Genomic DNA, 144,179 nt, shown 5'->3' on the forward strand with positions numbered 1-144,179 from the left:
CTAGAACACACTAGACCCAATTGGTTCTATGGTATCTTGAATGGCGTAACGATGTAAAAAATGACTGTCTACTCCATTATAGTTCTGACCCTTTTGGTTATATGGTGAAAGAGTATTTGGTGTAAATTTGTACTAAATTTCCACAACTTCAAAGACTCAATTGGGTCTATATTAAATCAGAATTTGGAGTGAAGTGCTATGACAATATGTACTTAACATTTTTTTTTATTAATTCTTAAATTCCTCATTTCAAAACCAAATCAACTTATTACTATTATGCTAATTTATCTTAACGTCTTTTCACATTCTTTGAATTTCTTTTTCCTTTATTCTACCATTCGATCCCTTCGCTTTCATAATTACCTCGTTATAGAGTATTAATGTAGTCTCAATTAATTGCATAGTAAGGTTCGTTTTTGTTTATAGAAATGTGCATAGACTTACTATACTGTAAACCCAAATGGTTAATAAAAAATCTACAACACACTAGACCCAATTGGTTCTATGGTATTTTGAATGGCGTAACAATATAAAAAATGACCGTCTACTCCATCATATTTATGACCCTTTTGGTTCTATGGTGAAAGAGTATTTGGTGTAAATTTGTACTAAGTTTCGACAATATCATAGACCCAATTGGGTCTATATTAAATCAGAGTTTGGAGTGATATGCTATGACAATATATACTTGACATTTTATTTTTATTAATTCTTAAATTCCTCATATCAAAACCAAATCAACTTATTACTATTATGCTAATTTATTTTAACGCTTTTTCGCATTCTTTGAATTTATTTTTCCTTAATTTTACCATTCGATCCCCTGCCTTTCATTTAAACCATTCGATCCATTCGCTTTTGTAGTTACCTCGTTTTGATCCCTTCGCTTTCATCTACTTTTTTTCGAACTAGTAACTTGTTGATTCCTTCCAAGTTATAGAGTGTTAATGTAGTCTCAATTAATTGCATAGTAAGGTTCATTTTGTTTATAGAAATGTGCATAGACTTACTATACTATAAACCCAAATGGTTAATAAAAAATCTATAACACACTAGACCCAATTGGTTCTATGGTTTCTTGAATGGAGTAACGATGTAAAAAATGACTGTCTACTCCATTATAGTTCTCACCCTTTTGGTTCTATGGTGAAAGAGTATCTGGTGTAAATTTGTACTAAATTTCCACAACATCATAGACCCAATTGGGTCTATATTAAATGACAATTTGGATTGAAGTGCTATGACAATATATACTTAACATTTTTTTTTATTATTAGTTCTTAAATTCCTCATATCAAAACCAAATCAACTTATTACTATTATGCTAATTTATTTTAGCGCCTTTTCCCATTCTTTGAATTTCTTTTTCCTTTATTCTACAATTTGATCCCCTGCCTTTCATTTAAACCATTCGATCCCTTCGCTTTCATAATTACCTCGTTTTGATCCCTTCGCTTTCATCTACCTTTTTTCGAACTAGTAACTTGTTGATTCCTTCCAAGTTATAGAGTATTAATGTAGTCTCAATTAATTGCATAGTAAGGTTCGTTTTTGTTTATAGAAATGTGCATAGACTTACTATACTGTAAACCCAAATGGTTAATAAAAAAAATCTACAACACACTAGACCCAATTGGTTCTATGGTATCTTGAATGGTGTAACGATGTAAAAAATGACTGTCTACTCCCTTATAGTTCTATAGTTCTGACCCTTTTGGTTCTATGGTGAAAGAGTATTTGGTGTAAATTTGTACTAAATTTCCACAACATCATAGACCCAATTGGGTCTATATTAAATCAGAATTTGGATTGAAGTGCTATGACAATATATACTTAACTTTATTTTATTAATTCTTAAATTCCTCATTTAAAAACCAAATCAACTTATTACTATTATGCTAATTTATCTTAATGCCTTTTCGCATTCTTTGAATTTCTTTTTCTTTTATTCTACTATTCGATCCCTTCGCTTTCATAATTACCTCGTTTTGACCCCTTCACTTTCATCTACCTTTTTTCAAACTAGTAACTTGTTGATTCCTTCCAAGTTATAGAGTATTAATGTAGTGTCAATTAATTGCATAGTAAGGTTCGTTTTTGTTTATAGAAATGTGGATAGACTTACTATACTATAAACCCAAATGGTTAATAAAAAATCTACAACACACTAGACCCAATTGATTCTATGGAATTTTGAATGGCGTAGCAATATAAAAAATAACCGGCTACTCCATCATAGTTCTGACCCTTTTGGTTCTATGGTGAAAGAGTATTTGGTGTAAATTTGTACTAAGTTTCAACAACATCAGAGACCCAATTGGGTCTACATTAAATCAGAATTTGGAGTGAAGTGCTATGACAATATATACTTAACATTTTTTTTATTATTGATTCTTAAATTCCTCATATCAAAACCAAATCAACTTATTACTATTATGCTAATTTATTTTAACGCCTTTTCACATTCTTTGAATTTATTTTTCCTTTATTCTACCATTCGATCCCCTGCCTTTCATTTAAACCATTCTATCCCTTTCCTTTCATAATTACCTCGTTTTGATCCCTTCACTTTCATCTACCTTTTTTCGAACTAGTAACTTGTTGATTCCTTCCAAGTTATGGAGTGTTAATGTAGTCTCAGTTAATTGCATAGTAAGGGTCGTGTTTGTTTATAGAAATGTGCATAGACTTACTATACTATAAACCCAAATGGTTAATAAAAAAATCTACAACACACTAGACCCAATTGGTTCTATGGTTTCTTGAATGGAGTAACGATGTAAAAAATGACTGTCTACTCCATTATAGTTCTCACCCTTTTGGTTCTATGGTGAAAGAGTATCTGGTGTAAATTTGTACTAAATTTCCACAACATCATAGACCCAATTGGGTCTATATTAAATCAGAATTTGGAGTGAAGTGCTATGACAATATATACTTAACAATTTTTTTATTATTAGTTCTTAAATTCCTCATATCAAAATAAATTATTTTTGGAGAGATTCTTATGATATTATAAACTATTCTGCAAAATTTTGTTAAAAAATATAAATTTTACATGTGATTTTATTTAAGAGGAGAGACCAAAAAAGATGGAAATTTTTTTGAAGAATAAAAGTCGAAGAAATTTTTTAGAGAGACTAAAATAAAAAGTTGGCATATTTACTCGGATCAAAAACATATTTGACGAAATTTGTTTTTCATATATATTAACTTTTCAATTATTATTTTTAGGGTTAATATGTGTTTACCCCCCTGTAATTTGGGCGAGTTTCGGTTTTCCCCCCTGTAAAAAATTTTGTTTGAATTACACCCTTGTAAAATTTTTTTTTTTCCGGAAAACACCCCTCCCCCCTCCAACTCAGCAGATTCGCTGACGTGGCGCTGACAGGGCGCTGACTTGGCTTTTTTTTTCATTTTTTATTTTTTTTAAAATGCCACGTCATATTTTTGTTTTAAAAATATTTAAAAATAAATTTTAAAAAACAAAAAAATCCAAAAAATAATAAAAAAATTTAAGTTTTTTTTCCAAAAATTTAAAAAATCGAAAAATAATTTTAGAAAAATCCAAAAAAACATAAAAATATTCAGTTTTTTTTCCAAAAAATTTTAAAAATCGAAAAATAGTTTTGAAAAAATAAAAAAATCCAAAAAATCATAAAAATATTCAGTTTTTTTTACAAAATTTTAAAAATCCAAAAAATTCAGAAAAAATATTAAGATTTTTTCCGAAATATAAAAAAGCAGAAAAATAGTCATATTTTTTTTTCCAAAAAATTTAAAAATCGAAAAAAATTAAATTTTTTTTCAAAAATTTTAAAAATTAGAAAAATAGTCAGATTTTTTATTCGAAAATTTTATACCACAATTTTAATAAAATATTGGGAAAAAAATCATTTCATTCCACAAATTTTTTTTGCCTAATGATTCTAACAAAAATCCGTTTTGGGGCTATAATAAGAATTTTTATTCTCAAATAATATCAGAGGGTTTTGTCATCGTCGTGGAAAGATTTTATAAGATTTATGATTTATGAATTCTACCTCCTCTAATGAAGAGCTTAATTATAGGAAAAATGGAATTTCCACGACTTTTATAAAAACCGCTAAATTTGTACTCAGATTTTTAAAAATTAATTTTTTTCCAGAATATTTTTTAAAAAATCTGACCTTTTTTTCTAATTTTGAAAATTTACTTTTTTTGTATTTTGAAAATTAAATTCCAGAATTTTTAAAAATCTTTTTAATTTTAAAAAAATCTGATTATATTTTCTGATTTTTTTCTAATTTTTTAAATTTCCAAAAAAATCTTAATAGTTTTTTTATAATTTTTAAATTATTGAAATTTTTTTTTCGATTCGATGTGGAAAATTTTTTAAAATTATTTTTCAATTTTTAAATTTTTTATTATTTTTTTTATTTTTGAAAATTATTTTTCGATTTTTTACATTTTTGGAAAAAAAAACTGAATATTTTTATGTTTTTTTTTTATTTTTCTAAAATTATTTTTCGCTTTTTTAAATTTTTGGAAAAAAAACTTAAATTTTTTTATTATTTTTTGGATTTTTTTGTTTTTTAAAATTTATTTTTAAATATTTTTAAAACAAAAATATGATGTGGCATTTTAAAAAAAATAAAAAATGAAAAAAAAAGCCAAGTCAGCGCCCTGTCAGAGCCACGTCAGCGAATCTGCTGAGTTGGAGGGGGGAGGGGTGTTTTCCGGAAAAAAAAATTTTTACAAGGGTGCAATTCAAACAAAATTTTTTACAGGGGGAAAACCGAAACTCGCCCAAATTACAGGGGGGTAAACACATATTAACCCTTATTTTTATTACCCCTAAAGAAAAAACTATTATTTTTAAGTTTAATTAATCTACATCATCCTAAACTATTTGAGAATTTTTGAATAAGTCCTTAAACTAAAAAAAGATATAATTAAGTCCCAAGATATGGATTAATCTTACATTCTCTATATTTACCACACAAATTAAGAGAAAATGTGCAAGGGCCAACAAATAAAAATTCACTATAACTGTATGTCCTATGGAGCAGAAGATTTTTTACTCCCAGACATATCCTAAATGACTTAAAACTTTGGTGAAACGCGTACTTCCTCTCTCCGGCGACGCAACTTACTGACTCTCCAGTCTCCTCCATTTTCACTGCAGTCTCCACCAGCGACGCCCTCCATCTATAGCTCATCTTCTTCTCTCCGTCACTCTTCCACAGCTACAAACCCTAACAGTACTGTAAGTTTTTCTTAGATTTCCCTTTTTCCATTCAATTTCTGAATCACTACTTTATTATTGTTACTGCTGCTTCTGCTGATGTTGTTTCGTATTGAATTTAGTTTTGATTTGTTCTAGTTACACCCATAAATCATCTAGTTACACCCATATTCTATAAATGGTCCTTAGCCTCTTACATGTGAACTATGAACTTAACTGGTGTATGTATACGTGAAATCACTTTTTCTGCAATTAACAGTTTGTTTTAAGAAAAACATCACCTAAATTGAGTTTATGTTCATCTATATGCATCAGGAAAAATGTGTACTAGATGATTGTGAAAATTATATTGGGTAGGAAATGAAGCAAAATCTTAATAGCCATATGCTATTAAGCCTATATTGCAATATGATTTTGTTATTGCTGCTTCCGCTGATGTTGTTTCGTAATGAATTTAGTTTTTGATTTGGTTTCGTAACCCTAATCAAACCCTTTTGAAATTCCTTGTAACTCACAGGTCAGAATCATTTCTGAGACAATGAAACGAAGAAAACAAAAATGTATCGACGATGGAAAACAAGATCGCCTCAGTGACTTGCCTGATTCTGTTGTACATCACATTCTCTCCTTTATCAACACGAAAGAGGCAGTACAAACTTGTATACTCTCCAAAAGATGGAAGAATCTATGGAAGTTTATCACTACCCTTACATTAAGTACTACACACTTCGAGACTGTCTATCCTTTCACCAAATTTGTGTCTCATGTTTTGTCTCATCGCAATGACTCAACCACACTGCAGGCCCTCGATTTTCACCGTGAGGGTACTGTGGAGGCTTACCTACTAAAAAAGATTGTAAAATATGCTGTTAAACACAATGTCCAACGCTTACGAATCGTCGTTGATGCTGATATTCAACGCTTTCCTCCATGCTTCTTTTCATGTACCACTCTTACTTCTCTTGACCTTTCCCTTAGCAGTGATACATTATTTCCAAATTTTCTAAATTTGCCAGCATTAACCAGCTTGTCTCTATTTTGGTTTGTCTTTCATAGTAGTGATGATGGTCGTGTCGAGCCCTTTTCGGCATTTAAAATGTTAAGTAGTTTGATCATTAGACATTGTATCGTTCGTGATGCACAGAACCTTTGCATATCAAGTTCCACACTTGTTAATTTAACTATATGTATGGATTCTTCTCTTAATACCTATTTCGGAATTGAGCTATCTGTTCCAAGTCTTCATACGTTTGCTTTTGCTGGGCGTACTATTCTGAATATCTATGGGAGCAAGAGCAACCTATCTTCTATCAAACATGTAGATATTGATTTAGCAGATGTTTGGGATTTGGCGCAGACTTCACCGGTTCTACTTAGCTGGCTGGTTGAGTTTGCTAGTATCGAATCATTGACCGTCTCTTTAGAGGCTCTCGAGGTACATTATAGGCATGTTTGGTTTTGGCAAGAAAACTTCCATTTCATTTTAACTTTAAATTACAACAATATTGTCTTAATATGCTTGCTTTTTATATTGTTTTTATAAATTTTATCAATACGACTTGCATTAAATTGATCCTACTACTACTTGATGGCTTAGGTTCTTTCCTTGGTTCCTGGATTATCGAAGGTTGAGCTTCCTTCCTTGTATAACCTGAAGTTACTGAAAGTAGAAAGGTTCCCACGCTCATCCATACTTGGTCGAATAGTAGACTTTTTGCTTCAAAACTCACCCTCAGCAAAGGTTAACAGTAGAGGAATTGTCTTTCATGATGGAATAGAATAGATATTAACAGTGTTAATTGTTCAATTGCTTGATTCGGAAGGGTTGGGGAGGTTTGGCTTAGGAGGGGGCGGGTTGGTGTTTGATCAGTTTGGTTGGTGTTTAGAGTGCTGGCTCTGGACAGGTGCTGGTGTTATTTTTAGCCTCCCAACAGAGCTGTTTTTTGCTGTTATGTTCCTCCTGTTTCCTTGTTTTGGCTTGCTGTTGGTTTTTATTTTGCTGGCTGTAAGGAGATCCAAGGCGCATGTGTTTTGGTTCCTCCAGGCTGTGCTTTCTTTGTAGTCCCTTCTTGCCTTTTTGCACTTCTTGTGCAAGGCCATTATATAATATGGTGTTTCAAAAAAAAAAAAATTGTTCAATTGCTTCTTTCTTTTATGAAGTTACAACCCTCAGAATGATAAACATAACATTTGGGACGTGTAATGCCCCATCTACTTTTCATGGTACTATTAATGCAAAATGCTTATGCCATATTTGATGAAGTTTACTATTTTTTTTACAATATATTGGTCTATAGTCAATCCGTAGAGGTTTTTTACAATGTTCTGTCCTTTCGTTTCAATACCACCTCTGAAATCATAATGAGGATGAAAGCTTTCCAGACTTTGGCAGAGATGGTAACAACGTTGATGGAAGCTTTCTGGATTTTTAACTGATGTCTGTCTCTTACAATTTTCTTATAAATTAAGTTTGTCATGTTTTGAATTCACTATGTCTTTTCTATTTCTGTTTCATAAGATGAGCTATGTCTATACTTGTACTCTACAACTAGCAATTTCTGTAGCTATTTAAGAAAGGAACCTTTTAAGCTTATTACTTTGCTTGTTCATTCTTCAAAAAAAAACTTTGCTTGTTCATCACAATTAGTACTTATTGCTTTAGAGTATCTATTCCCCTTCTACAAAAGGGCTGAATACAGTGAAAGTGGCAGAACCTGTGTGTTCAGCAAAAAAGCTGAAAGCTTATTACTTTGCTTGATGCTTTAGCATTATCGTCATTAGAATATCTTAAATTTATAAAAGAAAAGCAGTGCTGCAGGCAAAACCTTCAAAAACCCTAGGTAAATTCTTCCCAAATTTAACTAGCAATTCATGTGGAGGGAAAACCCTAGGGTTTAAATTGGACAAATTACTTTGCTGTCCTTGATGTCATGTGCTGTTGCCTTGGGAACCAAGTAGCTTGTGGTGTGAAGGAAATCTGCATGGAGAAATGAGCACACGTTATCTAGGCTTATTTAATGATGGTTGTGGCATTTAACCATGCACTTGGCTGAGGAATTGCATTGGCATTTTGAAATGGACGCCTGAGATGGCCTCAATTCACTACTAAAGATTTAACCATACACTTGGCTGAATGTTTGATTTGTATTTGAGATGAACTCATGAGATTAGCTTGTTCTTCTATCTATATAAACGAAGCTGATGCCTTCCCAAACCACAACACATCAACCACATTTCATCTTTTGAAACAAAAGTAAGCAATGGAGAATTTTGGAAACTTCACAATGTATGCTAAGGACAGTGAAGCTGTTGGTGCTGTGTGCTTGATGAAAGGTATGTTTTTAAAGCTTTTATCTGTTGAGTGTTTTATTGATAACCTGAGTTTGATTTTGCCACTTATATTTGTGGTATGCAAGATATGTTCTTATGGTGTAGACTGGTGTTTATTTTTTTTGTTGGAGTTCTTATCTATGTGTTTATTTTACCACAGTTTTCTCATAAATTGTGAGTTATCAATGTCTCAAGCACTAAGTGGTTCTGTGGTTGCTGTCATTTAGATGATTTATTGTTTCACAGAACTCTCTTATGCAAGAATATTGATGAAAGGTGTTAATGAATAACTTTTGGATGATGCATGTATGGTGTTTTTTTCATGAGTGCTATGCTTTTCCCATTTATATTTCAAATCTGCAATCACAGAAATGTTTGAATCAGAGAGATATGTATTCTTTTTATCAACAAGATATGTTAATTATATGTTTGAAACAAGGAATGTATGAAATAACTGATATGTATATAAATTTTATCACATGAAATGATTGAATCAAAAAGATCAAACATTAAGTGGTGCGTGTTTGTTGTTTTTCATAGTACTGTTGGTTATTCCTTAAGCTGGAACTATGTTTTTGTCTTGCTCCAGGTTTTGTGTGTTTGTTTTGTCATGTGTTATGGCCGTTTTATGTTCTCTTATTTGTGCATATTCTATTTGGTGTTAACAGTTCAAGGCAATGCTGGTGGGGAGATTGACAGACGTGTTATGAGGGATTTGGTTAGCCTTCGGACATTTCACATGGAGTACGACATATGCTCTGTGAGTTGGTGTATTTGCTACTAATTAATTCATTCTTCAAGTATGTGATATGTGCTACATTAATATTGTGTTTTTAATGGTGTGTTTGGTTGGCATAATGCTTGGTTTCAACATGATGTATGTATGAACAATAGTAAAAGATTAGATGCGTTAGATTATATGATACACCTTTTAAGTATTTCATGAGTTTCTTATTCAAATGTGTTACTAAGATGCAATTGATTTACATAGTTGAATGGGGGTCATTGTTTTTGGTTTTTCCTTCTGATCACAAGTCAAAGTAATCCATGATTATCGATCATTTAAGCAGCGTAAGGGAAGGCTGCCTGCTTGCTTTGCAAGAGGTTTTGGATTACAGGTAGGGCTGTATGTTATGCTGCGCGATCATAACCAGAATGAGATTGAGGTTGCAATTGAAAAGAAGAACGGGAAAGTTTATTTTGCTGATGGATGGTCATTTTTGAAGACCTTTTATGGCATTTTGGCTGGTGGTTGGGTCACAGTAATCTTTGCAAATCGACATCTTTTCCTGATTGAAGTTAGGAATCTCTTTGGAGATGAATTGGAATATCCTCGCCTTAATCCTCCCCTCAGAATGATGTTGGAGACTCAGAGTGCCAAGGACTATAGAAAGTCCTTTGTTAGATATGGTTCGAATGCTCTTTTCCTTCCAACTGTTTTCTGCCACACAATGGTTAAGCAGTTGACGTCCGAGGACGTTTCTTCTGGAGTGTTGGTGAGATGCGCACTTTTTTTATATAAACTTGGTTGCTTATGATAACTGATTAGATTTGTAATTTGCGGTGTTTTTTCCCATGTATGCAGAAGCTGAATTGGCTAGGTTTTTGTCAGTCTTCATTTTCTGCTAGGCCAACCGAGATAACTCTCATTGATTACCTTGGTTATCCTTGGAAATTGATGATGGAGTTTGGCCGCGATGGAGATATGACATGTCTATTTTCTGGTGAGTGGCAAGGTTGTGTGTGTTGCGCGTCTTCTGGTTGAAGGATCAACTGTCAAGTTTGGTGTCACAGAATCCACCAACAATAAGGTTATGTACATGTGTCCACCTCAAATGTTGGTCTTGAAGACCAGGTTACAACCATCTTCGAATGCTGGTGGAAATGGTGCATCATATCGATTAGAGCAGTATTGCTGGAAGAATTAGTCTACTATCATGTTGGTCTGTCTTCCCTCTGGGAAAATGTCATCGTCTTTGTAATATCATCAATGTTACATGATGTGTTTTATTTTGGTATAAGTTGTACTTCTAAAGCTACCTGTGTACTTTTCAGTGTCTATGTTGCTTGCTCTTTATGTAATGGATCAGTTATGAAGTTGCTTTTTATAAGGCAACTTGGTATTTAAGTTCTGATGTTGAACTCATAATGTTGTGTGCGCTTTGTATGTTCACAGTTAATGAAGAATGTGATTTTGTTTGTTGTGGTGTTAATGTGTGTGTATCAATCTTATTGCCTTTATTCCTAGGCCATGCCATTGTTTCATGAGGATATCTTAAGTTGTGAATAAGTACAGTATACTGTCATCCAATTGTTGCCGACACTATTTGATTAAACTTATGCCCAAAATGATATATGGCTTCTATTCATTGTTTGTGTTGTTAATAATGCAAAAATTAAATACTATGGAGATAAGTGATGATATCACGTTTACCATGCCTCTGCATATTGGTGATAACATACATATTGTCCCTTTTAGTGAATATTTATCAAACTGTAACAACCTCAATGCTAGCAGTCAGGGCTTAGGTTTTTTATTGCATGTTTGGTCATTCAAAGAAGTTGGTCATATCATCTGTAATGCTAATGTATACTGAAGTATAATGCCATTTAAGAAAAATCCCATATTGAAGCATGTTTTTTCATGATATGCTCATGTGCTATTTTGTTTTTTTTATGTGAAAGATATCCACTTGGTATGGCACTTCACTTATCCATAAGCATGATGTTTCTTTGATGCATTTTCAAACGTGCAGATCAGTGGGATTGAGAATGGTTTTGTGGTAAGATTTGTTGCAAATGATTTCATTACTTGATACACTCAATGTAATCCATGCTTGTGCCAAGTGTTGGCCATTTAATTGTGCATGAGATATTGTCTTTTATCAATGGAATGTGATTAGTTGTGTATTGGTTGGAGTGGAGTGTTGCATCAAATATAAGCTCGAGTTCCGTGTTTAGCTGCCATCTGCCACCCAAGTTCACCCATCTCATAAGTTAACTCCAAGTTGTAGGCCTATTGTTTGCATTAGTTGTGTAAAGCGTGATTCTTGAGACATTTAATACAGACACTCTATTGAAAATAAATCCTAAGGAATGATTTGTTATGCTAGGAAAGTGGTTCTAGACCTTTTTTGGAATAGCCAATCTAGATATCTACACATGTTATAAATATATTCCAGACAAGTGTTTAATTGATGTCTTTTTAGTGGTAATTAGGATTTGTTTTCCAAAGTAGAGATAATAATCAGTCATTAAGTAGAGTGATAGTGAATGATAGCTCTATTTGAGGTTAACTTAGGCGTGAAAATGATGAAGGGCTATATTATCTCCTAACTTGATGTGAGAATGCTTAGTTAAAAATTTTCTCCACTTTTTACTCACGTGTTTGTATTTATGTCTGCATAGTCTTAGTTCTCCATGCACACAGTTTGAACACAAAGGCTATATCAACCTATTTGACAAAGCTCATATAGTCTTTATATTATTCTAACATTTTACCAAAGCTCATAGGATGGCTGAGATCCAACACAATGCTCAGACAAGTGATGTTGTAGAGGCTGCTAAAGCATTGATGTCTCTCAAAGGTACTTTAACTCTAAGTTTGAGTTTAGTTAACAATGCATGTGGTGCTGATGTCCTCTACGTTAAGAATTTAATTTATGTGAATATGGTTTTCTTAGAACCTAGAGGTTTTGATTTGAATGTGCGTCCTGCTAGCAAGGATGTGTCAATGGTGAATTCATATCTCTTGGAATTTGACATCACAAGTGCGAGTGGTGTTTCTTTAACTTAAACAACTAGCTGTAACATGTTTATAATGTTATCTCTGTCATGAATATGAGTATAATATAACATATATGTCATTTTAGGCCATGGCAAGGCTGAAATTGATGAGTTCATTATGCTCTGTGATCCACGAAACAATGAGATAGAGGTCCAGGTTGAGATCAAAGACAACAAAGTATTTTTCAAGAATGGCTGGTTTGGGTTGAAGGATTTCTACAATATTGATATTGGTGCATGGGCTTCTCTTACCTATGAAGATTCAAGTTTTATGCGGATGACTTTGCAAAATCGGTTTCATGAGGAAGTTCAGTACCCTGTTTGCAATCCTCCAGTGATAGCTAAGTTGGATCGTGATATATGTCAATGTAGTTCACTGATTTTTTGTGCAACATCCGTCATAATATTGACTTCATCTGATGTGAACTCTGAATTTTTGGTATATATGTTTTACATTTCTTGATTATATGTCAAGATATGAATAACAGTAATTATTCATTGTTTAATTTGATAATATAGGTATTGCCTTGGGTTGGATTTTGTAAGAGTGCTTTGCCGATTAAGGAAACTGAGATCAAAATCGTTGATTACTTGGGATTTGCTTGGAGGTGCTCATATCGAATTGTTGAAGCTGAGAATGATTTGGTGTGCAAAATAGGAGGTGAGTGGGGAGCTCTTTGCAAAGCACGTAGGCTGGTGCAGGATCATCCTCTAAAGTTGGCTGTAACTCAGGAGGCGGAGAATAAGATTGTCTACCTGAGACATGTCCCTATTCCCTGCAGTCACAAGGACGTGATCCGGCCTACGGATAAAATTGTGTGCCTTGATGCTGCTGAGGCAGGGTTCCCCCAAACAGGTTATTGAATTTGTTTCATGTGATTCTTATGTGTTTTGTGTTGTGTTGTGATATGTATTAAAATGTTGGAATTGGCATATTCTCAGGAACGGCTATCCGTATCACAGATGAATTTTCCCTTAGAGAGATGCAAAAGTTGAAAACCTATTATGTGGAGCTTGAGATCACAACTGTAAGTGCTCTTTTGTCCTTTGTTTGCTTGATGATGAATCAATTCTTATATTAGATTTATAGTCGGTCGATATAAATTTGCAATTTTTCTGCATCATAACTATGAATCAAGGGCACTGTAAGTTATAGATGCATAGACAAATATATAAGTAATGTACTGATATCTTGCTGAAACATAATTGGTGAAAAGTAAATGGTTGGTTTCTTGATGTCTTATACCTTTCAGTGTAATAGTTACTTGAGGATTAAGAAATCATTGGTTTATGCGCTTTACTTATATGTGCAGCTATAGTTTTGTGTATAATTGAGGTTTGTATGATATTACCTTGCCATTTATTATACTTATGCAGTCCAGTTACTTGATAATGAGCTAAATAGCAAAGTTGCCGTAGATACATACATGACTCTTTAACTTATTGCATTCATGGTATTCTTAATTCTATATGTTATGAAGGCAAATTTGCACAGCTCTTTAACTGATTGCATTCATAGTATAGAAACATCCTCATTCAAATGAGTCTGTCAAATCAGATGTTAAGGAGGAATGTTTTCCACTTGAGAATAAGTCTGCTAGCTGTTTCATCGGATCATATACGATGATTTCATATAATCTTTAAGGACAACTTGCATATTATGATGGTCATATTTTTGGGATATAGTGTTGCAGTGAGACAATATGTATTGTGGTCATTATGACTCTGTATAAAAGAATCTATGAAAATTTAAGTTTGAGGCACTGATGTATAATGCGCACAAAGACCAGTTGATATGACGAAGTATTTGGATTTGATTCAACTGATTTAATCTTCCTAAGCCAAATTGCTTGAAAATAATTTTCTAGAAAGTAATAGCTCGCAGTTGTTTAAGTTATCGGCCCTATGTCACGTAAAGCATAGGCGATAATTGTTAGTTAGCTACCTTTGCATATTATTCAAGTGCAGATCTATCCTAAACGCAGACAACTTTTTACGTTTATGTGATATGCAATCATGTTGCTTGGCTAGCAAGTTATCACCAAGACTGCTTAGTTTTTGACATGCTTTTAACTTATTTGATTCTCTTCTATATACTGTGCCAGTATTCTATTCCCAATAGAAATAACTGCGACATGTGTTTTTTGTATATATCAGCTGAAGACGAGGTTACCATCGTGTTTTGCTAAGGAATATGGCGTTCACGTTGATGACTATGTTATGCTGCGTGATCCAAACAAGAATATGTTTGAGGTTAAAGTCCACAAGAAAAATGGTAAGGTGTACTTCAGGGATGGTTGGATAGGGTTGAAGGATTTCTATAAGATTGGCCTTGGTGCATGGGTCACCCTTACCTATATCGAATCAAATCTTCTGCACATGACCATAAAAGAAGTTGATTATCCTAACAACTGTCTTCCTCCTATATCAAAGATGATCATTCCAAGCGATGGCAAACCAGTGATGCGGTTTTACCGCACATTCGTTCATATATTGACTTCATCTGACATTGATTCTGGATATTTGGTAAATGTCGTAGCATTGTGTGAAAAATATATGGTTAGAATTTAGATTCTTGATTATGATTAGTAATGTTGGTTTATATTCTCTTAAGTACATGTTGTACCTTGGTTTGTTTTCGGTGAGGATGCGTTGCCCACATTTGCGACTCAGCTTTCTATCATTGATCATTATGGTAATTTGGAAGTGTGATCTTATGGTATTCATCAGGATGGAAGATACTGTATTTTGCAGGATTGGAGGTGACTGGAAACTTTTATGTTCTGCGCGTAGATTAGTCAAAGGTCATGCTATAAAGCTTGCTGTCACCGAAAATACAAGGAATGGTATCCTTCATATAAGGCACGTTCCTTTGCAGTGCGTTCATAGAGCTTTCGTGAAATCAATGAATACTACCGATGCTAGGCATGTGTATAAGGTTAACCATTACTTCATTCAGTGTCCACTCAGGAAAAGGTGTAGTGACATTTGAGATGATGTGTGCTGTAAGACATGGAGGCTGTGATTTTTTGGGGTTGGTGCTCTTTTGGTATTGTGTAGTTGGCTACCGTGTTTTTTGGATGATTTGTATTGAGGTCAGTTTGGTCCTCTTGCATGTTTGGTTAATATATCTTTGTATGATATGGTAAACCTTGATCTATGCTAAGTTTGTGATTGTTTTTCGTCTAAAATCCGGTCATTACAGAGTTTTCTGATCACAGTTGAATTTGATGCAACATAGCACTTATGCACTTACTGTGATGTGACTGTGTTATAGATTAGATGCTTACTTAAAATCTAATTCAAAATATGTTGCAGTTTAAGAAACCTGCTGATAACTCTGTCAAGTATTATTTGGAGAGTATGATGAATATCATATGATTGCTTTGTTATGGTGATAGTATGCGTTGATAAAGTGATTGCGATTGTTTAGATTTATCCGATTTTTTCCACAACGATTGTGTATAACCGGCACAACAAATCTGGTGCAGAGACAATGATTAAATAGTCTTCGATATACCTGAGAAGTCCACAGTTTCTAAGTACTATATACGCAAAAAGAAACAGATTGGTAGATGTGTTAGGAATAGGGCACTCGTGGCTCCCTTCACCGTGTATTAACCGTTTCGGTTATATGCGTTTTGACAGCAAATATAGCTCAGCTGTCAATGCCGCTTATTTCGGGCTCGACCAATGAACGCTAACTGAAAGTAGATCACTGATGCACCAAACACTCTTTTCGGTTTCGATCTCATATGTTTAACTGACAATCCGGAAACATTGAATTGATTAAATGTGTTTTCATTTCTGTCACTAAGGTATTTTTTTTTTCAACCCCTTTTCTACCATAGTGTCACTTTATGGTTATGCATTCCATTTACCTCAGCATGCAGCAAACATTACAATGCCACTATTTTGATCCATATTAGTCTCGCACAAGAATTAACCGGCCAAATTTCATCTTTGACATTTACTGTACGATAATTCTTAAAAAGCATATTCCCGTCATAACCCGATATTGCAGCACATAGCATGACTGATTCTTTCATATCGATACGGATATCAGGTATAAGACGCCCCATATCACAACCTTGGCATATAAATGCATCAAGAAACGATGACACTGATGCGCGAATCAGTCTTTTGATTTCAACGTCATTCGTATAGCTGAGAATCCGAAAAATTATATTGATCAAATGTGTATTCATTTCAATATTTGAAAAATCAAGGGTATGTTCTCCTCTGTCATGGTGTCACTTTAGGGATATGCTCTCCATTTGCTTGAACATTAAGCAAACATTGTATTGCTAATATTTTCATCTGTATTGATATCGAACAAGAATGAACCAACCAAATTTCGTACTAGGAATATTTTGATCCGTATTGATACAAGCACATCAACTATATTTGGTCTGCAACTATTGATTAGTTATGATGAGATACATTTCAAATTAATGTTGCAAACGAAACAACCACTTTTTGCTAATGACAGCCGATATCTCATCGTATCCGAGATCAAAGTTTTTGAAAGTGAACTGTTTAATGAAAAAACTAGAGAATGCACTGAGATTATCTTATAGTCATGGGATTTCTGTCATAAATAATGAAGGTAATCTAAATAAGGCACTAAATTCCTTCAATTTTTCCATAATGATAGCACTGTTCTAATCTTACAAGTGAGAACATAAGTCAAATTAATCAAGGAAGCAACATTTTAATCTACTGATACAATCTTTGTGCCATCTTTGAGATGGAAAAATATTTATTTTCGTTGGCTTAAGACTAAGACAAGTTGTGGATATCAAAGTTGGCTTCAAGAATGCTTTCTTATATGTGTTGGCCAAGCAACCGATAACCTCTCGTGCATGTAACTTGCACTTTTGGATATAAGATTTATGGTCATCATTGCTATTGCCAAATGTAACAAAGTGCATTGGTATGTGCATTTCTTCATGATTATCATCATTGCATACTAGATGAACACGTCTCTCTAAATGAACATCATTCTCATAGTAAAGCTTCTATATTAGTTGGCTGGAAATCATTGGCTAAGCATACAAGTTGAATATAACAATCCCTTTTGCGTGTGTAAATACAAACATATATATATATAAATCTGTTTGTTAAGCTTACTCATAGAAGCTCAGTGACAAATGTTCCATTTTAGGAACTGACACCCCAACAAGCAAAATGCTAGGAAAAAGGCCAGCTGAAAGTATCGATGGGCTGAATGCAATCACCATTGAGCTTGGAGAAGGCTCAGCCACTAAAGACCCGAAGATCGTTGCTATCAAGGCCGGAGATATGAACTGAAGCAAGATCATTTCCGTGGAGATGGATGCTGTGATATGTGCTACGGCTATGTTGAACCTGTTTATGTGTTTCTGTTTCTTATTTACCTGTGTATGTCTTTCCGTATGTAATATGAACCATCTAGGGCCTTTGGTTTGTTTATTTTGGAGGCACCTTTTGGTGTATGTTATTTTTACTTTCTGTATTCGTCTATAAATTGCATGAATGGTCAGTTAATGTTGATTTAATTTATCTTTGCAGCATGTTATAAATTATGTTAAGCATTGTCCTTATGATGCTTCTATCTACAATATGTGTGTTTTATCTTCAATGGATACACTATGCTGATTTAAGTTTAGACAAGGTATAAAAGGTCCTAATATTATCACCAAATAAAGTGCTCATGGTTTTTCTTATACAATCCTTTTGGTCATTAAGATTTCCTGCTAAAGACACAGTGGTAATTTCTAAACACAAATTTACAGCATTTCTTCATCTTAGAAAAGAAAATGGTTTAAGCTCTAGATATTGGGAAAACCTTTTTTGAAAGCAATCAGATTTGTCATAAAGGTAATAAATCATATACTATTTCAAGAAGTTTTTTTTAGAAATGCTAATCATATAAAAATATTGACCAAATATCATTTTCGATCCTTTAAGTTACATGATTATAATAAGTTAGTCCTTTAAGTTTTTTTTTTTTTGTCACAAATTGGTCCTTTAAGTCATAAAATATTTGCACCATTATCCTAATTTCATCAAACTTAATCAAAAAGTTAATCAAAAAGTGTTTATGTGGATGTTTAATGTTAAGTTGGTCTATCCAAATTCATTGCTCTCAAAACTAGAGCTCATAGGTGTGTTATTCGATCTTGATTCAAAACAACATTGACTGATTACTTGATTTATATTATTGTTGATCGAATATTTATATGTAAAATTAGGCTAGAAATTCAACAACCAGAAGAAGAAAATGTGTACAAGTAATCATTTTTAATGTCATAAGCACTTTTGAACCTACCATCTTAATGTTAAATGGTCTATAAGCACTTTTTAACGAAATTGGCTGAAAAAATGGATGACAGTGTAAATAATCTATGACTTAAATGACCAATTTGTAACAAAAAATAACTTAAAAGACCAACTGGTAACAAAAAAAACTTAAAAACTAATCTGTTATAAGCATATAACTTAAAGGACCGCGGGAGGTACTTGGCCAAAAATATTTAAAAAAAGGTTTATCCATATATTCCTTTGAAAGATATTTTAGCATGATTTTTAACACGCACGGATCAAAAGTCCATAGTTACTTAAAAAAGGGTTAGAGATATTGTTAACTGACGACAAAGACGAAGATACAGATGTAACATGTAATGTAGTTTATAAAGAAGTGTTTTAAAATGTTAGTTAGTTTACATTATTACTACCCATGTGATCTTGGAATGAAGTTTAAATTATTATATATTTCACTTTTTTTTTTAATTTATTTTACTAATATATTGTGCTCAATATTGACCCGTGCAATAGCACGGGTCGCACGATCTAGTTTGGCATGAAAGAAGATAGTTGGACCAGCATGAGATACTTGTTAGGATTGTTCAAGTGACCAAATAACTTTGATTATTCATGGAAAGAAGATCGCATCATGCAGATGTATCTTGGTTTTTATTTCTACTTAATGTTATCTCAGAGTAAAATATTAATTGATTAATTTTTATGATACCATATCTCATTAATTAAAGATACTTCAACAATTTCTATGCTATCCACTTTACCATATCATGTTTTTCCAATGAACTGAAAAATTAAGATACGACTCATCATCTTATGAATTCTTCGATGACAACACTCTCATTAAAGACGCTCTTACACTCTCATTAAGATACTACTAACAAATTGAAGCCAATTGTTGCATACTCGATTCCTTGGATGCATGATGAAATAAGATACTTTCATCAAGAGGTTCCAAGTAAAAATTAACCCAAGATTACCTTATTCAACTTCTCAATCAGAAAACTCAATCAACTACATTTCTTCTTGTCAAGCAGCAAGTTTAACAAAGGATTTACAAGAAAGTAGACACTGATGTCAGTAAATTAAATAATTTGATATATCGGCAAAGTAAAAACCTCGAAGCAGTAGTCCATGCTAGTTAGAAACAGCCACAGGATGAGTAAAGAATCACTTTCCATATAGATATCTTACAGTATAGCTTCATCTGACATACATGAAAATATACGTAGTTAAGCTGGAGAATTACGAATTCCTTAAAATAAAAAACGAAGTTGATTTCACTAAAACAGGCTGCGGTTGAAATTTGGAATACGGTGGAGAAGTGAATGAAAAATGCATTGAACCAGTAAAGTGATAATACCATCCCCAGAATCTTCATCATTTAAATCATCGTCGTCAACATCATCATTCTGCAAGATTTTAATTTAGTTGGTCATCCTTTAAATACGAAAATGAAAACAAATCTTAGCACCTGAAAACAAACCACCACACACAACAAAATAGAGGGAAAAAAGTGAAGTAACTGTTCAAACTTCAAACTACTACATCATTATCCCCAAACTACTAATAAATTCCTTGATGCCACACATTATTTCCTTGTCAAATTAAGCATTTCTAAACTGCAATTTTACCAACAATTTACATTGAATGCTGAAAAAGGTTTGTTACATGAGTCAAACGACGAATCTATAGTGGATGAGTAATAACAAATGCCAAGTGTAATATGGTCTACACTCTTAACAGAATTTGATTTATAATTTATTTTCCTCCACACAGGCAAGCAGTATGTGTAAAATTTGAAGAGGAAAAAAAACCAAGTTTTGTATATATTCAAATATTCCAAAGAAAGCATAGGTTTACAGTTTGTAATGATATTGGACTGAGTCACCTATATAGAGGATTTGCTTCTTCATAATATATATTATGAGATGCTATTTTCTTATATTCTAAGAACTTCAATTTGAAAATTTGGTCGGGTGAGCTTTGCAAATGCAACATAATCTTTTCACAAGTTCAAGAATGGTAAAATTAACACATAAAAGTAGAGGATAGAGTGGAACCTTATCATAATCATCATTGCCAGAATCGCTACTCTCTTCATTTTCCTCTTCATCTTCACTTTCTTCATCTTCTTCTTCCTCCTTTTTATGTTTACCCTCTTTCTGTTATAAAACCAATTACAACTAAGATATATGCCAAAGATCCTTTTCTACGGGAGGAAGGTTATATATATAGACCTTCTGTTACAAAGAGAAAGGGGCAATGGGTAAGGATCCATATCAACTAGCCAATAACAGAAAATACAACAGAAATCGAAACCCAAATAGAAATCTAACTGACAAAATGTAGGTAACAAAACAATATAATTTGAATCTCCATGAAGTTTACTATTCTAGACGAGACGGTAATGATCCTAATGAATAGTTTTGTCAATTGTAGCGCTGTGCTGGTGGCAGTGGCAGCGGTGGAAGATCTTACAATTAACATCAGTAATAAGTGATAACAGTGGGAAGACAGTAATAAACGGAACAGGCACCTCCTGTTATAACATTAAAAATGTGTTGACAGCATAGGTGGTGCCAATGCTAATGGCCATCGTGAAGACAGAAGAAGTGGATGACAACATAGGTTGTCGAAGTGTTAAACTAAGGTTTCTCTATAATGTAATACACCATACATGTGTTGGTCAGATTAATTCAAAATCCAATCCCAAGTCCCGCACAGGATTTAAAAGAATTCAGAAAATCATTGTCACCATATCCATATCTCGTAACACAATGTTACTCAGCAACGCACACTTAATCAGTTAAGGAATCAAAAAATGACTGGAAATGTTAACCCTGTTTTGTTAATGTTAAAAAATAAGGGAAAGAATTGTAGGCATACGTGCTCTTCCAGGAGCTCCTTCTCTAGCAATGCAAGTTTTTTCTCACCTGCCACACAAACATCTTATTAGTTAACAGAGATCCAACTCATAACATAGATAATATCCCATGACAATATAGACTACACCATATGTGCATAGAGTGATCAATACTCAGTACAATGGCAGGTGTGCAATTCCAAAATAGATCCTGCTCTTTCAATTTGAATAACTTACACATATTTGCAGAAAACTAATAGATTAACAAAATAAAAAGAAAAAGATCATATGAAATCACCATATTCTGGGTTCCACTGACGTTTTTTCCGGCTCAGCATCTGCTTAGTTTTACCTGAAATTACCAATTTAGTTCTAAATTATTTGTTGCCAGAAACCTCAAAGGCATAAAGAAAAGTAGAAATATTTTTCCACAAAAAACATAACCATTTCCCGTAAATCCTATTCCATTATTCATACCTGGAACCAACTCCTTAACACATTCGTCGAAAACTAAAACCTGTGGCAGAGAATCACGAGTAAAAATGGTCTTCTTATCAGAAAATCTTTCTACGTGCATCCTTTTGCGCCCTGACAATTAAGCAAGAAAAGCGGGAGGAGCCAGATATTTAGGGACAAATATGGTTCCATATAAGCATTGAAAATATTCTAGATGCAGTATGCATAGCTTTTAATTATGTACATCTGCTCATATTCCAGGAAGTATTTCATTCCTTATGAGTATCGTCAAGCCATGTTAGATATGTTAGACAATAATATATCATGGAATAAATCCTAAATGTGGCTTTCAAATGATTAGGGCGCCACCGTAATAATCTTCCAAAGACATCACCAAATCAATGCCTTCCAGATACAAAACTATCACTAAATTTGTCCAAAGTCATTGTCACCACTCTAATTCTAATTTGGTGATAAATTCTCAACATGGTCAAATTTTAAACTTTGAGGGACTAGTGTGATGACAAGTTTTTGTGGGAAAATATATTATATAGCCATATTCAAATTTTTAGAGGACCAAATTGCGGTTTTCTTTATCACTTTATATTGAAATCAGATTTTGTAATGACCATCTCACAATATATATCATGTAAAGGCAATTGAATCCATACCCTTCAATTCTTCCTTCTCCTTCAAGAAATAAGGAGCCACTTTAAAATATCTATCAAAATCATAACCCCATTCAAGCAACTGTCTCATAGAAGTATCCATTTTTCCGTGTTTAACATCAGGTAAATCAATATCCTGTAGCATCAGATTGATAAAGACAAGCGCATTAAACAGAAAATAGATAATTACAAAGTAGCAATATAAATATAAATACATACTCAGAAAAGAAACTTAGAAACAGTGAACCCTCTTGCTTCATACTAGTTTTAGAGAATGAAGTTGTGAGAATGAACGAGACGGTGGTTTTAGAGAGAGAAAGTGAGAGAAAGGTTGTTTCATACTAGTTTATCCTTAATTCTCTCTCTAGATTCTGAATTTAAACCCAGTTTTGTTTTCATTTGTTTTTGGAGAGTGAGTGATTATTATAATTAAAGAAAGGTGATTATTATTAATAATTAATTAATGAGTCTGTGTATGTATGAATGGATAGTTAGTTGTTAATCAGACCAAAATTGTATGACAAACAAAGACAGAGTAAAGTATTGTTGGACGAACGATCAAATTCATAATGAGTTTGATAACATAGGGTTTTTATGATTTAAACTTGGTGGTGTAATGCTCAATCCATGCAACGTTGTTTATGAGTGTGTGATGAGCAATTCGGCGATGAATCATATTGCATTCATGTAAACAACATTCTCTGTCTAGAATGTTTTGTCCAAACACCAAAAGCAGCCTAGAAGAAAGTGACTCCACATGCATAAAATTGATTGACATTCTCAAAGTTAATGACATCGTTATCAAAAAGGAAAGTAGTTAGATACATAGCCAACATAGACTGAGTTCAACATAACAATCTATTAGAAGGAAAAACATCAAAAATTCATCCGACTCCTAATCATTTTTTCTTAATATCTTCTCAACTCAATTAATTTTGCATCAAGATTCTAACTTCCTATCAAAATAATGCCCTAATATTAAGATACATTTCACCTAGCTGCTGGTATGCCACATCGGAAGCTATACCGTCCATTTCGTTTATCTGCGTTATTGCCACTTCCCTATCCATGGGCTCTATTTCCTCTAGCTGCTCTCTTGCCATTTTGCAATCCATATCCATCAAGCGAAGATGTTGGATCAACTTGTGATATTCATCAAGATTGGTGTGGGAGACACCAAAATCCTTCATCTGAGTCAATAACTCGAGAGCACCATCAAATTTCTCTAGCTCGCAATATCCAACAATGAGTGTATGGTACAGCAAAGTAATGATTAACTTACAATCCTGCTTTTTGGCTTCTTCCAAGATCTTCCTGATATGTAGCATGCCTTTTGAATGTGTCAAACCAAACATAAGAGGATTACAAATGTAAAAACCCATACTTTCCAATAGCATCACCATCTCCAAAACCTGTCCGACTTCCCCAACTTTAACATAGGCAGTAACAATTATACTTATATCGTATATTGAAGGATGTATATACTGTCTGCAATCATTTTAAGGATCAACTGCTTGGCTGTTTCGAAATCTTGAAACCCACACAAGGCTCCGAAAACATGTGTAAAGAGCATGAGTTTAAACAATTTTTCCCGGTCGTCCACTTCCTCAGGGATATCATTCAACATCTTGAAAGCCAAATGTACAGTTTCTTTTTTTAAACATAGCACTTTGATCATATTAAGTGGTAACAACATTCTTAACTTCAGCGGCCAGTTTGGGTTTGTTTTGCGTCTCTCATTTGCAAACGCCATCATAAAGTGGTGAGTGAGAGAGAATCGAATTCGAATGGGGACAAGCGGCTAGGTTTTGTTTTTGTTTGATGTTTGGCTTTCACAGTTACACTATCTATACAGTGTAATGTTCTTAACAATTGAGTTAAACTTACACGATAATCAATTTGTTTTTTAATCAATAATTAAAAAAAAAATTCTATAAAAGAGGGCCAAAGGTCCGTCATCAAATATTTTTAATTAGCTCTATTCTTATTTTATTTTTTTTGTCAAAAGCCCTATTCTTATTTTTGTAAACTATGATACGGTAAACAAAGAGCAAATAGTCACTTTAGTCCCTGGCTCTGCACCTCGTTGTCGTATAGGTCTCTGACTCAGGATTAAATACAAACAAGTCCCTGACTCTACACTTCCGTTATCACTTTAGTCCCTGCCGTTAAAAAAATTTGTTAAGGGTGCGTTTGGTTTGGAAGAGAAATTGTGAAGAGAGAAATAGGTGAGAGAGAGTTTGAGAAGATCAGAGAAGTATGTGAGAAATATAGTTGATTTGATGGGTTGTTTGGTATAAGATAAGATAAAGAGAGAAGAAATAGAGAAGAGAGAAGCATTACTTGTTTTCAAAAGTACTACAATGCCCCTAACCAAATCAATTAGTTATTTTATTTAAATACATTTAGTTAATTAATTCAACTGCTGATTTTAATTAAATAGAATTTATATCCTTTTTATAAAAGAAACAATGGAATATATCTTTTTTTTAAATCAGTAGGAACCTACACTTCCAAAATAGCAAAATAAGGGTATGCACCGTAAAATTCTATAAATTATGAATATGCATACAAAAAATAGCTACGAATGCAAAAAAAAAAAAAAAAACAAATTGGTTACACACGAAAAAAAAAGGCTAACGCTACAATTTTTAAAAAAAAATTACTTCCAGATTTTAAAAAAAAAATAATTTACAACTTTCAGATTAGATAAAGTTGACAGTGGAAAAAGAAAACTAAAATGTCACAAGAGACAAAATTAATTGAATGGACAGAAGGGTATAATAGGAAAATCGAAAAATATTAATACTCTCTCCTGTTTCTTCTCAGTTTTGGGGAGAAAGGTTTTTGTGTGGGACCTATGTGTTTTTAGCCTCTCTTCTCTGTTTCTCTCCAGTTCCAAACAGGGCAACTTCCCTATTTCTCTTCAACTTCTCTCTTCCTGTACTCTCTCTTCTCTATTTCTACTCTACCAAACACAGTGTAAGTGATGATGTGGCATGTAACACCCCGTTTTCCCAACATAAAAATTTCTTAAATAAAATCAGAGTTTTTCATCATAAAACGGAATGTCACATTTCTTAAAAATCGTAAATGGAATAAATAATAATTTATCCTTCAAAAATATAAGAACATAATCATTTAAATCTCGCAGCGGAAATATTTCAACATCATAAATAGTCTTAGGCACGCAGGCCTCATCATAAAAATCTCATAAAATCATTGTTCATCATTTATTTCATGAAAATTCAAAGCAATACGTAAGGAACAGAAAACTGTAGCAAAATCCCCATCCCGTTACGTATCATAGCACCTAAGACACACTTGTGAGGAGTCCACCCACGACCGCAACTAATCTTAGTTACCTGCAAGTTACCCATACGAAGAGCAACATTTTCAAGCAGAAGGGGTGAGATTTCTCAAACAATAATATTAAGCTCATAAATCATAAATTACATTTAACAACATATACATCATATAATTCATTAATTATATCTAACAACTTAATTTCTTTAACTAATATCATTAATCTTCTTATATTGGTCATGAAACTATCATAATACTAATTATAAACTACTTCATATATAATCACTTACTAATCTTAACATCATCATATAACATCAAATAATAGTCACCAACAATCATCACATAGCATCAATATTAATCACAAACGTCACCACATTTCATCAAACATTATTTATAAGCATCAACATCTAACATCAAATATAATCATTCGTCTTCATTCATCATAGCGCTTCATTAATAACTTATCAACTTGACATCTTAACAACTTGACAACTTGACATCGTAACAACTTCGACTCGACTATGCAACTTCTACTTCTCGAATCATCTTAAAACATCTTAGACATCTTCAATATGCATGTGGTACCACCAGGGCATTAAGCCCCCTTCGCTAAGGTCATATTTGGACCTGTCGGGCATTAAGCCCCCATCGCTAAGGTCATAGAGAACCTGTCGGGCATTAAGCCCCCATCGCTAAGGTCATAAAGAACCTGTCGGGCATTAAGCCCCCATCGCTGACTATGCAACAACACAACTCTAAATGCAACAACTTGGACAACGACGTGAGCATCTTATACAATTCCATTAAAATGGACAACTTCTTAAATTCCTGCAATTTAGACCGACACTTACAACTTTATGACATTAATGGTCAACAGCAGCAAACAGCAACAAGTGCAGCATATAACCACTCTTATATAACACATCGTCATTTAATAACATCACTATATAATCATCTTCAATTATCACATCAATTTCACAATCATTGCATAATTCATAAATTGCACATCATTAAATAACACATCAGTTTCTCATTATCAAATCAATCACAAATTACACTTAATCAAATAATTCATCAATTACTCTTCGATAAATAACTCATCAATTACACAATGTCAAATATCACATCTTAAAAGCACACATCTTAAAATAGCACATCTTTATATAGCACATCTTAAAATATTTAATCAATTCAATTCGTCATAATTATTTACGATGATCTAAATAATTCGATATATTATATATATTTAAAATATCACACCAGACAAGAACTAAAATAGGTCAGCACATAATGAATCAAGTATATTCTAAATCAAAAATTAGATTTATAAAGCCTACAATCACGTTCTGTTATTGTATCTCAGCTCTAGAATCTCCATACATAGATTGCAAAACTCAGGTATCACGTAATAAGAAACAAAATCAGAATTTTCAATTTCAAAAGATAAGCTCTCTGGATCTTTACGGTTCATAATCATCTTAACTAGAAAGCATTGTCAAAGAAAAAGAGTATGACTTCAAATATTTGATCTTTACACATGAAATAACTCTATACACAATAGATTAAGGCAATATCTTTATACATGAAATAACTCTATACACAATAGATTAAGGCAATAAGGTGCACAAGTCGTATTTTTATAGTGCATGTGTGATGAACGAACATAAAATCATGCTGCCTTGGCTAATAACTAAGCAATTAATTTTGCAATTATATAGTCCGCAAGTTTTAAACAGAAGCACATATATTAGCACAGTAAAGATCAAGATTAATAAATAAACACTTCACTACCCATATGATCATACAACCCTAATTTCTCATAATCTCACAAACTCATCCTAAAGCATGTTAGATGCAATCTAATGATCTACAGACTTAATATTAGTGAAAGATAGTCTCACCCTTACCTTAGATTGTTTTTCTGAAATCAAAAGCAGCGTTTTTCGTTCCTAGGGTTCTCTCTCTCTGAGTTCTCCTCTTTCTTCCCTTCTCTCTTGTTCTCCTCCTTTCCAAAAAGCGGTTTAACGTAAAACTCTTTCTAACCTAAGCTTCTCTATTTATAATACTAAAATATTCCTCCCAAATCTATTTAGGCCCAACAACTTACTCTTCTTTCTATTCTAACCTCCAATTCTACTTACACTAATAATTCTCATATTCTAATAAATAATTGAATAATGCCACATAATAAAATACTAACACCTCATATAAATAAAATAAATCACATAAATAGACTCTAACTTAATAAAAATAATTAAATAAAAGGAGGGCGTTACACCACTACCAATTGAGCTACTAGCTCAATTGGTAGTGGGAATGCATTGAAGTGGTACTTATCCCCAGGTACTAGGTTCGATTCCCACGGGAGGCAAAAACACTAGTATGGTGAGAGGGCTAGTGATTAAGCTTGTGAGTAACAGTGCAGTGCGGTGGGTGCAGTGCCTTGCGAGGGGCCCACCGGGCTGTTACATGGCACGCTGACAAGGAGTATGACGTGTCACATGTGTAACGCCCACTTTTTCATAATTAATATTTAAGTGATTTATGGCTTTTTTATTAGAATATTATGTGAATTATTATATATATATATATATATATATATATTGGTAGAAGATATGTTAATAATATAAGTATTTTCTTAAGTGGGGGAGAAATATTGTTATTAGTAGAAATAATTAAATTATTAGGGGAAAGAGTAAGTTGTGGTGAGAAGAGCAATTAGGGAAAGAATAAAAGTCTGTAATTGGGAGAGAAAATTAGAACGCGTACAACAGAGAAAAGAAGAGAGAAAGAAGAGAAGTCAGAGAGAACCCTAAAGAACGAAGAACGCGGCTGCTGGATTTCAGAATCATAATCTAAGGTAAGGGTGAGACTAACTCTCATTATTAACAAGTTTTGATTCGTAGAAGTGGTCAATTGTTGTAGGTTTAAGGGATTGGGATTAGGTCAAAAATCATTAAAAGTGGAAGAATTAAGTGGATTTTGAAGTAGGTTGATGTAGACAGGTGTTAATTAGTAATAGAAAACGTTTAGATGTTTATTAGTGATGAATTTAGAGGGCTGGGAAGTGAAATTCGTGTGCTAAGATGAGAAATGAGAGCTGCGACAGAACCCTGTTCTGTCATCGCTCGCAGCTGCGAGCGATCCTACTTGCAACTGCGAGTAACCCCCCTTAGCTCGCAACTGCGAGCAATGTTGTACGCAACTGCGAGTTAGTGCAGTACAGACCTGATGTGGTGCGAAATTGTGTCTTTTCGCCCGTTCCTCTGATGAGTTAGTTTCTTACGTTTAAATTATAGATGATGTTGCTAATTACGATGTTCCAGTGATGCTGTTTTGATGTAATGAACTGATGTGGATCATTTGTTAATTAATTTAACATTAAAAATGAAGATTGTTGCATTTAGAGTCGAGTTGTTGCATAGTCGGCGATGGGGGCTTAATGCCTGACAGGTTCTTATGACCTTAGCGATGGGGACTTAATGCCCGACGGTCCAAATATGACCTTAGCGATGGGGGCTTAATGCCCTGGTGGTACCACATGCATGTTGTTGTTGTCTAAGTTGTTGTTGATGTTGTTGTTGCATTGTAGAGTCATCATAACTAAAAATAAATGATGAATGCTGTGATGGTGTTGCTGTTTTGATGCTGTTGTTGCTGTCCCATTAATTATAATGATGTAAATGGAGTGAATTAAGATGAATATGTTACCCTTGAATAACTATGAAGTTGTGGATCACTTAACCTCGTTAAATGATGATTAAATGATGATATTAATGTTAGATATATGATGTTGGTTATCTTTTATGAATCATTATTTGTTTTTAATGAATGTGAAATCTCACCCCTTCTGCGTATATGTTGCCTCGACCGTGGGTAATGTGCAGGTAATAAAGACTAGCTGTGTTCGTGAGTAGACTCCTCACTTCGTGTCGTCTAGGATGCTCTGATACGTAACGGGATGGGGGTGTCTGATGATTGTTTTCCTTGTTACGTATTTTATTTAATAAATGTTGAACATTTTATGAAGACTATTTGAGATGTTAAGTTGTGGCCTTTTATGCCAAGATTTTATGTGACGTTGCGAACTAAATTTCGGCTGCATTTGATTATTGAATTTTATAAAGACAGGTTGCTTAAATAAATAGTATTTTCCCATTATTATATTTGTTGTTAAATGATGTATTGATATATGTGATGCTCCGTTATGTTGATGAACTCTGATAATTTTAATGAAATTTTTAAGTTGGGAAAACGGGGTGTTACAATTGGTATCAGAGCAGGTCGGTCCGTCCGGCCAAGTAGTGAGTCAAGTTGTGTCATTTTAGCAATTGGAATTGCTTGAACAGTTCAGAGACTTGAGTTTGGTTTGCGAGATGTCGCCAAGGAGTGTGAAATTGGGGATGTTAAAGATCAACAATGAATTTCTGGATAGTATTAGAGAGGCGCAGAAAGTAGATGTGAAGTTGGTGGATTTAATGGTTGCAACCGATCGTGCTGTAGACAGTGACTTTAAGGTTGATGACCAAGGAGTGTTGAGGTTTCGAGGAAGAATTTGTATTCCTGATAATGATGAGATGAAGAAGATGATCCTTGAAGAAGGCCATAGAAGCAGTTTGAGTATTCATCTAGGAGCTGCTAAAATGTATCAAGATTTGAAGAAAAAGTTTTGGTGGTCAGGTTTGAAGCGCGACGTGGCACAATTTGTGTATGCATGTTTGACTTGTCAGAAGTCAAAAGTTGAGCATCAGAAACCTGCTGGGTTATTGACACCGCTAGAGATTCCGGAATGGAAATGGGATAGTATATCCATGGATTTTGTGACAAGTTTGCCGAATACCAACAAAGGGAATGACGCAATTTGGGTGATCGTAGATAGATTGACGAAGTCGGCTCATTTCATTCCGATTAATATTACTTTTCCTGTGTCCCAGTTAGCAGAGATTTATGTTAGAGATGTCGTGAGGCTACATGGTGTCCCATCAAGCATTGTGTCGGATAGAGACCCGAGGTTTACATCGAGGTTCTGGAAGAGTTTGCATGAGGCCTTGGGCACTAATTTGAAGTTAAGTTCAGCATACCACCCGCAGACGGATGGACAATCGGAAAGGACAATTCAGTCGCTGGAAGATTTATTGAAAGTTTGTGTGCTTGAGCAAGATGGAACTTGGGATAGTTATCTACCTCTGATAGAGTTCACGTACAACAACAGTTACCATGCTAGTGTTGGAATGGCACCCTTCGAAGCATTGTATGGTCGGAGATGCAGAACTCCGTTGTGTTGGTTTGAATCCGGTGAGAGTGTGGTATTGGGACCAGAGATTGTCCAACAGACTACTGAGAAGGTGAAGTTAATCAGAGAAAAGATGAAAGAATCACAGGATAGACAGAAAAGTTATCATGATAAGCGCAGGAAGGATCTTGAGTTTCAAGAAGGAGACCATGTGTTTTTGAGAGTCACTCCGGTGACGGGTGTTGGACGTGCATTGAAGTCAAAGAAGTTGACTCCGAGGTTTATTGGCCCGTATCAGATTTCAGAAAGGGTCGGAACGGTTGCTTATAGGGTGGGTTTGCCACCACATCTTTCGAACTTGCATGATGTGTTTCATGTATCGCAACTTCGGAAGTATGTGCCGGATCCATCCCATGTGATTCCAAGAGATGATGTGCAGGTAAGGGATAACCTTACAATCGAGACCCTACCGGTGAGAATAGAGGATAGAGAAGTGAAGAGGCTTAGAGGCAAGGAGATACCTCTTGTGAAGGTTGTTTGGGAAGGAGCAGCCGGTGAAAGTTTGAGTTGGGAGTTGGAGAGTAAGATGCGGGAATCTTACCCAGAGTTGTTTGAACAAGGTACGTTTACGAGGACGTAAATATTCTAAGTGGGGGAGAGTTGTAACGCCCACTTTTTCATAATTAATATTTAAGTGATTTATGGCTTTTTTATTAGAATATTATGTGAATTAATATATATATATTGGTAGAAGATATGTTAATAATATAAGTATTTTCTTAAGTGGGGGAGAAATATTGTTATTAGCAGAAATAATTAAATTATTAGGGGAAAGAGTAAGTTGTGGTGAGAAGAGCAATTAGGGAAAGAATAAAAGTCTGTAATTGGGAGAGAAAATTAGAACGCGTACAACAGAGAAAAGAAGAGAGAAAGAAGAGAAGTCAGAGAGAACCCTAAAGAACGAAGAACGCGGCTGCTGGATTTCAGAATCATAATCTAAGGTAAGGGTGAGACTAACTCTCATTATTAACAAGTTTTGATTCGTAGAAGTGGTCAATTGTTGTAGGTTTAAGGGATTGGGATTAGGTCAAAAATCATTAAAAGTGGAAGAATTAAGTGGATTTTGAAGTAGGTTGATGTAGACAGATGTTAATTAGTAATAGAAAACGTTTAGATGTTGATTAGTGATGAATTTAGAGGGCTGGGAAGTGAAATTCGTGTGCTGAGATGAGAAATGAGAGCTGCGACAGAACCCTGTTCTGTCATCGCTCGCAGCTGCGAGCGATCCTACTTGCAACTGCGAGTAACCCCCCTTGGCTTGCAACTGCGAGCAATGTTGTACGCAACTGCGAGTTAGTGCAGTACAGACCTGATGTGGTGCGAAATTGTGTCTTTTCGCCCGTTCCTTTGATGAGTTAGTTTCTTATGTTTAAATTATAGATGATGTTGCTAATTACGATGTTCCAGTGATGTTGTTTTGATGTAATGAACTGATGTGGATCATTTGTTAATTAATTTAACATTAAAAATGAAGATTGTTGCATTTAGAGTCGAGTTGTTGCATAGTCGGCGATGGGGGCTTAATGCCTGACAGGTTCTTATGACCTTAGCGATGGGGACTTAATGCCCGACGGTCCAAATATGACCTTAGCGATGGGGGCTTAATGCCCTGGTGGTACCACATGCATGTTGTTGTTGTCTAAGTTGTTGTTGATGTTGTTGTTGCATTGTAGAGTCATCATAACTAAAAATAAATGATGAATGCTGTGATGGTGTTGCTGTTTTGATGTTGTTGTTGCTGTCCCATTAATTATAATGATGTAAATGGAGTGAATTAAGATGAATATGTTACCCTTGAATAACTATGAAGTTGTGGATCACTTAACCTCGTTAAATGATGATTAAATGATGATATTAATGTTAGATATATGATGTTGGTTATCTTTTATGAATCATTATTTGTTTTTAATGAATGTGAAATCTCACCCCTTCTGCGTATATGTTGCCTCGACCGTGGGTAATGTGCAGGTAATAAAGACTAGCTGTGTTCGTGAGTAGACTCCTCACTTCTGTCGTCTAGGATGCTCTGATACGTAACGGGATGGGGGTGTCTGATGATTGTTTTCCTTGTTACGTATTTTATTTAATAAATGTTGAACATTTTATGAAGACTATTTGAGATGTTAAGTTGTGGCCTTTTATGCCAAGATTTTATGTGACGTTGCGAACTAAATTTCGGCTGCATTTGATTATTGAATTTTATAAAGACAGGTTGCTTAAATAAATAGTATTTTCCCATTATTATATTTGTTGTTAAATGATGTATTGATATATGTGATGCTCCGTTATGTTGATGAACTCTGATAATTTTAATGAAATTTTTAAGTTGGGAAAACGGGGTGTTACAATTGGTATCAGAGCAGGTCGGTCCGTCCGGCCAAGTAGTGAGTCAAGTTGTGTCATTTTAGCAATTGGAATTGCTTGAACAGTTCAGAGACTTGAGTTTGGTTTGCGAGATGTCGCCAAGGAGTGTGAAATTGGGGATGTTAAAGATCAACAATGAATTTCTGGATAGTATTAGAGAGGCGCAGAAAGTAGATGTGAAGTTGGTGGATTTAATGGTTGCAACCGATCGTGCTGTAGACAGTGACTTTAAGGTTGATGACCAAGGAGTGTTGAGGTTTCGAGGAAGAATTTGTATTCCTGATAATGATGAGATGAAGAAGATGATCCTTGAAGAAGGCCATAGAAGCAGTTTGAGTATTCATCTAGGAGCTGCTAAAATGTATCAAGATTTGAAGAAAAAGTTTTGGTGGTCAGGTTTGAAGCGCGACGTGGCACAATTTGTGTATGCATGTTTGACTTGTCAGAAGTCAAAAGTTGAGCATCAGAAACCTGCTGGGTTATTGACACCGCTAGAGATTCCGGAATGGAAATGGGATAGTATATCCATGGATTTTGTGACAAGTTTGCCGAATACCAACAAAGGGAATGACGCAATTTGGGTGATCGTAGATAGATTGACGAAGTCGGCTCATTTCATTCCGATTAATATTACTTTTCCTGTGTCCCAGTTAGCAGAGATTTATGTTAGAGATGTCGTGAGGCTACATGGTGTCCCATCAAGCATTGTGTCGGATAGAGACCCGAGGTTTACATCGAGGTTCTGGAAGAGTTTGCATGAGGCCTTGGGCACTAATTTGAAGTTAAGTTCAGCATACCACCCGCAGACGGATGGACAATCGGAAAGGACAATTTAGTCGCTGGAAGATTTATTGAGAGTTTGTGTGCTTGAGCAAGGTGGAACTTGGGATAGTTATCTACCTCTGATAGAGTTCACGTACAACAACAGTTACCATGCTAGTGTTGGAATGGCACCCTTCGAAGCATTGTATGGTCGGAGATGCAGAACTCCGTTGTGTTGGTTTGAATCCGGTGAGAGTGTGGTATTGGGACCAGAGATTGTCCAACAGACTACTGAGAAGGTGAAGTTAATCAGAGAAAAGATGAAAGAATCACAGGATAGACAGAAAAGTTATCATGATAAGCGCAGGAAGGATCTTGAGTTTCAAGAAGGAGACCATGTGTTTTTGAGAGTCACTCCGGTGACGGGTGTTGGACGTGCATTGAAGTCAAAGAAGTTGACTCCGAGGTTTATTGGCCCGTATCAGATTTCAGAAAGGGTCGGAACGGTTGCTTATAGGGTGGGTTTGCCACCACATCTTTCGAACTTGCATGATGTGTTTCATGTATCGCAACTTCGGAAGTATGTGCCGGATCCATCCCATGTGATTCCAAGAGATGATGTGCAGGTAAGGGATAACCTTACAATCGAGACCCTACCGGTGAGAATAGAGGATAGAGAAGTGAAGAGGCTTAGAGGCAAGGAGATACCTCTTGTGAAGGTTGTTTGGGAAGGAGCAGCCGGTGAAAGTTTGAGTTGGGAGTTGGAGAGTAAGATGCGGGAATCTTACCCAGAGTTGTTTGAACAAGGTACGTTTACGAGGACGTAAATATTCTAAGTGGGGGAGAGTTGTAACGCCCACTTTTTCATAATTAATATTTAAGTGATTTATGGCTTTTTTATTAGAATATTATGTGAATTAATATATATATATATATATATTGGTAGAAGATATGTTAATAATATAAGTATTTTCTTAAGTGGGGGAGAAATATTGTTATTAGCAGAAATAATTAAATTATTAGGGGAAAGAGTAAGTTGTGGTGAGAAGAGCAATTAGGGAAAGAATAAAAGTCTGTAATTGGGAGAGAAAATTAGAACGCGTACAACAGAGAAAAGAAGAGAGAAAGAAGAGAAGTCAGAGAGAACCCTAAAGAACGAAGAACGCAGCTGTTGGATTTCAGAATCATAATCTAAGGTAAGGGTGAGACTAACTCTCATTATTAACAAGTTTTGATTCGTAGAAGTGGTCAATTGTTGTAGGTTTAAGGGATTGAGATTAGGTCAAAAATCATTAAAAGTGGAAGAATTAAGTGGATTTTGATGTAGATTGATGTAGACAGATGTTAATTAGTAATAGAAAACGTTTAGATGTTGATTAGTGATGAATTTAGAGGGCTGGGAAGTGAAATTCGTGTGCTGAGATGAGAGATGAGAGCTGCGACAGAACCCTGTTCTGTCATCGCTCGCAGCTGCGAGCGATCCTACTCGCAACTGCGAGTAACCCCCCTTAGCTCGCAACTGCGAGCAATGTTGTACGCAACTGCGAGCTTCCCCGTTGAGCTCGCCATTACGAGTTGTTTAGCTCGCAACTGCGAGTTAGTGCAGTATAGACCTAATGTGGTGCGAAATTGTGTCTTTTCGCCCGTTCCTTTGATGAGTTAGTTTCTGATGTTTAAATTATAGATGATGTTGCTAATTACGATGTTCCAGTGATGCTGTTTTGATGTAATGAACTGATGTGGATCATTTGTTAATTAATTTAACATTAAAAATGAAGATTGTTGCATTTAGAGTCGAGTTGTTGCATAGTCGGCGATGGGGGCTTAATGCCTGACAGGTTCTTATGACCTTAGCGATGGGGGCTTAATGCCCGACGGTCCAAATATGACCTTAGCGATGGGGGCTTAATGCCCTGGTGGTACCACATGCATGCTGTTGTTGTTGTTGTTGTTGCATTGTAGAGTCATCATAACTAAAAATAAAAGATGAATGCTGTGATGGTGTTGCTGTTGTTGCTGTCCCATTAATTATAATGATGTAAATGGAGTGAATTAAGATGAATATGTTACCCTTGAATAACTATGAAGTTGTGGATCACTTAACCTCGTTAAATGATGATTAAATGATGATATTAATGTTAGATATATGCTGTTGGTTATCTTTTATGAATCATTATTTGTTTTTAATGAATGTGAAATCTCACCCCATCTGCGTATATGTTGCCTCGACCGTGGGTAATGTGCAGGTAATAAAGACTAACTGTGTTCGTGAGTAGACTCCTCACTCCGTGTCGTCTAGGATGCTCTGATACGTAACGGGATGGGGGTTTCTGATGATTGTTTTCCTTGTTACGTATTTTATTTAATAAATGTTGAACATTTTATGAAGACTATTTGAGATGTTAAGTTGTGACCTTTTATGCCAAGATTTTATGTGACGTTGCGAACTAAATTTCCGCTGCATTTGATTATTGAATTTTATAAAGACAGGTTGCTTAAATAAATAGTATTTTCCCATTATTATATTTGTTGTTAAATGATGTATTGATGTATGTGATGCTCCGTTATGTTGATGAACTCTGATAATTTTAATGAAATTTTTAAGTTGGGAAAACGGGGTGTTACAACATGGACTAATGTGAAAGTAAAAAAATGGTCACTTTGGTCCCTGAATCGAAAATCAATATCCTCAATTTACTGTTAGATCCCTGACTGTGTATACTTACTGTCAGTTAGGTCCCTGAATCGAAAATCAATATCCTCAATTTACTGTTAGGTCCCTGACTGTGTATACTTACTATCAGTCAGGTCCCTCATAGTAAACACGAAATTAGGGGTCAAAATCCAAATGCACGACTGAATGAACTACAAATGCTTAAATCTTTCATGCCAACTCCAAGGGGTCCGAGGCCAACTATGTGATGTTTGTTAGTTTATTTATGTACCGAAATTGCTAAATTATAATCACAACCGTGATGCGATATTTTGTTTAATATTTTGCTGAATCATTATGTAATGACTTGTTGAATTATATGCCCAAATATGGTGCAATCTTTTAATTATTCTATGGTTGACATTAATGACTTAATAGTTATGTTATGGAAACATTTGTTATTAAACTATGGAATCATTTTTGTGTGTTATAATAATATTTTGATATCTAGCACAGATACCTTAGTGTTGAGTAAGTAGCATGTTAAACTAACAACTTGTCAAGGATCTTAGTGAAATTTCGTGTTTAATGTCAGGGACCTAACTGATAGTAAGTACACACAGTCAGGGACCTAACAGTAAATTGAGGATATTGATTTTCGATTCAGGGACCTAACTGACAGTAAGTATACACACTCAGGGATCTAACAGTAAATCGAGGATATTGATTTTCGATTCAGGGACCAAAGTGACCATTTTTTACTTTCACTTTAGTCCCTGTGACACTTCATACTCCTTGTCAGCGTGCCACATCATCACTTAACAGATTTTTTTAACGGTAGGGACTAAAGTGATAACGGAAGTGTAGAGTCAGGGACTTGTTTGTATTTAATCCTGAGTCGAGGACCTATGTGACAGCGAGGTGCAAAGTCAGGGACTAAAGTGACTATTTACTCTTTAAACAAAACAGTAATCAATACATGTGTGTGTGTGTGTCTATATATATATATATATATATATATAGACTTTCAACATATCAGTGTAACTCAATTGGCAACTATAAGGACATTATGTGTAGGGATCGAGATTTGAACCCCGAACTCCCCACTTCTCCACGCATTATATGTGTGGATCACCAGGCTACTTGAAGAAAAAAAAAAAAAAAACTTCCAAGGTGAATGTCCCCCTCTCACATTTCTTTCACCTATTTTAAAGATCCAACAAATCAGTAATCAATTAAAATCTACCTATTTAAGCAAGTAAATTATATGGTGCATCCAAAAATTTTAGTGTACTGGTGCACCAAATCCTTAAATTAATAATTATAGATTTATTTTTTTGAAGAAAAAAATTATTTTTTATCAACATATTATTTTATCTATAATAATAATAATAATAATAATAATAATAATAATAATAATAATAATAATGGTGTCATATTACATCTGTCACATGAACTCCATTACTTGAGGTTACAAAGTCAAACTCCATTATTAAGACTAATAGAAGTTTTTACAATTTTCTACCAAAAAAATATAAATTTTTACAATTTGTAAATTCAAAAATCAAACTCAATTAAACTACATTAAATTAAATTGGATCAAGTTGAATTTGTTTTAACAATGTCATTCAAACTCAACACGGTGTGATTTTTTTATTATTTTTTGGTTAAGTAGTTTATTGACTAGAAATTCATCTTATTATATTTATTTGTGTGCTTGTTTGAAAACTCATATTACATACATTAGCATAAACTGAGTTTATATACACTACCATATACAACTCAATTCACATAAACCTCTAAAACCGAAGAAAAAATATGAGTCTATGCGAACATAGTTTAAGTAAAACATGTAAACTAAGTGTATGGTAGTGTATGTAAACTGAGGGTGTGTTTGTTTCAAGTGTACCAAATTTATTCATAGGAATAACATTCTTTGGAATATAAAGATAGGAATTTTATTCCAAGGTATTTAGAAAAAAGATGGTTGGTTAACATTATAATATTCCAAGGAACCTTAAAAATAGGGAATATAATAGGTAATTATACACAATTTTATTCTCATTTCCATGGGAACTTTATTCCCACCATTTTCTTTGGGAAAACTTTTCTATTCCCAGGAACATTTTATACCCAGGAATAAAATTTAGTAAACTTGTAACAAACATAGGCTGAGTTTACAATATACCTCTAAACCCGAAGAAAAAACATGAAATCAATGAGAATTCAAGAACAATATCTAAATAAAAAGCGACAAAAAGAAATTGAAGAAAAACCATGAAAACTCATAAAATAGTCATTGAAGTAGTATTTTATTGAAATTGATCACACATCCATAAATGTTTGAGAGGGAGAAGATGAAGAAAAAGAGTGAAAGACGAAAAATAGCTTTTAAAAATGAGATGCACAGGGATAATTTTGGTGTTATAAATAAATTTTAATAAAATAAGGGTGTAACGAGAATTGTTTTGGTGTAAGTAGAAGAAATCAAAAACTTTTCCGTGAGCTTAGCTCAGTTATGATAGGGATATTGCATATTATATACAGGGGCCGGGTTCGAACCCCGAACACTCCCTTCTCCACATTTAAAATGTGTGAGCTCTAGCCACTAGACTACGCCGACAAAAAAAAAAAAATTAAACTTAACTACTATTACCCGACGTAAAGGAAAAGAATTTCTTCGCACAACAATAGATTACGGAGCAAAACACAAATAAAGATATATAATTTAGGGAAGAAAAAAAAGAGTAAATAAAGATATGAGATCAATTAATATTATTCTTTGCGGAATTATCTCATCCTAAAAACCCTAGAAGAGATTATCGCTGGTTTTAAGATTACTTCGCAAAACAAAAGCAGTAGGGTTTTGGTCACTCAAATCTCATGTATCAACTTTGCCACCGCACAATTGCTTCTGAAACAATGAAAACACATAATATCGATGAAAATAAGGACAGAATCAGCAATTTACCAAATTGTGTGTTACTTCTCATATTGTCGATTTTGAACAGCAAAGAGGCCGTTCAAACTTGCATTCTGTCCGCGAGATGGAAGAATCTCTGGAAGTATCTTCCTGTTCTTTCTTTAAGTTCTCTCCACTTCAAGACTTGCAAAGGTTTCAACAGATTCGTGTCTCAGATTTTGTCTCTACGCGATGACAAAACCGCACTGCACACTCTCAATTTTCACCGCGAAGGAAACATGGAGTCTCGCCAGCTCAAAAGGATTCTAAAATACGCATTTGATCACAGTGTCCAGCTATTAGATGTAGATTCTAGTTGTTATCTTGAACACTATCCACTTCCCTACGTTTCATATCACACTTTAACATCTCTTACCCTTTGTGCAAACAATGATATGATCCGTAGTCAATATTCACCATTATTTCCAACTTCTTTGAATTTTCCTGCATTAACCAACCTGTGTCTTAAATACTTTTCTTTTCGTGGAAGTGGTGATTATAACCGTGCTGAGCCCTTTTCCACATTGAAGAGCTTGAAAAGTTTGATCATTCATTGTTGTGTTGCACAATACCTCTTCATATCAAGCGCCACACTTGTTTATTTACGAATCAAAACATTTTCTCATCACTGTTGCAAAATAGAGTTATCTACTCCAAGTCTTTATAGCTTTGATTTTGAGGGTAATCCTATTCGGAAACTCAGTGGGAGCAATAACAATCTCTCTTCTATCAAACATGTAAAGATTGATGTAGCAGACCTGTCATGTATCAAAGTATATCCCTTGGTTCTACTAAATTGGCTAGCTGAGCTTTCTCTTATCGAATCATTGACAATCTCTTCATCAACTCTTAAGGTACTTTAGTAAATATTTGGTTTAAGAAAAACTTAGTGTTTTCATTTTCACTTTTTATTACAATATTTTCTTTTATTATGCTTGCATTTGTTTCATTTTATTTTTTAAAATATGACTTGCGTTAAATTGATCATGTTTCACCCTCCCTCATTGCATAGATTCTTTGCTTAGTTCCTGATTTATGGAAGGTTGATTTCCCTTACTTACAAAACTTGAAGTCGCTGAAAATAATAACATACCAACCTTCAGCGATACCTAAGGGAATAGTCAACTTTTTGCTGCAAAACTCACCCTTAACAAAGGCTGAGATCATAGACTTGTCAAGGTAAATCTGCATTCAACTTTAAGAAACTTTTTTTCTCTTTCTGATTTGTTCTTTTTGCTTTTATTTCCCCTGTTCTCTCTTGTTATGAAATGTCGGTAGATACATTAACAGGCACTTGGATGCTCCTTTGCAGTTTTTACTTCTTAATCCTATTTGATAAAATGTTAAGTTGATGAGTTATGGAATAGTCTCACTTATCCTGTTTTATTAGGTGGAGGATACAATCTAGAGAATTATGAGGTGCATTTATTTAGAACAAGACTAATGGTTGTGGTTAAGCAGTAACTACCTCCAAATTTGCAATTATCAGCTTCATACACACCTCCGAAATCATAATGAGGATGAAATCCTTCCAGACTTTGGCGGAGATGGTTCACGTTGATTGAAGCTTGCTGGATTCGTAACTGATGGCTGTCTCTTACAATTTTCTTATAATTTAATTTTGAATTTATTATGTCTTTTCTATTACTGTTTCATAAGATGAGCTATGTCTATACTTGTACTCTACTACTAGCCATAACGCAATGAAAGTGGCAGTTAGATTCATATACTGTGTGAACAGTACAGCCACTTGGAAGCTGCAGAACATGTGTGTTCAGCGAAAGGGTTGAAAGCTTAGAACGAAGTTTGCATGTGAAGAATTAGACTTGTTAAAAAACTTACTGTTAGAATAATTTAGCATTAATGTCATTAGAATATTTGCACTGGCATAGGGTACTTGTTAGGATAATTGACATCATAGTCCCGTTTATTTGGATTCTGGAATTGAATTTGAAGTCATTTCATTTTGATAAAGTTGGTCGATCCAAACCTAATTGATTTCAAGTGACCAAATAATGTGTTATCCTTTAGCTGATTATCCTTTTATTACGAAAACGATAACAAATCTTAGCAACTGTATGCTTCATATCGGACAATAAACAAGCCACCACACTCACACTTTAAACTATTACATCATCATCACCAAACTACTAATAATTTCCTTGATGACGTACATTACTCTCTTATACGCAACGTCAATTAAGCATTTATAAAATCCAATTTTACAAACAATTTACATTGAATGCTGAAATAGGTTTGTTACCTGAGTAAAAGGACGAATCTGTAGTGCATATGTATTAACAAATGCCAAGTGTAATATTCTCTATACTCTTAACACTTAACAAAACTTGATTTATAATTTATTTTCCTTCCAACGAACAAGCAGTATGTGTAATATTTGAAAGAAAAAAAAGTTTTTGTATTTACTCAACTTCAAATATTTCAAAGAAACCATAAATATACTGTTTTGATGATATTGGGCCAGAACCTACGTAGACGAACTGTCTTTTATGACGGAATATTAGAGATATTAACAGCCCTCAATGTGATAAACATAATATTTGGGATGTGTAATGTTCCATCCACATTTCATGCTACTATTAGCGACGGTTTTGAGATGTTTATTGAACCACCAAAATTTATCTTAAAACAGACTGTTGTTTTGGCTTCAAATTTGTGGTTTTGAGAAACAGAGAAATCGTGACACGATTTCATCAACGTGTCACGATTTTGGCTATGCCGAAAGCATGTTTTGCTGGTGTATAATCGTGGCACGATTTTGGGAAAACGTGACACGATTTTCGGCTTGCTGGGCACGTTTTCAGGATAAGGTTGGTCGTACCTTGGGTCGTACGTATCAAACGTGTCACGATTTGGACAAACGTGACACGATTTTGACAGCTGAAGACTGCTATATAAGTGTTTCTTTGCAGATTTTGAAGGAGAGCTTGAAGAGAGAGAAACTTGGATTACAAAGGAGGTAACTTTAGGGTTGAGTGTCTTTGTAGTGAGGATCTCTTGGGTTGGGAAACATTGTAAACACCTTGGGTAGTGAGATTTCACCATTGGAAGGATCAAAAGCTTCCTTTTGTGTTTTCTCTTAGGATTCATTGTGAGTGTGGGTGACATGAAAATGGGTAGAAATTAGGTCTTGTTCTTTTGTGAGCTTTTAAGCTAATTTCTTGTAACCCATTTGTATCACTTTCATCTTAGTGGATTGGAGGGCTGCTCTCTCCCCCAGAGTAGGTCATATTGGACCGAACTGGGTTACCATCTTGGTGTGTTTGTTCCTTTCTTTCATTGCTTATCTTTATTGCTTTGATTATGCTTGTGGTGTTGCTCTACACTTAGATTTAGATCTGTTTTTGTTGTTGTTGCTTGGAGACACTTTATCTATTGATTACCACTTCCTTTGCTCCACACATCTTTGTTATTCATTGGTGTGATTTTGTCCGAATTCACAACAATTGGCGCCCACCGTGGGGCATAGGCGTGAATTGGTAAAGTTGGTATCATGGGTTCAAAGTGGGACATCGAGAAGTTCACCAGAAGTAATGATTTCGGGTTGTGGAAGGTTAAGATGCAAGCGGTTTTGACACAACAAAAGTGTGTAGAAGCATTGAAGGGTGAAGCGGCGATGCCGGCACATTTGACACAAGCGGAGAAGCGTGAGATGATAGACAAGGCAAAGAGTGCCATTGTTTTATGTCTCGGAGATAAGGTTTTAAGGGATGTCGCGAGGGAGGCTACCGCGGCGTCGATGTGGGCTAAGTTGGAGTCATTGTACATGACGAAATCGTTGGCTCATAGGCAACTCTTGAAACAACAACTCTATTCATTTAGGATGGTGGAGTCTAAAACAATCTCGGAGCAATTGGCGGAATTTAACAAAATTCTTGATGATTTGGCCAACATTGAAGTTAATATGGAAGATGAGGATAAGGCTTTGTTGTTACTTTGTTCATTACCAAAGTCTTTTGAGCATTTCAAGGATACCATCCTTTATGGTAAGGAGGGCACCACTACTTTGGAGGAGGTCCAATCGGCTTTGAGAACCAAGGAATTGACCAAGTTCAAGGACTTGAAGATTGATGATGGTGGTGAAGGCTTGAATGTTACAAGAGGGAGAAGTGAGCAAAGAGGAAAAGGCAAGGGGAAGTCGAGGTCCAAGTCTAAGTCCAAGGGCTTTGACAAATCAAAGTATAAATGCTTTCTTTGTCATAAGCAAGGTCACTACAAGAAGGATTGCCCGGATAAAGGGGGCAATGGTAGTTCTTCCGTTCAAGTTGCGGTGGCGTCCGATGAAGATGGTTATGAGAGTGCGGGTGCACTAGTGGTCACAAGTTGGGAACCGGAGAAGAGTTGGGTTTTGGACTCGGGATGCTCTTATCACATGTGTCCTAGGAAGGAATATTTTGAGACTTTGGCTCTAAAAGAAGGAGGAGTTGTTCGACTCGGAAATAACAAAGCGTGCAAAGTCCAAGGCATGGGCACCGTTCGTCTAAAGATGTTTGATGGCCGTGAATTCCTTTTAAAGGATGTGAGGTTTGTTCCCGAACTTAAGCGAAATTTAATTTCCCTTAGCATGTTTGATAGTCTAGGTTATAGCACTAGAATTGAGCATGGGGTTTGTAAAATTTCGCATGGTGCATTGATTACGGTTAAAGGGTCTAAAATGAATGGCTTATACATTTTATATGGTTCCATAGTAATTGGTAATGCATCGGTAGCTAGTGTTGTACCTCATAATAATTCTGAATTGTGGCATTTGAGATTGGGGCATGTTAGTGAAAGAGGTTTAGTTGAACTAGCTAAACAAGGTTTGCTAGGAAAAGATAAATTGGACAAGCTAGAATTTTGTGAGCATTGCATACTAGGCAAGCAACATAGAGTGAAGTTTGGTAGTGGTATGCATCATTCTAGTAGACCTTTTGAGTATGTGCATTCGGACCTTTGGGGTCCTTCCAAGACTCTTACTCATGGAGGGGGTTCCTATTTTCTTTCCATCATTGATGATTATTCTAGGAGAGTGTGGGTCTTTGTTTTGAAAAACAAAAGTGACACATTTGAGAAGTTTAAGGAATGGCACACTCTCATAGAAAATCAAATGGGAACTAAACTAAAAGGTTTGAGAACTGACAATGGCCTGGAGTTTGTTTCAGAGCAATTTAATGAGTTTTGCAGGTTAAAAGGAATCAAGAGGCATAGAACCGTACCGAGAACACCGCAACAAAATGGTCTTGCTGAACAGATGAATAAGACCCTTTTGGAGCGGGTGAGGTGCATGCTTCTAGGAGCTGGGTTACCTAAGAGTTTCTGGGGTGAAGCAGTGACAACTGCTGCTTATTTGATCAATAGATGTCCATCAACGGGAATAGACTTCAAGACACCTATGGAGGTATGGAGTGGGAAACCGGCAGATTACTCCTCTTTGAAGGTTTTCGGAGCTTTGGCATATGCGCATATCAAGCAAGACAAGCTTGAGCCTAGAGCTTTGAAATGTGTCTTCATTGGTTATCCGGAAGGTGTGAAGGGTTACAAGTTGTGGAAATTGGACTCTTGTGGAGGATCAAAAGTCTTGATTAGTAGGGATGTTACCTTTGATGAGACCCGTATGGGGATGAAGTGTAAAGACCTAGAGACTTTAGAACCGGAAACAATGGTGGAGGAAACTCAGTTTGAGGTGGAGCTTCCAAATGAAGAGAAAGATGATGTGGAAGATGAAGCTTCAACATCGGATACAAGTGGAACTCAACCGGTAGTGGATCCCGATTATCTTTTGGCTAGAGATAGAGAAAGGAGGACCATTACGGCACCTAGAAGATATGGTTATGCGGACTTGGTGTGTTTTGCTCTAAATGCGGCTGAAGATGTGCAAGACTCGGAGCCTAGAAACTTCAAGGAGGCATTTGAGAGCAAAGAAAGCAAGTATTGGTTGAAGGCGGTGAATGAAGAGATGGATTCATTGGAAAAGAACCAAACTTGGAAACTTGTGAAGCTACCTAATCACCAAAGGGTAGTTGGATGCAAGTGGATCTTCAAGAAAAAGGAAGGTATTCCGGGAGTTGAAGGTCCTAGGTACAAAGCAAGACTTGTGGCCAAGGGTTTTACTCAAGTGGAGGGGATCGACTACAATGAGATCTTCTCACCGGTGGTGAAACATTGTTCCATAAGGATACTCATGGCTATTGTGAATCAATTCAATCTTGAGTTGGAACAAATGGATGTAAAGACCGCTTTCTTACATGGTGACCTTGAAGAGACAATCTACATGGAGCAACCGGAAGGTTTTGTGGAGGATAAGTCTAAGGTATGTCTTTTGAAGAAATCTTTGTATGGGTTGAAGCAAAGCCCAAGGCAATGGTATCGTCGGTTTGATGAATTTCTTTTGAAGACCGGCTTTGTGAGAAGCGGGTATGATCCTTGTGTGTACATGTTGAAGAGGGGTGAGAAAGTCATTCTCTACCTTCTTCTATATGTGGATGATATCTTGATGGCAAGCTCTAGCAAGGATGAGATTGTGAAGCTCAAAGAAAAGTTAAATGGTGAATTTGAGATGAAAGATCTTGGTCCGGCAAAGAGAGTTCTTGGAATTGATATCTTGAGGAATCGTGACAAAGGTGAACTTTTCTTATCTCAACTTAGTTATTTGAAGAAGGTGGTGGAGCGTTTTAGAATGACAAACTCTAAAACCGTGAGCACTCCCTTGGGTCACCACACAAAGTTGTCCATAAAACAATGTCCTCAATCCGAGGATGAGAAGCAAGCGATGGAAAGTACTCCCTATGCAAGTGGGGTTGGAAGCATCATGTATGGAATGGTTTGTAGTAGGCCGGACTTAGCTTATGCGGTTAGCATTGTGAGTCGGTTTATGGCAAATCCGGGTATTGTGCATTGGCAAGCCTTGAAGTGGGTGTTGAGGTATTTAAAAGGGTCTTTGAAGTGCGGTTTGAAATACACAAGAGCAGCTCAAGATGAAGACGCTTTAGAGGGGTATGTTGATGCGGACTATGCGGGCAATGTGGACACAAGAAAATCTCTATCGGGTTTTGTGTTTACTCTTTATGGCACGGCTATTAGTTGGAAGGCAAATCAACAATCCGTGGTGGCATTATCTACCACTCAAGCGGAGTACATTGCCCTTGTTGAAGGGGTGAAAGAGGCCATATGGTTGAAAGGGATGATTGGTGAGTTAGGAATTACTCAAGAATGTGTGAAGATACATTGTGATAGCCAAAGCGCCATTCACTTGGCGAATCATCAAGTGTATCATGAGAGGACAAAGCACATTGACATTCGCTTGCACTTTGTTAGAGACATGATTGAAGCAAAAGAGATTGTGGTGGAAAAAGTGGCATCGGAAGAGAATCCGGCGGATGTGTTTACCAAGTCATTGCCAAGATCAAGGTTCAAGCATTGCTTGGACTTGATCAAGTTTGTTGAAGAGTAATTCCCTTTTGGAGAGAGCAGCATGGTGGTTGATGGTTAAACTGACATCATCACCAAATTAGAAGTCAAGGTGGAGAATGTTGTTTTGGCTTCAAATTTGTGGTTTTGAGAAACAGAGAAATCGTGACACGATTTCATCAACGTGTCACGATTTTGGCTATGCCGAAAGCATGTTTTGCTGGTGTATAATCGTGGCACGATTTTGGGAAAACGTGACACGATTTTCGGCTTGCTGGGCACGTTTTCAGGATAAGGTTGGTCGTACCTTGGGTCGTACGTATCAAACGTGTCACGATTTGGACAAACGTGACACGATTTTGACAGCTGAAGACTGCTATATAAGTGTTTCTTTGCAGATTTTGAAGGAGAGCTTGAAGAGAGAGAAACTTGGATTACAAAGGAGGTAACTTTAGGGTTGAGTGTCTTTGTAGTGAGGATCTCTTGGGTTGGGAAACATTGTAAACACCTTGGGTAGTGAGATTTCACCATTGGAAGGATCAAAAGCTTCCTTTTGTGTTTTCTCTTAGGATTCATTGTGAGTGTGGGTGACATGAAAATGGGTAGAAATTAGGTCTTGTTCTTTTGTGAGCTTTTAAGCTAATTTCTTGTAACCCATTTGTATCACTTTCATCTTAGTGGATTGGAGGGCTGCTCTCTCCCCCAGAGTAGGTCATATTGGACCGAACTGGGTTACCATCTTGGTGTGTTTGTTCCTTTCTTTCATTGCTTATCTTTATTGCTTTGATTATGCTTGTGGTGTTGCTCTACACTTAGATTTAGATCTGTTTTTGTTGTTGTTGCTTGGAGACACTTTATCTATTGATTACCACTTCCTTTGCTCCACACATCTTTGTTATTCATTGGTGTGATTTTGTCCGAATTCACAACACAGACTAAATGTGGTTTTCCTAAATTTCAATTTTGTACCTGCGACATATCCTTCCGAGGTTTTGATTCTGAGAAACCCAATTTGAGGTTTCTGCATTCCCGCAGCTCTTTAATGTGTACAGAGTTGCGATATTTATTATTAAGTGTAGAGTTCTCTCTATAGCTTCAGTTCTCTCAATGACTATTTTGATATGCTTGCTGAAAGCAAGACTGCCATTTTGTAGCATGAAATGTACCATTGGGTTTGGTTTCGATAAAATTTATCGCACTTTTAATAAACTTGGTTGACTTTGATGAAAATTGTATTGGAAAATAAATATAAAAAATGCTGACTTGCCTCATCTGACTCATGTCTTTGTTTTCAAATTTATGTTTAGTTTCATGTTTGTAAACTTTAAATGTTCATTTCTTTTAAAATAATTTATTTATATTTAATGCTTCACTGTGATCAGGTTTGAATTTTCGGTGATGAAAAATAACACAAACTTGTGTTTCTCAGCACAGTTTGGCTGAATTTTGATATGCTTCTGATTTTAAAAGAGACATTGTCATGTTAATAGGACATTAATTACGTATGCTAGAAAATTATGCTAGAAAAATAACACAAACTCTTTGTCATTCTTTCAAACATTATGCTAGAAAATTATCATTTGTTTTGCTGTTTTCAACCTAATACGTATGACTTTCTTGTGGATATTCCTTCATAGTCTACGACTTTTATATCTATTTTTTTTTTTTTAAAAAAAATTTCGAGTTGATTACTAATTTGAATTTGGCATCACTAAACAATGAGAGTGATTCAATCCACTCAAACACCATCTCCAAGATAAAATTTTAATTTCCTAAACCATTTCCTCAATCTCATTTGTGCGATTATTAAAAGTCTTATCATTTCGAGATTTCTAAAGCATCCAAATTTTTGCATGCCACACCAACCAAAAACTCCTTCCGCAATTTCTTGCCTCTTGCCTCAATACTCCAACATTCTAAATGAAATCATACACTATGGGATGTGATAAAATTCAAGCTAAGAGAAGACATCACTTTACTCCATTGTATTATCCAATAAATTGTGATGCAGGAGGGTTTTATTAGTAATTTTATAGTATTTTATTTTAGTCAAATCTTGTAACTTTCTATTATTATTACGTTTTATTTTATTTTGGCGTAGCCTAAGAGACACTTTTTATTCATTAATAATATTCGAGACTTTTCTCTCAATTCTGGTGGATTCTGGAAACCCTTATTTTGATAGGTTTGTCACTTGAACCCTATTTTCACAAGTTTGTCGCTTGCAAACTTGTTCTTTTCTATCTAAGTTTAGCGCTTGCTAACCCTACGCTTCCGTACTACGTCAAATTGAGTGGATGTAAACTTTTACGTAACTCATGTAAACTTAATTTATGGTAGTGTCTATAAATTGAGTGTATGTACTTGTACGTAACCTCATATTACATACACTACTGTAAACTGAGTTTATATATACTCCCGTATACAACTGAATTCACATAAACCTCTAAAACTGAAGGAAAAATATGAGTCAATGTAAACTCAGTTTAAGTAAGACATTTAAACGGAGTTTACGATAGTGGATGTTAATTTAGTTTACAATATGCCTCTAAAACCAAAGAAAAACATGATATGAAAGAGAATCGAAGAACAATTTCCAAACACAAAGCAACCAAAAGAAGTTGAACAAAAAACATAAAAACTCAAAATCATCATTGAAGTAGAATTTCGTTAAAATTGGTCACACATCATGAATGTTTGTGACAGAGCATATGAAGATTTAGAGTGAGAGATGGAAAAGGTGTTTCGAATAGTTAGATGCACAAGGACCATTTTGATATTAATAATAAATTTTAATAAAATTTAGGTGTAGTTGAAGTTTTTTGGGTGTAAGTAGAAAAGAAAAACAAAACTCAACCACTACTTTTGTCAAAAAAAAAAAAAAAAACTCAACCACTGCTACTACCCTAAGAAAAGAAATTTTTTTTCCTACAACAAAGGAGCAACACACATAAATAAAGAATATTTTAATTCTGAAGGATATATAGAGATCTATGTATTTTATTTTTTGGCGGAACTATCTCATCCTAAAAACCCTAGAAGAGATTATCGCTGGTTTTTAAGATTACTTCACAAAACAAAAGCAGTAGGGTTTTGGTCACTCTCAAGTATCAACTTTGCTGCCGCACAATTGCTTCTGAAACAATGAAAACACATAATATCTATGAAAATAAGGACAGAATCAGCGATTTACCAGATTGTGTGTTACTTCTCATATTGTCGATTTTGAACACCAAAGAGGCCGTTCAAACTTGCATTCTGTCCACAAGATGGACGAATCTCTGGAAGTATATTCCTGTTCTTTCTATAAGTCCCCAACACTTCATGACTCGCAGAGGTTTTAACAGATTCGTGTCTCAGTTTTTGTCTCTACGTGATGGCAAAATCGCACTACACACTCTCAATGTTCATAGCAAAGGTAACATCCACTCTAGTAAACTTAAAAGGATTATAAAATATGCAATTGATCACAGTGTCCAGCTATTAGATGTAGATTCCACGTGTTATCTTGAACATTATCCATTTCCCAACGTTTCATGTCACACTTTAACATCTCTTACCCTTTGTGCAAACAATCATATCTGTAGTCGATCGCCATTATTTCCAACTTCTATATATTTGCCTGCACTAACCAGCTTGTGTATAAAATACTTTGCCTTTCGTGGTAGTGGTGATGATAACCGTGCGGAGCCCTTTTCGTCATTTAACAGCTTGAAACGTTTGATCATTCACTGTTGTCTTGACAAACAAAACCTCTTTATATCAAATGACACACTTATTTATTTAAGAATCATTACATTTTACGGACATTGCGAAATTGAGTTATCTACTCCAAGTCTCCGTAGCTTTGATTTTAAGGGTAATCCTATTCAGAAACTCACAGGGAGGAATAACAATCTCTCTTCAATCAAACATGTAAAGATTGATGTAACAATCTGGTCACATATCAAAATGTATCCCTTGGTTCTTCTCAATTGGCTAGTTGAGCTTTCTCTTATCGAATCATTGACAGTCGCTTCATCTACTCTTGAGGTACTTTAGTGACTATTTGGTTAAAGAAAAGCATAGCATTTTCACTTTTCATTACAATATTTTCTTTCATTATGCTTGCTTTTTTATTTTGTTTTATTTTTGAAAACATGACTTGCGTTAAATTGATCATCATTCACCCTCCCTCATTGCATAGACTCTTCGCTTAGTTCCTGATTTATGGAAGGTTGGTTTCCCTTACTTACAAAACTTGAAGTCGCTGAAAATAATAACACACCAACCTTCAGAGATACCTGTGGGAATAGTCGACTTTTTGCTGCAAAACTCACCCGTAACAAAGGCTGAGATCATAGATTTGTCAAGGTAAATATGCATTCAACTTTGTAAAACTTTTTTCTCTTTTGATTTGGCCTTTTGTTTTATTTCCCTTGATCTCTCTTTTTATGAAGTGTCGGTAGATACATTACAAGTCACTCTGATGCTCATATAGTAAAGATTGAATGGAAGATAATGTTGGTTTCGATTTCGAAATATAATCTTTATTTTTATTGCAATGAAGGTTTAATTCAAGAGAATTGACCGAGTAATGTCATTGTAATGTGATTAATACTCCTACCATGTTAGTTGAATTTTTTTCGGTTTTTTTATGATTATGTTTGATGTCAGCTGTGTCAAAATTGCAACTATAAATTTGATAGAATGTTGATCATATGTCTAACTTGTTAGGACTAATTTGGCTTAAGTACCTCCTTTGCGTTTTTTATTTCTTAATCATGTTTGATAAATGTTAAGTTGCTGAGTTAAGAAATAGTCTCGCTAATTTCATGCTTTTTATTTCCTTTTTATTGGTGTATGCTTTCACTTTCAATCTGGATTGCAACATATATTGCCTCTAAACTTGGGTTTTGCAGAGGAGGAGGAGACTATCTAGAGAATTATATGAGGTGAATTAGTTTTCCCAAGAGATCGGAATAAGCGTGGATGCAGTATGATACCAACAATTTTTCCATAAAAACTATATCCCTAGCTAGTTAGAATGTTTAAGTTTTATTTATTTTCCTGCAATTTACTAAATTATCGTGTCTATTTGTTTTATTCAATTGTTCCATCACATTCAAATGTTGGAACCTTACTACTTTGCTTGTTGATCACAATTTAGTATCTATTCTCCCCTTCTACATGCATGTTCTATTTCTGTGAGCATACATTTGTGAGTTACCTAACATAATGCAAAGAAAGAGACAGTTAGATTCTCCATTTCTACTACGGCTCCTTTCATGTAGCATAATGTCATACAGCATGTCCGTTAACTGGGATTCTGGCATTGAATTTGAAGCCATTTCAATTTGATAACTTTGGTAGACCAAATAATGTGTTATCATTATAGTCACAAAATGCCTAACTGCTGCAAATTATTCAGGAAAAGAACATTTTATCATTGCCACACAAATCAAAAGTATTTTGTTATAACAATAGTTAACTTAAAGTTCTAGAGCATGTAATATTTAGATGCATTAAACTTACAAAGATACTTATAGGAACTGAGTGTTTAAAGGTTTATCTAGGTTACCACAGGAGAGATATCACCATCTTTTTGGTAAGATTTCTTGCTGTCTGGCTGAAATGAGTATTCCTTAAAATGTAAGAAGAATTAGAACTGATTAATTAACTCTAGCAGTTGTCCTGATTTCTACTAAGTGTGATGCTTTGAAGAGTTAATGTCCACTGCTTAATGAATATTATAACTGTCAGATGAAGGGATAAGGAATTGGTGGTCACGACTTTCAAACCCAGACGAAAGAGTAAATATTAATCTAACAAATAGCATTTGACTACTAACATTTGCCATTATAAAAAATCGTTCTTTTTCCTTCGTTATTCTTAAATAAAACATCAACCTTTTTGTCTTTGTTAATATTATCAGCAATAACCAAAGAAGAGGACATACACACAACAAATGAGGCACAAGACACTTAGCTTGCATTACAAGTTACATTTAAGTGTTTACATTTCATTTGTAATTTGAGTGTAATTTCCCTCTCATTTAGTTAGTTAGGGTAGTTATGATGAGCTGACACAGATTCATGATATATAAGCTTTAGTCTTGTACATTCCTAACTGATTCATTCGTAATGCAATTTTCACATTCATTTCATCTTCTCCATGATTGAGTTTTGCTTTGAAATATTTTCCTTCCATAATCTTAACTTCTCAATCAGCAAGTTTAGCAAAGGATTTACAAGAAAGCAGACAGTGCTGTCATCAAATTATATAGTTTGATATAGTGGCCGAGTAAAAGCCTATGCTGGAGAATAGAAGCAGCCACGGGATGAGTAATAAAGAATCACTCTCCATATAGATATCTTACAGTTAAGCTCCACAGTCGAAATTTGGAATACAATGGGAAAATGAATGAAAAATGCATTGAATGAGTAAAGTGATAATACCATCCCCAGAATCTTCATCATTTAAATCATCGTCGTCAACATCATCATTCTGCAAGATTTTAATTTAGTTGGTCATCCTCTAAATACGAAAATGAAAACAAATCTTAGAAACTGTATAAACAAACCAGCACACACAACAAAATAGAAGTAACTGTTCAAACTACTACATCATCATCATCCCCAAACTGCTGATAAATTCCTTGATGCTGCACATTACTTGCTTATACGCAACGTCAAATTAAGCATTTCTAAAATCCAATTTTACAAGCAATTGTATTAACAAATGCCAAGTGTAATATAGTCTACACTCTTAACAGAACTTGATTTAAAATTTATTTTCCTTCACACGGGCAAGCAGTATGTGTAATATTTGAAGGGAAAAATAGAACAAGTTTTGTAAATACTCAACTTCAAATATTTCAAAGAAAGCATAGCTATACAGTTTGTAATGATATTGGACTGAGTAACCTATGTAGAGGAATTGTCTTCTTTGATGAAGTTCACTATTTTTTTGCAATATATTGGTCTATAGTCAATCCATAGAGGTTTTTTTCACATTTAGAGACGGTTTGGAGATGTTTATTGAACCACTAAGTTTATCTCAAAACAAACCAAATGTGGTTTTGCTTCATCATAATATATATTATATATGAGATAATATTTTCTTATATTCTAAGATATATGCTAAAGATCCTTTTCTGAGGGAAGAAGGTTATGTTTATAGACTTTCTGTTACAAAGAGAAAGGGATAATGGGTAAGGATCCATAGCAACTAGCCAATAACAAAAAAGCAACAAAAACAAAACCCAAATAGAAATCTAACTGACAACCTTAAACCTAGCTATCTAACTTTAACAACTCATAAAGATGTTTTTCATCATCAATGGAAACAAAGATGTTTTTCTTTATATAAAAAATAAGGGAAATGCTAACCGGTGCCCCCGGGGCACTGGTTAAGGATATGAAAAATGAAATTATGTAGTAATTAATGCATTGAAATTGTGTAATTAATTTATAATAAAGTCAAAAGCAATTTCCTTTTATGGTAATAATTCCCTTTTATGGTATGCTTAACCAGTGCCCCGGGGGCACCGGTTAGTAGGACCACAGATAGGAAACGGTGCTAGCTTCAAAGGGAGGTATTTATCTATTCTAAAAGAATTTAGGAGAGGTTAGTGTCTACTATAAAACAAGAGGGGGTGTTTGTGTCTTTTAGAGAGACCTCATGGGAGATCAATGCAATTTTCCCAGAAAAAAAATTAAAACTAAAATATCCCAGAAAAATCTTGGCAACTGTATGCTACATATCGGATAATAAACAAACCACCACACTCACAACAAAAAAAAAGGGAAAAAAGTATAACTGTTTGAAAAATATTACTGATAAATTCCTTGAGGCCGCACATTACTCCCTTATACATTTCTAAAATCCAAATTTACAAACAACTTACATTGAATGCTGAAATAGGTCTTTTACATGAGTCGAAGGACAAATCTGTGGTGCATAAGTATTAACAAACGCCAAGTGTAATATGATTTCTTTTCCTTCACATGGGCAAACAGTATGTGTAATATTTGTAGGGAAAAAAAACCTAGTTTCGTATATACTCAACTTAAAATTTTCAGAGAATGCATAGCTATACAGTTTGTAATGATATTGGACTGAGTAAAATAACACTTTCTTCATCTTCACTTTCCTCATCTTCTTCACTTTCTTCATTTTCCTCTTCATCTTCACTTTCTTCATCTTCTTCCTCCTTTTTATGTTTACCCTCTTTCTGTTAGGAACCCAAGAGTTGGATTTCAAAGAAATAACACTTTTGATTAAAAAATAAGAAATAACTAGAGAGCAAGCTTCTCCTACGCTGGTTATAAAACCAATTACAACTAAGATATATGCCAAAGATCCTTTTCTAAGGGAGGAAGGTTATATATATAGACATTCTGTTACAAAGAGAAAGGGATAAGGATCCATAACAACTAGCCAATAACAGAAAATACAACAGAGATCGAAACCCAAATAGAAATCTAAGTAACAATCTTAAACAACTAGCTAACCGCAACAAAAAACTAACTTACTCTAACAACTCGTAACAACTTTTAACTATTCTAAATTCCCTTTATTCTATAATTCGAACACTTTCCTCTAAAGGTAGAAGAATCGTCAACATAGGATTTCACCTGACAAAATGTAGGTAACAAAACAATATAATTTGAATCTCCGTGAAGTTTACTGTTCTAGACAAAATGGTAATGATCCTAATGGATAGTTTTGTCAATTGTAGCGCTGTGCTCGTGGCAGTGGCAGCGGTGGAAGATCTTACAATTAACATCAGTAATAAGTGATAACAGTGGGAAGACAGTAATAAACGGAACAGGCACCTCCTGTTATAACATTAAAAATGTGTTGACAGATAGGTGGTGCCAATGCTAATGGCCACCGTGAAGACAGAAGAGGTGGATGACAACATAGGTTGTCGAAGTGTTAAACTAAGTGAAGACAGAAGAGGTGGATGAATACATGTGTTGGTCAGATTAATTCAAAATCCAATCCCAAGTCCCGCACAGGATTTAAAAGAATTCAGAAAATCATTGTCACCATATCCATATATCGTAACACAATATTACTCAGCAACGCACACTTAATCAGTTAAGGAATAAAAAAATGACTGGAAGTGTTAACCCTGTTTTGTTAACGTTAAAAAATAAGGGAAAGAATTGTAGGCATACGTGCTCTTCCAGGAGCTCCTTCTCTAGCAATGCAAGTTTTTTCTCACCTGCCACACAAACATCTTATTAGTTAAAAATAGATCCAACTCATAACATGGATAATATCCCATGACCACATGTACATAGAATGATCGATACTCAGTAGAATGGAAGGTGTGCAATTCCAAATAGATCCTGCTCTTTAAATTTGAATAACTTACACATTTGCAGAAAACTAATAGATTAACAAAATAAAAAGTAAAAGATCATATGAAATCACCATATTCTGGGTTCCATTTCCGGCTCAGCATCTGCTTAGTTTTACCTGAAATTACCAATTTAGTTCTAAATTATTTGTTACCAGGAGCAGGAACCTCAAATGCATAAAGAAAAGTAGAAATATTTTTCCACAAAAAGATAAACATTTCCAGTAAATCCTATTCCATTATTCATACCTGGAACCAACTCCTTAACACATTCGTCGAAAACTAAAACCTGTGGCAGAGAATCACGAGTAAAAATGGTCTTCTTCTTGTCAGAAAATCTTTCTACGTGCATCCTTTTGCGGCCTGACAATTAAGCAAGAAAAGCGGGAGGAGCCAGATATTTAGGGACAAATATGGTTCCATATAAGCATTGAAAATATTCTAGATGCAGTATGCCTAGCGTTTAATTATGTACATCTGCTCATATTCCAGGAAGTATTTCATTCCTTATGAGTATTGTCAAGCCATGTTAGATACGTTAGACAATAATATATCATGGAATAAATCCTAAATGTGGCTTTCAAATGATTAGGGCGCCACCGTAATAATCTTCCAAAGACATCACCAAATCAATGCCTTCCAGATACAAAACTATCACTAAATTTGTCCAAAGTCATTGTCACCACTCTAATTCTAATTTGGTGATAAATTCTCAACATGGTCAAATTTTACTCTTTGAGGGACTAGTGTGATGACAAGTTTTTGTGGGAAAATATATTATATAGCCATATTCAAATTTTTAGAGGACCAAATTGCGGTTTTCTTTATCACTTTATATTGAAATCAGATTTTGTAATGACCATCTCACAATATATATCTTGTAAAGGCAATTGAATCCATACCCTTGAATTCTTCCTTGTCCTTCAAGAAATAAGGAGCCACTTTAAAATATCTATCAAAATCATAACCCCATTCAAGCAACTGTCTCATAGAAGTATCCATTTTTCCGTGTTTAACATCAGGTAAATCAATATCCTGTAGCATCAGATTGATAAAGACAAGCATTAAACAGAAAATAGATAATTACAAGGTAGCAATAAAAATATAAATACATACTCAGAATAGAAACTTAGAAACAGTCAACCCTCTTGCTTCATACTAGTTTTAGAGAATGCAGTTGTGAGAATGAACGAGACGGTGGTTTTAGAGAGAGAAAGTGAGAGAAAGGTTGTTTCATACTAGTTTATGCAAAATTGTATGACAGAGAAAGGCAGAGTAAAGTATTGTTGAACGAACAATCATGTTCATAATGAGTTTGATAACATAGGGTTTTTATGATTTAACTTGGTAGTGTAATGCTCACTCCATGCAATGTTGTTTATGAGTGTGTGATGAGCAATTCGGCGAGAATCATATTGCATTCATGTAAACAGCATTCTCTGTCTAGAATGTTTTGTCCAAACACCAAAAGCAGTCTAGAAGAAAGTGATTCCACATGCATAAAATTGATTGACATACTCAAATTTAATGACATCGTTATCAAAAAGGAAAGTAGTTAGATACATAGCCAACATAGACTGAGTTCAACATAACAATCTATTAGAAGGAAAAACATCAAAAATTCATCCGACTCCTAATCATTTTTTCTTAATATCTTCTCAACTCAATTAATTTTGCATCAAGATTCTAACTTCCTATCAAAATAATGCCCTAATATTAAGATACATTTCACCTAGCTGCTGGTATGCCACATCGGAAGCTATACCGTCCATTTCGTTTATCTGCGTTATTGCCACTTCCCTATCCATGGGCTCCATTTCCTCTAGCTGCTCTCTTGCCATTTTGCAATCCATATCCATCAAGCGAAGATGGTGGATCAACTTGTGATATTCATCAAGATTGGTGTGGGAGACACCAAAATCCTTCATCTGAGTCAATAACTCGAGAGCACCATCAAATTTCTCTAGCTCGCAATATCCAACAATGAGTGTATGGTACAGCAAAGTAATGATTAACTTACAATCCTGCTTTTTGGCTTCTTCCAAGATCTTCCTGATATGTAGCATGCCTTTTGAATGTGTCAAACCAAACATAAGAGGATTACAAATGTAAAAACCCATACTTTCCAATAGCATCACCATCTCCAAAACCTGTCCGACTTCCCCAGCTTTAACATAGGCAGTAACAATTATACTGATATTGTATATTGAAGGATGTATACTGTCTGCAATCATTTTAAGGATCAACTGCTTGGCTGTTTCGAAATCTTGAAACCCACACAAGGCTCCGAAAACATGTGTAAAGAGCATGAGTTTAAACAATTTTTCCCGGTCGTCCACTTCCTTAGGGATATCATTCAACATCTTGAAAGCCAAATGTACAGTTTCTTTTTTTAAACATAGCATTTTGATCATATTAAGTGGTAACAACATTCTTAACTTCAGCGGCCAGTTTGGGTTTGTTTTGCGTCTCTCATTTGCAGCCAGAAAGAGAGCATAGGCTTCTTTAATCATATTTCTTTTAAAAAAGCAATATAACACGTCACCAAGTATCTCGCCGTCATCGGGAAGGATGGTTTCTGGATGAAGCAGCATCTTTTGACACATAGAAGCGGCTTGGTGGATCATATCAGTGGTACACTTTGTGGTCAAAAAAGCTTGCAGCGTATGGATATATGTATCTTGATTCGGCACGCATTGAAATGCCTCAAATTTATGAAAAACTTCGAGTCCGGTCTTTCCTTGGCACAACATCAATCCAAAGGAGTGTAGGAGTTGATTGAGAATCCTGGTGCTAAGAAGGTCAGTCTGATAGTGGCCAATATGCTTAAGCAATTCCCACAGAAAAAATATGTCGTTCTTCCTTAGATGAATATTATCATCAGTGGAACCACGGCATATTTCTGAAACAAGGGATTCCAGAACAGGGGTAGTGATGAGATCTTGATAAGTGTCCCTCCTCATCCAAGCCCACTTTATAAAGTGGATAAGATTATGAGGCGAAACCTTTGGGGTTTCAATTAATTTAGTTTGTGAGGAGGTTTCAATAACTTTGAGTACAAAATGGTGCAGTTGCTGACGCATAGTGTTAAAGTCCGTCAAATTAACATTTGCGCACACACAACCATAGTAATGCGGACGAGGAATACCACCAAGAAATGTAAGCTCAGTCTGGAAATCTTTGGGTGCGGTGAAATCGTCGTCTATGTCTTCATCAGGACTAGGAGTAAGAAGAAGGTGGGTGTAGTTGTGACAGATAGAAGCTGCTTCATCGTGATGGAACAGCAGCATCTTCTGACAGATAGAAGCTGCTTGATGGATCATATGAGTACTACAGGTTGTGGTCAAAAGAGCTTGGAGAGTAAAGTAATATGTATCGTGATTTGGCACACACTGAAAGGCCTCAAACATGTGAAAAACTTCAAGTGCAGCTTTACCTTGTCGCCCCATAATTGAGAAGGATTGTATGAGTGTATTGAGAATACGGGCATTAAGAACGCCGCAGCCGGTATGGTGATGATGGCGGCCAATACGCTTGAGCAAGTCCCACAGAAAAAGTATGTCGTTCTTTCTAGGTGGTGTAGGAACAGTAGAGCATATTGATGAAACAAGGGATTCAAGAACAGGGGTAGTGATGAGGTCCTTGTTATTCTTCCAAACCAACTTTATAAAGTTGATAAGATTATGAGGTTGAACCTTTGGGGCTTCAATAAATTTAGTTTGACAAGAGGTTTCAATAACTTTAAGTGCAAAGTGTTGTTGTTGATGTTGTAGAGTAGTGAATTGAATGGAATTAAGATCTGAATAAATTTGGTGGCCACGCTCATTAGGAGCAGCATTACTAAGAAGACTCATCACTTTCTGAAAATCATCTTCGGAATTTGATGAATTACAATAAGTGGATGAAGATAATTGACCTATTCGCAAGTTAGAGAAAAAAACCTTTATTCCTGAGGAAGAAGAAGAAGAAGAAGATCTAATGATGCAATTCCTGCCATGTCTTGCAAACGCCATCATAAAGTGGTGAGTGAGAGAGACGAGCGGCTAGGTTTTGTTTTTGTTTGATGTTTGGCTTTCACAGTTACACTATTCTTATTTTAATTAGCTCTATTCTTATTTTATTTTTTTGTCAAAAGCCCTATTCTTATTTCTGTAAACTATGATACGGATGATTTAAACAAAACAGTAATCAATACATGTGTGTGTATATATATAGACTTTCAACATATCAGTGTAACTCAATTGGCAACTATAAGGACATTATGTGTAGGGATCGAGGTTTGAACCCCGGACTCCCCACTTCTCCACGCATAATATGTGTGGATCACCAGGCTACTTGAAAAAAAAAATAGACTTCCAAGGTGAATGTCCCCCTCTCACATTTCTTTCACCTATTTTAAAGATCCAACAAATCAGTAATCAATAAAAATCCACCTATTTAAGCAAGTAAATTATATGGTGCATCCAAAAATTTAAGTGTACTGGTACACCAAATCCTTAAGTTAATAATTGTAGATTTATTTTTTGAAGAAAAAAATTATTTTTTATCATCTATAATTATAATAACTAAATCTTATTTACCAAAAACATCGACAAAATAAAATAAATTTTTTCTGAACTTTTATTACTTATAATAGAGAACTTTGATTATTTCTTGCAATAAATTGTAAAAAAAATTAGTATAATAAAAACAATGAAATGATGTTTTTTATATAATGATATTTTCTAAAATATAAATATCAACAAATAGCTTTTTATTTTGTAAAAATGATAGTTAATTTATAGATTTTTGAAGCAAGAACACACTCGTACACCATAATTTGCAAATGTAGCGTAAAAGTTCCCCGTTTTAGTATCAATTTTTTTATTTTTATTTTTAACTATCACCATTTGTTAAAAAAAAAACTTCTCGTCGTGCTGTTAATTATTTCATCTCTCTAAAAAACACAAACACTCTCTCTGCTTCCTTCTACAAATCCTAGCGGACAGACTCATGCATGGCCTCCCTTTGGCGCTCTAGAGCTTCAGTTGGTTGTGAAATTAGCACCATCTTTCTCCTCTATTTTTAATCTATATTTCTACTTGATTCGCCGTTAAAAAACAAAGTTGTTTTCAACTTCTGCCTCTGATACCCCGTTTTCGAGTTCCAACAATCTCCAATCATTCATTGAGTATTGGATCTATGATATGAGTTAGTTTATTTCGAGATTTGATCACATACCCATCGACCACCGCACCTGAATTCATCTCTCAAAGGCGCCTCCGCAGTTATGAATTTTTTCATGAAATTCCTCATATTATTCTTTTTCTAAGTTGAGTTATGAAATTAGTTCTAAGTTTTCTACCAAGTGATACTACATCGATAAAGACAAGCATTATAAATATAAATACAAGCATTAAACAGAAAATAGATAATTACAAAGTAGCAATATAAATATAAATACATACTCAGAAAAGAAACTTAGAAACAGTGAATCAATTTTGTTGTTAATATATCTCACTTTAGTTTGTTCAAAAAAAACATATTTTTCTAAGTGGTTTTATGGATTTTTTTTCTTCTCATGTGATGTGTGTAGGATGTAGGAAGCAGAAAGTTGTAGATAATGATTAGTTTATACTCTCATGTGGTGTTAAGTTGTAGATAAGGTCTGTAACAATGCATCTTGGCTTTGTTCACTGTTGATCTGGATTGGGTGCAGTCTCTGATCAATTAGATACAAATTCCTTTCTCAACACCCTCTGAATATTCTGAGAATCAAAGTGCAGTGACACTTAGTCACAACTCGGGGCTGCATTTTGGCAAAGAGAAGGTTCACAACATGGTCGAGAGCACTTCACCATTTTGATGAGGTCAATGAAGGTTGATGGTATGAAAGGAAGATAAAAATACTTCTTAAATGCCAAGGAAAATGTTAACTTCTAGCTCTTTGAAGCTTCACATATAAACTTTAGGGCACGTTCTAGGATGCGATGCGACTAGCTTCACATATAAATTCAATCATTACCCGTTCCCCAATTTCAAGATTTAATTCCTATGTTTCATCAATTTAAAAAACCCTAGAATTCCGTATTTGAATTCAGAATGATTCTTCACAGCCATTGATCAATAGTTTGTAAACCACCATTGGATCAATTGGTGAATAATATTCATGAGTGGAGTATGAATGAAGGCATTGGATCTATTAGAGATAATGTTCAAAGGGGCTGCACATCCCACGACTTCCTTCTTCAATTTTGCGATGCACCAATTTTCTTTTTTTGATTCTGTAATCTTCTGAAATAGAATAGATTTTTCGATTCTTCAGCGATTTTGATTTTCTATCCTTTGAAGGTGGGAATAAACATGTGATAAAAATACTTCTTAAATGCGAATAAAAAATACTTTGTGTTTTATGCAATTTCCTCATTTGGGTTATTTTTTATGCGATTCAAATGCTTGTCGCTTTTGTCCGTGATTTCCTTTGGTCTCTTTTGTTCCCTTTGTTTGTTTATTGTTGTTTTCATAGCTTTGTTTGACTGGTTTTTTATGTTCCTTTTGGTACCAATATTTTTAAGGGTGTTCATGAGTTGGCTCAACCCGAAAAATCCAGTCAAACCCATCAAAAAAAAACTCAAAAAAGTTGGTTGGGTTCGGTAATTGAGTGATTATGGTTTTAAAAATGAAAAACCCATAAAAAATAACTGGTTTTGGGTAAAACCAGACTCAAACACAATAACGTCAATTACCCAATAATGCCTACATTTTTTTTTGAAGAATATAATGCCTACATTTTTGTTATTTTCATTGGAAAAAAGGAGAATACAAAATATTTTGGTCATTTTCACAAAAAAAATGGTCATAAATCAAGTCTAATTTCCCATATTGAAACAAAGGATATATTGAAAATAAAAACATGCTAGAGTTATAGATTTAGATGTTGCACTTTTTGGTTATTTTAATGCTAATGCAATTTTAGTTTGTTACAACTATTTTATGATGAAATTTTCCCTAAAAAACTATTTTATGATGAAATTTATTATTTGATATCATCATTTATTATTTTTATACATTAAAATATAGTAAAAATAAGTCACACAATTTGGGTAACTCACTACCGAACTCAAACGGAAAATTAGTGGGTTTGCCCAAACCAACCCAATAATATAATGAATGGTTATTTTACCTCATCAAAACTGAAGTATCATATATAGTTCGGGTCTTAGGTTTGACCAAATCCAACTCAAACCGACCGACGTACACCCGTAAATATTATACTTGTTTTGTCTCGTAGTATATATCTCACATGATAGACTCAAAAAAAAAAAATCACGTCGTGCAAACATACATACAAAAGCGAGACAATAGATCATAGAGGCTTTTGGAATGGTGTTAGTCTTTTATTTGCAAAAGAGCTGCAATATAATATGATAAACTTGATACTACATTAAGTAATTCAAAGTCAGTGTTGCAACTTTTAGCTCAAATTCAAAATGCCCTTAAAAAACCCAATATTTAGTTCAAAAAGCTTAGAAGTTAGAACAATGCCTTATAACAATTAACAAGGCCTTCAAATTGGAAAAAACTTATAATAATGTCTTTAACATAACTTGATATATCATGTTATTCATTTAGCATAATCTTTCATGTCATTTAGCACAATCTTCCCCTCTTTTCTTAGCGAGACAAATTTAAAAATAAAATAAAATAAAATTATTGTAGACAAAACTTTGTTTGACACATTTAATATATTTGGTTATAATTTATTACAACACTCGGATAAGTTACATGAACATGTTTAATTTATACAAAACCACTAGCTTACAATTAGCTGTAACACCATCTTCAAATGTGGTTATGCAATCAATAAGATCACAAACACCTCCATTTAGACCTCAAAGATATATTCAACTTCTTGAAAGTGGTCCGTTCACAGAGCCAAGACAAATGACGCTCAATCCCATATTCAAGAAACCACCATCTACATAGATTTTTTTTCATTTTAACTATCTAAGTAAATTTTGTTTTACGTATACCATTGGTACCATTTTTGTGTATATTATGGTAACATGTTCGCACATTGTTGATTTTTTTTCCATAAAGTTTGGTACCCGATGATACACTATTGGTGCAATAAATAAGCAGTAGTTTATCGATATTTTGTTTTGGTACTTATTTTTGGAGGTTACATTTTGGATAATTCTGTAGTCGTTCAATTTAGGATAGTATTGTGGTTCAATTTGGATATTAAGTCTTCCTTTTTTTAAGTTCTACAATGATTTTGGTTTTTTTTTATGATAAGGGCTTAATTTTTATTTTTTTTGAACAAATCAAGAATGGAATATATTAATTGCTCAAAGGTAGAGTGATTCACCCCGCACAAGGTGTGTTAAAAGTGATGAATCACCCAATGTCTGTTACAAACCACATGCACCTAACAAAGATGCCACCATCAAAAGTAAAAATAAAAAGACCTAAACCTAGACCTAATATGTAACAAAAAAATAAAGACCTAGACCTAATATTTTGTGTTGGACTAATTTGGAACTTACTACAAGTTTTTCTTGTTTGGTGAACATTCTAGTACCCTAAATTTTGTAGGTTTCGTACCCATCATTTAACATCATTAGTTTAGTGACCCAGCGTTGCCCGGATTAGTCATATTAGATATTAAATAAGGTTGTAATTATGGGCACATCATTTCAAATTTGTTTATGGACACATCTATAAACAAATTTGAAATGATTTAAAGTTAGAAATATAAATCATTAACAAACATACCATATTAATGTTAAAATCTTTTAACCAAGAAATGTTGATTTTAGTTTTCCAACTAAATAAGCTATCTAAACTTGGAATACAAAAGTACTAACTAATAAGTAGTATGTATAAATAAAATACAATAATATAATAATTGAAAGGAATAGTTTTGTGATTTTTTTTCTGCCCCTATCACCAAAAAAAAATGATATGTCTGCCCCTAATTGAAAATTATTGTTGCAAATACCCTTGTTCTCCTTTTAACTTGGCGAACATGTCATTTTTTCAACCACAGATCTGAGTGAGCTCTACCTTTAATTTGGCGAGCAACATTATTTTAAGTTTTTTCCATGTTTGCTAATTCAATTGGCGAGCACACCAATGTTTTATTTCACAATTCCCTTGTTCAATATATAAATAAAGAGCAGGAAAGGAATAGCAAGAAATAAAGAAAAATTAGAAAGGCATGTTCACATTTTAAAAAAAAAAAATGGCCTTGCTTGTCATTTCAAGTGAATAGCAAGAAAAAATAGTTAAAAAATTATGTATGAAACAATAATGGCATGGTCGCCATTTTTAATATGGAACATTGGAAAAAAAAATTAATGTGCTTGCCATTTGAAATAAAGAACAAGAAAACAACTTAAACAATTCATGCTCGCCAGCTTTGAAATAAAGAACAAGAAAAAAACTTAAACAATTCATGCTCGCCAACTTAAATTAAGAACGCACAGAGTTGTACAGAGAAAGCCTGCAAGCTTGCAGATGATGGTTGAAAAAATGACATGTTCGCCAAATTAAAAGAAGAACAAGGGCATTTACAACAATAATTTTCAACTAGGGGCAGACATATCATTTTTTTTGGTGATAGGGGCAGGAAAAAAAAAAATTCTAGTTTTGTCGATAAAACTAAATCCCAACTATTGTATCAAAAGACAAATGCTACTTATCTTGCTATATTAAATTTTCAAATACTTCTTTATATACAACATTAATTGTTGTATTCAAAAGGAAATCATCACTATTTGCAATAAATATCCTCAACCTTGCTTACTTTTAACCCTTGAAACAACAACATATAGTTGTACACATGTTGAGTATGAAGTTTTCAATCACTTGTTGGAACTTTTAGCACCGTCTTTCTTCACCCTCCATTTTAATAACCTTTCTGAGTTTGTTGGTAGATAATTTTTCATCACCACAAAATTCACCAACAAACTTAGCCTACGCAATGTCATCACTTTGAGATGACAAAGGGTTCTATGAGTTTGAATGCATAAAAACGAACAATTGAATCATCAACCAGCTCCACAGTGGTCATATCCTTAAAAAATAGTCTATAATCATGGCAAGCTAGTTTAAATTTATAGTTGTTCTCACAAGATGAGATGTTTGTTGTCTCATAACACATTTCTTCAACCAATATAAATTGATATTTTGCAACTTTGTTACTCCACATAGTGCATAGAATTTTGTTCCTCTAAAATATTAGAAACAACAAAAGTCAGCAAAAATTGTGAATAATAACACATAACAAATGTTCTACAAACAATAATAATACATAACAACAAATAAAAATCACAAAGATTAATTATCATATAAAAATAAATTTAGATCATGCATGTAAAATCATATTAGTTTGTAAAAGTTAATCAAGAAAAAGAACTGATGCATACTTTTTTTTTTTTTTTGAAATAAGAACTGATGCATACTTTTTCATCCATGTAAACCATATTGATTAAATCAATCTTGTCTCGATCTTTGAAGTTAAACATTCTCCACATTCTAATGATTATAATCTTGAATCTCCATACTTTATATTTATTATTGGTGGTTGTGCTATCAATACGGTCAAATTTTGTAGCCATAATTTATGGAAAAGAAAATTAAAAAACAGAATGATGAAATTTATGATTTGGTTAGTTAGAAATCAAAATTGAATGAAGGTATTGTAAGTGTGTATGTAAACATCATTAGAAGTTTTTAAGATGCTTTTTGAAAAATTGTCTTCAAGAAAAAAATAACAAAAAGATAAAAACGGTTTAGGTTTTTTTTTTTTTTTAGAGAAACAAGGTTTAGGGTTTGCTATATATAGCCGAGTTTGCATGGAAATTAGGGTAGCCAAGTTTGCATGGACATTAGGGTATTCTGTTTGTAAACGTATTAAATAAGTGTACAACAACTTGTCAAAAAAAAAGTCTACAGAAACAATAGATATATACAAACGATGACACAACAGGATATGAATGAAAAGCTCATCAGTGAGGAGAAATATTAGGGATTGCTGCATTTTAGATGGAATTTGTTAGGTTAAATTGCTGCTAACCTAATGCAGCATTTTAGAGGGAAATTATTAGGTTAAGTTACTGCAGACCTAATAAAATTAATAAATAAGGATATTAATGTTTTTTATATTTTGTTATTTTAAAGTAAATTTAAATTTTGAATTAATTTTTCTTATTAGTATCAATATCCTACAAAGAGTAATGCTAACAACGCTCTCTTTTGAACACTCTCTCTAATACTCACTCTCTTATTGGTTTAAATTATTGTGGGTCTACAGTTTGAAAATTGAACCAACACAAAGTAGTGGGGCATGCATTGATTCCACTCAATAAAAGAGTGAGGGGGCGTTTGTTTCACCTCTACAAACTAAATTCCCTGGAATCTAAGATGGGAATTATTTATTCCTATGTTTGGTACAGATGCACGTAGAAAAGTTCCAAGGAATAAATCATTCCCAGGAACATTATTTCCTCTATTTTACTCTCTTTTTATTCCAGCATAAAAGGATGGGTATGATCTATTCCCAGCGGTTATCACAAGTTGTTTTTCTAAAGTTCATTTCTACCCTTAAGTAACTGCAAGCCATACCCACTACGAGCACCATGTCTCTAGACACAATGTCTTCACGTTTTTTTAATTTCTGCAGTTAAACACTCTTGTTTTATAAGCTTAAATAATTTTCATTACTTGATTTTATTGATTGAATGTTGATAGATGGTGCAATTATTTATTTAGTTATGACTCAAGGTATTGCTTAAAAAATACTCATGCTATTGTAATTGCTTTAATAAAAAAGTAGACAGAGATGAAATATGTATGATAAACTAAAATTGTCAAACGCAATGGCCAGTAATTGATTCAGGAAAAGAGAAATACAAGGGCCAATAATAATTTAGAAAAATTAGCACACATCTAGTATATTTTACACAATAAGGGGTATTTTAATAATTGCATCATTTCCTTAAAAAAGAATCCCTGGGAATTCAATTCAACAACCAAACACTTTTTTCAAACTTTCCTAGGAATAACTTTTCCACTGTTATAATCCCAGGAAAGTTAATCCTGGGAATACATTTTGATTCCCTAAAACAAACACCCCCTGAGTGTTTGAAAGAATGTTGAAGAGTGAGTGTTGCTAAACTTCATAATATGAAAGAATTCTCCTAATTCATGTTGGTTGAATTCTCCTATAGATCAATTTCTGAAACTGTAGAAAGTTAAAGAGTCTTTTAGAGCTGAGAAACATGTACTAAATGATAATAGAATTACGAATTCACTAAACTCTCAACTCAAGGAACATGATAACAAAATTTATTTATAAATATCGGACACACATTTCTAAAATATGGTTTGTTTAATACACTTTTTAGCAAGTAACTTCAATTGTTTGTCTATAACCAATATTTTGTCAAGAAGGTGACAGGTGACATGACCATAAGATCATCTTCAAATTTGTATTTCTAAAATCAGCGGCGAAGCTAGCACAATATTTACAAAGAGGCAAATAATAAAATATATTTTAAAAACTAATATATTAAACTAAATTATCAATGAGTAAAATAAATTTATAATAATTTTTACTTGTATTTAATGAAATGACAGTGAAGAAACTAAAATCTAACAATAATTATTTATAAAAGTTGAGCTCAATGAAGTTTTAAGAAATCAAATTTATCTATAATTGACACAATAAACTAAATAGATTATCAATAGTTTATTAACATCATCGCTCTTTAAACCAAAAAAATTGTTTAATATATTATCATCATCATCATCATCATCATAGGAGAGTTTAAATAGGATGTGTTTATGAATAGAATCATATAGAAATTTGAAACTATGTAATAATATGAAATTATGTATGTAAATTCTACAAATAAACTTATCATTTTAAGACTATAAACTTTGTTGCATTTGCAAGTTTGCAAACCATCCTACATATGTGTCTCCTACTTTCGAGGAGTATGACAACAATGAGTAAATAAGCATCCCCACCAAAATTGTAAAATCTTACAATTACCCTCAAAATTCGAAAAAAGGCAAATACATTTTTCAAGTGAAGAAAAATATAAATAATGTAAACTGATTTTTTTAATTTGATTTGGTTATGATCACAGCCAAAGAGGACTCAAGTGAAGAAAACAGCTGCTCATGATGAGGTGCCTTCATCACAATCACAACCTCAACAATTAGCTCTAAGACCATCTTCAAATGTGGTTATGCAATCAATAACACCACAAACACCTCCATTTAGACCTCAAAGATATATTCAACTTCCTGAAAGTGGTCCCTTCACAGAGCCAAGACAAATGATGCTCAATCCCAGATTCAAGAAACCACCATCTACATAGATTTTTCATTTTAACTATCTACGTAATTTTGTTTTAGGCATACCATTTTTGTGTATATTATTCTTATGGTAACATGTTCGCACATTGTTTCCCTCAAAAAAAAAAAATGTTCGCGCATTGTTGATTTTTTTTTCTTCGTAAAGTTTGGTACCCGATGATACACTATTGGTGCAATAACGAGTAGTTTATAGATCTTTTGTTTTGGTACATGTTGGTGCTTATTTTTGGAGGCCACATTTTGGATCATTTTAGAGTCGTTCAATGAAGGATAGTATTGTAGTTCAATTTGGATATTAATTCTTCCTTTTTTTATGTTCTACATTAATGATTTTGAATTTCTTTTAGCAAAATGTTAACAAGTGCCCTTGGGGCACTTGTTAAAAAGTTTAAAAAGGAAATTTTATCTTGGGAATGATGTATTCAACACAAGTTTAAAAAGTAATTTTTTTTTGATCAAGTAGCCCAAACCCAATGGCTAGATTCACACACATTATGTGTGGAGAAGTGGGGAATCCAGGGTTCGAACCCCGGCGCCTGCACAAATTATCCCTGGTAGCTACCAACTGAGCTACACTTACAGGACGTTTAAAAAGTAATTTTATCTACATAAAACTTGTAAATTATTTCTATATTTAAATCCTTAACTAGTGACCTAAGGGCATTGGTTAACAAAACCCTTTTTTTATGACAGCGACTAAATTTTTCTTTTTAATTATTGCGAGGGACTAAATTGTCTCTTTTGCATTATTGTCAGGGACTAAATTGTCTCTTTTTAATTATTTGTCGGGGACTTAATTGTCCCCTTTTAAGTGATATGACAAGTTGGACTCACATTTGATGAGTCAACATATATGTCAACAAAAAACATCTCTTTTTTTGGTATCGATTCACATTTGGACTAAATTGTCCCGATTTATTTTTTTAGGGACTAAAAAAGGTTTGTTTTTCTAAAAGATTAAATTGGGTCTTTTAAAATATCTTACGGACGAAAACGAATCTTTACTCTTTTAATTAGTAAGACCATCCACAACAGAGCACCCCATATTGGGTGCTTAAGTGGGTCTCCTATGTCCACATCACCAATTTTACGGTAATACTTAATTAGCACCAATTTTCTCCAACTCAGCACCTCAAAAGAAATTATTAACCTTAATTGTCCCCTTTTAAGTGATATGACAAGTTGGACTCACATTTGATGAGTCAACATATATGTCAACAAAAAACATCTCTTTTTTTGGTATCGATTCACATTTGGACTAAATTGTCCCGATTTATTTTTTTAGGGACTAAAAAAGGTTTGTTTTTCTAAAAGATTAAATTGGGTCTTTTAAAATATCTTACGGACGAAAACGAATCTTTACTCTTTTAATTAGTAAGACCATCCACAACAGAGCACCCCATATTGGGTGCTTAAGTGGGTCTCCTATGTCCACATCACCAATTTTACAGTAATACTTAATTAGCACCAATTTTCTCCAACTCAGCACCTCAAAAGAAATTATTAACCTTAATTGTCCCCTTTTAAGTGATATGACAAGTTGGACTCACATTTGATGAGTCAACATATATGTCAACAAAAAACATCTCTTTTTTTGGTATCGATTCACATTTGGACTAAATTGTCCCGATTTATTTTTTGTGGGACTAAAAAAGGTTTGTTTTTCTAAAAGATTAAATTGGGTCTTTTAAAATATCTTACGGACGAAAACGAATCTTTACTCTTTTAATTAGTAAGACCATCCACAACAGAGCACCCCATATTGGGTTCTTAAGTGGGTCTCCTATGTCCACATCACCAATTTTACGGTAATACTTAATAAGCACCAATTTTCTCCAACCCAACACCTCAAAAGAAATTATTAAATAGGTCCCACAAATAACTCTATATCATTACAGAGTTATTTGAATTCAGCCTTAACTATTTGAAGGAATGTGTAAATTGGGTTACAAACGCAACATCAATGAGTGTTGTGTTGTGTGATAGGGAAGAGAGTCAGAAGAATGAATCATGGAGTGATTTTGGTGACTCACTTTCTCTCACTGTTTGTCCAATGGAGTCTTTTTTTATTTTTGTTTTTTGGTTTCCAAATTCGACTTGTTCTTTATCTGATTCTCAAGGGAGATCGATTCATTATATTGACATCGCGCTCATTCATTCTCAACCGGTCGGAAAATATTTGTGGAGTTCGTCGTCGTTCTCATTCATTCTGAACCGGTTGAAAAACGTGTGTGGAGTTCGTCGTCGTCACAGGTGATGACTTTCTTTTGTTCGTTTATCTCATGGTTTTGATTTTGTGCGTTTGGTTAATTTCGTTTTTAGAATTTAAAATGTCGAATTTGGTTTATATGATTATAGGCCACAACTTCTAGAGAAAAAGGTTTCAATTTTATATGAACATGAGTCATTAATATTCAACTTAAATAATAAATGTAACTTTGTGGCGGTTATTTTAGTTGGGGAAATTGAGAGACATACAAAGTCTAATATTGAGCCTAAATACTGTTTTTTAGTGAAATTTAAAATTGGGACTCTTTTGTAAAAACAAAAACAAAACAAAAACTTGGTTGATAGTATAACAGAAAACGTTGCCCATTGTGAATTTGAAAGCTTCGTATCAAAGTAACCAGTGGAAGTCAGTAACACATTTCACAAACATCCTCCTCCTAACAATTTCTTTCACCATCACCCTTCACTATTCCTCCTCTCAATGAATAATAACTAAGAACCAAAGTTTCACATGTCATATACTACTCATCCTCCTCCTACTCCCTATTTTTTGTGTCCATTCCCGCCACTGCCACCGTTTCATCACCTTTCACCCTTCTTCACAATGGTCAACCAAGAGTCACATCCTCCCCTTCCATATTTTTCATTCCCGCCCATGCCACCACTCTTCACAATGGATGCAATGGATACAAAAAGATCCATGTTTTTGCTTCAGGTTCAATCTTCTCCACACTTTTTTCTTTAATTTTTTGTTTCATTATTTCACTAATCTGCTTGTGTGGTGTGCAGTTTATGGTTGATAAAGCATTTGTTCCGTTGCAAGAAGAACAACACAAAAGAGAAAATGTTATTAAAAACGTCAAATTGGTAGTTATTCGCTCCAATCTTTTTTTTATATATGTTCTTTCAATTCTTTTTTACCATTTAAGTTACTTCTTTGCTTAATGCGTAAATTCGTATACATTATGATTTTTATTTATTTTCTTTAAAGGTTTATGTATATATTTGTTTGTAAAATTATGTTTTTTTTATATATGTTCTTTCAATCCTTTGTTACCATTTAAGTTACTTCTTTGCGTAATGCGTAAATTCGTATACATTATGAATATTAATTATTTTCTTTAAAGGTTTATGTATATATTTGTTTGTAAAATCTTAATTACTAAAGCTTAACCCTTCAAGCTATTGTTGCCCTAATATTTTCCCCCCATTTTTCCCTCTACTTTTCTGAGCCATTGGATCTTCCACATTTAGGCGCCATTCAATTTTAGCCATTGATCATCTTACTTAATGCCAGCCGAATTTTGTTATCAAGTTTGCTATAATTTTGGCCAACCGAATCCTTATTTTTTAACCTAACAAATTTCATTCCTATCCTCCTTTTTTTTTAATCAAATATTTTTCATTCCTATCCTCCTTTTTTTTTTAATCAAATATTTTCTACACTTTTAGGTTTGCAATTATTTAACATAACAAATTCCATCTAAAAAAATGCATCGCATCAATTTATTCCTATCCTCTTGCCTTTTTTTTTATGAAGCAAATATCTTAATTACTAAAGCTTAACCCTTCAAGCTATTGTTGCCCTAATATCCCCCCCCATTTTTCCCTCCACTTTTCTGAGCCATTGGATCTTGCACATTTAGGCGCCATTCAATTTTAGCCATTGATCATCTTACTTAATGCCAGCCGAATTTTGTTATCAAGTTTGCTATAATTTTGGCCAGCCGAATCCTTATTTTTTAACCTAACAAATTTCATTCCTATCCTCCTTTTTTTTAATCAAATATTTTCTACACTTTTAGGTGTGCAATTATTTAATATAACAAATTCCATCTAAAAAAATGCATCGCATCAATTTTATTCCTATTCTCTTGCCTTTTTTTTTATGAAGCAAATATTTTCTACCCTAACTTACTAAAGCTTAACCCCTCAAGCTATTGTTGCTCTAATATTTTCCCCCAATTTTTCCCTTCACTTTTCTGAGCCATTGGATCTTGCACATTTAGGCGTCATTCAATTTTAGCCATTGATCATCTTACTTAATGCCAGCCGATTTTTTTTTATCAAGTTTGCTATAATTTTGGCCAGCCAAATCCTTATTTTTTTAACCTAACAAATTTCATTCCTATCCTCCTTTTTTTTTTTTTTTTGAATCAAATATTTTCTACACTTTTAGGTTTGCAATTATTTAACATAACAAATTCCATCTAAAAAAATGCATCGCACGAATTTCATGCCCACCAATTTCATGCCTTTTTTATCCTTATTTATTAATTTTATTAGGTCTGCAGCAACTTAACCTAATAATTTCCCTCTAAAATTCTGCATTAGAGTAGCAACAATTTAACCTAACTAATTCCATCTAAAATGCAGCGCACCAATTTAAACTAACAAATTCCTTCTAAAATGCAGCAATCCCTAATATTTCTCCTCACTGATAAGCTTTTTATTCATATCTTGTTGTGTCATCGTTTGTATATATATCTATTGTTTCTGTAGACTTTTTTTTTTGACAAGTTGTTGTACACTTATTAATGATATTTTTTTTTGTTACAATTATTAATGATATATTTGTACTATATTTATAAACAATAGAGGATTGTAGGCTGACTTTTGTTATTCAAACTATACCTTAAACAATTTTGTTTGTTACATTTGAAAGGACGGCTATGTGAATGCCCGTCTTTCCACACGTTGACATAATGTAAATCAATATTTTTCTAAATTAAAAATAAATCAAATTATTACGTGGTATATCCCGTGAAAATAAAACTATCACATACCTCCCTAAAAACAAAAGAAACAAAAAACTAGCACATTCCTTAAAAAAAACAAAAAAAAAAAAAAACTATCACATGCTTGAAAAATTCTATAAAAATCCTAACGAATCTTTTTCATTTTTATAAAGGAACGAAAATCCTAATATATATATATATATATATATATATATATATATATATATATATATATATATATATATATGGGTTATGATAGAAGACACCTTTTATGAAGGTGTCTTTTATCAAGTTACTCTGTGAGCATTTGCGAAAAGACACCAAGTTACTTTTATGAAGGTGTCTTTTAGCAAAGTTATAACTAAAAAGTGAAAATCACACCTTAAGGTGTGACTTGTTAAAAGACACCACCAAAGAGGTGAACAGGTGTTATAACTAAAAAGTGAAAATCACACCTTAAGGTGTGACTTGTTAAAAGACACCACCAAAGAGGTGAACGGGTGAGAATGAGAAAGAGTGCATGTGAGTGTTTATTGCAGTGTTTTAATCTCAGACGTTGCTTTTAATCTAATGGCTCTAATTTATTCTTATCATTCTCACATATAAAAGTCATTCTCATGTGATATGCTCCCTATATATATATATATGTATATAAATGTTAGATATTCTCCAATCAACCTTAATTAACCCTAATCCCGCCCTTTTTGGCGGGTCTAAATATATATTTTTTTTAAATTGTTTTGCAAGGAATTGAACCAACTACCCATAACAACACCTTAGAGCTTTTACCACTAGACCACTAACATTTTTATTGAAATATAGTTGCTTCTAAAATGGATATGTAATCTTAAAGGCCTTTTTTTTTTAAGCCACTAACACTCATTTTTATTGTGTTTATTTTCATGTTTGATTAATTTCACATAATTTAATTTATGACTTTTATTCCATGTTCATTTTTGTTGATGCAAACTAATGTTATAATTTTCTTTTTTGAGATTTTGCATGTCGATCACTCACAAACATCACTTAGTTTCATTGTTTCTATTACTTTGAATGTAACTCTAAAATTAATAATATAGTCACTTTGATGCTTATATAAGAAACTCTACAAAACCCGTACATCGTACGGGTTAGAGTCTAGTTATGATTAGTAATAAACAATTACATTATGATTATTATTTATTTTCTTTGAAGGTTTATGTATAAATTTATTTGTAAAATTATGATTAGTAAAAAACAATGTTAGTCAATCCTTGATTCTTTTTAAACCACATATTAATTATCACATGCCACTCACACACAAGATGTACAAGAGGGCTAAAGGAGAACATCATACAACGGCACCGGAAATATGTGTTAGCCCCACCCAAACAACAAAAACCCGAAAAGGGGACAAAAATTACATAGGAAGAAAAACAGCAAGACACCAAGAAAGCCTTATCAAGACAATAAGACACTAAGCCATCAATTTTATTTAACAATACCTACATATAGTTTACATATTTAGATGTAGACTAATTGGTTTTAATATTATATATGTCAAATAATTAGAGGATAATAATTTTTTGTGTTCGTGCGTTTGCAAAAGTTATTTTATTTTATACATTTGTGTAAAAGAAAAATATATATAATAGAGTAGATGAAAACAAATGAGAAACAAATAAATAATTAACTTTGTTGATATTTCTCCGTCTAGTTTCAAAGTGGTGTAAATATAATTTTTCAAGAAAATAATAAAACATTACTAAATCTTTTGCGACTATTTATAAAAAAATTAATTAAGTTATTTGACAAAAGTAGAAACATAATACATAAATGTAATAAGGGTGAAAATTAAGAATCTCTTTGTATTTCTCACATATATAATGTTTATTCTCACATGACATGCATGACTCAAAGAGACTTATTTTATATATGAAGATTGATGAAAACAAATGAGAAACAAATAAATAATTAACTTTGTTGATATTTCTCCGTCTAGTTTCAAAGTGGTGTAAATATAATTTTTCGAGAAAATAATAAAACATTACTAAATATTTTGCGACTATTTATAAAAAAAATTAATTAAGTTATTTGACAAAAGTAGAAACATAATACATAAATGTAATAAGGGTGAAAATTAAGAATCTCTTTGTATTTCTAATATATATAATGTTTATTCTCACATGACATGCATGACTCAAAGAGACTTATTTTATATATGAAGATTGATGAAAATATGCATTCTTTGAAAGATATATTTGTGGTTCATGCATGTAGTTGGTGATGTTATTTGTAATTGAACTACATGACTTCAAAAGTCATATTTAATACATGAAGAAATGAGACATCTATGTATTTTTTTTGTAAGATGTATTAGTTGTTCATGCACGTAGTTTATGATTGAATTACATTACTCAAAAGTCGTGTTTATTTGATGACTTCGAGAGAAATAAATTATGTATTATTTATCTAATATTAATTTTTTTAATTTAAATTTTATGATGTATTAATTTTAGTTTTTATTTGATTAACAAAGAATGCATTCACCAAGGTTTGATAACCATCTAAAATGATTCTCTTTGATTTTTAAATAATTGATATGTATCTCATGCATGATTTTTAAATTAAATTATAATTATACATTATAATTACTCTTATTGATGTTTAATGTTTTAAGAAAATATGTATTTATAAATGGGGAATTAGTCACTTTAGTCCATGAATATGAAAGGAGTAGTCATTTTAGTCCCTGAATGCAAAGAAATTGCAAAACAGTCCCTGAATGTAGACTTTGTTGGTCAATTTCAGGGACTAAAGTGACTAACAGAGTCAACATTTAGGGACTAAATTAACTAACAGAGTCTGCATCAAGGACTAAATTGACTAACAGAGTCTACATTCAGGGACTATTTTGCAATTTATCTGCATTCAGGGACTAAAGTGACGACTCCTTTCCTATTCAGGGACTAAAGTGACTGATTCCCCATTTATAAATGTTTTTTAGTAGAATTTATTTTTTAAAAATTATTATTTCAGCTAGCCCATGACACAAAAAAATATGTGGACGGGCTAATAGGGTAGTCTGTAATATCCCGCTCGTCAGTTAATGGAATTATTAGTCAAATGTATCAGAAGTTAAGTAATGAGGAATGTTAAGTATGACGGAGGATATTGTTATGTAATATCACTCAAGTATGGACTTATGTATCAGTGTCAGGTAAACACGACTGAGACGAAGGGCATTTAAGTAATCTCGCGCAAGGGAGTATATAAGCATGTTTGGACCTAAAATATTCATTTTCCCTTTCACTTTCTCTCTCTAGGTTTTGAGAAGAAAGTTTCTCCTCCTTCTCTCTACCATATACGCCTCCCTCTTCTCCCTAAGACATCCAATCTTCCTTCAAAACATGGTTTAAGCATGAATTATGGTAGCTTAGCAAGAAAGAAACAAGAGGAAGCATGGATTTAAGCATGGTTTAGGTTGAAAGTCAAGAATCAAGAATGAAGAGGAATCTAGGGTTTGGGCTTGGACTTGGATGAAAGCAAGCAAACTTGTTTAGGTGAGTTCCATAGATAGATTACCTACCTTTGGGTTTGTATAATCTTGTGAAGAAAACACGAATTATGTTAGTTTATAAAACTAGGGTTTTGGTACCCCTTTGTATCATTTATGATCAAATATTGTTAATTGGTGCCATGCACATGATATAAGTTGTTTTTATGATGTTATGGATGATTGGAATGAATTAGAACACTTGAATTGAGGTTTTTATGCAAAATCACGTTTTCTGCAGAATTCTGCACTGCTACAGTTCGCCTGGCGGAATTTAGCTCGCCATGGCCAGCTGGGGATCAGGGCTCTCTGGAGTAGCTCGCCATTGACCTCGCCACGGCGAAAAATTTCGCCATGGCGGAGAGAATTTGGCCATGGCGAAATTGACTGCACAACATGTGTTATCAATTCGTTTCGTGGCCAGCAAGGGCTATCCGAGGCTTGATCTTGCAGTATCTTTTTAAACTATGAAACCCCTCAATTCCAAGTGCCTAATGTACAATTCCAAACAAGGTTTTAAACAAGGGAAAGGCATGGCAATTGTTAACAATGATTGATGATAAATGATACGCAAGAGTGATATGTTATGCAATATGCTCGGGTAGCTATGATTTAAGAAGGGAATGGATGTAGAGCCTCGACATAGTTGTTGAGAACTAGCAAGATAGCATGAATCCCTAAGTATGGCAAGTATAGATGAATATGAATAAAGAGGTAGTTTACTACTAATCGGATCGACCCCGGATTAGAGGTAAACGAGTATGCATGTATAGGTTAAAAACCTTTCATGAATGTTTATGCATGTTAAGACCATGATATGTATGTGTAGTTTATCACACTTAGGATCGCTTAAGGATCCGTGGTAAATGAGTAAGTAGACGTAGGTGTTCGTGTCTCTTGTTATCCACGCCAGGGGGATACGGGAGGTTCTCGACCTAAGGGGAACAGTTTAAACCGTAAGGGACCCGCACGACACCGAGGGAGTCCGATTACCTTAGCTAGGTATTTTCGGTATGTATGGGATTGTACTCGGGTTTACTCCACCCCGGGGCTCTCCGTAAAATGAATCAAGATAATGTTTGTATGTTCAACGCTAACATAATGAATGTACTTAGATACGAATATGTATGTTATGTTTATGATTATGCGAAAATGACTCCATGCACGTTTATGTTCAAGAATAAGAGCATTAGATGCTACATGATAAGTACAAGGCATGGATTAGAGCAAGTAAAGAACATGATACCGATGACGATCTTAGGTTTCCCCTAATCGTCCGGTTTAGATTAGTGTCATGATATGTTATGTTTAAGCCTCGATACGTAGAGTGTATACTTGGCAATGCGGTTTTAGATTCCGCTCAACCGCCACGACACGTATAGGAAGTGAAGCCTATAATAAGTAAGATGAATTATGACGGCCCTAGTATGCACAACCGTCTAAGTATGTAAGTCCCCACACACGTATAATCAACCGTCAGGTTGTGATGTAGACACGTGGTGACCGTAGGTTTCCCCTTGAGGTTGCCTATAACCTAGGATTTAGGGGAACTCACTGAGACATTATGTCTCATCCCAATCCTTATTTGTTTCAGTTAAGCAGGATGTTATTCAAGCTTGAAGTCGGTTGGATGTTTCAGCAAGTGTGTGCGTTCTTGTCGCTGCAGGATGCTTGGGACTTTAAGGATGTAATTATATATTTGGTTGAGATGTTTATGTTATTAATGTACAAACGTAATTTGTTGTATAATATTCATTCGAATGTAATTTTTATGTTGTATATTTTAATGTATCCAGTATTAATGTTAACGCACGTGCCAGACTTTCTAGATATGTCTGGTATGGGTGTTACAATTGGTATCAGAGAAGGTCGATTCAGATCGTGCCTTGGGTCATTAAGTTACAACAAAGGTAGTGGGACCATTGGGTTCCGGGTAAATGTTCTAGTTGTTGATGTTAGTTGAGCCTGATCAACTCAATTTAGCATTCGACGATTAGAATGGATGCCTGAGAGCTGAATAGTACCCAGGAGGAACGAAGTATGTGATGAAGAAGTTTGATCGTGTCAAAAGGTGGCCGGTGAACAAAGCAAGTAGAAGTGAAAATCCTCCGGGAATGTAAGGTATATTAAGAAGGAATGTTCCGGCAAGTTCGAGTATGAAGTTAATGATGTTTCGTATACCCGTAAGTGAAGAATTTGGAAATATCTAAGTATGATATGAAGTTTTGGTAAGAGTCGTTGCTAGAATGGAATGATATTCTGGAACGTAAGTATAAGGCTAAGAGTTAAGAAGAAGTTGACATGTGTTGATGGAGTTAGTAAGCTCACAGGGATTGAGATATGAGAACGAAAGATAAAGATTTATATGTTCAGTAAGAATAAGGTTCTAACAATGAACAAGTTGGCAGAGAGATAAGTTAAGCCGTTCTTAGCGGACGAAGTTGAAGTTTTAGGTGGAAGTTTATGTTAAGTGCTAGGATAACAAGATATCGGTTTCTAATGTGCCATGAATTGAATCGATTGATGTTAATGCTTGTCATGCAAAGGTTATAGAATTGTTTTAAGACGATCGAAAGGAATGATATGCATTGGGATACTTGAGGAAAATAAGATTTTATGAAAAATATGATTTTCTGGAAAACTAGTTTTTAGAAAATACGCCAATAGCGAAAATTGCGCTAATAGCGAAATTACTCCAGAGGATTTCGCTAATAGCGAAACTGGGGCAAAATTTTTTAGTTTTTCTAAAAACTGTCATTTCGTCTCTAGGGCCTTAGTAGCTATTGGGGGTTGTTTTCACAATCTTTTATGTAACAAACACTCTTTATAACATCAAGTATCAAATGCACATCACACCTATGATTTTTAAGGAAGAAAATGCATGGACAACTATTAACGGAATCAATCCGATTCAAGGTAACATTAGACGTTAACGTGGCAAGAACTGGCGAAGAGCATGGGTCAAGAGTTTTAAGGTTTCGACTTATGGAATGGATAAAGTGGATGCGCATGCATGAGATGAAAGGTAAGTAGTAAAGAATTATGTGAAGTCGCGAGATTTTCAGATTTAAGGAAATTATGAGTACCCCCGGATCTATGTTTTGCTTAATTGAATTGCTAAAGCCCGTTAAGATATTGAATCCAAAAGTTTACAAGATTTTAGAAAGGTAGACACATATGGGTGATTGGAGTTGATGTTTATAGATTTTTTAAAATGGAATTTTTGTAGGTACCGGTTGTTACGACTCACGTAGAGTGGGCTAAACTCACCGGAACTAAGGTTAGATGACACAGTTGTGTTGTCAACTTATTCCGTGATTTTAGAGTAACGACTGGGGCCAAACTTATTACGTTTTTACATAAAGAGAAACCGTCAACGCCAATGACCCGTGTGTTAAATTATGATGTTTTCTTAAAGAAAGAAATTAACGAGCAAGCATCAGTTTGATTATGCAAAACATAGTATGCGAGAATACAAGGATGCAATGAAGTATGATCAAAGAAAGTATGTATGAATTATGATAAGTCTACAATGGGAATTCAAGATTTCTCATAAACAAGTTTATGTATGATAAGTGTGTGTCATGAGGTGAACTCAACCAGTGAGAATATAAGGTCTATTCCCAATTAAAGTATTATGGTAATGTGACAAGTCTACTATGAGATTCAATCTTGCAAGGTATTGTGAGGTGCATGTCTATGGCAATGGTTGCCATATGAAAAGTTCAAGAAGATAAGGCTCATATGGGAAAATTAATGTGAAGTTTCAGTCGTCTCAAGGGATTAGAATATTGGTTAAAGTCAACTGGTGGGAATCAGAGTGGAGCAACGAAAGTTAATAAATAAAGTTCAGACAGTAATCATGGAGATATAAACCATGAGTTATGCACGAGGAAGTGCATACTCTCCTATGTCAAACTTGTTAAATGATCACGATACTTGCTACTAAGATTTCGAATTATGATTTATAACTTTTAAAGTTAAAATGGGTAGTAAGGGACTTTGGAACGATGATTATTTTAAAAATATGATTTCGTAATGTTTTCTTTTAAGTTATACAATTATTCGTTCCAAGGACCCAAATACCAAGGTTTAGAAAATTTTCTTAATCAAGATGTAAGAACAAGTATCATTATTATATCACAAGATGCGACACTTGAGAGTATGTAGGACACCATGTAAGGTAAGATTTGATGAAGTAGACAACAGTTTTCGAAAAGTCTTATGAGACGCACAAGTGTATGTTAAGAGCATTCCAAATGCAAGTTTTCAGAGCATGTAATTTACCAGATGGGTTGAGAAATATTATATGTAAAGGCGTAATTAATTTCACCTCTCTACGACAAGTTATATGAGTCATCCATGAATTTGGGTGCAATAAGAATGGTAATGAGATCGAAAGATTTCTTAAGACTCTGAAAAGAGACAAGAGATTCGTAGAATCGTTAAGATAAGTAATGTCGGAGTGAGGCAAATGTCTCAAGGTACAATAAGTAATTGATGTATGAATTATATGTTTACCCGTTAAGATTATGTATGCATGAAAATATGTTTTAAAGTTACAAGTAAGCACTGCAGGGCAAACCTGGTTTCCGGTAGGATTCCAGTTAAAAGGCAAATCCTGAGTGTTCATGTTTATGACAAGATACCATTAGGGATGGTTTATGTTAAGCGAGTAAGATCCGAGTCTGAGACAATAAATTTATGTGTAGCAAGGTAAGTGTTGAATCATAATATGCTAAGAAAACTCTAAGTTTGAGTGATATTAAGATCAAGAAGGCTAAGTTCAGTAACATGTGGATTAAGAAACAAGATGAAGACATGACACCATAAATTCTTTGGATATGTATAAAAGGAAAATGTTTGGCTCAGACCATAGATGGTAAGTTTTATCATGATGATTGGTAGTCGATCTCTAAATTTCGAGGACGAAATTTTTTTAAGGGGGGTAGAATGTAATATCCCGCTCGTCAGCTAATGGAATTATTAGTCAAATGTATCAGAAGTTAAGTAATGAGGAATGTTAAGTATGACGAAGGATATTGTTATGTAATATCACTCAAGTATGGACTTATGTATCAGTGTCAGGTAAACACGACTGAGATGAAGGGCATTTAAGTAATCTCGCGCAAGGGAGTATATAAGCATGTTTGGACCTAAAATATTCATTTTCCCTTTCACTTTCTCTCTCTAGGTTTTGAGAAGAAAGTTTCTCCTCCTTCTCTCTACCATATGTGCCTCCCTCTTCTCCCTAAGACATCTAATCTTCCTTCAAAACATGGTTTAAGCATGGATTATGGTAGCTTAGCAAGAAAGAAACAAGAGGAAGCATGGATTTAAGCATGGTTTGGGTTGAAAGTCAAGAATCAAGAATGAAGAGGAATCTAGGGTTTGGGCTTGGACTTGGATGAAAGCAAGCAAACTTGTTTAGGTGAGTTCTATAGATAGATTACCTACCTTTGGGTTTGTATAATCTTGTGAAGAAAACACGAATTATGTTAGTTTATAAAACTAGGGTTTTGGTACCCCTTTGTATCATTTATGATCAAATATTGTTAATTGGTGCCATGCACATGATATAAGTTGTTTTTATGATGTTATGGATGATTGGAATGAATTAGAACACTTGAATTGAGGTTTTTATGCAAAATCACGTTTTCTGCAGAATTCTAGACTGCTACAGTTCGCCTGGCGAAATTTAGCTCGCCATGGCGAGCTGGGGATCAGGGCTCTCTGGAGTAGCTCGCCATTGAGCTCGCCACGGCGAAAAATTTCGCCATGGCGGAGAGAATTTGGCCATGGCAAAATTGACTGCACAGCATGTGTTATCAATTCGTTTCGTGGCCAGCAAGGGCTATCCGAGGCTTGATCTTGCAGTATCTTTTTAAACTATGAAACCCCTCAATTCCAAGTGCCTAATGTACAATTCCAAACAAGGTTTTAAACAAGGGAAAGGCATGGCAATTGTTAACAATGATTGATGATAAATGATACGCAAGAGTGATATGTTATGCAATATGCTCGGGTAGCTATGATTTAAGAAAGGGAATGGATGTAGAGCCTCGACATAGTTGTTGAGAACTAGCAAGATAGCATGAATCCCTAAGTATGGCAAGTATAGATGAATATGAATAAAGATGTAGTTTACTACTAATCGGATCGACCCCGGATTCGAGGTAAACGAGTATGCATGTATAGGTTAAAAACCTTTCATGAATGTTTATGCATGTTAAGACCATGATATGTATGTGTAGTTTATCACACTTAGGATCGCTTAAGGATCCGTGGTAAATGAGTAAGTAAGACGTAGGTGTTCGTGTCTCTTGTTATCCACGCCAGGGGGATACGGGAGGTTCTCGACCTAAGGGGAACAGTTTAAACCGTAAGGGACCCGCACGACACCGAGGGAGTCCGATTACCTTAGCTAGGTATTTTCGGTATGTATGGGATTGTACTCGGGTTTACTCCACCCCGGGGCTCTCCGTAAAATGAATCAAGATAGTGTTTGTATGTTCAACGCTAACATAATGAATGTACTTAGATACGAATATGTATGTTATGTTTACGATTATGCGAAAATGACTCCATGCACGTTTATGTTCAAGAATAAGAGCATTAGATGCTACATGATAAGTACAAGGCATGGATTAGAGCAAGTAAAGAACATGATACCGATGACGATCTTAGGTTTCCCCTAATCGTCCGGTTTAGATTAGTGTCATGATATGTTATGTTTAAGCCTCAATACGTAGAGTGTATACTTGGCAATGCGGTTTTAGATTCCCCTCAACCGCCACGACACGTATAAGAAGTGAAGCCTATAACAAGTAAGATGAATTATGACGGCCCTAGTATGCACAACCGTCTAAGTATGTAAGTCCCCACACACGTATAATCAACCGTCAGGTTGTGATGTAGACACGTGGTGACCGTAGGTTTCCCCTTGAGGTTGCCTATAGCCTAGGATTTAGGGGAACTCACTGAGACATTATGTCTCATCCCAATCCTTATTTGTTTCACTTAAGCAGGATGTTATTTGGTGAATGTATATTTTGCATCAAACAAGATAAGTATTTGCGTATCGTCTCCACAGGGAATAGTGCGTTATCAATGACAGTTTAACATCGATTATCATTCCAAGTATTAAGAGTACTTGTTTGTTTGAATTGAAATGTAACTAGCTAAACTAATTGCAAAAAATAAAAGTTGAGATAAATAAGGATTGAAACTTGTTAGGAGTAGCGTCCCTTAACCAAGCGTCACACGTACCCTAATGATCCATACGAATTCTAGCTTTATAAACAACATTATCACAATCAATTCTAAACTATCCTTCGTGTCCAAAGTGATATAATTATTTCTAAGTTATCGTTTAAACATTCGTGTCCAAATCCCTTAAACGATAACAAAGTCGATCGGATAACTTAATCGACCATGTCCAGCCTGATTAAGCATCCGAAAGCATTAAACTCTTGATTATGGTGATTATCACAAGATTAACAAAGATGTCAAATAAGTTAACCTAAGATATATTGCTACTCTAGCTCTAGATTCAATAGTTTGTGTCCAAAGCATCTTGAATCTCATTGAAAGCATTAACACAAGAATAACAACAATATTGAATATAAATTGCTAGAATCATATATTGCAAGATCAAAAGGATTACATATTTAGCAAGATCAAGTACCTCACATCCCAACAAAGGGTATTTAGCTACACATCATCATGGAAGCCTTGCAAGGATGGATTGAAAAGGAAGGATTCATTACACTTGTGATGTCTCAACAAAGAAATAAAGATCCAACTTCCAAAATCACTCTCACTCTATATGATCTACCTTATTTCTCCCTAAGAAATATCTACCTATGTGAAAGCTATGAGAAAAACTAAGATAAGAACTAACTTAATATCTAGAAAAGAGAGAAAATGAGCTTTTATACAAATCTGCAAAAGTCAATTTCGCCTGGCAGAATATTGCTCGCCATGGCGAGCTCAGTTTTCTTCACCAATGGGATTCTGCCACGTCACCAATAATCAGATCAAACCGCCTTTCTTCGCCTTTTGCCTCGCCAGAACTTCGCCTGGCGAAATTTCTCGCCATGGCCATCTCAGTGGCGAAGTTGCCTGGTGCTCTCTGGAAGTCCTCGCCATTTAGCTCGCCTTTGGCTCGCCATGGCGAGCTGGCCTTTGCCCAAATTTGTTGTTTTTGCACTTGCTTGATGTTTGGACACTCAATTCCTGCACAAATGGGTAGAGTAAGATGACTAAAGCGTAAAAGGTCAAAATTTCACTTTTCTCTCGGCTTTTCCCTGGATAACTTGTGAAACAAGTAACAAACGTGCCATAAATAAACATTAAAAGTACTACTTCCTGGCACTTATCATTATTCAAGCTTGAAGTCGGATGGATGTTTCAGCAAGTGTGTGCGTTCTTGTCGCTGCAGGATGCTTGGGACTTTAAGGATGTAATTATATATTTGGTTGAGATGTTTATGTTATTAATGTACAAACGCAATTTGTTGTATAATATTCATTCGAATGTAATTTTTATGTTGTATATTTTAATGTATCCAGTACTAATGTTAACGCACGTGCCAGACTTTCTAGATACGTCTGGTATGGGTGTTACATAGTCCATGAGGGAGGGAAAATGATCGCTATCTACTTTCTCAAACGAATTCTGCTCTTTACCCAAATGGTTTCGCTCATTCCCAAGTGAAATTCCATATTTACCCTTACGCAAGTTAACTTACGTAGCGTGAGTTAACTCATGCCAGTTATAGGAGTAGCGTGACTTAAGTCACGCTCCGTTACTTAAGACAGTTAAGAGCAACACAGTTATAGGAGTAGCGTAACTCTGAGTGTCTTCACTAGAATTTGTTGCACTCACCACCGCATCCGGATCATGTAAATCTGCCCCACCCTGATCATCATCAGCTGGATCATCAATATGCATATCTGAAGAACCACCCCCTCCATAGACAAATGGCCTGTCCCCAGGCCAAGCACAATAAGCCTGAAAAGCCTCTGGGAAAGGAACCTGATGGTCTGCCACCTGTGGGTAACCGGCATGTAGCTGCATCCGGTACATAGAGTCATGCAATGAAGTCATCGCCCTCTTGTTAGCATCCAGGTAGTCCCAAGTGTAAGTAAAACACTGCATCTGAGCTGGGTCCATGTGTGAGAAATCATCAGCTGATGTTGGAGCTTGAGGTTGGTGCGATGAGGAAGCTCCGGTACCTTTCTTACCCTTTTTCTCTTTGTCACTGTGCCTTGCAATGATAGCATCAGTGATTGGATTCTGCAGCTCCTCATGGACATGGCTAGGGATTCTAATGCGGAGGCTAATGATCAACCCCATTATCAATCCAGGAAAGGCTAAAGGGACCCTATCCTTGTTGCTTAAAGCAACATCTTTAAGTTCTTCAGCAATGATGCGGGCAATGTCAACCGGTTGATCGGTGAGAATGTAGTACAAGAGGGGTGGGATATCTATGGTGCAAGTGGAGAGGTGACTTTTGGGTTTGACATTAAACAAGATCAGTTTCAAGAGGGTTTGAGCAATGGGGGTCATGTTACACTTCTTCCCTGTATCCCTCCCAGTCACACTCTTCTCATACCCCTTCCCCGGTTGTAGAATTGTTTCTTGAATGGCTGAGTGATCCCAATCCCCTTTGTTTTGTTGGATGTGGAAGGGACATAGCTCATATGGGGTCTTGAGTTTGTACGGTTTCCCAAGGTAATCATTGATGCCTTCGCGATCAAAGGTGATCACCCTGCCCCTTACCATGGTTGTAAAGCTAAAACCCTCTCCTTCTAGAGGCATGGCGTTCGCATAGAACTCACGTACAATTTCAGTGTTGAGTTGAGGGTGTGGGGCAACCAGTTTCTCCCATTTTCTCTTTTGAATGATGGCAGCCAACACTTTGTATTTCCCTTGAGCTGAGATTTGGAACTGCTTGTCATGCCAAATCTTTCGGCTGCAGAGTTCCTGATACCTGTCCTGATGGTCAGCACTGAAGAACCTGTGCTCATCATATGGCCTTGAAGCCGGTGGATCCTCAGTTTGTTTCCTTTTTCCCCTAGCAGAAGCAGATGCTTTTTGTGAATTTTTAGGTGCCATACCTGTAAGACAACACAACCAGGAAGCCCATACAATTCACAGGACAAAAGATTAGAAAGAATTACAGTCAAAGCAGAATAATAAAATAATTCTGGGTCCAGTGAATTTCGCCAGGCGAAGGCTGAGCTCGCCATGGCGAAATTGGTTAAAATTTTTTGGGTTTTTTATGAACACCTCGCCATGGCGAGCTCAATGGCGAGGGAACCCAGAATTTCGAATTTCAACCCATTTCACAAAAATTTATCAGTTGTCATCCATTCCTTCTATTTTGTAACCCCTTAAACTTTTACAAAGTAATTTCGACCTAAAGGACAACACAAAGATGAACAAAATCACAGGTTCATGAATCTTTTTAAATTTATACCACAAAAATCCTTTTTATTAAAAATTTATACACAAGTTTCAAAAAGTTATGGATTAATCATGAAAGGAACAATGAACCAAGCAGGAATGATTCTGTTTCATCTAAGTGGTTTGGGTCATTAGGAAAAACACAGATCCAAAGTTATCCACTACCCTAAGGTTTGTTCATACACTGTTCATAAATTAAATTGAGAAATTGAGAAGAACACAAACCTGTTGAAGTTAAATGCAAGCACAGAAATGAAATTGCAGATGAAAGTGGACTTGATTTCAATGAGGGTTGAAGTTTTGTGGAACTTTCTTTGGAATTTTAGGGTTTGAAGTTAGAAAATAGGGTTGGTGAAGAGAGAGGAAAAAGAAACCGAAATTTTTGAGATAATGAGGGTTAATGGGTGGTTGGGAGGAGTTATGGTGAGTTAGTGGCATGGGAAAACGTAACTACCATTTTGGCAATTTCGCCAGGCGGAGGTTTCTCTCGCCATGGCGAGGTTTCTGGTAAGCAGGTCAAATGACCTGTAAATTTCGCCAGGCAGAGGCTGAGCTCGCCATGGCGAACTTGAAAATTTCAAACCCGAATTTTTTTTAGGTTGCTTTTGTTTTGGATTGGCTATGTTATGCAAATGACTCTAAACCCTATTATGCATTAAAACAATAAATAAACTTACAAAATTGGGTTGCCTCCCAACTAGCGCTTGTTTAACGTCGTTAGCTCGACGCCTTTTCCGTTAGGGTGGCCAAAATGAAACGGATAGCACATCATCTTTCGAAACCCTACGTTTTGGTAGGAATTCCATGAACTTTAGGAACAAAAGATTTGGAGTCCATGACCTCCCTAGCTTTGGTTTGAACAAGGCGTTAATTTCATCAATGACTCGATCGATTTCTACCTTGTTCATCTTCTTCCCTCTTGTTACCATTAAATCTTCCTTGATTAGTAACCGTTCCTTTTTCTCAACCACCGTTGCTTCTTCAATATCAACAATTGTAACTACCTCATTTTGAACAACAACTTCTTCAACAATCTCTCCGACTCTCTCAAACATTTTTGGATTATTTTCTTGTTCTCCAAGAGTGGATTGATTGTTGGCTTGGTTATCCATGATTTGTGCTTGAATCAACCCAATTTGAAGTGATAAAGTCTTCAATCTTTGGTTGGTATCTTGCATGTTTATCATGGATTGTTGCATGAAGATATTCAAAGTATTTTCTATCACCTTGTATCTCTCATCTCCATAAGAATGTTGCTGATACTGAGGATAGGATTCATACTCGGGTGGAGTATAGAAGTTGAAGTAACCATGATCAGCCATGATTTTGGCTAGGTGGTGATCCTAAAACGGAAACAACTAACAAGAAACTTTTCTTTGTTTATCAACAAGGGGTTAGTACAAAAAACTATCAAATAAAGAAAAAAAATATTTACGGATTATATACAAATGCTTAAAACGATAAATCAATCGTTCTATCTATGATAACTAAACACCATTCCCCGGCAACGGCGCCATTTTGATGAATGTATATTTTGCATCAAACAAGATAAGTATTTGCGTATCGTCTCCACAGGGAATAGTGTGTTATCAATGACAGTTTAACATCGATTATCATTCCAAGTATTAAGAGTACTTGTTTGTTTGAATTGAAATGTAACTAGCTAAACTAATTGCAAAAAATAAAAGTTGAGATAAATAAGGATTGAAACTTGTTAGGAGTAGCGTCCCTTAACCAAGCGTCACACGTACCCTAATGATCCATACGAATTCTAGCTTTATAAACAACATTATCACAATCAATTCTAAACTATCCTTCGTGTCCAAAGTGATATAATTATTTCTAAGTTATCGTTTAAACATTCGTGTCCAAATCCCTTAAACGATAACAAAGTCGATCGGATAACTTAATCGACCATGTCCAGCCTGATTAAGCATCCGAAAGCATTAAACTCTTGATATGGTGATTATCACAAGATTAACAAAGATGTCAAATAAGTTAACCTAAGATATATTGCTACTCTAGCTCTAGATTCAATAGTTTGTGTCCAAAGCATCTTGAATCTCATTGAAAGCATTAACACAAGAATAACAACAATATTGAATATAAATTGCTAGAATCATATATTGCAAGATCAAAAGGATTACATATTTAGCAAGATCAAGTACCTCACATCCCAACAAAGGGTATTTAGCTACACATCATCATGGAAGCCTTGCAAGGATGGATTGAAAAGGAAGGATTCATTACACTTGTGATGTCTCAACAAAGAAATAAAGATCCAACTTCCAAAATCACTCTCACTCTATATGATCTACCTTATTTCTCCCTAAGAAATATCTACCTATGTGAAAGCTATGAGAAAAACTAAGATAAGAACTAACTTAATATCTAGAAAAGAGAGAAAATGAGCTTTTATACAAATCTGCAAAAGTCAATTTCGCCTGGCAGAATATTGCTCGCCATGGCGAGCTCAGTTTTCTTCACCAATGGGATTCTGCCACGTCACCAATAATCAGATCAAACCGCCTTTCTTCGCCTTTTGCCTCGCCAGAACTTCGCCTGGCGAAATTTCTCGCCATGGCCATCTCAGTGGCGAAGTTGCCTGGTGCTCTCTGGAAGTCCTCGCCATTTAGCTCGCCTTTGGCTCGCCATGGCGAGCTGGCCTTTGCCCAAATTTGTTGTTTTTGCACTTGCTTGATGTTTGGACACTCAATTCCTGCACAAATGGGTAGAGTAAGATGACTAAAGCGTAAAAGGTCAAAATTTCACTTTTCTCTCGGCTTTTCCCTGGATAACTTGTGAAACAAGTAACAAACGTGCCATAAATAAACATTAAAAGTACTACTTCCTGGCACTTATCATTATTCAAGCTTGAAGTCGGATGGATGTTTCAGCAAGTGTGTGCGTTCTTGTCGCTGCAGGATGCTTGGGACTTTAAGGATGTAATTATATATTTGGTTGAGATGTTTATGTTATTAATGTACAAACGCAATTTGTTGTATAATATTCATTCGAATGTAATTTTTATGTTGTATATTTTAATGTATCCAGTACTAATGTTAACGCACGTGCCAGACTTTCTAGATACGTCTGGTATGGGTGTTACATAGTCCATGAGGGAGGGAAAATGATCGCTATCTACTTTCTCAAACGAATTCTGCTCTTTACCCAAATGGTTTCGCTCATTCCCAAGTGAAATTCCATATTTACCCTTACGCAAGTTAACTTACGTAGCGTGAGTTAACTCATGCCAGTTATAGGAGTAGCGTGACTTAAGTCACGCTCCGTTACTTAAGACAGTTAAGAGCAACACAGAACACACAGACCCTCATTTTCAACTTCTTCAAAACACGAAAATTCCACCCCAAAATTCAAAATTCATCATTCTTACGCCATTCAAAGCCAAATTTGTCCACAACATCAAGTAAGTGATGATTATCCTACTTCTTTGCATTATTTGGGTTGAAATTTTTGAATTTTTGAAGAAATTGAACATTTTTAGGAGGAGGAGGATTTATCAGAGGAGGAGGAGGAGGAGCTGAGTCGTATTAGGCCCATCTGTGTCAAGGCGTTCTTGTTGCTCTTGCTTGGCTACACTCTTTTTGCCGGCAAGAACATCAAAATCATTAATCTGCTGTGGATGCTTGCGATTCGGGATTTGGATGACATAGGCACGTGGTCGTGGGGTGAGATGGGACTTGCTTTCTTGTATGAGCAGCTGAATCTTACCTCCAGCTCAAATGTTGGCTCTGTTGGTGGTTACATGAGCTTGCTTGTGGTAATATATTTTTTTCTTCTTTTTTTAAGTTAAACGTAAATGTATAGTTTCTTGTATGACACTTGTGTGCTGATATAGATTTGTCTCTGTGTTTGCAGGGATGGGTTATAGCCCACTTCAGACATGTGGTTCCGAGGTCGAGATATCCAGATTACGAACAGGAGAACCAGTATATGGGTAGATGGAAACCTGATCACTTCATAGGCTTGTTGGATTCGATGGAGCATTGTCATGTCACCTGGAGGCCGTACGAGCACCGACGAGACGTGACGCCTTTTCAGGACGTGTGCTGGTACTCCAGATGGATCATGGCCGGCAAACAAAAGATGGTGCGTCACTTGACCGAGCGGGTTCTGAGGCAGTACGGTTATGTTCAGACCGTTCCCCGAGCGCCTACTACGATTATGCCTCTTGCCCCACCAGATGTGGCTGCTGCCTTCTTGGAGTTTGCTCTGCATGTCATTCCCCAGCAGCATAGGGGTGCCCAGGTCCCAGATGACGAGACTTGGAAGCATTCAGAAAGGTACGTTAGGTGGTTCTACCGTGTATCCCATCCTCTCATCGTCAACCCTGCTCCAGAGCCTGACATTGTCATGTCGAGACCTGTCTACCAGGATATTCTTGTTGACCAGGAGTGGGCCAGACATCCTCCCGATCCATTGCAGGTCATTACCAACATGCGAGGCAGAGCGAAGCATGCGATGCAGATTCCGAAGGTGGTTTCAAATCCACTCTTCTTTGGCATTTTGGAGGGCCTCCGTACCGATTATAGCGTGTTTGAGCAGCAGCCGGTTCCGAGGAGGAGGTCTAGGAGTCCACAGGAGAAGCAGTACTGTCTTGATTTAGGACTTGTTTTTATGACTTTTTGGATATTTGTAGTATTTTCCTGACATTTTGGTTGTACTATATTTACATTTGCGCGGTTGCGCTTATTTATGTCATTTACGTTATTTTTCATTAATATTGCGTATCTAAATTATGAATGAATGAATGCATGTGTTCTAAATTATGAGTTTTGGTTGAATGAATGAATGAGTTTCGCTAAACAGGGAACAAGGCAATAGCTACAATAGCTACTGGTGCGCACATAACTAGCGTGAGTTAACTCACGCCAATGTTAAGACCAGCGTGAGTTAACTTACGCCAATGTTAACACTAGCGTGACTTAAGTCACGTTGCGTGTGTTAACATATGTTACCATTTACATTGGCGTGAGTTAACATGCGTAAGGGCATTTTGGACATTTACTTTGGAAATGAAAAGAAACGTTTGGGTAAAGAGCAGAAATTCTTCTCAAACCTCTATCAAGGAAAATTTATCCCCAATTCGTCGTACACCCAAAGATAAAGTTTCCACATGTGTGATCACAAATGGAGTAATAGCCACATATATGACCACTTATATGGAGAAATTAACATCCATGTAGTTTTTTTTTATTTTATTTAAGATGACATCCATATAAATTTGTGTCAAAGTTCATGACATATTTGTTCATGACATCCATATAAATTTAACGTCTTTCTATTTTCATTTTCTTTGACATAGAAATTACCTTTGAAAAAATATCTTCATAGAATTATTATGCAAATATCTAATAGATATCGCATTATTCCTATTTTCTGATATTTTAATTAGTCATTTAGATATTTATAAATTTAAAATTATTTAATTGATTAAATATCAAATTTGAATTCAAATTTTTTTGGTCAGAAAGTTAATTATTCTTGAAATTAGATGTAACTGGATTGAGAATGGACGTTGCGCGGGCAAAAGAATTTTCGCCATTTAATTATATTTGAAATTCTAAGAATCAAATTGGTATTTTTACTTTGTTAGAGACCTAGACCTAATATTTTGTGTTGGAGACTAATTTGGAACTTACTACAAGTTTTTCTTGTTTGGTGATTATTCTAGTACCCTAAAGTTTTGTAGGTTACGTACCCATTATTTTTTTTTGGTAGTGTATATATATTTTTTTGGTAGTGACGTACCCATTATTTAACATCATATTAATGTTTTTTCCATTTAGTTATTTTAAAGTAAATTTAAGTTTTGAATTAATTTTGCTTATTAGTATCCATATCCTACAAAACTTCATAATATGAAAGAATTCTCCTAATTGATATTGGTTGAATTCTCCTAAAGAATTCTCCTAAAAAGATTATGTATCATTGAATGAAAATGAAAGTATAAGATAAACTGTGTGTTAATATGTCAGTTTTTGTTACAATAAAATTCAAGCAAAATCCTCCAGAAAAAAATTGTCTTTTATATGCAAAATTATAAATATATCCATTTACTTCCTAACCAAATGACATGTGACATGTTAATTATAAATATCCATCCACTTGCATACTCTCTGAAAAAGTACAGCAATTATGAGTTCATGTCGATGTTGATTGTTGACTATTATCCTCATCAAAATTTATTTGTTAATTCTCTAAATTTAAATTTTCCAGAAATAAACATGTCTCTACGGGGTTTTATCTTTTGTGTCGCCGATGATGGTCATATTAATCCCTTTTCGACATTAAACAAATTGAATAATTTTGTCATCACCGGTTCTATAGTTCGTTTTAACCATAACTATAGTCACATAATTCACAATTGACATTGGTATGAGTTCACGATACACAACATGTGAAGAATTCGGTACGTACAGAGGTACAAAGCTTTGATACGCGTCGATTTGTGATACTCGTACTACCTAATCAAATATAGTAAGCTATCAATAGATTTGTGACACTCGATTTGTGAGTATTTTCAACTCCACTCTAGCCATCGAGAACATCGCCTCTCTAAATTCTTTCTTAGTAAACGGTGCTGTGAGCATTTCATTGTCCTCGGCCAACACTGAATATCGGATGAAGTGTGTAACAGGGGCTACCGCATTATTATTCTTTTGAAAGAGCTCCAAAAAATAATTCTTAGCAATCTCACACATTCCAGTACTAGAAGAGACCTTGTTACCTGAACTGTCTTCAAGAGATATAATCTGATTGGCCTTTTTTCTCGCCGTGGCTGAAGCGTGAAAGAATTTAGTGTTTCCGATCACCATCCCATACCAGTGGGTTTTCGCTCGTTGACACCAATATGCATCATCTTGAGACAACAATCTGCTCATTTTCTTCCTCAGACACACAACTTGATCTTGATGGTATCCTGTACTATTTAACCGGATGTTCTGAATTTGACGCCGAAAATCTTCGATATCCAACTTAAGCTTGTTACAGTGCTCTCTACTCCAAGCCATCATATCAGCCGCACAAAGAGTCAGTTTTGGCATTACCAAATTAGTATTATGAACCTGCCAAGCATCAGTCACTAGTTCCTTAAAACCAGGTTCCGAATGCCACGCATTTTCGTAGCGAAAACTGCGCTTATGAAGGTGAGGTCGTTACACCGGACTTCTGTTCAAAAGAATAGGGTAATGATCAGATGACGGGGTTTCCTGGTTCTCCAAGGTAGCCATAGGGAAAAGATTAAACCATTCATTGTTTGCAAGAGCCCTATCAAGTCTCTCTTCAACCGCTCGAGGAGTACCCAAACTTTTGAACCACGTAAACGGGTACCCCTCCACCGGGACATTCACTAAGCCTGACTCAAGAACCGCATGTCTAAAGCCATTGATTAACCAATTCGAACGAAGATTCCGACCCCTTTTCTCACTCGCATCCATGATATCATTAAAATCACCAAGAATGCATCATGGACCTGTAAATTGATTAGAGAGTTGACGAAGGAAATCCCACGCAAGACGTCTATGTCCACCCTCAGGGTACCCGTAGTATCCGGTGAGTCTCCATAAGCCACGAACAACATCAGTAACATCAACAGAAATGTGGTTGTTTGAATAGTTTACAATATAACAATTAAACGAGGCTCGCCAAAATAAAGCAAGACAGTCTCCTCTTCCACTACGATCAGCAAAAAAGCAAAAATCGAAACCATGCAAATAACATAAATCTTCAATTTATTACGATGAGATAGAGTCTCACTTAAGAACAATAAGTCCGGATTGAAGTGTCGAACTAGGTATAAGTCTGGAATTGCGCTCGGGCTACCTATATTGCGGCAATTCCACCCTATCAGACTCATTTGACCCGGCAGGCCTAATCATCAGAACCTGCCGATACATTTTGATTTTCATACAAAGGATTATCACTAATATTCATTACATGATCATACCCCCCCACTAACATTTTCACCTACAAAATTATCCCCATTAACCCCCTCAACAAATGATAACTTTGTGTCATTCTGAGGAGTACTGCTTTCAAGACAATCAGCCAACATACACTTCCTTTTCTTCAAATCAGATCCAACCTCTTCATTATTAGGCTCGGTAGAGGCTGGATTGTCTTCAGGACCTGTTAGGCTAAGGGTGGCCGCAGGCATACCTAGCACAATAGGCTTGAAAAATTGCGACCCAGCAGCAGGAAGGCATGAGGATGAAGAAGGAAAAGCATGATTAATGTGGACAGCAGAGGTAGCCTTACCATTCTTGGACAAAACAGATTTTTGAGCCACCAAAATTCCATGTTTTATGGTACTTATCTCATGATGGACAACAGTGAACCGACCACCTAAATTAGACATGTCATAAGTGCTTTCAATAGAGATGTTTGTGGCAGCAGATTGTGTTCCACTGCTATTACCTCCTGTTTGCGGCACAACATTTGGAATAGGATCTTGAATCCATCTGTTTGTTGCAGCAGTCCCAATGCGATGAACATTAGGACGTAATTCCACACCGCATTCACGGACACCATCATCAGAATCTAACTCAAACAGGTTAGGGCACACCTTATCAGTATGGCCGATAAGACCACACTGATAGCAAAAAAACTCCCAGCCTTTCATACTTAAACAGGATTGTCACATAGTTTCTGGTATTAGAACGAACTTGGCACTGCTTTTTCAAGGGTTGATTCACATTAATCCTTACCTTTAGACGCATGTATGAGCTATGAACAGAATTGCGACTGTCATACACTTTCATTTCTCCAAGAAACTGGCAGATCGCTTGAGGACAAATAAATAAGTAAAATATTAATATAACAATTATCTACTAACATCTTTCAAAAAAAAAAATTAACTACTAACATTTTCCATTAGAAAAATCGTTATTTTCCTTCCTTATTCTTAAATAAAATATCAACTTTTTTCTTTGTTAATATTTTCCTTCCTTACCCACGTGCCCTAATTTTTTTCTTCGAAAAATATCCTTTGCTCGGTAAATAGAATTTTCAACTTTGTTTCAGATTATATAATCTGAAACGTTTCAGATTATATAATCTGAAACATTCTATTCCTCAGAAATGCAGAACAATATTGCGTATAATATTAATAACGCATAATCGAAAATGACCAAAATTAAAATAAACAAAAATGTAAAGAGACAAAATATGAATAAAACTCTCATTTTATTAGTAGATCATATACCATTCATATTACATTTACATTGTCATTGAAACTTATTACACAAAATAATTAAACACCTAATACTAAATCAATAGGATGGAAAAAATAATAGTCATTTTATATATCACACTCACTAATTTTAATAACTTCGTCAACAAACCAATCATTTTGTAGTATTAAGTGTGTGTGAGGTATTTCGTTGGACTAATGAGTGTCAAAATGTTGGACTTCAAAGTGTGATGAGGGATAGTACTAAATGTGGGGAGATGTTAGTATTAGTTCAGTTAAAAATAAGAACTTAAGCAATTAAGTTTACTTTGGTTCGGTTTGGTTTTGAAACAAACTATAGGAGGTTGGATAATTTTTCAGTTTGTGTGATTATTGACTTGAAAATTAGCAGAAAATAGTAGAAATACTTTTTAGGTGTACAGGGCTACCAATTTGTACCCCAAGCGTGAGAGTTTTGCGCGCAAGCGCATAACACTGAGTTCACTGCTGCCAATTTTCTATTTGAAACTCATTTTGAACCATGAGTTTCACAATGTCAACAAGTTTAGAGATTTGATACATGATATGTTGAAAGACGTTATAATTATTACTAGAGCCCCAGTGCTTCAACCTGTTGTACGTTAAAAATGCTAGAAGAAGCCATGGAAATTGGCATTCCAACGTTTGTGAAGGCTCACTCGGACAAAACTGTCATGAATTTCGGGTAGCTGAAGATGCCGATTGTTCCAAAATGCTAAGACTCTTTCTAGACCTCAGGTGCATACTCTAGACATAGTCCTAGCCTGAGGAACTAGATTTTTCAGTGGTAAAGGTGGTATTATCCCATCGGGTGCCTCACGTCCGGCTTCAATATCCTCTCCTCAACATGATTCGTTGATAATGTCACTGGCGTGCAGATCCACTAGAGATTGTTTCTTCTCCCTCTTTCCTCAAAGCAGTTAATAGTGTTAAAACAAGAGATTATGGGTTTGTCACATAATTGTCTAGTGCCACTATGCTTTGGCTCAATTATGAGCCTTTTCAAACTCACGTTCTATGTTAGTGGTCTTGAGAAAGAATCATCCTCCTCACTCGGTTGCTTTATCACCGCCTATGGTTCACTCGACAGAGGGGCTTTTTTGCCTAATATATAGTTTAATCGCTTATTTGTCGAGTCGAGTTCGGATAACGGGATAATTATTTTTAGGTGTAAACAATGTTTATACGAGATATAAACATGCATATTGCATCATTCTATTATATATATATATATATATATATATATATATATATATATATATAATATATATATATATATATATATATATATATATAATAAAAATATATATATACTTTTAATATATTAGCATGATAAATTTTTACTATTTCACAAGTTTTAAACATAATTGATCCAAAAAAAAAATATTTTAATTTTTAGTAGTTTATATGGAATATTTTGAATCAAACATATTATTTTATCTATAATAATAATAATAATAATAATAATAATAATAATAATAATAATAATAATAATAATAATAATAATAATAATAATAATAATAATAATAATAATAATAATAATAATAATAATAATAATAATAATAATAATAATAATAATAATAATGGTGTCATATTACATCTGTCACATGAACTCCATTACTTGAGGTTACAAAGTCAAACTCCATTATTAAGACTAATAGAAGTTTTTACAATTTTCTACCAAAAAAAATATAATTTTTTTACAATTTGTAAATTCAAAAATCAAACTCAATTAAACTACATTAAATTAAATGGATCAAGTTGAATTTGTTTTAACAATGTCATTCAAACTGAACACGGTGTGATTTTTTATTATTTTTTGGTTAAGTAGTTTATTGACTAGAAAACTCATATTATATTTATTTGTGTACTTGTATGAAAACTCATATTACATACACTAGAATAAAGTGAGTTTATATACACTACCATATACAACTCAATTCACATAAACCTCTAAAACCAAAGAAAAAATATGAGTCTATGTGAACATAGTTTAAGTAAAACATATAAACTAAGTGTATGGTAGTGTATGTAAACTGAGTTTACAATATACCTCTAAATCCGAAGAAAACACATGAAATCAATGAGAATTCAAGAACAATATCTAAATAAAAAGCGACAAAAAGAAATTGAAGAAAAACCATGAAAACTCATAAAATAGTCATTGAAGTAGTATTTTATTGAAATTGATCACACATCCATAAATGTTTGAGAGAGAGAGAAGATGAAGAAATAGAGTGAAAAACGGAAAATAGCTTTTAAAAATTATATGCACAGGGATAATTTTGGTATTATAAATAAATTTTAATAAAATAAGGGTGTAACGAGAATTGTTTTGGTGTAGTAGCAGAAATCAAAAACTTCCCCGTGAGCTTAGCTCAGTTAGCACAGGGATATTGCATATTATATACAGGGGCCAGGTTCAAACCCCGAACACTCCACTTCTCCACATTTAAAATGTGTGAACTCTAGCCACTAGACTATGCCGACAAAAAAGTATCGAATGAGCTCAAGTAGTTGAGTAGCTAAAGGCGTTGCCTTAAAAGTGAGGAATGAATGTCCTATCTTCGGGTAGCTTCCTACAGCTTACACCGCACCGGTTAATTGAAGACTTTACCATTCTCGATGCAGCGGGAACACTCACTCGCACCAACGGATACTGTCACAGCTAATTGAAGTGCTAGTCCAGCAACTGCAGTTGTCTTTCTGTTTGCAATTGAATCACTAAAGTTGGAGGGTGCACTACTATTACCCGTCGTAAAGGAAAATTACGGAACAAAACACACAAATAAAGATATATAATTTAGGGAAGAAAAAAAAGAGTAAATAAAGATGGAAAATGCTACTTCTCAAGAAAAATAACTTCAAGAATTTTTCAAGACACAATTGACAAATTTTAATTGGATGATTTATTTGTCCACTTCATATTTTTTAGCCACACCTCCTTGAATTGTGGCAAATAGTGCATTGTGATTGACTACTCTTTATTCTTGAAAAATTCTTGATGTTATTTTTCTAGAGATATAGCATTGCTCACTAAAGATATGAGATCAATTAATATTAGGGAACTTCTACGGTACACACTCACAAATTTTAGTGTACCGGTACTCTGTTTCACAAAATTTATAAATTAACGATCACTTTTATGAAATAAAAAGGTATTTGTCAATATTTATATTTTAGAAAACATAATTTCATAAGAAAACATCATTTCATTGTTTATAAGGATCATATTAAAATATTTACATTTTGTCATAAAAAATAATCAATATTCATTGTTATGAGTAATAAAAATTCGTAAAAATTAAATTTTATTTTGTTGAAGCTTTTGGTAAATAAAATTTAAGTATTTTAGTTGTCAATGATAGAAAATAATTATTTTTCTTCAAAAAAACAACTCATTTATTATTAATTTTACGACTTGGTGTACCAATACATCCAAATTTATTGGGTGTACCACAGAATTTGCCTTAATATTATTCTTTGCGGAATTATCTCATCCTAAAAACCCTAGAAGAGATTATCGTTGGTTTTAAGATTACTTCGCAAAACAAAAGCAGTAGGGTTTTGGTCACTCTCATCTCATGTATCAACTTTGCCACCGCACAATTGCTTCTGAAACAATGAAAACACATAATATAGATGTAAATAAGGACAGAATCAGCGATTTGCCAGATTGTGTGTTACTTCTCATATTGTCGATTTTGAACAGCAAAGAGGCCGTTCAAACTTGCATTCTGTCCGCGAGATGGAAGAATCTCTGGAAGTATCTTCCTGTTCTTTCTTTAAGTTCTCTCCACTTCAAGACGTGCAAAAGTTTCAACAGATTCGTGTCTCAGATTTTGTCTCTACGTGATGACAAAACCGCACTGCACACTCTCAATTTTCACCGCGAAGGAAACATGGAGTCTCGCCAGCTGAAAAGGATTTTAAAATACGCATTTGATCACAGTGTCCAGCTATTAGATGTAGATTCCAGTTGTTACCTTGAACACTATCCACTTCCCTACGTTTCATATCACACTTTAACATCTCTTACCCTTTGTGCAAACAATGATATGATCCGTAGTCAATATTCACCATTATTTCCAACTTCTTTGAATTTTCCTGCATTAACCAGCTTGTGTCTTAAATACTTTTCTTTTCGTGGAAGTGGTGATTATAACCGTGCTGAGCCCTTTTCCACATTGAAGAGCTTGAAAAGTTTGATCATTCATTGTTGTGTTGCACAATACCTCTTAATATCAAGCTCCACACTTGTTTATTTAAGAATCAAAACATTTTCTCATCATTGTTGCACAATCGAGTTATCTACTCCAAGTCTTTATAGCTTTGATTTAGAGGGTAATCCTATTTTCAAACTCGGTGGGAGCAATAACAGTCTCTCTTGTATCAAACATGTAAAGGTTGATGTAGCAATCCGGTCATATATAGAAAAATATCCTTTGGTTCTACTCAATTGGCTAGCTGAGCTTTCTCTTATCGAATCATTGACAATCTCTTCATCAACTCTTGAGGTACTTTAGTGAGTATTTGGTTTAAGAAAAATATGCCGCATTTTTATTACAATATTTTTTTTTTTATTTCATTTTATTTTTTATAATATGACTTGCGTTAAATTGAAAATGATTCACCCTCCCTCATTGCATAGATTCTCTGCTTAGTTCCTGATTTATGGAAGGTTGATTTCCCTTACTTAAAAAACTTGAAGTCGCTGAAAATAGTAACATACCAACCTTCAGCGATACCTGAGGGAATAGTCAACTTTTTGCTGCAAAACTCACCCTCAACAAAGGCTGAGATCATAGACTTGTCAAGGTAAATCTGCATTCAACTTTTAGAATTTCTTTCTGATTTCTTCTTTTTGCTTTTATTTCCCTTGTTCTCTCTTGTTATGGAATGTCGGTACAAGTCACTTGGATTCTCCTAGAGTAAGGATTGAATGGAAGATAATGTTGGTTTCGAAAAATAATCTTTATTTTTATTGCAATGAAGGTTTAAATCAAGAGAATTGACTGAGTAATGTCGATATAATATGATTCATACTCCTACCATGTTTGTTGAATTTTTTCGGTTTTTTTATGATTATGTTTTTATTGCAATGAAGGTTTAAATCAAGAGAATTGACTGAGTAATGTCGATATAATATGATTCATACTCCTACCATCTTTGTTGAATTTTTTCGGTTTTTTTTATGATTATGTTTTCTGTCAGGTTTGTGTCAAGATTGCAATTAGTTTGGTTTTATTTGATTCATTTTTCTTGTAGTATCCGGTATAATTTGATAAAATGTTAAGTTGATGCGTTAAGGAATAGTCTCACTAATCCTGTTTTGTCAGGTGGAGGATACTATATAGAGAATTATGAGGTGCATTTGTTTTCCCAAGAGACTGGAATCAGCGCGGATGCAGTATAATAACAACATTTTTGCCAAAAGAAATCTATATTTTCCTGCAATTAACTGAATTATCGTTTTTATTTTGTTTCATTTGCTCTACTTTAAGCGGAGTATAATAACAACGGTCTTGGTTCTTCCATGTTTAATTTGGAGACCATCGTTACATGTAGATTTCATCGTCTGCTATATCCAACTATTTGGTTAGAAACTATGGGCTATGTTACTTGATATTTTTAAGAGTGGTAACAATGATGAACGAAGACCATCGCACATATGGTTAGAGTAGTGTGTTATTGTGAGCGATGAGAGGATAAAATGATATAATTTAGAACAAGACAAATGGTTGTCGTTAAATAGTAATTACCCCCAAATTTTCAATTCTCAACTTCATACTCACCTTGTTATTCTGTCTATTTGTTTCAATACCACCTCCAAAATCATGATGAGGATGAAAACCTTCGTAACTAATTTTCTATTTCTGTTTCATAAGATGAGCAATGTCTATACTTGTACTCTACTTCTAGCCATAACGCATTGAAAGTGGCAGTTAGATTCGTATAGTATGTTTATACATGTGTGTTCAGCGAAAGGGCTGAAAGCTTAGAAGTTTTATCTTTTGATATGTTTGCATGTGAAGAGCTAAACTTGTTGAAAAACTTCCTGTTAGAAGAATTTAGCATTAATGTCATTAGAATATTAGGGATGAAATAAGATAGTTGGACAGGCATGGCGTACTTGTTAGGATAGTTGACAATGGCAATAGCATCGTAGTTTCGTTTAAATGGTTTCTGGCATTGAATTTGAAGTCATTTCAATTTGATAACTTTGGTAGACCCAAACCTTATTTAACTTCTCAATCAGAAAAGTCAATCAACTACATTTCTTCTGTTCAAGCAGCAAGTTTAACAAAGGAAAAATTTGATGTCAGTAAATTAAATAATTTGATATATCGGCAAAAAAAAAAAAAGCCTCGAAGCAGTAGTCCATGCTAGTATAGAAACAGCCACAGGATGAGTAAAGAATCACTCTCCATATAGATATGTTACATTATAGGTTCATCTGAAATACATAAAAATATACGTAGTTAAGCTGGAGAATTACGAATTCCTTAAAAAAAAATTAAAAAATACGAAGTTGATTGCACTAAAACATGCTGCGGTTGAAATTTTGAATACGGTGGAGAAGTGAATGAAAAATGCATTGAACCAGTAAAGTGATAATACCATCCCCAGAATCTTCATCATTTAAATCATCGTCGTCAACATCATCATTCTGCAAGATTTTAATTTAGTTGGTCATCCTTTAAATACGAAAATGAAAACAAATCTTAGCACCTGAAAATAAACCACCACATAGGGGTGTTCAAATCCAAACCGATCCAAAGTAAAACCGCAAACTAATCCACCACATGAAAGGGATATATTCTTTTTACATTACTCCGTTGTACACCACGTCATATTAAGCATTTCTCAAATCCAATTTTACAAACAATTTACAATGAATGGTGAAATAGGTTTGTTACATGAGTCAAAGGACGAAGCTATAGTGCATACGTATTAACAAATGCCAATTGTAATATAGTTTACACTCTTAACAGAATTTGAAGGGATAAAAAAACCAAGTTCTGTATATACTCAACTTCAAATATTTCAAAGAAAGCATAGCTATACAGTTGAGTAACCTATGTAGAGGAATTGTCTTTTATGATGGAATAGAATAGATATTAATTAACAGTGTTAATTGTTCAATTGCTTCTTTCTTTTATGAAGTTACAACCCTCAGAATGATAAACATATCATTTGGGACGTGTAATACCCCATCTAGTTTTCATGGTACTATTAATACAAAATGCTTATGCCATATTTGATGAAGTTTACTATTTTTTTTTTACAATATATTGGTCTATAGTCAATCTGTAGAGGTTTTTTCACATTTAGGTTTTGAGATGTGTTGTGAATTCGGACTCAAAGTCACACCAATAGAAACTATGATGTGTGGAACAAAGGAAAGTAGTAACCAATTTCAAAGTAAACACAAGCAATAACAACAATAACAGCACCTAGTTCTAATCTAGGAATCAAAGTGAAAAGCTCAAAACCACAAGCATATGAAAGCAAGAAAGAAAACAACAAACACACCAAGAGATGATTACCCAGTTTGGTCCAACTTGACCTACTCTGGGGGAGAGATTGATCTCTCCAATCCACTATCAATGAGTTCTTACAAAGAGATACAAATGAGTTACAAGAAATTAGCTTCAACAAGCTCACAAAAAACAACCCTAATTTCTACCCATTTTCCCAATCTCGCCAATGAACAAGACACTCAATGATTTTCACTCACCCAAGGTGTTTACAATGTTTCCCAACCCAAGAGAACATCACTACAAAGACACTCAACCCTAAAGTTCCGTCCTTTGCAGTCCCAAGTTTCTCTCTCTTCAAGCTCTCCTTCAAAATCTGCAAAGAACACTTAAATAGTCTTCAGCAACCGTCAAAATCGTGTCACGTTCTGCCAAATCGTGACACGATTGGTGCGTACGACCCAAGGTACGACCAACCTTATCCTGAAAAATTGCCCAGCAAGCCAAAAATCATGACACGTTTTCCCAAAATCGTGTCACGATTGGACACTCAGAAAACATGCTCTCGACACTACCAAAATCGTAACACGCTTGCCAAATCGTGTCACGGTTTCTCTGTTCCTCACAATCACAAATTGAAGGAATACACAACATTCTCCACCTTGCCTTCAAATTGATGATGATGTCACTTTAACCATCAACCACCAATCCCCTTTTTCTTTACCTTGCATCCAACTACACCAAGTAGCTCCATAAGTCTACACCAAACCCTCTTCAACCACGGAAAGTCTCCCGATTCCTTGAAGATCACCTTGCATCCAATTAACCTTGGTCTTTTAGGCAATCACACAAGCCACACCATGCATTCTTCAAACCCCGGAATGCCTTCCGTCCTCATGAAGAATTCCCATGCTCACAACTAGAGCATAACACCCAAGGCCTCCATAGTCGTACCATTCCCGGTGTCACCAACTCCACCTCAAGTTGAGCTTTATCTACCTCAACTTCCAAATGCGTACACACACTATGCCTTCACCTTGCAACTCCACCTCAATGGTTGATCATGAGTATTATTCACACCGCCTCTCCAGGCTAACCATGAGTATTCTTCCCACCGCCTCTCCAGGCTGATGTTGAGTGTTTAACGTCTCTCCAGACGAACACCGCTCTACAAAGAAACAATACCAAGGTGAGAAACCTCACCTTCATCCTCCCAACAACTCACCACCAAAGCACCCGCATCCTTATACTCCTCGGACACAACTTGCGCGGAGTTCTCATTGTCCTCCGGACAATCCCTCTTGAAGTGACCAAACTTGTGACACTTAAAGCACTAATACTTATCCTTGTTACCGCTCTTTGAGCTTCCTCGGTTACCTCTACCTCCACCATTTCCTCTTGAAACACTAAGGCCTTCACTGTTTTCATCCGCTCTCAAGTCCTTGGACTTGGTCAACTCCTTGGTTCTCAAAGCCGCTTGAACTTCTTCCAAGGTGACAGTGCCTTCTTTGCCATAGAGCATGGTATCCTTGAAGGATTCAAATGATCTCGGTAGAGCACACAACAAGAGTATAGCTTTGTCTTGGTCTTCAAGTTGCACCTCAATGTTCTCCAAATCATCAAGGATTTTGTTGAACTCCGTTAATTGCTCCATCACGGTCTTTGACTCCACCATCTTGAATGAGTAGAGTTGTTGCTTAAGGAATTGCCTATAAGCCAAAGATTTGGTCATATACAATGACTCCAACTTTGACCAATTCGACGCCGCGGTTGGTTCCTTCACGACATCCCTCAAAACTTTGTCCCCGAGGTAGAAGACAATGACACTAGCCTTGTCCACCATCTCGGTCTTCTCCGCTTGTGTCATGGTGACCGGTAACGCACCTTCACCCTTCAAAGCTTTCTCACACTTTTGTTGTATCAACACCGTTAGCATATTCACTTTCCATAACCCAAAATCATTACTTCCGGTGAACTTCTCAATGTCCCACTTTGAACCCATGGTACTCACTAAACCAATTCACTCATATGCCCCACGGTGGGCGCCAATGTTGTGAATTTGGACTCAAAGTCACACCGATACAAACTATGATGTGTGGAGCAAAGGAAAGTAGTAACCAATTCAAAGTAAACGCAAGCAATAACAACAATAACGGCACCTAGATCTAATCTAGGAATCAAAGTGAAAACCTCAAAACCACAAGCATATGAAAGCAAGAAAGAAAACAACAAACACACCAAGAGATGATTACCCAGTTCGGTCCAACTTGACCTACTCTGGGAGAGAGATTGATCTCTCCAATCCACTATCAATGAGTTCTTACAAAGAGATACAAATGGGTTAAAAGAAATTAGCTTCAACAAGCTCACAAAAAACAACCCTAATTTCTACCCATTTTCCCAATCTCACCAATGAACAAGACACTCAATGATTTTCACTCACCCAAGGTGTTTACAATGTTTCCCAACCCAAGAGAACCTCACTACAAAGACACTCAACCCTAAAGTTCCCTCCTTTGCAGTCCCAAGTTTCTCTCTCTTCAAGCTCTCCTTCAAAATCTGCAAAGAACACTTAAATAGTCCTCAGCAACCGTCAAAATCGTGACACGATTGGTGCGTACGACCCAAGGTACGACCAACCTTATCCTGAAAACTTGCCCAGCAAGCCGAAAATCATTACACGTTTTCCCAAAATCATGTCACGATTGGCACTCAGAAAACATGCTCTCGACACTACCAAAATCGTGATACGCTTGCCAAATCGTGTCACGATTTCTCTGTTCCTCACAATCACAAATTGAAGGCATACACAACAAGGTGTTTATTGAACCACTAAATTTATCTCAAAACAGACCAAATGTGGTTATGCAAATGCAACATAATCTTTTCACAAGTTCAAGAATGGTAAAATTAACACATAAAAGTAGAGGATAGAGTGGAACCTTATCATAATCATCATTGTCGGAATCGCTACTCTCTTCATTTTCCTCTTCATCTTCACTTTCTTCATCTTCTTCCTCCTTTTTATGTTTACCCTCTTTCTGTTAGGAACCCAAGAGTTGGATTTCAAAGAAATAACACTTTTGATTAAAAAATAAGAAATAACTAGAGAGCAAGCTTCTCCTACGCTGGTTATAAAACCAATTACAACTAAGATATATGCCAAAGATCCTTTTCTAAGGGAGGAAGGTTATATATATAGACCTTATGTTACAAAAAGAAAAGGATATTATGGGTAAGGATCCATAACAACTACCCAATAACAGAAAATACAACAGAAATAGAAACCCAAATAGAAATCTAGAAATAGAAACCCAGAACTCAAGCATTCACCCGGAAGTTGTATTATTCCATTCAAAAGATTAAATCCTTATTAGACTTGATTTAAATAATGGTATTCAAGTGTCAAAATAATGAGGTGCATTCCTTGACACTTCTATACCTTCATTTAAACTAGCCAACAAGAATTTAATCTTTTGAATAGAATAATACAACTTCCAAGTGAATGCTTGAGAACTGGCGTTTAACAAGTTTGAATTTTCATTTCAGGGTAAGACAATTGTTGTAGTTGGAAGGTGCATTTTCTACCTAATCACGATCTTTTGGCGGAATCAAACTGTTGATAATATCTTCAGTTGATCTCTGCAACGCTACATGCATATTGATCCACTGGAACATGTTGTGCTCCCAAAACATGGTCCTCACATTTTCGTCGTTCGTTAATTCCACCCAACTGAATGATATTCTCCCCGCGTCGAGCATTGGACGTTTATACCGAACGTATTAAACCCTCCTTGTGTCTCCGGGGTTGACTCCTTGGTTGAATTCATTAAGTTCATCCTTGAGACCTCTTAACGTCACACCAAGGCACCGAACCTTCAACCTCTGAGGTTCTACGTCGTTGAATTGTGCATGAACGTCGAACATATCGGCCATTGCTTCAGATCTACACAATAAGAAATTAAAAACAATTAATGAAAAACTCATTCAAACATTTCATCAAACACTTGGAGTGCAGATTATATATAAACCCTAAAAATAATAAAAATAACCCTAAAATGTTTTACTCTAAGAAAAAAACATAAAAATGCAAAAAATATAACAAAAGTATTCAGCTACTCTTAAAATAAATCATATACTCTTACATGTAAATCTACTTAAAAACTAAAATAAAAAAATAAATATAAAACACCAAAATTACAAAATACCCTAAAATTCTAAACTTATCCACATCATGCAAATATTTTAACTAAATTAATCAACTATAAATATGAATTATAACATATAAATCTACTCAAAAACTAAAAAATGAAAAATTTACTCAAAATCTACTCAAACTACAAAAAAAAAAAAACATTTATAACAACTAAAATGTAAGTTAATAGCACTATGATTTACTTACTTGTGATTTTGTTGAATAAATTTGGTTGAGGTTTTTAGAGAAGTTTTGAGAGAGATTGGAGAATTTGGTTGTGATTTTTGTGAGATTTTGAGAGTAATAATGGATGAGAGAGGTTCTGCCAGATTTGTATCAATATGTATCGGCAGTTAACTGCCGATGTTTTCCTCGGCAATTAACTGCCGCCGGTTCCATTCAAAATTTGGCAGTTAACTGCCACAGGGGGCTTTTCGTCTTTTACATGTGTTTTTCAGCCTTATCACATGTGTATACAGCAATTTTCAATATCCAATTTAAGGAAAAAAATAGAGGTAAATAAAGACATATAGAGATCGATTTATATTATTCTTTGCGGAATTATCTCATCCTAGAAACCCTAGAAGAGATTATCGCTGGTTTTAAGAGTACTTCGCGAAACAAAAGAGTTTTGGTCACTCTCAGGTATCAACTTTGCTGCCGCACAATTGCTTCTGAAACAATGAAAGCACATAATATCGATGAAAGTAAAGACAGAATCAGTGATTTACCCAATTGTGTGTTACTTCTTATATTGTCGATTTTGAACACCAAAGAGGCCGTTCAAACTTGCATTCTGTCTGCGAGATGGAAGAATCTCTGGAAGTATATTCCTGTTCTTTCTATAAGTTCCCAACACTTCATGACTCGCAGAGGTTTTAACAGATTCGTGTCTCGGTTTTTGTCTCTACGTGATGACAAAACCGCAATACACACTCTCAATGTTCATCGCAAAGGTAACATCGACTCTAGTAAACTCAAAAGGATTTTAAAATATGCAATTGATCACAGTGTCCAGCTATTAGATGTAGATTCCACTTGTTATTTTGAACATTATCCACTTCCCTATGTTCCATGTCACACTTTAACATCTCTTACCCTTTGTGCAAACAATGATATCTGTAGTCGATCGCCATTATTTCCTACTTCTATATATTTGCCTGCACTAACCAGCTTGTGTCTAAAATTCTTTTCCTTTCGTGGTAGTGGTGATGATAACCGTGCTGAGCCCTTTTCGTCATTGAACAGCTTGAAAAGTTTGATCATTCGCTTTTGTTATGTTGAACAAAACCTCTTCATATCAAACGCCACACTTGTTTATTTAAGAATCAAAACATTTTATGATTGCCGTTGCAAAATCGAGTTATCTACTCCAAGTCTCTGTAGCTTTGATTTTAAGGGTAATCCTATTCAAAAACTCACACGGAGCAATAACAATCTCTCTTCAATCAAACATGTAAAGATTGATATAGCAATCTGGTCAACTATCGAAAATTATCCTTTGATTCTTCTCAAATGGCTTGTTGAGCTTTCTCTTATGGAATCATTGACAATCCCTTCATCTACTCTTGACGTACTTTAGTGAGTATTTGGTTTAAGAAAAACTTAGCGTTTTCATTTTCATTTTCACTTTTTATTACAATATTTTCTTTTATTATGCTTGCATTTTTATTTCATTTAAATTGAAAATGATTCACCCTCCCTCATCGCATAGATTCTTTGCTCGGTTCCTGATTTATGGAAGGTTGATTTCCCTTACTTACAAAACTTGAAGTCGCTGAAAATAATTACATACCAACCTTCAGCTATACCTGAGGGAATAGTAAACTTTTTGCTGCAAAACTCACCCTTAACAAAGGCTGAGATCATAGACTTGTCAAGGTAAATATGCATTCAACTTTTTAAGCCTTTTTTTTTCTTCTGATTTGGCCTTTTTGTTTTATTTCCCTTGGTCTCTCTTGTTATGAAATGTCAGTAGATACATTACAAGTATCTTGGATGTTCCTATAGTAAGGATTGAATGGAAGATAATATCGGTTTCGAAAAATAATCTTTATTTTTATTGCAATGAAGGTTTAAATCAAGAGAATTGGCTGAGTAATATCGTTGTAGTATGATTCATAATCCTATCATGTTGGTTGAATTTTTTCGGTTTTTTAATGATTATGTTTTATGTCAGCTTTGTGTTAAGATTACAAGTAGTTTTGTTATATTTGATTACTTTTCTTGTTTTATTGCCTCTGAATTTGTGTTTTGCAGACACAAGGCCAGGAGGAGTAATACTATCTAGATAGCATGAATGCTGTAGAATTTTGAGGTGAACTAATTTTCCCCCGAGATCGGAATAAGCGTGAATGCTGTAGAATAACAACAATTTTGCCAATAGAAATATTTCCCTAGCTAGATAGCATGTTTAAGATTTATTTATTTTCCTGCAACTTACTGAAGTATCGTTTCTTTTTTGTTTCATTTGGTATAGGTTAAGCGGATTCATATATTTCAGCATTTCTTGGTCATGTGTTTGATTCTTCCATGTTTAATTTGGACACCATCGTACCATGTAGATTTCATCGTCTGCTATATCCAACTATTTGGTTAGAAACTATGGGTTATATGTTAATTAAACGAATCTCATGATTTAGTTGTCTTAAGTCTTATGTTACTTGATATTATTCGTTTCAATAACACATCCGAAATCATAATGAGGATGAAAGCCTTCCAGACTTTTGCGGAGATGGTAACAAGGTTCATTTTGATGGAAGAAACATTTTAAGAAAGGAACCTTTTAAGAGCTTACTACTTTGCTTGTTGATCACAATAAGTAATTATTGCTTTAGTATCTGTTCTAGTTTTCTATGTGAAGGTACCGCCACTTGGAAGCTGCAAAAACTGCGTGTTCAGCAAAAGGGCTGAATGCTTAGAAGTTTGCATGTGAAGAACTAGACTTGTTAAAAAACTTACTTTTAGAAGAATTTAGCATTAATGTCGTTAGAATATTTGGCATGAAAGAAGATAGTTGGACAGGCATGGGGTACTTGTTAGGATAGTTGACACTCTAAGCAGTGCCATATTGCAGAAAATGTAAGAATCCAAACCAAATTCCTTGGATGCATGATGAAATAAGAACCTGTCATCAACTACAATTCTTCTGGTCAAGCAGCAAGTTTAACAAAGGATTTACAAAAAAGTAGAAACTGATGTCATTAAATTAAATAATTTCATAAAGCCTAGAATCAATAGTCCATGCTAGTATAGAAGCAGCCACAGGATGAGTAAAGAATCACTACAGTTCAGGTTCATCTGAAATACATGAAAATATATGTAGTTAAGCCAGAGAATTACGAAGTTGATAGAAAAATGAATGAAAAATGCATTGAACTAGTGAAGTGATAATACCATCCCCAGAATCTTCAACATTTAAATCATCGTCGTCAACATCATGATTCTGCAAAATTTTAATTTAGTTGGTCATCCTTTTAATACGAAAATGAAAAAAAAAATCTTGGCAACTGTATGCTACATATTGGAAAATAAACAAACCACCACACTCACAACAAAAAAGAGGGAAAAAAGTATAACTGTTTGAAAAATATTACTGATAAATTCCTTGATGCCGCACATTACTCCCTATACATTTCTAAAATCCAAATTTACAAACAACTTACATTGAATGCTGAAATAGGTTTTTTACATGAGTCGAAGGACAAACCTGTGGTGCATAAGTATTAACAAACGCCAATATGATTTCTTTTCCTTCACACGGGCAAACAGTATGTGTAATATTTGTAGGGGAAAAAAACCAAGTTTCGTATATACTCAACTTCAAATTTTCAGAGAATGCATAGCTATACAGTTTGTAATGATATTGGACTGAGTAACCTATGTAGAGGAATTTTATGATGGAATAGAAGAGATATTAACAGTGTTAATTGTTCATGAAGCTACAAACCTCAGAATGGTAAACATAACATTTGGGAAGTGTAAGGCCCCATCTACTTTTCATGGTACTATTAATACAATGCTTATGCCATAATTGATGAAGCTTACTATATTTTTTTACAATATATTGGTCTATAGTCAATCCGTAGAGGTTTTTTTAACATTTAGAGACGGTTTTGAGATGTTTATTGAACCACTAATTTTATCTCAAAACAGACCAAATGTGGTTTTGCTTCTTCATAATATATATTATGAGATACTATTCTAAGAACTTCAATTTGAAAATTTTGTGAGGTGAGCTTTACAAATGCAACATATTCTTTTCACAAGTTCAAGAATGGTAAAATTAACACTCAAAGTAGAGGATAGAGTGGAACCTTATCATAATCATCAGTTCCAGACTCGCTACTCTCTTGATTTTCCTCTTCATCTTCACTTTCTTCATCTTCTTCCTCCTTTTTATGTTTACTCTCTTTCTGTTAGGAACCCAAGAGTTGGATTTCAAAGAAATAACACTTTTGATTAAAAAATAAGAAATAACACTTTTGATTAAAAAATAAGAAATAACTAGAGAGCAACAGCTTCTCCTACGCTGGTTATAAAACCAATTACAACTAAGATATATGCCAAAGATCCTTTTCTAAGGGAGGAAGGTTATATATATAGACCTTCTGTTACAAAGAGAAAGGGGTATTGGGTAAGGATCCATAACAACTAGCCAATAACAGAAAATACAACAGAAATCGAAACCCAAATAGAAATCTAACTAACAATCTTAAACAACTAGCTAACTAACTTACGCAACAAATAACTAACTTACTCTAACAACTCGTAACTACTTTTGACTATTCTAAATTCCCTTTATTCTATAATTCGAACACTTTCCTCTAAAGGTAGAAGAATCGTCAACATAGGATTTCACCTGACAAAATGTAGGTAACAAAACAATATAATTTGAATCTCCGTGAAGTTTACTGTTCTAGACGAGACGGTAATGATCCTAATGGATAGTTTTGTCAATTGTAGCGCTGTGCTGGTGGCAGTGGCAGCGGTGGAAGATCTTACAATTAACATCAGTAATAAGTGATAACAGTGGGAAGACAGTAATAAACGGAACAGGCACCTCCTGTTATAACATTAAAAATGTGTTGACAGCATAGGTGGTGCCAATGCTAATGGCCACCGTGAAGACAGAAGAGGTGGATGACAACATAGGTTGTCGAAGTGTTAAACTAAGGTTTCTCTATAATGTAATACACCATACATGTGTTGGTCAGATTAATTCAAAATCCAATCCCAAGTCCCGCACAGGATTTAAAAGAATTCAGAAAATCATTGTCACCATATCCATATCTCGTAACACAATATTACTCAGCAACTCACACTTAATCAGTTAAGGAACCAAAAAATGACTGGAAGTGTTAACCCTATTTTGTTAACGTTAAAAAATAAGGGAAAGAATCGTAGGCATACGTGCTCTTCCAGGAGCTCCTTCTCTAGCAATGCAAGTTTTTTCTCACCTGCCACACAAACATCTATTAGTAGACAGAGATCCAACTCATAACATGGATAATATCCCATGACCATATGTACATAGAATGATCAATACTCAGTAGAATGGAAGGTGTGCAATTCCAAAATAGATCCTGCTCTTTCAATTTGAATAACTTACCCATATTTGCAGAAAACTAATAGATTAACTGAATAAAAAGAAAAGATCATATGAAATCACCATATTCTGGGTTCCATTGACGTTTTTTCCGGCTCAGCATCTGCTTTGTTTTACCTGAAATTACCAATTTAGTTCTAAATTATTTGTTACCAGAAACCTCAAATGCATGAAAAGTAAAAATATTTTTCCACAAAAAACATAACCATTTCCCGTGAATCCTATTCCATTATTCATACCTGGAACCAACTCCTTAACACATTCGTCGAAAACTAAAACCTGTGGCAGAGAATCACGAGTAAAAATGGTCTTCTTCTTGTCAGAAAATCTTTCTACGTGCATCCTTTTGCGCCCTGACAATTAAGCAAGAAAAGCGGGAGGAGCCAGATATTTAGGGACAAATATGGTTCCATATAAGCATTGAAAATATTCTAGATGCAGTATGCTTAGCTTTTAATTATGTACATCTGCTCATATTCCAGGAAGTATTTCATTCCTTATGAGTATCGTCAAGCCATGTTAGATACTTTAAACAATAATATATCATGGAATAAATCCTAAATGTGGCTTTCAAATGATTAGGGCGCTACCGTAATAATCTTCCAAAGACATCACCAAATCAATGCCTTCAAGATACAAAAGTATCACTAAATTTGTCCAAAGTCATTGTCACCACTCTAATTCTAATTTGGTGATAAATTCTCAACATGGTCAAATTTTAATCTTTGAGGGACTAGTGTGATGACAAGTTTTTGTGGGAAATATATTATATAGCCATATTCAAATTTTTAGAGGACCAAATTGCGGTTTTCTTTATCACTTTATATTGAAATCAGATTTTGTAATGACCATCTCACAATATATATCATGTAAAGGCAATTGAATCCATACCCTTCAATTCTTCCTTCTCCTTCAAGAAATAAGGAGCCACTTTAAAATATCTATCAAAATCATAACCCCATTCAAGCAACTGTCTCATAGAAGTATCCATTTTTCCGTGTTTAACATCAGGTAAATCAATATCCTGTAGCATCAGATTGATAAAGACAAGCATTAAACAAAAAATAGATAATTACAAGGTAGCAATATTAATATAAATACATACTCAGAAAAGAAACTTAGAAACAGTCAACCCTCTTGCTTGCAAGCTTCTGAAATATAGAAATAGTTATGACGTCTTAACTCTTGACCATTTATAATTTTAGATGAAGAATTGCATGCAATGTGGCCTCAATGGCTTAACCAGAGACTTGGTTGCAGAGAACAGAGAATGTAAGGAGTTATAATACTGATGGATGGATAGAAGGTTTGTTTGGATTGATTTATTTATGCTTATCTGGTAGCATAACACTTTGAGACTGTTTGGGAGAGCTTATGGAAAGCTTATTACATGTCTTCTTTGTTTTTTTGTCCTTTTGAGTTTGAACCCAGGACCTCCAACTCCTTATCCCTTAGCTCGTACCAGCGGAGCTACCCAACACCCCATCTGATTGCATGTCTATAAGTTATTTTACACTTATTTATAAAATCTCCATCATAGTTTATGAAAGAAACTTATATGTTACATTTTGACTTTATTCTATCTTTTGTTATAGAAATAGCTTATATACATAAACACTTAATTAAGTTGTTTATCCAGACATGACCATAGTGTTTGCTTGGACTAACTTTTTTGAACTCATCTACTTGTACAAACACTTATCACACTGTTTGTGAGTGCTTATAAAAACAGCATAAGACATGTCTATAAGTTGATTTTCTGCTTATCACCATAAGCTCTATGTGATAGATTATGAATAGCAACACTGCCACGTAGATTCCAAAATATTATTAAAATAATGTAAACACATTTCATGGCGAGAGGCGACACATGTGACACGCCTTCTATCAGAAGTGTCAGTTTTGAAACGGAGTGTAGAGATGTTACCTGTGGAAAAACTACAAATGGAACTGGTCGGACATATGCGCCTCTTCCCCGTCCCCGTCCCCGTCCCCATCCTCCTCTGCCAGCCATTTACTTACGAAGTCTACAAAAGTAGAATTTCTGTTATCATCACATTTGCAGGTTCTAGGAATTGTGAATGCAATAAATTTATATTACCACTCAAAGGAAGTCCGAGAGATACCTGTAAACGGCGACGGTTTCAACTTTCTAAGAAGTTCGCTACGCTATGAGTAATGATGAAATGAATATTCATATATATATCAAATCAAATTATTATACATAAATAATTACGTTCAAGTGATTTTCTTCTTCTTCCGCGGGGTTAAATATATTTTTGGTCCATATATATATACCAACTTTTCGTTTTAATTCCTCTAAAATTTTCCTTCAACTTTTTGTTCCTATCAAATTTTCAATCACTACTTTTGGTCCTTATTTTTAAGTTAATTTTTGTATTTTTTTAATGATATTATGCAGAAATGTGTAGAATATTGTAAAAAAAAATTCCCAAAAAAAATAGAATTTTTTAACAAAACATGAATTAAATATGAATTTTTAACCGTAAAAAATATAAAATTTCATATTAAATTCATGTTAGGTTAAAAAATTCAACTTTTCTTTTGGGAGAGATTATTATAATATTATGAATTTTCTGCAAATTTTTATTCAAAAATATGAATTCTACGTATGATTTTACTTTAAAAGAGGGACCAAAAGTGAAAATGGAAAATTTTTGATGGACTAAAAGTTGAAGGAAAATTTTAGAGGGACTAAAACGAAAAGTTGGTATATTTATAGGGACCAAAAACATATTTAACCCTTAAGTGTAAAACTTTATTACAAGCTTTCAAGTTTAATCTCAACAAAATCTTTATTCACTTCTAGTCTCTATTTGTATTATATAGGGACTATTTTTTAAGACTAAAAGTATTCATTTTTTTTGAAATATTTTTAAAATAGGGATTATTCTTACAAACTACAATATTATGGAGGACTAAAATTACCATTAAAATTTTATAAAGATTAAACTTTTTTTTTGTTAAACTTGAAACACATGATTTTGTAGGGACTAAAAACATATTTAACCCTATAAAAAATTTGTTAAATTGATTTATGGAAGGATAAAATTTAAATGCATTTCATTATGTACTTTTCGTATGACTCTTAATTAAAATTTAAATGCATCTCAAATTGATGTGATTTTTTCTCTTTTCAAATTCTTTTTATTTATTTTCTAAATACATGACTAAACCTATTTAAAGACTCTTTTTAGTTTAGTGTTATTGAAGTCATTTAGTCCTTAATAAGTAATTTTATTTAAAAATTATATATAAATTACATGTACACGTAGGATTTATCTATGGACTCTCTTTAGTTTACTATCATTGTGGATGCATCAAATGATGTCGAGTAATGTAACACCCATACCAGACGTATCTAGAAAGTCTGGCACGTGCGTTAATATTAGTACTGGATACATTAAAATATACAACATAAAATTTTTACGAATGAATAATATTTACATCAAGTCACGTTCGTATAAATCATAATACTATACAACTCATCTATACATAAAAATACATCCTTGATGTCCATATCGTCCTGCAGCTTTACGAGCGAACCCTTGAAGTATTATCCATCCGGCTCGGAACATGCATAAACATCCTGCTTATCTGAAACAAATAAGGATTGGGATGAGACATAATGTCTCAGTGAGTTCCCCTAAATCCTAGGCTATAGGCAACCTCAGGGGGAAACCTACGGTCACCACGTGTCTACATTACAACCTGACGGTTGATTATACGTGTGTGTGGACTTGCATACTTAGACGGTAGTGCATACTAGAGCCGTCATAATCATATCTTACTTGTTATAGGCTTCACTTCCTATACGTGTCATGGCGGTCGAGGGGGAACCTAAAACCGCATTGCCAAGGATACGCTTTACGTATCGATGCCTAAACATAACATAATCATGGCACGATTCTAAACCGGACGATTAGGGGAAACCTAAGATTGTCATCGGTATCATGTTCTTTACTTACTCTATACTTAATTTGTACTTGCTTGTAGCATCTAATGCTCTTGTTCTTAAATATGGTCTTGCATGGAATCATTCTACATGCCATAACATAATCATATTCATATCATGCATAAACGTAGCTAAGTTCATTCATTAGGTTAGCGTTGAACAAACAGTGTTATCTTGATTCATTTTACGGATAGTCCCGGGTGGAGTAACCCCGAGATCAATCCCATACATGACCGATGTACGTACATCGGACTCCCACGGTGTCGTGCGGGTCCCTTGCGGCTTGAATCGTTCCCCTTAGATCGAGAACCTCCTGTATCCCCCTGGCGTGGATAACAAGAGACACGAGAACCTACGTCTTGTTAATTTCAGTGACATGCGGGTCCCTTACGGCTTGAATCGTTCCCCTTAGATCGAGAACCTCTTGTATCCCCCTGATGTGGATAGCAAGAGACATGCCACCTACTTAGTAATAATCGTAGTCTTGTCGTACGTATACTTAAACATATTCATACTTGCTTGCTTATTACCTCGGACCCTTGAGTCGATCCGATTAGCGGTAAACTTATACTTGTTCATGTACATACTATATCGTGGTGAAGTGATTAACTAATCAAACCACATCTTAACATGCTTGCTATCTTATTCTTGATCATGTGCGAAGAGATTATACTTCGCATCTTATCATTCTAAGGATTCATGCTAATTAGCTAGTTCTCGACGACTATGCCGAGGCTCTAGTTCTCCCTTGCTTAATGAATAACCTGCTACCCCATTCATAACATGTTTCTCTCGTATGCCATGCCTTACTAACATGCTAATACTTGCTTCATATCATAAGAATCATGCTTTCTTTGATCATCATTTAGGACCTTGGTTTGAGGGGTTTACATTTATAAAAGACTGCACAAAAGATCCGGAACGGAAATCACCGAATCTGCCTGAAACGAGCAAGCAGCACCAGATGACACTACTTACTCGCCTAGGCGAGTAGGAGGCGAGCAGAACCCCCTGTTCGACCTTCTAGCTCGCCTAGCGAGCTATTTACTCGCCGTGGCGAGTTAGGACAGTCCAGCACCCCTAAAAATGTCATTTTTGACCCAAAAACCTCAAACCAAGTGTCTCTAAGTGTTTTGGAACATATTTGATCATAAGAGACTTGTAAAACATTCATATGGCAAGTATTAACATGTAATACCCCGTCCGTTTAGGTTGCGAGTAATATCAGTTAACGAAAGAAAGTGCGCGTCTGAGCTTAGGGGCGTAATTGGAATTTGAACTGGAGGGGTATTTAAGGACAAAAGGTCCCAAAATATTCATTTTCATTTGAACTTTCTCTCTCTAGGTTTCCAACAAATATTTCTCTCTCCCTTCTCTCTAAAATTTCGGCCCAATCTTCCCTCCATAATCATCCACTCTTTGTGAAATTCCTTGAGGCAAGCATCATGGAAAGGGACAAGAAGTTTATGTTGGAAAACACCTAAAGATTGTAGAAGCAAGCTCTCTCTCTCTTGATTCTTGTCTACCTAGGGTTTGGTTAAGCTTAGAAGCACTTGAATCTTATTTCTTTTGGGCAAGGTGAGTTCTTAGTTAGAAAAACCTTCCTTTGGTTTGAGCTTCCTTGGTGTGTAAGCTTTGATTGTGCTAGATGTGTTTATGAACTTCAAAGCTAATTCTTGATGAATATTTGTTAAGGTTGCCATGAAATATGTTATTTATTGCTTTAGTATGTTGCTGGATGTTTTGGTGCATTGCAGGAAGCATTAGGATGCGTTTTGGGTCAAAAATTGCAATTTTGGTACCACAGGCCCGAAGAGCTACGCTATTAGCGAAATTCTACGCTAATAGCGCAGCTCCCCAGAAAAGCCACGCCCCAGGGGCGCTAATAGCGCAGCCCTCTGGAGTGGCCAACTTAATTTTGGCCTTTTGGCCCTCCCTCGGGTCGGTGGTGCGTTCCGAAGTATCTCTTTCATCGTTTTCCAATCTTATAACCCCAAAACGACATCTAGGCAATGCATCTAACACGTAACGATTCTCGAATTAAAAATCATGGCAATCATAACATAATCATTAGGGATTTCTAGTGAGCAACTCACTTGAATGTGAAAGGGAAAGTAATAGTTTATCAAGGGAAGAAACATAGAGACTCGACATAGTTTGTCGTGAATAGAATAGCATCATTTAGACGAGGAATAATAGATTGTGAGACGATTAGATATCTTTTCACTAAGAATGTTTTAATAACATATATGTGCCGTGTCTCTTGTGATCACACTAGGTTGGTTTCAAGAGGTTTCCATTAGGTGAAACGGGAATAGCCGTAAGGAGCCCACACGTCACTAGGGAGTTCTGGTGGTTTACCTTAGATAGGTTTCCATCGAGCAGATAGGGTTTGCGCTCGGGTTTACTCCACCCCGGGGCTTTCCATAAAATGAATCCAGATATTGTTATTGTTCAACGCTAACTCTTATTTCAAATATTGTTGACTATGAGATGACGTCAGATACGTTAAGCTTCAGACTAGAATAGTTAAAGATAGTTTTGTCGATGACGATTCTAGGTTTTCCCCTAATCGTACGACTTAGTAATGTGACATATGTAAAGACCTCGATGCTTAGAGAGTATCTTGGTAAAGCGGTCTTAGATTACCCCTTAACCGCGATGTCATATTGAGAAATATTGAGACTATAACAAGTAAGTTGAACCTACGACGGGTCTAGCATGCACTACCGTCTAGGAAAACAACCCACACACGTATAATCAACCGTCAGGTTGTAAAGTAGACACGTGGTAACCATAGACTTTCCCCGAGGTTATCACTAGCTAGGGTTAGATAGAACTCACTGAGGCATTATGTCTCATCCCTCTCCTTTTTTGTTCAGGTTCTCAGGTTTCCCGCAGTAAAGGTAAAGAAAAGGTGCAGGTTTAGTATGCGTGCCAGGACTTCATCTTGGTGTTAAAGTAGTTGATGCATATGTATAATTATTAGCACATGTTGTATATTGGATGTATAATTAGATTTGTACGACAAACTTCTATGAAGAATGATGTAATATGAGACTTTGGTTGTTGAAGTTGTGTTTGATGACACAGTTATATTGTAAAATTAATGTATCCACTATCAGTTTTAACGCACTTTTGATTATTCTAGACACTATCAAAGTGGGCGTTACAAATTGGTATCAGAGCAGGTCGTTCCAGATTGTGCCTTGGGTCATTAATATTACAATCCAAGGAGTTGTTCTTTCGAGTTTAGGATATTGTCCTCATTGTTATATTTGGTTGAAATTGATCACTTTGACTTAAATATGACAGTTAGAGCGGAAATGTCCGGAGCGCGAAGAGGACGAGGACGGGGCCGGCCAAGGAATAATCAGAATGATGAGGAGAATGAGAATCCTAGTGCTCAGATGTGGGCACAGTTGATGCAGCAGAATCAGCAGATGATGCAAATGATGCAACAGCAGATCCAGCAGAATGCTCAATCCCATCAGCAGTGGGTTGAAGCTATGCAACAAGGTCCGGGAGTGCATCAACAGCATCCTCCACCTCCAGTTGTGGGGAACCTAGCTTTCCGAGAGTACAATCGGAACCATCCTCCAGAGTTCGATGGTAGTGGTGAACCACCAGAGGCTAAGAGGTGGATTAAGCACATGGAAAAGATTTTCCTTATGGCCAACTGTACCGAGGAAGATAAGGTGATCTTTGCAACTAATCAATTCCGGGGTGCAGCCCAAGATTGGTGGGAAACTGCTCGGCGTAGGATGGAGGCTAATGGGCTAGAGTTGAATTGGGAGAATTTTAAGCAAGTTATGAAAGAGAAGTACCTTCCTATGACATTCAAGGTCAGAAAAGAACAAGAATTTCTTCACTTGAAACAGGGTAACATGTCCGTGACGGATTTTACCAAGAAGTTCGAGGAGTTATCTCATTACTCAACTCACAATGAGTATGCTGGTAATGAAATGTGGAAGGTTAATCATTATAAGCATGCTTTGAGGGGCGAGTTGTATGCGGTGGTCAGTCAACAGAGGTTGACAAACTTTGATGAGATGGTACATAATAGCTTGGAAGCTGAAAGAGGTTTTGACAGAGCTGCTAAAGAAGGTACCACTGCTTTCGATAGAAGAAGAGGTAGCTTTGTTGATAAACATCATGAGAAGTTGAAGCCAAAGGGGTCTCCTCAGAGAGGTAAACAGTCGGGTTCTTTCAGATCCTATCCAACTTGTAAGAAATGTGGAAAAGCTCATACGGGGGAATGTAAGCTGGGTGACAACTCTTGTTATGCTTGTGGCCAGACGGGACATTACATGGCAAATTGTCCAAATAGAGGAGACAAAGGCAAGGGAGCAAGCACTACAATGACTAGAGGAAGGGTGTACTCACTAGATGGGAAGAAGGCTCAGGAGAATGAAGACTTGATCGGCGGTATGTGTTTTCTTGGTCAGAATCCCATTAGAGTTTTGTTTGATTGTGGTGCCTCACGTTCCTTTATTTCTTTTCAATGTGTGGAAACTCTTCAATTGTCCGTTTCATTACTAAAGCCCCCTATGATGGTGACTACGGCCACCGATGGAGGAGTCGTAGCTAATTATGTATGTGAGAATTGTCCTATCACCGTGTCTAGCAAGACTTATTATATAGATTTAGTATGTCTTCCGATGAAACAACTTGATGTGATTTTGGGAATGGATTGGCTGTCAGCGAATCATGTGTATATAGGGTGCGCAGAAAAGAGTATCTATATGCCAACTAGTGATACAGTGGAAGGAGTAGCTTTGTCAGAATTGATTAAGCACACATATCAGATGGCTCGGTTTATTTGTGCTCAAGATAAGAGATTTTATGTGATGCTCACTGTGACTCCAGAAACAGATTTAAGTCCTAGCGACATTCCAATTGTCAGTGAGTATTTGGATGTTTTTCCGGCAGATATCACAAGTTTACCTCCCGAAAGAGAAATTGAGTTTTCAATTGATTTGATTCCAGGAGCAGAGCCAGTATCAGTAGCGCCTTATAGAATGTCCCCCCTAGAACTCAAAGAATTGAAAGCCCAGTTAGAGGAGCTTATTCAGAAGCATTTCATCAGGCCTAGTGTTTCTCCTTGGGGTGCACCTGTATTGTTAGTCAAGAAGAAGGATGGTAGCATGAGGTTGTGTATTGATTATCGCCAGCTGAATAAGGTGACCATAAAGAATAAGTATCCCTTACCAAGGATTGATGACTTGTTAGATCAACTCAAGGGAGCGTCAGTGTTCTCGAAAATTGATCTCAGATCGGGATACCATCAGATTCGTATCAAGTCTTCAGATGTGTCCAAGACGGCTTTCAGAACACGATACGGGCACTATGAATTTTTGGTCATGCCATTCGGGGTAACCAATGCCCCAGCAGTTTTCATGGACTATATGAATCGGATTTTTCAGCCATATCTAGATCAGTTTGTCATTATTTTCATTGATGACATTTTGGTTTATTCCAAGAATCCGCAGGAACATGCTCAACATTTGAGAATAGTGTTGGACATTCTTCGGGAGAAGCAATTGTATGCAAAGTTCAGTAAGTGTGAGTTTTGGCTAACGGAAGTCAGATTTCTGGGTCATGTTATTTCTCAGGGAGGTGTAGCAGTGGATCAGTCGAAGGTAGAGGCCATTCAGAATTGGACTAGGCCAAAGAATGTGTCAGAAGTTCGAAGCTTTTTGGGACTAGCTGGCTATTATCGCCGTTTCATTATGAAGTTTTCCCAGATTGCTTTACCCTTAACTCGACTCACAAGGAAAGATGTACCTTTTGAGTGGGATGAAGAATGTGAGAAGAGTTTCAAGACTTTGAAGAAGAAGTTAACACAAGCACCAGTCTTGACTCTTCCAGACCCGGAGAAGAGATATGTTGTGTTTTGTGATGCATCGTCTAAAGGACTTGGAGGAGTACTCATGCAAGAAAACAATGTGATAGCTTATGCATCTAGGCAGCTCAAGACTCATGAAGAAAACTATCCCACCCATGATCTAGAATTGGCAGCCATAGTGTTTGTTTTGAAGAGTTGGAGACATCATTTGTATGGAGCACAATTTGAGTTGTTTAGCGATCATAAGAGCTTGAAGTACTTGTTTGATCAGAGGGATCTGAATATGAGGCAGAGGCGTTGGATGGAATACCTAAAGGATTTCGATTTTGAATTGAAATATCATCCGGGAAAAGCCAATGTTGTAGCGGATGCATTGAGTCGTAAAGCCTTGATCCAAGCCGAAGTAAAAATGCATGTTTGTAAGTTGCACGAGGAGATTCGAGACCTTAACCTTGAAGCCACAGAGGATGTTGATGGTATTTGGTTACACAGATTAGAAATCACTTGTGACTTGCGGTCAAGAATTGTACAAGCACAGGAGACAGATGGTGACTTACGAAGGAGAATTGGTCATCCAGAATTTTCTATAGCTTCAGATGGGGCAATTTTATTCGAAGGAAGAATTTGTGTACCGAATGACGCAGAACTCAAAAGGATGATTTTAGAAGAAGCACACAAGAGTAGTTTCTCGATTCATCCTGGTGCTACCAAGATGTATCGCGATCTAAGGAGAGATTACTGGTGGCCTGGAATGAAATCAGATATTGCTGACTTTGTAGCTAGATGCCTGGTGTGCCAACAAGTTAAGATTGAACATCAAAGACCAGCGGGGTTGCTACAACCGCTAGAGATTCCTCAGTGGAAATGGGAGCAGATATCTATGGATTTTGTGGGAGGCTTACCTCGTACTCAGAGGGGACATGATTCCATTTGGGTAATCGTGGATAGATTAACTAAGTCGGCTCATTTCTTACCGGTTAAGTCTACCTACAAAACCTCTCAGTATGCAGAATTGTTCATTTCAGAAATAGTTAAGTTACACGGTGTTCCAGTGAGTATCGTGTCGGATAGAGATCCCATCTTCACCTCACACTTCTGGAGGGCTTTCCAAAGGGCTTTAGGGACTCGCTTGAAGCTGAGTACGTCCCATCACCCACAGACTGATGGACAAACAGAGAGAACCATCCAGACCTTAGAAGATATGTTACGCGCTTGCATATTGGAAGATGGTGGAAGTTGGAATCATCACTTACCTTTAATAGAGTTTTCCTACAACAATAGCTACCACTCTAGTATTGGCATGGCACCTTATGAAGCTTTGTATGGTAGGAAGTGTAGAACTCCTTTATGTTGGGCTGAGGTAGGAGATAAGAGTATTCTTGGACCAGAAATCATTCAAGAGACAACTTTGAAGATTAAATCAATTCAGGAAAAGATGAGGATAGCTCAAAGTCGTCAAAAGAGTTATGCGGACAATCGACGAAGGCCTTTAGAGTTCAATGAAGGTGATCATGTATTCCTGAAAGTTACTCCCAAATTAGGCTTGAGGGGTACTTTCAAGGTTAAGAAATTGTGTCCTAGGTATGTAGGACCGTTTTTGATACTCAAGCGTATCGGACCAGTGGCTTATCAATTAGCTCTACCACCAGCTATGTCAGGTATACATGACGTGTTTCACGTGTCCCAACTGAAGAAGTATATACCGGATCCTTTCCAACCAGTTGAATTGGATTCTATAGAATTGAAATCAGATTTGACATTTCAGCCAGAACCAGACATGATAATAGACCGTGATGTCAAATCTCTCAGAAACAAAGAGATTCCTATAGTGAAGGTAGTATGGAAAGGTTCACCGGATGGTGAAGCTACGTGGGAACTAGAATCAGAAATGTTGAAGCAGTATCCGCACTTGTTTTCAGGTAAATTCTAAATTTCGAGGACGAAATTTTTTTAAGGGGGGTAGAGTGTAATACCCCGTCCGTTTAGGTTGCGAGTAATATCAGTTAACGAAAGAAAGTGCGCGTCTGAGCTTAGGGGCGTAATTGGAATTTGAACTGGAGGGGTATTTAAGGACAAAAGGTCCCAAAATATTCATTTTCATTTGAACTTTCTCTCTCTAGGTTTCCAACAAATATTTCTCTCTCCCTTCTCTCTAAAATTTCGGCCCAATCTTCCCTCCATAATCATCCACTCTTTGTGAAATTCCTTGAGGCAAGCATCATGGAAAGGGACAAGAAGTTTATGTTGGAAAACACCTAAAGATTGTAGAAGCAAGCTCTCTCTCTCTTGATTCTTGTCTACCTAGGGTTTGGTTAAGCTTAGAAGCACTTGAATCTTATTTCTTTTGGGCAAGGTGAGTTCTTAGTTAGAAAAACCTTCCTTTGGTTTGAGCTTCCTTGGTGTGTAAGCTTTGATTGTGCTAGATGTGTTTATGAACTTCAAAGCTAATTCTTGATGAATATTTGTTAAGGTTGCCATGAAATATGTTATTTATTGCTTTAGTATGTTGCTGGATGTTTTGGTGCATTGCAGGAAGCATTAGGATGCGTTTTGGGTCAAAAATTGCAATTTTGGTACCACAGGCCCGAAGAGCTACGCTATTAGCGAAATTCTACGCTAATAGCGCAGCTCCCCAGAAAAGCCACGCCCCAGGGGCGCTAATAGCGCAGCCCTCTGGAGTGGCCAACTTAATTTTGGCCTTTTGGCCCTCCCTCGGGTCGGTGGTGCGTTCCGAAGTATCTCTTTCATCGTTTTCCAATCTTATAACCCCAAAACGACATCTAGGCAATGCATCTAACACGTAACGATTCTCGAATTAAAAATCATGGCAATCATAACATAATCATTAGGGATTTCTAGTGAGCAACTCACTTGAATGTGAAAGGGAAAGTAATAGTTTATCAAGGGAAGAAACATAGAGACTCGACATAGTTTGTCGTGAATAGAATAGCATCATTTAGACGAGGAATAATAGATTGTGAGACGATTAGATATCTTTTCACTAAGAATGTTTTAATAACATATATGTGCCGTGTCTCTTGTGATCACACTAGGTTGGTTTCAAGAGGTTTCCATTAGGTGAAACGGGAATAGCCGTAAGGAGCCCACACGTCACTAGGGAGTTCCGGTGGTTTACCTTAGATAGGTTTCCATCGAGCAGATAGGGTTTGCGCTCGGGATTACTCCACCCCGGGGCTTTCCATAAAATGAATCCAGATATTGTTATTGTTCAACGCTAACTCTTATTTCAAATATTGTTGACTATGAGATGACGTCAGATACGTTAAGCTTCAGACTAGAATAGTTAAAGATAGTTTTGTCGATGACGATTCTAGGTTTTCCCCTAATCGTACGACTTAGTAATGTGACATATGTAAAGACCTCGATGCTTAGAGAGTATCTTGGTAAAGCGGTCTTAGATTACCCCTTAACCGCGATGTCATATTGAGAAATATTGAGACTATAACAAGTAAGTTGAACCTACGACGGGTCTAGCATGCACTACCGTCTAGGAAAACAACCCACACACGTATAATCAACCGTCAGGTTGTAAAGTAGACACGTGGTAACCATAGACTTTCCCCGAGGTTATCACTAGCTAGGGTTAGATAGAACTCACTGAGGCATTATGTCTCATCCCTCTCCTTTTTTGTTCAGGTTCTCAGGTTTCCCGCAGTAAAGGTAAAGAAAAGGTGCAGGTTTAGTATGCGTGCCAGGACTTCATCTTGGTGTTAAAGTAGTTGATGCATATGTATAATTATTAGCACATGTTGTATATTGGATGTATAATTAGATTTGTACGACAAACTTCTATGAAGAATGATGTAATATGAGACTTTGGTTGTTGAAGTTGTGTTTGATGACACAGTTATATTGTAAAATTAATGTATCCACTATCAGTTTTAACGCACTTTTGATTATTCTAGACACTATCAAAGTGGGCGTTACATAACATGTATAGCATGCATGGCATAAAAAGGGGCAATTAACCATATACATAAAACCCTAGAATTCCATACTTTCTATACAAGACATAATCATAATCCCAAAGGGTGGGAAGTCTATCTATGGAATTCACCTAAAAGATTGCACTTGATTCCCAAAAGCTTTCATGCATCAACATCATCTCACATCCTTAACTCTAGTTCTTGATCTTGCTTACCAACTCCATGATACATGCCTCAATATAAGCTTCCATGCTCAAACAACCAAAGCCCTAGCCCCCATGGTCACATCTCTTAAGGATCAAAGTGATGAGAGAGTTCAATCCAAACCCTAGAGCATGTAACTCCTTTCAAAGGTACCCAATCTTGATAGAGGTTGGAACTAATCCCTTATTGATGAAACTTCATGCATAAATCTTCAATTGATTCACTCCCAATCCAAACCCTAACTTCTCAAATCCAATCTTGAGAGGAGAAGTAGAGAAACCAATCTTAACCCAAGCTTCCTCAAGTTCACGAGACCACAAAGGAACATAGTTTAAAGACTTACCATGATAGAGTGAGATTTAAGGAATGATTGGTGAAGAAGAAGAGAGATTGGCGTGAGAGAAGAGAAGAGAAGAGAGAAGGAGAAGAAAACATTTTCCCAACCAAGAGAGAGAAAAGGATAAGGGAAATGAGATATTTTCCCACACAAAACATATAAATATTCCTTTTTATGAAATTACGGAAATGCCCTTGCCTTAGGCGTATTTAATACGTCACTGATACTTTATCCGTAATAAGCTGACATCTCATAAAATATTTCCATTAACTTATTTTCCATGATTTTTAATTCCTCTGACACGATCGACTGTTAATATACCGATACTGACAGGCGGGATATTACAAGTAAATTGGTGAATTCCGTGGGTGTTGACGTTTTGAAGCCGCTTCTCAATGTTATTCGTTAAATTTTCTGAGTATTTGTAGTTTGATCTTATCTTTGCTTCTATTGGCGTCCTCTCCTCGCAAACAATTTCTTGAACCAATATTTTGATCGTAAGATTTTGTTTTCCTTTCAAAAGATAATTAACGACTCAACAAGGATTGTTATCATGTGTTACTCATAGTATTTTGATATAGATATTGTTTACTCCAACAATGAGAGAATGCAACATGTGGGTCAAACACTCATAGTATTTTGAATAACATAACGTTCACCACTCTATTTTAAATAATGTGGTAAATAGTAGAATGAGATAAATGGCATTAGATACGTTGAGTTTATTATCATTTGTAGGTGTGGTTGTAGATCTTTGTGTTCCACTGACCATTGGTTCATATTAAGGATTTTTGTCTGAAAAGTGTTGTCCAATATGTTGTAATTGTTTTTAAATGATGAAATTTTTAGTTTAAAAAATTGTTTGAATAAAGACCCATGAAATTTCCCCCATCCTCTATGTCCACTTTGTTTATCATGCTCTCATTGAATTATTGAGACTCACCATGTCTTTTATTTCATTTCATTCTTAGATTCATGGTTTACAAAGGAGGGATGTCTTGAAGTTTTCATAGGTGTTGCAATGTATGCATCTTTATATAATACAAAAACATACCTCTATAAGCGATAGTACACGTGGCATCTTCTTGCTCTTCATCTCATTTAATGTTTTTCTGTCAACCAATCAAAATGGATATTGAGTCATTTACTTTTTGTTAGCTAATCAAAATGGATCAATGACTCAATTATTTTTCATGAGCCAATCAAAATTGATAATGACATGATTTTTTTCCTATATATAGAGACAATTTGTTTTTCATTATTTTCATCTACATCTTCCTCCCATAAAAAATCATTGTTTTCAACTCCATTCTCTTTTCTTTTATTTGTTTATTTCTTAATGACGTGTTACTTTTATTTGAGATGTACAAGTATACGTAAGGATATTCAATGCAAATGGTTTTAATCGGCAAGTACAAGAGCATGTGAACTAAGAGACGGCTATTGAATGTTAGGTATAATGGCAAAAATTTTGAAGTCGCCTATCCATACCAAGTTATATGAGTTACCGATGGTTTCAAATGCATGAGATCATAATAAGATCGGGAATTTTTCCTAAGGCTTTGAAAAGAGATTCGTGGAATCGTCTAGTAAGTAATGTAAGTAAGAGATAAGTGCCTCAAGTTACATAAGGAAAAGTATGTATGAGCTAAGTGTTTACACAATAAGTTGTTTATGGTGCAATTGAGCACTGCAGGGCAAACCTGAATTCTGATGAGACTTCAGTTGAAAGGCAAATCCTTTGTGTTCCATATAATGATAAGTTACCTATATGAATGATTTACCATAAGCAGGTAAGATGTGGATCCGAGATATCTGGACCAATATGCCATAAGTATAAGTTTGAACATGATGTTTTAGGTTAAGTTAAGACTATGAGAAGAATGATTCCGATGATGCAAGAGGACGAATTTTTTTTTAGGGGGGTAGAATGTAATATCCCGCCTATCAGTGTCGGAATATTACCGTCGATCGGGTCATAAGATTAATATAAAGGAAAGTAAGTTATGGAGAATATTATTAAGTGATGACAGTCAAATACGAGCTAAGTCGTATTTAACACGCTTAAGGCAAAGGGTATTTTGGTAATTTCGTGTCAAGGGAGTATTTAATTGTTTTGGGGCCAAAAATATCTCATTTTTTTCTTCTTTCCTTTCTCTCTCCAAGTTGGAGAAAACTTGTGCTCTCTCTCTTTTCTCTTCTCCATCGATCTCCCTCCTTCTCCTCACCTCACCCCTTCATTAAAAACTACTTTCTCACATGGCATGCTTCTAGATTGTGTTTCTCATCATCTCTTAAGCTTGGGGTTTTGTTGTTTCCTCTTTTCTTCCTTTCAAGAATGGATTCAAAGTTAGGGTTTTGATCAAGTTGGAAGTTGAAGCATGTTTTGGTGTAAGGAATGGGTTCTTCATGGTCAAATAAACAAAGAGGAAGATAATTGAAGATTGATTGGTAAGCTAAGGCCTTAGATGTTGGACAATCAAGAATTAGGGTTTGTTGGAAGAAGCTTTGGGTTGAATTTGAGATGAGTTAGCAAGGATGAAGAAGCTATGGATAGCAAGAAAACAACAAGAATGGAATGGTATGATTAAAGAAAGCAAAAGGGAATTACAAATGCTTGGGAGCTTTTGGAAATCAAATGCAAATCATTAAGTGAGTTCCTTAGATAGCTTACCTACCTATGGAATTATGTTATTTATCTTGCAAGCAAAGTAATGATTTTAGGGTTAATGCATAGAGTTTAGTTACCCCCATTTATGCCATGCTTTCTAACCTACGAGTACTTGCTAGAAATATGTTCTACATGTTTTTATATGATCATTAGAGTCATGTTATGCTTTGGGTCAATTGAATTTGAGGTTTTTGAGTCAAAAACACCATTTTTGCAGGCCTGGACTGTCATAACTCGCAACGGCGAGCAATTACTCGCCATGGCAAGCAAACACTGCCGGAAGGGGTGTTTACTTGCCTCGAACTCGCAGTGGCGAGTTAAGTAACTCGCAGTGGCGAGTAGGTGAACTCGCAGTGGCGAGTAACAGGGTGGCAGCACCCTGTTTGTCCGCTTTAGGCCCTTTCACCGTCGTTCGGTCCAGTTTCTTCGAGCAGTCTTTTTACAGTAATAAACCCCTCAAGTCATGACTCCAAGGCATAGCTTTTAAATGTTTTCTTGAGAATAAAGCAAGTATTGGAAATGTTAGAAAATCATGGCATATGAGAGAATAATAAGCAATATGTCCGGGTAGCATGAAATAAGAAAGGGGAAAGAACTAGAGCCTCGACATAGTTGTCGAGAACTATCAAGTTAGCAAGAATCACTAGGGTGATTAGGAGCGAAGTATGTTATCTTCGCACATGATTTAAGAGATATAGCAAGCGTAAAGTTGTGGATATAATAGATATCTCTCCACCATGTTAATGAATGAACAAGTATGAACACTTACCACTAATCAGATCGATCAAGGTTCCGAGGTAAGCTTTAAGCATGATTAGGTTTAACCTAGATAAACGACAAGATCATGACAAGTATAAGTAGGTGGCATGTCTCTTGCTATCCACATCACATGGATACAAGGGGTTCTCATTATGAGAACGATTCAAGCCGTAAGGGACCCGCATGTCACCGAAAACGCAAGACTAAGATTGTAACCACATGGCGGTGTTCGTGTCTCTTGTTATCCACGCCAGGGGGATACGGGAGGTTCTCGACCTAAGGGGAACCGTTTAAGCCGCAAGGGACCCGCACGACACCGAGGGAGTCCGATGTACGTACATCGGTCATGTATGGGATTGTACTCGGGGTTACTCCACCCGGGGCTCTCCGTAAAATGAACCAAGATAATAATGTTTGTTCCACGCTAACATAATGAATAATGAACTTAGACGCGATTATGTATTATATGATTATGATCATGAATGAACTTATGTATGATATGTTAAGTGCAAGTTATGACTAGAACAAATAAATAATGTGATGCCGAAGACGTTCTTAGGTTTCCTTAATCGTCCGGCTTAGGATTGTGTCATGAACATGTTACATGAAGACCTCGATGCGTTTACCGTATCTTGGCATAGTGGTCTTAGGTTCCCTTGACCGCCATGACACATATTATGATAGTAAGCCTATAAAAAATAAGATGAATTATGACGGTCCTAGTATGCACATCCGTCTAAGCATGCAAGTCCCCACACACGTATAATCAACCGTTAGGTTGTAAAGTAGACACGTGGTGACCGTATGTTTCCCTTGAGGTTGCCTATAGCCTAGGATTAGGTGGAGCTCACTGAGACATTATGTCTCATCCCAATCCTATTTTGTTTCAGATAAACAGGTCGGACGTCAAGTTAGTTGCCGGATGGATATCTCATCAAGTGCTCGTTCGTACACGCTGAGGAATGGGTATGGATTACAAGAATGTAATTGTTATTATTTTAGACAAAAGGTGTTGTATCGTTTTATACGAACGTGTATTGATGTATAATATTCATTCGAAGTTTTTATGTTGTAATTTTAATGTATCCAATACTAAAAATAACGCACGTGCTAAACTTTCTAGATACGTTTAGTATGGGTGTTACATTCACCATCACCTTCCTTTTCCTTCATACCAAAGTAACTTTGTATCCATAACAAACCTGATTTTTCTTCACAAAATCCTCATGAATCAAGTTATAATTTTTTGGCTTCATCTTCAAGATGTTAAACTTCGACCAGAACTATCTAAGAGATAAGCTCAAACAATTCAAGAAAATGCTAACCCTAAACCCATAGCCATATCTACAAAAATACGCTTGAAATACCATGGATCTGCCTACAAGATACCACAAACATTCCACCAAGACAACACCTCAACCTGTCCTAAAACAAGCCAAAACCTTTGCTCACGCTTTAACCAACCTTCGTGGCATACCATCATCGCCAGGGCCGTATCTAAAGCAGAGTGATTGTCCTAGACTCCAAAAAATAAGTACGAAATTTGAGCCATAACAAAAATGAATAAGGGTGAATTAGGCCCTATAAAAATTATATTATAAAGTAAGGTGCAATTGTTAGTAATGATTTTAGTTCTTTGTTGGCTTACTTATAATTTATTGTGATGTTATAAAGGGAGTTTAAATCTCTAGCCTTCCACTATCCCAAAACCTCCCATCAAAAGTAATCTCTAGCCTTCTCAACTTGCATCACTATACAACTTTTCTAAACTTTTATGTCTTATAAAGTCAGTCAATCCTTATTATAAAATTAACTTTTTCTCAACTTGTTTATGTATCACGAAATTTGTCTGTCATATTTATCATTGATGTATCATAATACAATTTTTCTCAACTTAATTGTATCGGTATGTATCACAAAGCTTACTTGCCCTAACTTGCATTACAATACAACTTTTCTAAACTTTTATGTATCACAATGTTAGTCAATCCTTGTTTGTATTTGTTTGTTTATCAAAATTTACTTTTTCTCAACTTGTTTATGTATCACAAAATTTGTGTGTCATTTTTATCATTGATGTATCATAGTACATGTTTTCTCAACTTAATTGTATCTGTATGCATCACAAAGCTTACTTTTCCCAACTTGCATTACAATACAACTTTTATTAATTTTTATGTATCACAATGTTAGTCAATCCTTGTTTGTATTTATTTGTTTATCAAAATTTACTTTCTCTCAACTTGTTTATGTATCACAATTTTTTTTTTGTAATATTTATATTTGATGTATCATAATATAAGTTTTCTCAACTTAATTGTATCTGTATGTATCACAAAGCTTACATTAAAATTAAACTTTTTTAAATTATTATGTATCACAATGTTAGTCAATCCTTGTTTATATTTGTTTGTTTATCAAAAAAAATTATTTTTCTCAACTTGTTTATGTATCGCAAAATTTGTTTGTCATATTTATCATTGATATATCATATTAAAATTTTTCTCAAGTTAAATGTATTTGTATATCTGTCATAACGCTTACTTTTCTCAATTTCCATCACAATACAACTTTTCTAAACTTTTATGTATTATAATGTTAGTCAATCCTTGTTTGTATTTGTTTGTTTATCAAAATTAACTTTTTCTCAACTTGTTTATGTATCATAATACAAATTTTCTCAACTTAATTGTATTTGTATGTATCACAAAGCTTACTTTTTCAAACTTGCATTACAATACAACTTTTTTAATCTTTTATGTATCGCAATGTTAGTCAATCATTGTTTGTATTTGTTTGTTTATTAAAATTTACTTTTTCTCAACTTGTTTATGTATCACAAAATTTGTATGTAATATTTATCATTGATGTATCATAATACAAGTTTTCTCATCTTAATTGTATTTGTATGTATCACAAATCTTACTTTTCTCAACTTAAATCACAATACAATTTATATAAATTTGTGTGTTTCACAATGTTAGTCAATCCTTGTTTGCATTAATTTCTTTATGAAAATTTACTTTTCTTATTCTATTAATTAATTACCTTGTTTTTAGATAGTGTTATCATGGATCAAGGAGGTTGCACAGAAACACCACATTGCTCCTACATCTGCAACCAGATTGACATATGGATCTTATTGCTTTGGAATAAGTGTTTATTAAAAAATTTGTCTGGATTTATGTTTAATTATGTACTAGCATTGGCATTTCATGATTGTTAAACTTGCTTACATGGCTAACATTTTTTCTTTCTTTCTTTCTAAACATGTCACACTATTAAGATTCACACATTAGAGTCTGACATTGATGCTTTGCATGTTGCACCTAACTTTGTCTCTATTACCGTAAGTCAATAAAATCTTATTCAATATCACTTTTTTTAAGCCTTTGTGTCTTATTTTACTTAGTTCTTATGGAACATGATATGTAAACAAATGATTTTTTTTATGTGTTGCAACATATGCTCAAAAGGAGACTTGAAGTATTAGAGCTTCAATGTGTTAACAATGCTAAAATCCCTCTTAGAGCTTCAATGTGTTGATGAGATTTTGATAGATCTTACATATGCTCGGTTCAATCTACAATATGTCCCTATGTTCAGTAAAAATATATAATGTTGTTATCAAAATTTGGACTATTGCATCTGAGTTGCATATCAATATTAGGTTTTAGGGAAAATTGTTGGAGTAAGCCCTAATAGCCAATCTATATTGATTGGGTTTGGCTTTGTATCATGATATTGATATAAATATATATATATATATATATATATATATATATATATATATATATATATTGTGAAAATATAAATTATAAGGCGTTTCTTTATTGATTTTGTTTTGTTTCAAAATAATAAAGTCCCTAGAATAGTTAGTCCGTTTAATGGAACATTAAGTATAACTTAATTGTGAGACCCCGTTAAACATAAGGAAACTATTCTAAAAGAATCCGTAGTCAAGCTTTATTGAGAAGTGGGATATCATTAAAGCATAGAGACTATTATGTGGGTAGACTGATGATCACATCTCACAGATCATGGATAAAGAGTTATCAAGTCTTCACATAGATATAAATATTAGGAGTAATATTTATATTGGATTGACCCGCCGTGAGAATACTACATAGTAAGTTATGCAATTGTCATAAGATATTCTCACAATGATAATAGTGTATATCGCTCTTAGACCTGAAACCACTATGATCCCTAGATGTGGACTCAAGTGCTTTGTTGCCATTCTAACGTTGTCTGTAAAAGGATAACCATAACGTTGGTTGATGGGTACTTGATGAAGCATGCTGAGGGACATGAGTGTCCTAGATGGGATTTGTCCCTCCTCATAAACGGGAGATATATCTTTAGGCCTCTTGATGAAATATGACTGTAAAACTGCATGGCCATGCCGAACTAAGTCAATATAAGATATTGGACTTATTCGTTATTCAGTATATTTCGGAATCAAGGAATATATATATTGATCTATACAAGGGTGACAATACCTATGCCTTGGGATCAATAAAGATATCGAGACAAAGGAGTAAGTGTACACATGAGTATTATCATGGAAAGGTTTCGTCAGATCACTTGACATTCTTGTCACTTGGGTAGCAATGATGTGTTGCTAGATACCGCTCATTGTTTATAATATTAAATATTAGATTTAATATTATTGCCAACGTGACTAGAACCTATAGGGTCACACACAAAGAACAGTCAAAAGAGAAATATATAAGTATGACTTATATAAGGGGTGCGTTTAGTAAATAACGCTAATTAGTTAGCAAAATTACTAAACTCGTTGTTGGGCTTACTGAAGCCCAATAGTGACTTATGACTTGCAGAGCACACTAGAAGTTCTATAAATAGAACTCTGGTGCTGAAGTTTTTGGTTACACGTTTTGAAGCAACCCCTTTCTTCTCTGCACTTCCAATTCATTGGCTAGCACCGAGTTTTGGAGGAGCACTGTTCGTGTGGACTTGCTAGAGGCTTTGCTGCTTGCTGCTTGCTTGGCTGTGATCGAGATTCCAGTTTCCAGTTCCAGCTTTCAGATTCCACAGTTCAAGGTAACAATCAAATCACTGATTCATGTTTGAATTTCGTAATGATCCAAGGAATGAAAATCGAAATTTTTCCGCTGCTTCTACTCCATTCTTCTATTCGATTTTCCTTCAGTGGTATCAGAGCCAATTACGAAACCTTGAATCGGATTGCTTTGTTACTGCTTTATGTTTTAATTTGATTAAACATATTGAATGTAATTAAAATTAATAATTGAGGAGGACGAAGAGGAAATTTGATTTCTATGTTCATCTCTTTTAAGATATATGATGCGAGCACAGGATCCATTTGCAAAGCTATTAGCCTATACGTATCCCAAGAGATCATGCCACGTTTGGATTTTGGAATTGTTTCAAAACAATCATCTTTAGAAGTTGTTCTAAAATTAAGCATGTCTTTGGTTATATAGCCTTTATGGATCGGTTAATAAACTCAATTCGGTTAATTCCAATCCGTTGAATCCAATCCGTTAATAATAATAATAATATTAAGTGTTAGTATTTTATTATTTTAAATAAAAATTAATTAAAATTGATTGATCAACATCATATATGTGATATATGATTCTAATACAACATCATTATATGTGATATATTGATGATGTCATTCGTTCAATAGATTTTATGAAATTGATTGTGAATTTGTAGACAATTCGTGAGATTGAGCTTCGATATCCGAATATTCAATTCTGGTGAAGCATCAAAGATCCGGTTGTCCATACTGAACAAACAATTGTTAAAACTATTGATGTTTGATTGTCGTATTAGGGTACCTAACTATACAAGAGTTGTATAATTATGGTTGATCAATTGTTTTCAAGAAGATTGTTGTGACTTTGAACAATTCGTGAGATTGAGCTTCGATATCCGAATCTGGTGAAGCATCAAAGATCCGGTTGTTCATGCTATACAAACAATCCTTGAAAATATTTATGTTTAATTAATTTATTCAATTTGAGTAAGGTAGTAAATTTAAAATATATGATTTTGAAAGAGTTTCAATATCAAATATGATTCTTTGAATTTGGTAATAAAATATTTGCTTAACTTTAGCACCATAATTTGTTTTGGAAACAAAGTGGTCACCCAAATAAAGCAGATTTAATTATAATAATTATTGAGTGTCAATATTACTATAATTAAGTAAATAAAAATTCTACCTTTTGGATTGTCTTTCAAAAGTAGTTTGAAAAGGTAATAAACGATCCTAATTTGTTTCTAATTTAAAAGAATCATGATTTTGAAAAGGTTTCAATATGAGATATGATCTTTTAGATTTGGTCCTGAAATTTGCATAATTTAATTTTATTTATGACCCGATTGATTTTGAAAATAGTTTCAAAAGGAATATATACTTATATATGAATCAATTTTATTTGACATATATCTCGGTCAAAATATTATTTCCAAATCTTGATTGATTCTAAAATTGTTTAAAATAATAATAAATAGTTATTATTATTTATTATATGGTAATCAATCATAAAACGCAGTTAATAATAATATCAATCATGTTTATGTGCATGGCTTTTCGATTTGCTTTGATGGTTCAGAAACCGTTTCTGGTGAAACGTCAAACCTTTCGATTATACATATCGACAGAAGCATGATTGGTAAATTCTGTATAACAACGATATATGTGATATACTGGATTTGATTGTATTTTAAATAAGTCAGATGATATTTGTTCATATTAATTGGTCTGACGTATGGAGCTTCGTAACCGATTCTGTGTACTCTGGTGAAGCATCCTAGACTCGATCATGATATGTGAATAAACAATCAGAGTACTTGTTTAATAAGATCAGATTGTTATGACAGAATTAGGGTTTGCCGAAACGGTTAGGGTAACCAGAAACGCGTCAAGTGTTGATGCAAAATACAGTGCTAATTCAAAGTGAATCGTTCATATGTGGAATTTTAATTTAATTTATTTAATTATAAGGTATAATTAATAATAATAAAAGTGTGTTTGTTATTATTATCATGTGAATGATTATGGCCTTAGTCCTTTTATTTTATTTCTTTTGGATATTAAAATACGGCCTGCGTGTCGTGCCTCTCTCTTATATCTCTATTGTACATTCTCTTCTCATCCACTCCCTCGTATGTAAAACGAGTTTCTTTCATATGTAATGTAAATAGAATGCAAAGAAGTAATAGGGCTCATTACGTTAGGATAGTCCTGGAGGTCAAGCTTGGAGAAGCAAGGTCGTTTCTAGGATTAGTTTAGATTCTCTCATTGGCTTGAGAGAGTCATAGCGTTAGGATGGCCATAATCATGTCACTTTTATTATTGTATAATCGTTATGCATGTTATGATTGGAGTGCGAATATATATGATATATAAGCCGTGGTGAGGTGAGATCAAACTTAATAAAAATCCTTCAATTCAAAATATTAAGTTTAATGCTTTCCAAAAGTTTAACACCCTTCAAGACTAATATCGAAATGTGTAGGTTTCGCCTCCGCGAGGTGCACTTTCTATACTAGTAAGTTGCGGTGCGGTAATCCAATTTACCCAAGTGTTATTCTTTTGGGTTTAACTTAACTAAATTAATTTTAATAAGATTAAAATAAATTTAGAAGCAATGTTTGGGAACATCTATATGATAGATTAGAGTAAGGAGTTATTCACTCAAATGATTTGAAAGTTGTATGAGATACAATTGGAAGGAGTTCCTACCTAAATAACTGAGTTTTGAGTACAGCCCCCGTTGACTTAAAGCAAGGTGAAATATGGATTTCAACCCACTAGAAAATCTTCCAACGGGATTTTCCGAATCAAGTGTTTTGAAGGTCATTTGATTTGAGTAAAATAGTGGGAGCGTATTTAATTAAAGACCTATTTAAATATGTTTTAAATCATGATACATTTATTTTATTTATTTTCTGTATTTAGAATTTCTTTAGCATATATAATTTTATTATACTGTTAAATGTTCTTATGAAGAACAAAATCTTCAGAAAGGAGTTTCTGAATTGGTACAAAATTAAGAATTGTTCTTAAGAATGAGAAAAACCGTTAATGTTTTGAAAGAGTCAAAATAGAAGTAAGACTTCTTATCTACCCATATAGTTATAGAAAGTTAAATTTCTGCTTCTACATCATAAGTATATGATATTTGATGATGAGTCTCATATTTGTTGAAATATAGAGAGTTCTAAATTAGCGGGAGATTAACTATAAGTGAAGTCCACTTACGTCTAGAATGAAACAAATTGTTTCATTGACTATAAGAGCTTATGCTTGGACTTAAACTTAACTTGATATGGAACCAAATAATTGTTATTAAATTCCATATAAAATAGAAACATTAAATCATAAATCTTGTATTGACAAGAGAAGGATTATGTAGTTGAATGATAGACAAATATTGTCCTATTGTCCTAATAATGTTTTCTATACAATGCGCTGATCAAATAATGGATTTGAGTTCCATGATCTTGATAAGCTGGTCTATAACTTATGCGAAAAGAGGATCAAATGAGATTTGAACCTTTTGTAGATTATTGGCATCAACGTTTAGTACAAACAAGTGTGATTCACATTTCCAAAATCCATGGATATGGACTATTGGACTCATTTGGTTTTATATCATTTGAAGGATGTGAGCCCCACTTTTCAAAATAGATTAGTACACCGGTCACCAACAAAGGTGAAAGGGCACGTAATTTATTTGAGTTTATATACATATGAGATGTATATGGAGAACTAAACATATTTGCTAGATATTGTTTCTATTACTTCATCTAACATTACTAAATCATTTAGTAGAGAAGAAAAGTGTATTTGACACGATTCAAGAAGACTTTGAAATTGTTCAAAGATTTTAACAACGAAGTAAAAGGAATAAGTTTGAAAAGTATAAAGACTATACGAGTAAGTCGTGATGGTAAATGCTTGATTAATGAGTATAATTATTTATATCGTTTCATGTTTGACATGACTTGATCTAAAATAGTTTGATTATAACTCAATGACTCTTGAAATTAATTAAATTACAGTTATTCTTCACCCACAACAAAGTTCCAATTAAGTAATCATAAAGACACCATATTAGATATGGAGGTAAGAGTACCTAGTTTTGACTTTATGATAATTTCAGGTTATATGGTTTATTTGATAAACTGAACTTCGAATTTAATGAATGTATAATTGTGTAACTATTCTTAGGAAACTAAAGGATATTATTTTTACATCTTCTTCTTTGACAAAATTTGTTTGTCGCTAGAACTGGAGTATTCCTTTTCAAGGAGTATGTCTCTACAGGAGCCAGTGGGAGTGATGTAGAACTTGAATTAAGTCAAGTAACACAAAATACACATCTCTCTAAGAATGGAACACGAGTTGATTCAACAAAGGGTTGTTGTTAAATCACCAGTTTGAGTAGCACAAGATCTAAATGGCTTGAACTTTGAGAAGTGGCTATATGCCATGGGATCTTATAAAGAATCTATGTACACAGACCATATATGCATATTGGAATGTGAGTTTTTTTTTTTTTTTTTTAGAAAACTGACATGGATGGTATTATGAATACCTTTAAGATGTGATTGATTGTAGAAGGTTTCTTGCAACTCGTGATGCAAATCATGACGAAACTATTACATCATTGTAATGCTTAAATCTATCGATCCCAAATTCCCGTTGTTGTATAATACATGTTCTAGAAGATGGATAACGAGGTTGTATTCCTTAATTGGAATAACCTTATATGTGTATTTGACATATGTAGGATTTCGTTAATCCAAAGGATACTAGAAAGGTAGATGTATTATCAAATTCATTTATGAATTAGAGAAAACTTCTCGAAGTTGAATTGTTTATTTTATTAATGAAGTTTTATGAAAACTATGATTAATAAAGAAATCTTGTGCACACAAGTAAATTAGTGGGAGCATTTATATTAGTTTGGTGGAGTATGTAGATGACATACTAGTCACCAAAACAATTCATCTACACATGTAAGACATGGTTAGAAAATTATTTCTAATATGTACCAAAATTGATTATAGTGTTCGACACTAGAATACCTTCAAGAATATCCTTGGATGTCTTAAAGGATATTGGATTGTTTCTTGAACACGGATGAAAGAAACATTGTAAATGAGTTACAATGCTGTTGACTTTCATATCAGTGTACAGTATATGCTAGGATATAACCTATGAAATTTGTAAAAGTACAAGCTTCAGATAGTTGTTGTTTCTATTACAGATGTCAAATATATATGATTTGGATTGTTTAGCTCATAATTGAGTGAAAGCATGTGTTTCATGCATTGCGGATTCCATTGATCTCGTCTGAGGTAAAATTGTTTAAATCTTGCGAGCAATGAAAACTTGATCTCACCAATGATCCAAATGTATACTTTGACACTTCAATTTCTTTTCGATAGAAGATCGAAAGTGGAAATTGAAAGAAGTATGACCTACCAACATAGGAAAGAGTTCCTTATCTGCTAGTAGAGTATCTTGTCCATAGTGTGCTTGATGCTAACACTTGACCAATAGATATTGAGTTAATATTTGATTGGCTTTTAGTGCTAGTGGGAGATTGTTGGAGTAAGCCCTAATAGCCAATCTATATTGATTGGGTTTGGCTTTGTATCATGATATTGATATAAATATATATATATATATATATATATATATATATATATATATATATTGTGAAAATATAAATTATAAGGCGTTTCTTTATTGATTTTGTTTTGTTTCAAAATAATAAAGTCCCTAGAATAGTTAGTCCGTTTAATGGAACATTAAGTATAACTT

The 144,179-nt window shown here is 34.8% G+C and overlaps 8 protein-coding genes across 8 annotated transcripts; 6 read left to right on the forward strand and 2 right to left on the reverse strand.

The window, feature by feature from the left end:
• The first annotated feature begins 5,061 nt into the window (after positions 1-5,061).
• LOC146936007 (F-box/LRR-repeat protein 13-like) lies at positions 5,062-7,489 on the forward strand. Its single transcript, XM_085751038.1, has 3 exons — positions 5,062-5,248; positions 5,745-6,662; positions 6,825-7,489. Exons 2-3 carry the CDS (start codon positions 5,766-5,768, stop codon positions 7,008-7,010), a joined length of 1,083 nt encoding a protein of 360 aa, XP_085607164.1. The 5' UTR covers positions 5,062-5,248; positions 5,745-5,765; the 3' UTR covers positions 7,011-7,489.
• A 143-nt stretch (positions 7,490-7,632) lies between these two features.
• LOC146936008 (uncharacterized) lies at positions 7,633-10,760 on the forward strand. Its single transcript, XM_085751039.1, has 4 exons — positions 7,633-8,560; positions 9,226-9,317; positions 9,628-10,053; positions 10,143-10,760. Exons 1-4 carry the CDS (start codon positions 8,488-8,490, stop codon positions 10,320-10,322), a joined length of 771 nt encoding a protein of 256 aa, XP_085607165.1. The 5' UTR covers positions 7,633-8,487; the 3' UTR covers positions 10,323-10,760.
• A 96-nt stretch (positions 10,761-10,856) lies between these two features.
• Positions 10,857-15,335, forward strand: LOC146936009 (uncharacterized). The gene is made up of 6 exons (XM_085749127.1): positions 10,857-12,144; positions 12,430-12,782; positions 12,863-13,199; positions 13,286-13,371; positions 14,501-14,869; positions 14,958-15,335. Exons 1-6 carry the CDS (start codon positions 12,072-12,074, stop codon positions 15,333-15,335), a joined length of 1,596 nt encoding a protein of 531 aa, XP_085605253.1. The 5' UTR covers positions 10,857-12,071.
• A 4,577-nt stretch (positions 15,336-19,912) lies between these two features.
• On the reverse strand, positions 19,913-117,785 carry LOC146936010 (uncharacterized). Its single transcript, XM_085751040.1, has 16 exons — positions 117,724-117,785; positions 117,525-117,624; positions 116,489-116,621; positions 115,837-115,950; positions 115,661-115,714; positions 115,402-115,448; positions 57,638-57,770; positions 56,985-57,098; positions 56,810-56,854; positions 56,551-56,597; positions 22,640-22,772; positions 21,990-22,100; positions 21,811-21,864; positions 21,536-21,582; positions 20,710-20,811; positions 19,913-20,058 (listed from the first exon to the last, which is right to left on the reverse strand). Exons 2-16 carry the CDS (start codon positions 117,609-117,611, stop codon positions 19,930-19,932), a joined length of 1,350 nt encoding a protein of 449 aa, XP_085607166.1. The 5' UTR covers positions 117,612-117,624; positions 117,724-117,785; the 3' UTR covers positions 19,913-19,929.
• Positions 31,174-31,815, forward strand: LOC146936011 (uncharacterized). The gene has a single exon (XM_085757356.1). It carries the CDS (start codon positions 31,174-31,176, stop codon positions 31,813-31,815), a length of 642 nt encoding a protein of 213 aa, XP_085613482.1.
• LOC146936012 (uncharacterized) lies at positions 34,547-36,086 on the forward strand. The gene is made up of 2 exons (XM_085757357.1): positions 34,547-35,168; positions 36,046-36,086. Exons 1-2 carry the CDS (start codon positions 34,547-34,549, stop codon positions 36,084-36,086), a joined length of 663 nt encoding a protein of 220 aa, XP_085613483.1.
• On the reverse strand, positions 58,212-60,765 carry LOC146936013 (uncharacterized). The gene has a single exon (XM_085751037.1). The coding sequence runs from the start codon at positions 60,749-60,751 to the stop codon at positions 58,433-58,435; it is 2,319 nt and encodes a 772-aa protein (XP_085607163.1). The 5' UTR covers positions 60,752-60,765; the 3' UTR covers positions 58,212-58,432.
• Positions 117,786-122,881: 5,096 nt separating the features above from the next.
• On the forward strand, positions 122,882-124,583 carry LOC146936014 (uncharacterized). Its single transcript, XM_085749128.1, has 2 exons — positions 122,882-124,474; positions 124,563-124,583. Exons 1-2 carry the CDS (start codon positions 122,882-122,884, stop codon positions 124,581-124,583), a joined length of 1,614 nt encoding a protein of 537 aa, XP_085605254.1.
• The last annotated feature ends 19,596 nt before the right edge of the window (positions 124,584-144,179 follow it).

This window comes from Medicago sativa, chromosome 3 (assembly GCF_051527215.1).
Source record: "Medicago sativa cultivar Bolivia chromosome 3, Bolivia_mono, whole genome shotgun sequence".
NCBI lineage: Eukaryota > Viridiplantae > Streptophyta > Magnoliopsida > Fabales > Fabaceae > Medicago > Medicago sativa.

Bases quoted from the DNA above. Each gene is read 5' to 3' on its own strand.
- LOC146936007 (XM_085751038.1), top strand. From the start codon at position 5,766: ATGAAACGAAGAAAACAAAAATGTATCGACGATGGAAAACAAGATCGC. The intron at 6,663-6,824 runs GTACATTATAGG...TTGATGGCTTAG, and splicing joins TCTCTTTAGAGGCTCTCGAG to GTTCTTTCCTTGGTTCCTGG.
- LOC146936008 (XM_085751039.1), top strand. From the start codon at position 8,488: ATGGAGAATTTTGGAAACTTCACAATGTATGCTAAGGACAGTGAAGCT. The intron at 9,318-9,627 runs GTGAGTTGGTGT...TCATTTAAGCAG, and splicing joins TGGAGTACGACATATGCTCT to CGTAAGGGAAGGCTGCCTGC. The intron at 10,054-10,142 runs GTGAGATGCGCA...CCATGTATGCAG, and splicing joins ACGTTTCTTCTGGAGTGTTG to AAGCTGAATTGGCTAGGTTT.
- LOC146936009 (XM_085749127.1), top strand. From the start codon at position 12,072: ATGGCTGAGATCCAACACAATGCTCAGACAAGTGATGTTGTAGAGGCT. The intron at 12,145-12,429 runs GTACTTTAACTC...ATGTCATTTTAG, and splicing joins AGCATTGATGTCTCTCAAAG to GCCATGGCAAGGCTGAAATT. The intron at 14,870-14,957 runs GTAAATGTCGTA...TATTCTCTTAAG, and splicing joins ACATTGATTCTGGATATTTG to TACATGTTGTACCTTGGTTT.
- LOC146936011 (XM_085757356.1), top strand. From the start codon at position 31,174: ATGGCACCCTTCGAAGCATTGTATGGTCGGAGATGCAGAACTCCGTTG.
- LOC146936012 (XM_085757357.1), top strand. From the start codon at position 34,547: ATGGCACCCTTCGAAGCATTGTATGGTCGGAGATGCAGAACTCCGTTG. The intron at 35,169-36,045 runs GTACGTTTACGA...TTTAAATTATAG, and splicing joins CCCAGAGTTGTTTGAACAAG to ATGATGTTGCTAATTACGAT.
- LOC146936013 (XM_085751037.1), bottom strand. From the start codon at position 60,751: ATGATGGCGTTTGCAAGACATGGCAGGAATTGCATCATTAGATCTTCT.
- LOC146936010 (XM_085751040.1), bottom strand. From the start codon at position 117,611: ATGGCTGGCAGAGGAGGATGGGGACGGGGACGGGGACGGGGAAGAGGC. The intron at 115,449-115,660 runs GTGATTTCATAT...TTTGTGTGGCAG, and splicing joins TCAATGGAACCCAGAATATG to GTGAGAAAAAACTTGCATTG. The intron at 22,773-56,550 runs GTATGCCTACAA...CTGATGCTACAG, and splicing joins AGGAGCTCCTGGAAGAGCAC to GATATTGATTTACCTGATGT.
- LOC146936014 (XM_085749128.1), top strand. From the start codon at position 122,882: ATGACAGTTAGAGCGGAAATGTCCGGAGCGCGAAGAGGACGAGGACGG. The intron at 124,475-124,562 runs GTCAGTGAGTAT...ATTTGATTCCAG, and splicing joins GTCCTAGCGACATTCCAATT to GAGCAGAGCCAGTATCAGTA.